Source organism: Hibiscus syriacus, unplaced genomic scaffold (assembly GCF_006381635.1).
Source record: "Hibiscus syriacus cultivar Baekdansim isolate YM2019G1 unplaced genomic scaffold, ASM638163v2 tig00110893_pilon, whole genome shotgun sequence".
In the NCBI taxonomy this organism is placed as follows: Eukaryota; Viridiplantae; Streptophyta; class Magnoliopsida; order Malvales; family Malvaceae; genus Hibiscus; species Hibiscus syriacus.
Genome location: NW_024062901.1, coordinates 9,323,403 through 9,451,603, shown reverse-complemented (window position 1 = coordinate 9,451,603; position 128,201 = coordinate 9,323,403). Strand labels below are relative to the sequence as shown.

Sequence of the window (128,201 nt, the reverse complement as noted above, 5' to 3'; positions counted from 1 at the left end):
TCATACAAGACCCGGCATAACATTTACTGTACATCATCTCAATCAGTTCATGCAGGATCTTAAGGAGAGTCATATGGAGGTTGCACCTAAAGTAGCAAGGTATATCAAAAAAGATCCTGGAAAGGGGTTGTTATTCAAAGCTGCAAGTGACAATAAGATTGTAGCTTATTGTGATGCAGATTGGGTTGCATGCCCTATGTCAAGGCGATCTATCACAAGCTTTTGTATCAAAATTGGATACTCTACTGTTTCATGAAAGTCACAGAAGCAGAGCACAATAGCGAGATCATCAGCTGAAGCAAAGTACACGAGCATGATCATGACTGTTTCTGAGTTGGTTTGGTTGAAAAGTTTGCTTGAAGAAATTGGCATTAAGAAGACTGAACTAGTTCTGCTGTTTTGTGACAACATGGCAGCATTACATATAGCAGCCAATCCTGTGTACCATGAGCTTACAAACCACATTGAAATATATTGTCATTTTATAATAATAATAATAATAATAATAAAACCAATGTATTTGTCCCTTTCCAAAGATAGGATGTCGTGCAAGGCACATGGACCGGAAATGGATTAACAAAATGAACATTGTCGGTTCGGTCGGTGGCCACTTGTCCAACGAAATAAGTGTCTCAGCCCTCGAACATTTAACAACGTGTGTGGCTTTAAATTATTAAAAGTAAATAAATTAATAAATTTCTCAGAACCGAAGTGCAGACGATTACTTTGTTGAATAATATTATATTTTTAATTCTAATAAAACCAATTTGATCATCTGTTTTGAAAATCGGATCGGATCGGCCGGTTCAACCGGAAACCGTTGCTTAGTCCGGTTCAATCAAAATCGGTTGAACCGCTATTAGTGAACCGGCCAGAATCGTTGAACCGTTCGAACCGGACCGGCTGAAAACCGAAAAAAACAGGGATTTTTTTGTTTTTTTAAAAAAAAAAATTAAAGCAAACAACGTCGTTTGTTAAACGAGTCAAGTCAAACTCGAGTATTGCTGAGCTCGACTCGAACTTGAAAACTTTAAAAGTAAGCTCAACTCAAACTCACAAGCTAAAAATTATCAAGTTCAACTCAAACTCGAAATATAATATTGAAACTTGAACTCAAAAAGGCTTGAATTCAAAAAAAATTAGAAGCTCGATTGAAGCCTAAAATTCGAGCTTGATTGAAGTAAAAGAATAGTTCACTCAATGCTCACCAAAAGGCTCCATTTTACCTCTATTATTTATAGAAGTTAGTTGTGATGCGCTTCTATGTTTCTTAGCAATGTGAGATTGTTTTGTTCTCATATTTTTACTCTTTAGACTTTTGGATGCTCTTCTATGTTTCTTAGCCATGTGAGATTGTTTTAAAAAAATTAAACCAAACATATCATTTTGTTATGATTTTTTTAACCCCAAATTTATTTTTTAATTATAGTTATATAATTATATTTATTATTTAATATGTTTTACCTTAAATATTATGTTGTAGTTAATTTGAATCATTTTGTTTCACTTGATTTTATGGTTTTTAACTTATATATGTTATGACTTGCTTTGAATATGACTTGTGATATAAAAATTTATTTTTATTAAATATTTTTGGTATTTTTTTAAATAATTATGACGTCGTCCGGTTCTTTCGACCGATCAGACCGATTCAACCGATTGAACCAGTAAACCGATAGCATGACCGGTTCGCTAACCGGTCCAGTTCTAAAAACCAATCATAAAAATAGTATTATCACTAATAAAAAAATACCAATATTATCGGTCAATTATAAAAGAAGGATTTGAGATCGTAAATTAATAATTTAATATTATAAATGTCTCAAAATACGTGTATATTATTAATAAATTAATTTTTAAATAAATATTATTTTATAATTATTATAAATCATTAAATAAATAAATAATAACCATAATAATAATAATTTAATATACTATACGTAATAGTTGGGTTGATTTGGGGCCACAGGCCACTGACTGGTGGGATCAGATTATTAATTGTGAGGGCCTAAAAGATCTTCCTAAGAAAGATGGGGACCCCTGAACTCATTATCCAATCAATTCCCACATTTTGGCTGCTTTTCTTCTCATTATTTAATTAAACCATACTTTTCAATCTTTAATCATAATTATATTTGGTTAAAATATTCTCTCAGTCCCTTACTTTTTCTACGTTTAAAATTCTGTCTGCCTATTTTTATACATAATTAGACCTAAATATCTGAACCCGAAAACATAAAGATTAAATTCACGGGAAATAAAAGTAGAGAGATTAAATTCTAATGGGACAGATAGTATGGAGAGTGGATCACATTTAACCATTATATTTTTAATAAGATAACTTTTAGGGGACATCAATGTGATCGCAATAAAGGATCTGGGCAGGTAGTCTGCTGGCTGCTTCGCCATCAAAGTCTTTTTCATCTACAGCCTATAATAAGATTTAATTGAAATAAATTATTTATTTTACAGTTTTATTATTATTATTATCAATTATCAGTTTTCATTCATTATATAAAACTTATTGATTAAGTTTTCTGTTTAATATATATTTTATAGTAAAATTAGTTGATTATGTTCTCGTATGTAATGGGTAAGGGGGAAGTAGGGTAGTAGGCTGCCCTCAACGCCAGGTTGAGAGCAGCTTCCGTGGAAGACCTCCGTTATGAATTGCTCTCAGTGAAACTCGATCCTACGACCACAAGGTTAAGAGCCTTGCACTCTATCAACTGAGCTTGACGGAAGAAAAGAAAAGAAAAGTTTTTTATTATAAATATTTATTATATTTAATTTATTGATTAATTAATTTAAATCATATTATTCCCAACAAACAATTATTTTTTAATTGACACTCTTTAGGTTTAAGTACAACAGATCCAACCTTCCCAAAAATGATTTTAGGGTAAACGACATTGGTAATCAATGAACGTTTAGGACATTTTTATTTTAGTCATCATTTTAAAATTTATATTATAATCATTATTTTTTAATTTATTTTCATTACAATCACTATTTGTAGCTGTTGTTAGACAATACAGTGTGGAGTCTTCTTGCCACAAAATCTTAATTTTCCATTTGACAACCATTGTAAAAGTTCAATTTTTTATCAACAAAGTAATCGTTAATTAATCTTAACAGTGGAAAAGTTATGTTTGACGAGAAAATTAACGTAATTTGATTTCAAGTTGATATAGGGATTAGTAGTGACTATAAAAAAGTTATAACTTTTATCTCTTTAGCAGTCTGTCACCTCTTTTCGTCGTCGTTTGGTGGTTTGTCCGATTGAAAGGACCATTAAAGTATTTGTCTCCTCATCATCATTTCCTAAAGCCCAAGTAAATTCTAATTAAAATTAAAATTTTAAACTTTTTTTATCTATCATTGTCAACAATTAGATCAATTTAAAATTAAACTATATTAATCTCTTGACCAAATAGATCATTTTCACCATTGAGATTGGCCAATAATCGCTCCATTCATCAAATTTGACATCGGTGACAATTGAAAATTTGGAACATTAAGATCCTTTTCACCGTTGAGACCGGTCAATGATCTCTTGACCAAATAGATCCTTCTCACCATTGCCATATTAATATCTATTAACGACAATTAGATGTGAGCAAAATTAGATTCAACTCAATAAATTATTTTTTTAATTTCAAGTTATTCAAGTCGACTCGAATTAGTAAGTCAATTTTAAACTCGACTTTTCAAAGTTTTTTAATCGAATACTCAGCTCCAACAACAATGACCATACTGAAAGAGAATTACAAGTTTAGTTATTGCAACAAAAGTTTTAAAATTTTAGTTACCAAAGTTAAAGCTTCTTAAAAGTTCAATGGTCACTATTAGAGTTTATTCTTTATCTTTTTTTCTATTTTTATTTATATTTTTGGAACTGGTTATTTTGGTAACCACAATAAATTTATCAAAAAGGTAGCTGAACAAGATCCCAAATTCCACCTAAAACCCTACAATCACACTTGTTTCACACAAATGTGTTGACGTGTCAAACAATCGAGGGAGTGCACTGGGCTCACAATACTCTCGGGAACACCCAATTGTCAGCAAGATCAAATCTGTTTCAATGCCTCGTCTTGCTCTATGCTGTCTTTAAGGTAATAGCTAATTCCCATTTCTCTCTTTCTCACTTTGCTCTTCCTAGAAGAAATATTCAACCTTTCTTCCTATATCTTTCTACATAATCAATCCTTTAAATAAGCAATTGTTAATACCGTAAATGTTTACTTTTGTTCTGTGTGTCAGTTTTGATGGGGTGTAAAGTCATAAACTTTGAAACGAAATGAAGAACGCAGAAAATCTTTGTTTTTTACAGGTAAGTATTTATGGGTTGCTTCGTTTTTTTTCATCTCTTTTTTCTGTTCTATATTTGGTTGTTCTTGCTTGGAACTGAATCATGGAAAAGGAGTTCTCGACTTTTGGTACTAGTTTCTTTGTTGTTGTTGTTTTTTTCAATTTTGGGGTTCCTTTTTTTTATCGTTATAACTTAGAAAGCAATCTGTAGGGTGTTTCTATGGTGGCTTCTTGTTGATATTTATGTTTAAGGGATCTAAAGTTGAGTTCTGGATTTGGATTTTATGTTAGTTTGCATCTGTTAGAAGATAAAGGTATTGGATTTTCATGATTTATATAAGTTATTATCAATCTTTATGGCTAGTTTCATGAAGGGTTGTTGTTGTTTAAATTCACTGGATCTAATGCCTGTTGATTTGGTTTTCTGGTATTTAGATTCTGTGCTTGAGGAATCTTTTTGAAAGGTTTTAGCTACTTGGGTAGATGAACTCTGATTTGACTTGCATTGTTCATTGGGTTTTGGATTCAGTTGGTGTATCTTTCAGAAGCATTGCTTGGGTAATCAGTAGACATGTCGAGTTTTGTGGGCGTTGTTGTCTCTGATCAATGGCTTCAGAGCCAATTCACACAAGTCGAGCTTCGTAGCCTTAAATCCAAGGTAAACATATTTTGTTTCTTCCTTAACTTATTGCTTCAGTTATTGAATTATTATTTAATTCTTTTAAAATAATCCAATTGGATATAGTTTTGATCGTCATTTTTTGTTTAATTTCTAGTTTGTTTTGGTAAAGAACCAAAATGGTAAATTTACAATAGAAGACGTGCCATCCTTGATGGTGACATTGAAGGCTTTTAGTGCTTTGCTTACTGAGGATGAGATTAGGCAGATATTGGGTGAATCATATAGTGACATGAGCACCGAGATTGATTTTGAGACATTCCTCAGGGTGAGTCATGTGCATTCGAGCTTCTGCGTGCTATCGGTTGTATACTTGTTTTCTATTTTACTGTTATTAAAATCACAGTATTGTATTGAAAAATGGAATCATTTTTTCAGTTTGACTTACATGGCAGTTTGCGTTCTTTCAAGTTGCATACAAGATACTGTAATTAGTAAAAGGAGCCTAACATTTCCATTGGTTGCATGGAATGTGCAGGTGTATTTAAATATGCAAGGTCAGGCTACAGGAAAACTGGGTGGTTCAAAGAATTCGTCATCCTTCCTAAAGGCCTCCACAACCACACTTCTCCACACAATCAGTGAATCGGAAAAAGCCACTTATGTAACACACATTAATATTTATCTTGCGGATGACCCATTTTTAAAACAGTTTCTTCCTCTTGATCCAGCTACAAATGATATTTTTAATCTCGCAAAAGATGGAGTACTCTTATGGTACATTTATGGGGTGTGCTCTATTATGCATGTGTCTTATTTATTTCTTCAATAAGATCGGGTACAAAGTGGTGTTACCGATTCTGTTGTGTCTTCTATTTGTGCAGTAAGCTTATAAATGTTGCTGTTCCTGGAACAATAGATGAAAGAGCCATCAACACAAAAAGGGTACTTAACCCATGGGAGAGGAATGAGAACCATACTCTCTGTCTTAACTCTGCTAAGGCTATCGGCTGCACTGTCGTAAATATTGGCACTCAAGACTTGGTTGAAGGAAGGGTTAGTGCCGCTAAACAGATTGCTAATACGAGTTAGGATGAAGCATTCTGATAATCCAACAGTTTTCATCTATTATATTTTTACTGCAGCCTCATCTTGTACTTGGGTTGATATCTCAAATTATAAAGGTAGGCATTTATTTCATCTATACTATTCATTTGCAATGTCTTGTGTAGGCTTTAAACTGTCTTCATGGACCGAGAAAAGTAGGAGGTTAACCTAAAACAAGTTGTTCTCAGGTACTCTTTTTCCCATCCTTACTGTCTTTGAAAACTGCAGATTCAACTTTTAGCAGATATCAACCTTAAGAAGACACCTCAGCTAGTGGAATTGGTGGAGGATAGCAATGCGGTAATATACTCATCATGTGATTGATGTTTAATTAAGAATAAAACGTGAAATAAGAATGTTTAAATAAATTGACAGATTGTTTCCCTTATAATTACTGTTACTTGCAGGATGTTGAGGAACTTATGGGGTTAGCTCCCGAGAAGGTTCTACTAAAATGGATGAATTTCCATTTAAATAAAGCTGGCTATGAGAAAACTGTTGCAAATTTTTCTTCAGATATGAAGGTATTTGAATATGTTAATTTACATTGAGTCACACTCACAATGGCTGGATAAACTGATACCGTGATGAAGTGCGTCGAGGTTGATGATTATACTCCAATAAGATGCATTGATCTATTTTTCTTGCATTGGTAATTTGACATATTTTACACGTTTCCTCATACATGCAGGATGGAAAAGCTTACACTTACCTGCTTAATGTTCTGGCACCAGAGTACTGCAATCCGTTGACCCTAGATACAAAGGATCCTGTTGAAAGGGCTAAACTTGTTCTTGATCACGCTGAGAGGATGGGTTGCAAAAGGTATCTGAGCCCAAAAGACATTGCTGAGGGCTCAACAAACTTGAATCTCGCATTCGTGGCCCAAATCTTCCATGGAAGGTTAGAAATCACAAACCTTGCTGTTGTAAGTTGTAACAGACATTGATTTTTTTGTGTGAAGAAAAAGCCTTTTCAGTTTACCAGGTTTCTCATATAAAGCTGTTTTCTGATCGAAATTTGGAGCTAGCCCCCCACTCTAAGAGGTTTTAGGAATAGGTTATGATCGTATGAACTATATAAACTGTTAATACTAAACTAGGAATCAGGGTGCATGGATTTTTTCATGTACTTTACGTCATGAATGGCTTAGTTCTAATTGCACAGTATAGCCATTAATATCTCTTGTTCGAAAGTTTTGGAGGAAGTGCTACAATTTGATGTTTAAACAATTTGGCTTTGGTGTTATCTAATTGTTTGCCATGTCTACAAGCCACTATCATGTCGGTGTTTTATATTGTTTAGTTAGTAACACTAAAGTTTGCTCTTTGATCTTTATGTAATCGAGTAAGAAAAGCATGTATGATATTGCAGGAATGGCCTGAGCACGGATAGCAAAAAGATATCTTTTGCAGAAAGGATGACAGATGATGTTCAAATTTCCAGAGAAGAGAGATGTTTTCGACTATGGATCAATAGTCTTGGAATTGAGAGTTATGTTAATAACGTCTTTGAGGATGTCAGAAATGGGTAAGTTTTCCTCTACTGATGTAGTTAAATCGCTCGAGTTCCATGAATTATCCCTGCTGTAGATGCTAAGCCAACATTACAAAAGGATAGGTTAATTTCCTGGTTTTTGAAATCCTTCCGAGAATAATGAAACAATGAAAGCACCGGTTTGACTGCTTGTCCTTTGTCTTATGGCGAAGGCATGCATGCATTTTTATGTCCAAGCATGCAAAAACACTTTCACATTCACCTTGTTTATGTCATATAGATTTACGATCATCTTTGAGGGATGCATCAAAGCTTGATTTTTGATGCAGCTGGATACTCCTAGAGGTGCTTGATAAAGTTGCTCCTGGATCAGTGAACTGGAAGCATGCAACAAAACCTCCAATTAAGTTTCCATTTAGGAAAGTGGAAAATTGCAATCAAGTAGTGAAGATCGGGAAACAGCTGAAATTTTCCGTCGTGAATCTTGGTGGAAATGATATAGTGCAAGGAAATAAAAAACTCATAGTCGGTAATCTCTGTGTTTTTTCTGATTTAATATGATTCCCTTCCCAGCTTGAAATTTTTTTGCCTGTATTAAAAAGGAAAACTTGGTTTATTATTATTATTATTATTATTATTATTATTATTAATAAAAGAACCTACATCCCGGTAAGTTGACTACCTCGACCTGCATGGAAAGACTGACAAATTGCTTTTGATCTTCCGGCGTATCTTTTTTTTTTCTTCTGGTTCAATGCTTCATGCGGTGGGGAATTATTTGCAGCTTTTATTTATTCTTAAAAAATATGCTTGGTTGCTCAACGTCCGATGGTTGTGCAAATGCTCATGGATTACATGTGTAACAGCTTTCCTGTGGCAATTAATGAGGTTTAACATGCTTCAACTTCTAAAGAGTTTGAGATCCCGCTCCCGAGGAAAGGAGATAACTGATGCAGATATCTTGAATTGGGCAAACGGGAAAGTTAAAATTTCAGGAAGAACTACTCAAATAGATAGCTTCAAGGTTTTACAATTATCAGCATTATGATTATATATTAACTTTCATAGTTTAAGTTTAGAATGCAAAAAGAATCCATCATAGTTTAAGAGTTAGGGCTGAGGATTATACTAAATTTGCAGGATAAAAGCCTTTCCACTGGACTGTTCTTCCTCGAACTTTTAAGTGCGGTGGAACCAAGAGTGGTCAACTGGAACCTCGTAACTAAGGGTGAAAGTGGTACATTTATTTTCTAATTGAAGTTATCTTGATGACTTTATTTATATTTGGAACAAAGCGAATTAGTTCTCAAACCTTCTCTGAGTAGTGTTGAGGTTGAGCCGAACTTAATTGTATTTTATCCTTGTTGGATTATAGATGAGGAGAGGAGGTTGAACGCAACATATATCATAAGCGTGACACGAAAGCTCGGGTGCTCCATTTTCTTGCTGCCTGAGGACATCATGGAGGTAAGGGTGCAACTCTGCTAGGTCACTTGCTACTGCATTGTATCGATGCATCAGTCTGGCGACATTGGCAGTTTATTTAAATATCGAACCGAATTGCATGAATTACATTGTCAGCACACTAACAGAGGCAGATGCTTCATTTTGAATCTCGAACTTACATCTGTTTACCGAATAGGAATTACGTAGCTGATTATACGATCGGTTCTAGTTATTGCAAATGGATGAATATATGGAGTTTACAACTTGATGCTCTTACGATATTGGCAGGTAAACCAGAAAATGATCCTCACATTAACAGCCAGCATAATGTACTGGTGCCTTCAACATGCAGCAGAAGAGGGTGACGCGGCTCTATCACCTTCCAATGGCAACGGTAGTACTACCTATGCATCGGATGCATCTCCGGCACCGTCCATTAGCGGTGAAGATGACAGGTCGTCTCTGTGTGGTGAAATCTCGAGCTTGAGCATAGATGATGAGGCATTGGACACTACGGGTTCATCTCAATGTGAGAATGAAAATACTGAAATTGCAACTGTGTGAACCCCATACGAGGGAATATGGTCGCAGTTAGGTAGGAGAGGCCACAAGTCAAAAACTCATACAATTATACCCTTAAAGAGGAAAGTTCCTCCTTTACTTTTTTTTTTGTTACCGGTCAATTGTATTTTAGATAATATTCTTTAGTAACAATAATAATAGGATAAATTTCATAAATGAAGCTTCGTATGGATAACACCTCAGTGCTACAATAAATGCACCCGATGAATATGTCTGCAACGCAAAGATTTGCTCCCGTCTAGATGAACGATCTAGGGTTGTTATAGGGTAATATTTGTTTATATTTTTTTAGTTATCGATAGTATCTACATACACAGATGTAATTGTTTGAACTTGAGATTTTTAGGAGGAATAACACTCCCTTTAATCACTGATATTAATTGATGGGTTCGAAATGTAAATAGATTTAGATATGAAGTTTAATACTAATGGTGTAATTAAATAAAGAATAAACTATCCATTATCCTATTAAAAAGACCAAGGCTGGATTTCCTTATCAAATGGGCAGTGTTTGATGATGTTAGGATCAATACAAGCCCACTAACACCATTGTGTTTTAATAAAATTTCCTTTGAAGTTGTCCAAAACCATAACACACCCATTTCCACACATTGAACAAACAATAAAAGGTAGATGAGCAAAAATTTCACAAAATTAAAGCCTAAATGGAAGGGGAAATGAACAAGTTTGTTAAGGTATGTCTCTCAATTTTAGCCTCTCTTTGTTATTGCCATTTTTTAGCCTCAAAGATCTCCACCGGCAAGCTTAGGCTCATCTCTCTCCTCCCAATCTTCTTCCTCTTCGCCATCCTACCCTTCTACCTCTCACAAGTCTTCCCCACAGGCCTAATAGCTTTGCTTTTCTCTTGGTTAGGCAACTTCAAGCTCCTCCTTTTTGCCTTTGATAAAGGTCCACTCTCAAATCACCCACAACGCTCCCTATTCCATTTCATCATTATAGCTTCTCTCCCCATCAAAATCAAGGAAAACAAAAAACACCCATTTCTCAAAACTCCCCAAATCCATCAAAATTCATCTAAAAAAGATCCAAAATTGCCTCTAAATTGGCCTACCAAAGTGTTGCTTTTTGCCATATTGGCGGGTGTGCATGGCTATAAGCAAAAGGTGCACCCCAAGATCGTGTTGCTTCTCTATAGTTGCTTCGTGTATTTATCGATAGACATCCTTTTTGGCATAGCCGTCGGTGTAGTACATGCTACGTCGGAGTTGGAACTCGAACCGCCGTCCGACGAGCCTTATTTCTCGACGTCGTTGCAAGATTTCTGGGGTAAGAGATGGAACCTCACGGTGTCGTATCTACTGCGTCACACCGTGTACAAACCCGTCCGGTCGTTTTTCGACGACGTGTTGGGGCCCAATTGGGCTCCGCTTCCTGCGGTGCTGGCGGCTTTCCTTGTCTCCGGTCTGATGCATGAGCTACTGTTCTACTATATCACACGCGTGAGTCCCACGTGGGAGGTAACGTGGTACTTCGTTTTGCAGGGGGCGTGTGTGTTCGTGGAGTTCGGTGTCAAGAGGGTGTTTTCCGGCAGGGTTCGGCTGCATTCGGCTATTTCTGCGGCGTTGACGGTGGGGTTCGTGGTGGGTACCGCCATGTGGTTGTTCTTTCCACCGTTGTTGAAGACTGGCGTGGTGGAGAAAGCCATTGAAGAGTGCGAGACGTTGCTGGATTTTTCTAAGGTTTTATCGGAAGTAAAAAAGAATTATATAATAAAGATATGTATTTTAAAATATTTCTATGGCGTGTAAAACTAAAAGTCTAGCTAAAGAAGACGATCATGAAGATTACAAATCAATAGAATTTTTGCTCATTCAATCAAATCTGTTGATAAAGATATCATCATTTTATCATTTATTAGTATTTTATTTCTGGACACGGTTAGACGTAAAATATCCATAACATTAAGAGTAGACGTAAAATATCCATAATATAAGAGTAGACGTAAAATATCCATAATATTAAGAGTAGAATATACGAATGATCATCAAATTGAAGTTATAAAATAATTAGAAATGAAAATAAAAGAATTTGATTAAGGGAGAAAGATGAAAACAACTGTGTTAATTAAATGCCAAAAGTATAAAAACAGATGATTAAACTAATATTATTGTTCTAATCTAATCAAACACAAATATAGGGTACATAAGTAAATCCGGTTTCAACTGGTTGAGGGTTCCTTGTGAGTCAAGAAAGCATAGATCTCCATTATAAAAAACCAGATTATTGTCTTTATTTAATTTCAATGCATTCTTCTCCAAACAACATTCGTTTGCCCATGTTCCCTCCTTAACATCAATGTAATTAAAATATATGTAGTCACATGAAGAGCATATCAGCTTTACGACGCACTCCGAAGATTCCGGTGAACATAATAACTCGCAGCCTCTTATGGCGAAGTGAAAATAATCCGGGAGTGGGATGATTTTCTTTGTAAAAGGGTTCCAAAGAAACATGCCGGGATTGACGTAGCTATGTACCATCAAACACCAGCCTTGCTTGGAGTAGCATATTCTGACAGAATTGAGTTTGTTAGGATTATTCATTAGATAACTTACTTGTTGCAGGGGATCAATAAACTTGCACTTATCATCACCCGTCTTACCGATCACGAGCAACGGAGGTAGTGAATTTCTCGCCAACTCTCTTATCCGATCGGGAGGGGCTTCTATCCGGCATGTCCTATTGAAACAACATCGAAAGTTGATATAATCATGTAATATAAAGCCGCTAGCTATGAAAGATGGAATATCAAGAGGCACCGGCATAAATAGCCAGTTTCTTTTGCTTCTGCATCATCTTGCGGATAAGGCACAATGTCTTTGGTATGTTCAAGATTGATCTCCACATTCCCATCATCTAAATCATGTTCGATTAACCTATGCATGCATGTTCGGAGAATCTAATATTACATAGCTGTATATATCGAAAACGAAACGAAAAAGGGTTTGTCATAACTATTTTTTTACGAAAATAATCGAATTAAAAATAATTATGACTTTATTTTTGAAAAATTTGGGATTTTGAATTAATTGTGATTTAATTTGAAATTTGGAGTCACCATCGACCTTTTTGAATTAGGTAGGTTGAATAATTAAAAAAGTTGTTTAAACAATTTTAAGAAAAATATTTTAAAGACAAAAATTGGTCTGTGTTTTATCATAAATTCATTTTTTAAGGGTTCAAGAGTCGATTACGTGCGAGGAAGGTAAACACCCCCATAACACCCGAAATCGATACCTAATCGCTTATATGTCGTCGTAACAATAGAAATCATAAATTCAAGTCAGGAATTAAAATATGATCCTTTTAATGAAATAGATTAATTAAACTCAAGTTTGCTTTTCATTTGAATGTCATCGATTATCACTTCTCCTATCGAATGGTGCTTTTCACACCCATTCTACGACTAGCGTTCTTGAACATAGGTGCAAATAAGCTTGTAACAAATAATGATATAAAACTTTGATGAATAAATATTTTATAAATTAAAACTAAAAAAATGAAAGTTTAATAATATGTGAATATATGAAGGTTTAAAAAATTGAATAAATAAACAATTATAAAAGATATATGCTATAATATATAGTAAACTATACATGCGTATATATATATATAGTAAGATAATAATAAATAATAATAAAATAAATAAATAAAAATTTCATGCAAAAAATTACAAGGATTAATATATAATAAACGGCAAAACAGGGACCAAAATATAACAATATGAAAATCAATGGATCAAAGCACAAATTTAACCAAAGCAAACTATTAATTAATCAGTGACTAAAATGAAAGTCAAATAAAATTTAGAGCTTGAAGCATGGAAATGTAAACTTATATTCAATGGTTACAAAACAAGATTACAAAACATAGATGACCAAAACAAAAATATTACAAACAGAGACGAACCTCAGGTGTAAATAACCCACAGAGAGGTGGGTCACACTCCATCTCTCCTAAACGACAGCGTTTCAAGAGAGAGATAAAGCCTAAAATCAAGGCTTAACTTCATGAAGGCTTCCCATTCTTCTTTTTGGTTTTGAAGAAAGAGAGAGTTTATAATCTCTCAACTTTCCCCTCTCACCGGAGACATGGCCACCACTCACCGGTGGCTTCCACCGCCGTTCATAGTGGTCGGAAGGGAAACAAATACCCCACCCCCAAATGCTCCTATCCACTCCCTTAACCAGAATCCATGCCCCCCACTCCTAAAAACTCATCTTAGAAGTCTAGATCTAAATTTATACATTTCAAGAACACCAAATACGATATCTTTTTCGACTTTCCGGTGATCCTCAAACCAAGGTACAAAATTATCTCTTTCTCTCTTATTTCCTTCTTTTTTTTATCTCTATATGCTTGCTCGAAAATGGTCTCCTGAATCTCTTTTTTTATATGATTCGAATCCCGTTCGAATCTTGCTCCTCTCGGTTTCTTTTTTTCCCCGGTTTGAATCTCTCTGTTCTCTATTTTTTTGCTCTACTCTTTCTTTGTTCGTCTCCGGATCTGGTTTTAAAATGGTTTCTCTCCTTTTTTTATCTTGTCTGTTGGATGCTAAGTAGAATAATGGCCTTCAATATAGGGAATGATTTCCCATAAAATCGAGCCCCTGACAATTCTAGATTTTTTAGGATTTTCTTCATTTTTTTATTTGTTTGTTGACTGATTTTGTTCATTGTTGATTGATTTGGTTGCATTTGATGAGAACAACGGCGGTGTTAAAGTGATGGGACGAACGACAGAGGTGACGACGACAGGAGCTGGTTCGGCTTGGGCAACAACGGCGACGTAGGCCCCTTCTCTTCTACTGGCGGCAGGTGGCTAACCCTAAGTTACGGTTAGCCAAAATGTTAACATTATGAGCCATTAGGGTTTTCAAAAGGTGGGCATGTTTGGGTTTGTAATTTGGGCCTGCTGTTTTGGGTTAAAGGGTAAATGGGTTGGTTGGGATCTGACGCAATTTGGGCTTCGGGTGATGTAATTTGGTCTGTAAAATAATAATAATAATAATAATAATAATTTATATAATAATAATATTAATAAAAACCTGAACGAAAACGGGTGTCAATAGTTTTCATTCTTTGTCCATTCTTGTGTTAACAAGAATAAGACAAGAATAAGACAAAGATAAAAAGATAATGAGTTTTCGTTCGATTTTATCTTTCATTTTTGCATCCCAATGTTCTCTCAAGCGAGACTCAAAATAATTTGTCTAAAGGAATAATTTTTAAAATTTTGTTTCACAAGAAATATTCTCAAATGATACAATCATTGTTTGTTGAAGATGACATTGTTCATTCTCTACGAAGAAATCGGGTTAATATGAAGATAATTTGGTGTTGAAGATGACACTGTTGATCCACATTGAAGAGATCTGGCCACTTTCGAGTAATGACACTATTCATTCTCTCTGAGAAAATCGGGTCAATCTGGAGATGACATTGCTCATCTGCTTTGAAGAGATCTGGCCATTTTCGGGTGATGACATTATTCCTTCTCTCTGAGGATATCGTATCGGGTCAACCTGAAGATAATTTGGTGTTGACAATGTTCCATCTATATGAGTAAATCTAGGGATGGCAAAAAAACCCGAACCCGACGGGAAAAATCGAAAACCGAATTAAACGGGTCGGGTTCGGGGATGATAAACGGGGACGGGGACGGGGAAAATTCATTTATTTTAAACGGGGACGCCCCGATTACCCGTACCGCCTCCCGACCCGATAAATATTAAAAATAATTATTTATATATATATATAATATTATAAATTTAATTTAAATAAAAAATATATATTTATATATTTAATTTAAATATATATATATACCCGGCCCGATTCTCGGCCCAATACCCGACCCAATACCCGGCCCAATACTCGTTTAAATAACCGTTTATGCTAAACAGGGATACTCGTTTCCCCGCGGTTTTCCCCGATTACCTGACGGGGATCCCCGTTTAAATCCTCGCAGGTTTTTAAACGGGGACGGGTACCGGTTTTTTAAACGGGGACAGGGACGGGGGGACCAATACCCGGCCCGTTGCTATCCCTAAGTAAATCGGGTCAATCTGAAGATAATTTGTTGTTGACACTATTTCTTCCCTTTGAGGAAATTAGGTCAATATGGAGATAATTTGGTATTGACATTGTTCCTTCGGGTCAATCCAGAGATAATTTGGTGTTGACACTGTTCTTTCTCTCTAAGGAAACTTCTCTCTGAGGATGTCGGGTCAATCTTGGAAACAACACTGCTCATTCATTTTGAAGAGATCTGGCCATTTTCGGGTGATTCACTCTTTTTGATGAAGGATGTTGAATATGGCGCCGATCTCACTCCTTCCTCTGAAAGATACTGAATCATGGGACGATTTTACTCTTTTCTCTGAAGGACGCTGAGTCATAATTGGGGTAATCCATTCCTTTTTCTGAAGGACGATGAATATGGTGATGATCTCACTCTTTCTTTGAAAGACACTGAGTCGTTATTTGGGGTGATCCACTCATTCTTTTAAAGGAACCTGAATCTGGTGACGATCTCTCTCTTTCCTATGAAAGATGCTAAGTCATGGGACGACCTTACTCCTTCCTCTGAAGGTCGCTAAGTCGTAATTAGATCCTAAGAATGACTAAAATGAATTTTTTTTAAAGAAACAGTTTTAAGAAAGACAAAATGGTTTCTCAAAATAGATTCTACAGGCATTCTCATGATATGGAAATAAAAATTTATCATGTTTGTATGAAATGATGAATATATGATGCAGAGATACAAATTCATGTAACATGTATGAATGCATGTTTTGTTGATCTGTGATAAGAATGGTTGCATGAGCAGTCTTCATTTTATCCATGATTTGGTTGTCTTCACTATTTGTTTGCATCAGCGTGCATCCTTGCAATTATTGACTCATGTCAATTTCTTCTTGCCCCAACAAATTTTTCCCCTGATAAATTTGGCTTCCCCTGTATGAACTTGTGTAGAAATCCAATAGAGCTTTCATCATTGCTTTGAAAAGAGAATCCATCATTTCAAGCTTTGGAGACTGTATACGTGCTGGTACCTTATGACGAAAAATCAATAGTCACTGTCTTAGAGCTAGCCACCCAGTAATCGATGGGACATCCACGTCCCTGACAAGCCCTACGATACATCAATGCCGAGAATGGTGTTGGAGCCATAGAGGCAATCGAAATCGACTTGAGTCCATTCCATCGTCAAGCACTCTAACCGGTGAACCTCGAATCCGATTACCTCCGCATACATTTTTCCTCTCCCACATTAAATATACTCCAAAGATGTCACTACAAGATTCCACCATATAGCTCCAGCAGTTGAAATATGAACGATCATTGTAACACGGAGTGTTTTTGTGAAAACCAAGGACAGGCGGTCGTCCGGCGGATTTAAGTCGATCATTAATAGCAGGCGCTCTTCCCCACCATTAATGGAAATGATGGCACATAGTTTTCCATTGCAGCAAACGGGATTCGAAACAAAGGTCATGTACTGATGTCAAAAATCTGTAAGTCTCTCCTCAGTCCATTGTTGATCTCCAACTCTACAATAAATGAATGAAGAACCACGAGGGAAACATTAGGACTCATTGATCTCGGTTCGAGTCGGGTGGACCAAAAACCCGACCAATGCCCATCCTTAAGCACAAGTACCTAAATAATAACATTTGGGGTAAATTACACAATTTCTCGTTGAACTGTACTCTATCTCCTATTTTACTCATCGTACTTTCAATTTTTTTCAATTAACTCACTCAACTTCGTACATTAATTTTTTTTGCTCACTCGATCGTTTTCTCATTAACAAAGTTATTACATGACTTAATTTAGTAATAAAGTCAGCCGCATAGGATTTACATTTTAAAAAAATTAAATAAATTCTTCAATTCTACTCTCAAACTCTAATTTTAAACCTTTAAAACCCTAAATTCAAGTTCCAAATCTCAAATAATCATCATTCCTTTCCTCTTTCAAAGATCCAAATTCTAATGTACCTAGTTTTGGATCCATTTGCTCCTTCTAATATCATAAAGCAGTGGCTTCTTTCGATTACTTCTTGGCACAAGCCTAATTCAATGATAGTTCCAACTCACCCATTTTTGGAGAGAAATAACAGGTGAGTAACGATCTAAATTTAATCCCAATTTTTGAAACTGAATTTTCTAAATCATTTGATTCCTTATCGAATTTAAAGAACATGAAATTTGTTTGTGATTTTACGATAATATGAGTGGTCGACAAATTTTTTAGGGTTGGGAACAACCCACATTATGAGGAAGAGCGGCAAATGTATAAGCATAACATGAAGGTGCTACCATTTAGGGTGAGGTTGGGTGGGTTTGTAATTTGCGATTTAGAGTTTGGGTCATTTGTGGTGTTCTTCGGTTAGAAGAACACTAAATTTGCATTCAAAATGGTGAAACGTGTTTGGTGGAAAATCTTGTGAGTAATTGACCTCTGGTAATGACACTGGTGGTGGTTAGAACGACGGTTTATATGACGACCGAAATCTAGGTTTGTTCAAGTTGAGGAGAGAAACAGAGAGAGAATAGGAAGAAGAGGAGGAAGAATAAACAATGAAAGTGGGGAAAATTTTAATTATTTTATTTTTTATCAGTTTTTAATGATTAAAAAATATTTATTTAATCCACATCATAACACCGTTAGAAAGTTAACGATGGTGAGACAAAAAAATTAATGTACAAAGTTGAGTGAGTTGATTGAAAAAATTGGAAGTACAATGAATAAAATAGGAGAGATATTACAATTTAGTGAGGAATGATGTAATTTACCCTAACATTTGTATTTGATTGAAACTAGGGATGGGCATGGGTCGGGTTTTTGGTCCACCCGACCCGCCCCGAGAACAAAGAATCCTCCACCTGATATCCGACCCGACCCGACCAAAACAAGATTTCCCTTGACCCGACCCCGACCCGATATATAACATAAAAGCCCAACATGAAATAATAATAAAAATATTAATTTTATTCAATAAAAACAATAAATTAATTGAAAAAAATAATATATAGAGAGGTATTATTGTAATTATTCCTAAATATATAAGGTAAAATTATTTTTATTTTCGGGTCGGGTCGGATCGGATATTCCCGAACAACACATTAAAAAAAACCCGACCCGACCTGAACCCGATTTTTTAAAAAACCCGGCCTGATCGGTTCAGGTCTCATGCCCATCCCTTATTGAAACACTTTTTTAATGGGTAAACTATATCAATGACCAATTAACTATAGCCCCTTTTCATTTTGACCACAAGTTTTGAATTTTTTCAATCAGGTCACCTAACTATTTAAATGCATTCAATCAGGCTACTTGTCGTTAACGGAAGTGTTGATGTGAAAGTTAATAAAATTAATATAATTACATATTTGGTCATTATTACTTATATATTCTATCAATTTATAAATGGTAAATAATGGTATTGTGTCCATTTTGTAATAAAATCTAAAATTTAATTCTTATTATGTAATTTGTGAAAGTTTGGTGTCTAAAAAATCAATTTTTAAACAATTTAATGTCTAAAATTTAATGCTTATTATGTAATTTTAGAATTGTTCTAGAAAGGATTTCCATTTTAAACTTGAAGTCGAATTCTTTCTTATTTTTTTAGGATGAGTTTACAATGAATGTCATAACTTAATAATATATACTGGTATGTATTACTAATATAAAATAAGGCGAAATTCATAAATATTCATTACATTTTACTAAAATATTTTTATTTTTAATTAGATTTTTAAAAGCTATAAAATAGATATTAAATATTTGGGTTTTTATTAATAAATGTGTATCGGATAGGGATCATTATATATTATTAAAGAGTGATTTAACATGTTAAGTTAATAAAAAAAATATCTTATTTGACCCCTCAACTATAATTATAATTTTATTTTGATATAATTTTTTAATAATTTAAGTAATAATTCCAAAAAAAAAATATAAATTCAGAATTTGTTTAAAAAGATATGAAAACAATTCCTTTTTAAAATTAAAAACAGATATTTACTTTGATAAGTTATAATTTTATGAGTCTTTTAGTTAATCAAATTATTTTATAAATAATTAATTATTTAATTATTGTTGTAAATGTAAAATTAAAAATTTATAATTTTTGAATTTTAAAAATTTTAATTGTTAAATAGTAATTATTTTTCATCCAGAGATGTGATTCAAATATTTAGTTTATGTTAAGAAGTTTAAATACAATTTAAAAATAGTACATCTAAAATTTACAATATCACATTAATAAGAAAAATACCTCTAAACTTAAATAAAAATAATTGAAACGATCCTAAACTTTTTATAACATATCAAATAATTTAAAGTATACAAATTCAATTTTTATAATATGCAATTAGAATAATATTTAATTTATTTGCATATATATTTCTTTTAATTAAAAAACCTAATACAAATATTTCAATTAAAAATTAGGAGTATGTCTTGAAGAAGTCCTTGACAAGCACCAAGAATGTAGAATATCTAAGATCACGGCAAAGCTTAATTACATTTATAATATGCATTCTTCTCTAAACAACAATCGTTTGACCAACACGAGTTGGTTTAAGCGGTAAACAGCTTGATATCACTTAAGTAAGCTCTCAAGATCGAGTCTTTGTGTATGTAGAAAATCCCTGTTCGGAAACAAACTAGGTATACGATGCGGATCGATCCAGATTAATAAAGGCGAGGCCTTGGATTCGAGTGGGAAACCAAAAAAAGAGGAAAAAAAAAACCCAGCCTTTTAAGCTTCTGCATCATCACCATCACATTGCAGATAAGACACAATCTCTTCGGTATGTTCAATATCCATCTCCACATTCCCATCATCTAAATCATGTTCGATCAGCCTATGCATATTCGAAAAATCTAATATCACAAAGCTGTATGTATCGAAAAAGAAACGAAAAAGGGTTAACAGAGTGAGTGATCATAGCTAGTACAGGTAGGAGGCGTGACCCAAATCGGATAGCGTCATGGCGATTTTAAGTCTGGAGTAGGCAAAGACACAGTTATGCTGTTTACTAATGCATGGCATTCATATATGCTTCTATCCAACCAAGTGAAATATATGCGATTGCCTTCGGTTTCAGGATTCTCAACCCCGTAAGAGTTTGCAGATTCTGCTATATCCAAAATAATCACTCTGTCCTTGAAGCTTTCCACTCGGTTCCATTCCATCGTCGAAAACTCTAACCGGAGAACCTCTACTCCGGTTACCTCCTAGAACATTTTACCTCCACATACTAAATATACTCCAAAGATTTCACCACAGGATTCCACCAAATAGCAGCAGCAGGAATGTGAATGATCTTAGTAACGCGGAATGTTTTCGTGAAAATTGACAACAAGGTGGGTCGTCGTATGGCTGAATTAGGTCGATCATTAGAAGGTGCGATTTCTCAGGATTAAAGGAAATGATGGCATATAGTTTTCCGTTGCAGCAAACTGGGTTGGAAAAAAGGCCAGGTAATCATAATAAGAATCTGTAACTCCATGATCAGTCCACTTTTGATCTCCAACTCTACAATATATGAATGAAGAAGCAGGAGATGATGATGATGATATGCAATAACATATACTTCGGTCCGGATCCAACGAGGGTAACTGGATCGATTCGAGAGTCAAAGCATTCCATAAATAACATTCACCTAGATTTTCCACAATCACCAACCAACCGTGGCAGCCACATTTGACAACTTTCCTTATGTGCTACGACATTCGACGGTAGTCGGTAGCTGAAAAAAAAATCTGGTTTCTAGAATCTTGGTATTCCCTTAATAACAGTCAAGGGTGTGGAAGTTCTCTTTTAGGGTTAGATAGGGGTGTGCAAAATAATCCGATCCGTTAATCCGCTTATCCAATCCGAAAAATTGAATATTCAATCCGTTTTTTGATTTTTCGGATAATTCGGATCGAATATCCGGAAAAGATTTCGGATAATCGGAGCAGATACGGATCGAGTATATTATAGGTAGCCTCTATAATCTCTAGTCCAATAAACATTTAATCCAGTAGATTTTAATCCAATAAACAATAACCCAACCGACCAGCCCTCCCCTCCAGTTTCACACACCCGCTCCACGCAGACTGGGATACTCACCGGTCACCTGCTTATTGCTAGTTTGTGACAGTAAACACTAAACAATTCCAAAAACATAGAAATTGTGGTTACATCCCACTCTTATCATAGATTTAAATCGCAATTAAGAGTGTAACAAATGTTAAAATTTGTGTCACCTTAGATTAAATTTTATATTTTGTATAAATGCATAAAACTATAAAATTTAAATTTGAAAATTTTTTATTAAATAAAATTTTATATTAGAATACGGATATTCGGATATCCGAAAATTCTGATATTCGAGTTTTTCGGATTGGATACGGATCACAATTTTAGTGATCCAAATTTTTTGGATATCCGAAATTTATAATAGGATAATATCCGATATTCGAAAATGCGGTTGAGATTACGCAACGGTCTTACCATTGTCATTTGTATGTTCAGTATTATTCATCAATATTTAATATAAGGGGTTTGCCACAACTAAGCCTGTAAAAATCAGTTTTTGCATTAGTTTTATCAATAAGATTCTGATCTTATACATACATGGATCATGGATGTTAAAATACTTGAACGAGAACCGTACCCTTGGTTTCTGTTCAAGAAAGGTGAAGATGGCAGAAACCAGCTTTTCTTCAAGAAGCAGATGATCAGGCGAGGTAAAGATGGTAGAAATCAGTTCTTCTTCAACAAGAATGTGCTTACAAAAGGACAGATCATAAAAACACTTGTCTCATGTCGTATTGAGGGTTGGTTTTCATATTAGAACATCAGGTCGATGCTGTTTGTGGAATCCTGTGACTCGTGAGTCGATACGGTTACCGTCACTCGATCTGAAGCCGGGGCGAAACATAAATTCCTGCATTTGTCATCGCCTCCAGGTGATTTTGATAGTACGATTCTATATTTTTTGAATCGGTTCCTTTAGTTATGTTTTGTGGTGTCTAGAACATCAGGTCGATGCTGTTTGTGGAATCCTGTGACTCGTGAGTCGATACGGTTACCGTCACTCGATCTGAAGCCGGGGCGAAACATAAATTCCTGCATTTGTCATCGCCTCCAGGTGATTTTGATAGTACGATTCTAATATTTTTTGAATCGGTTCCTTTAGTTATGTTTTGTGGTGTCGGAGATCAACAGTAGACTGAGCAGAGTACAACTGGTGGTGATATAAAAGGTGTTTGCCAGTCCCATTTGCTGCACTACGAAACTGTACGCCATAGCTTTTACTCATGGCAGACAGCAACTGGTAGCGATTTATCGAAATTTTCGAGAAAGCCACCTTACCTTCCATTTACATGGAACCCTTCCGTTTCCTAGGGTTTTCTAATCTATAGCCGTCATTATTTGGTGGAATCTTGTGGCGAAATCTTCCTGATATATTTAGTACACGGAGGAAAAGAGTATCTGGAGGTAACAGGCATTGAGGTTTTCAAATTCAATTTGTTGTTAATGGAATGCAGGGAAGTAGAAAGCGTATTTTGATGCAATTGGTTGGACATTGCTTTCTCAAATTAAGTACGGCACGTTTATGAACTTGTTTTTGAGTTCTACTCCACATTCATATTTTTGCAATATCGTTTTAATAACGTAGCATCTCCGGATGTCATCATTTCGTTTGTGTAGTAATTATTTCAATGTCTATTTCGTTTGTGCTTTCGAGATCGTCATTCAATCTAATCGCCCACTTATCCTCGAACCATACATTACTAATCTTGATGTTCGTATTGTCAAATTTGATATTATGGATTTCACTTACTCATTTTCTATAGATAGCCCAGATGAGCATTGCTTGGATTCGATGGGTTTGCTCGTCGGTACTACTATCGCACCATACTTCATTCCCCGAGAGTGATGACACCTGAAGGCGAACACGTCTTCGTTCGTCGTAATGCACCCCGACAGCCGACACAAGATCCGTGCTCAGACGTGCAAGCACAAATGCACGATGTCAATGATCATCTCCACTCCATCAAGGCAAACATTACCGAGGTCATATCCTATCTTCGCCCTAGTCATGGTCGTGGCCGTGGTCGTGGTCGCCAATGAACACAAGGAGTTTTTTTTCTATCCTTTCTCTTATATTTTTAATTCTTCATATCAGGACAATACGACTTAAGTGAGGGGTAGAGAATTCATTGAATTTTGCCTTGCTTGTCTTATGTTTTGATCTTAGTATGCATTGGTTGAATTGGTTTTAAATTTCGTTGAAATTCTTCTCCTTTGTTGAGTATTTTTAGTATGTCATGCTTGTTTGAGATCGTATGATTGTTTGAGTTCAGATATTCATGATAACGGAGTGCATGAGTTGAGATTTGAGTAAACTTTATTGTGATTATCCATGACTTGGTTGATTGAAATTTTGCCTAACTAAATGCGTGAACACACTTTGGTAAGATTTGAGCCTTGGTGAGCATGTTCTTTATATTTTTGCTCTTATTATTGTTTGAGTGTGTCGAACTAAAACATTGACAATCTAGAACTTGTAGTACAATGCATGCCGAGATTACATAAGAGCTTGATGCTTTGAAGTGATTTGGGAACTTAGGATTCACATACTTTTCACCCAAAATGCCTACCCTTCTCTTCCCTGTTAGTTAACCATTTTTTAGCCTATTCCCATTCTTTTCTTTCACCGCAATTTTAACTCGAGTCTTTTTCATTTTTCTTCTCTTCCACCCTTTTCAAGACAAAGAGTATGAGTTGAAGGTTGCACAATCATGTTCCACGAAAAAGAGAGAAAAAAACATTCGAAATAAACAGTAAAATTCGAAATAAAAAAGGAAAATATAGTATGTTTGATGCTTGTTTGATTTAATTTTTGTTTCTTATGTTTACTTTGCTTATGGACTTAATTTAGTTACTTAGAAGAAATCTCTTTCTTGAATTTTAACCACATTTTTAGCCTCATTCCCACCTTTACCTAAGCCCCGTTACAACCTATTTTAAGACCCAGTGATTATTGCATCTTGTTCTATTTAAGTAGTGGAGATTTGATTGTATCACAAGCTTATGGAAATGTCATGTTTGATTCTGACTTTGAGCGTTCTTGCACCCAAAAATACATTGAGTGAAACTTTGTGAGGTGTTGAGTTAGGTTGCATTGAGATTGATGAATGATTGGATGTTGTAGTTTTGTCTAACTTGATCCAACTTGTGCTTTCCAATTGATTGATATCTTAACTTGAATAATTGTTATGAACTTGACTTGCTTTGATATGAGACGAGGCGAAGGAAGTTAAATTGAGTTTATAACTTGTTCAATTGAAGCATGCTTGAGGACAAGCATGAGGTAAGTGGGGGGGGGATTTGATGAGTGTTCTATATTGACACTATTTACTTGTTAATTTTCTCGTGTTATCTATTTATCACTGCTGATTGATTCTATTTTGCTTGTTCTCGTGCAGAGGTCTACTTTCCAGAAAACGACATTAAAAGGGATGATTCTGTAAGTTTTCATTTTCTAGAACCATGACTGGACACACGAGCACGAAGCAATCTAACGTGACAGTTTCTAGATGGTCCAGTCAGTATTAGGAAGATTCTAGAAGCAACCTAGTCAGCACAATTCGAGGATCAGAATCAAGGCAACTTGATATCAGAATTTCTAAGTCTATGCGGATCAACCCTTTTCTTCTCTATACTACTCTTATTCTTATCTATTTTTATTTTGAGAAAATGAATTTATTTGACAGTTCACGACACTTGTCATTTCTCCGGTTGAACTTCCCATATATACAACATAATGCTCCAACACAAACATTGCATGCCATCATCTGTTGGATGTTACACAATGATACACTTGAGATCTGATTTAGAGACATACTTTTCGGGTTTGGTCTGATGAAGCTGATCAACAACAGACGATGATAAGAAGGGAAACAGACAAAGAGTTGCAGCAGAGAAACCATTGTTAATGGTGTTGGTGGTGGATCTTGCAATTTATTATATATATAGACAGAGAGGAGTTATTGAGAGCTTTTCGTGCACATGGAAACTTGAGCTATAAGGAAAGAATCTTTGATTATTCTTGGAGGTGGGACAGTTTCACATAAAGTGTTTATTCCTATTCCTGTTCCTGTTCCACTTCTAGTTTTCTTCTTCAACTGAAAATTAAAACATTACACAGATATGAACACAGGTAATAAAAAAAGTAGATGAAATAATGAAAATAAATCATTTTTTTAGATATTATTAATTCCATCCGAGATTATTATATATTTATGTTTGGACTTTGGAGAGTGCTTGCATAATTTATTCTACTTCCTCATCTCCTTTACATCTAATCAATTCTATAATTTTTCACACTTTTTATTTTATAATTTGATTTATTTGTATTTTCTATTTGAGTTCAAATATTTTAGTTAAGTGACAATAGATTCAATCAAATACTATAAAGATATACTCTAAAAATTAAAATATATATTTAGTAAAATTAAATTAACGAACGGTTATAGGTGAGATAGTAAAATTTTTGTAAATAATAGTAGTCTTGTTGTTTGATTCTCAAGAAATGAGCTTCGATAATATATATAATATTAAAATTAATTTCAGAGTAATTCTTAAGTGAATTATGGTCATGGTAGTTATACCAGCCAATCTATTCATCGACTAATCTGAATCAGGTACTACAGAGACAAAGACGACCCTCACAACCCAATTTACTCTATCGACTTACTATACTTTACTTGTTCGTATATGCACACAACTCTACACTTAATTACACCAATGGAAGTGTTTAAACCTTTATCCAAGCAGAGGCAAAACGCAAAATCAAAAGGTAATCAGATCAAACACCCAAGAAGAAACTATTTTCATACTGATTTTGATCTACAATTTGAAAGGTTTGCCCTATGTTATATATATGACACTATCTTTCCTTAATTCTGCATATCCAAATTATGGGGCTACTGTTTTACAACACAAACTGCATTTCAGCATATGACTTCTGCCCCCATATTTGATTTGTCCATGCAAAGAAAGAAAAAAAAATTCTACACACAACAGAAGCTGGCCTCACCTGCATCCTGAATGGATGGCCAACTCGTAAGTCAAGGAAGAAGAAGAAGAGCAGTGTCCTGCCCTGCATCAGTCATAGCATTTGCATTGCTCCAAGAAGATACTATTATAATTCATCGAACCATGGTCAATTTTCACATAAACTTTGTATGGAGGGAACTCTTGAATTCTTACTCCCGGGGCCGAGCCAGCCAAAGAGAACTTAGAGCTCGAAGCCTAGAAAAATAATCATTTATGGCAAGAAGAGCCCGAGCTGATTGCCTAGTTGTCAAGATTCGATGCATTTGTTGCAGTGTTTGCTGACGTAGATTATCAGCCTGGTATGACAAGAAAGGGAAAAAGAAAACAAATTATTAGCCTAGTGATTAACCTGGAAAATCAATTGACAATAATATAAAACCTTATATATGGATTTTACAAAACAAAATTGATTTCATACACAACACAGTGCATAACGACAAAGTCCCAAACTTTTGGAAGCTGTAAAATGCGGAAGCATCACAATCTTCAATGATTGAGAACCAAAGAAGATTAAATGCACGTTACTATTCACATTAACTTTCTTATTATTTTAACTACTATGGAGACTACAAGGTTATACCCAATGCACAAGGCACCTGCTATAAGCAGGGTCTGGAGAAGGTCCAGATATACACAGCCTTCCTCTGTTGAGACTATAGTAGTAAAATGACACACAATATAACCAAACACCTAAATTAATAATATTTTTACAAGCTATCGACATACGGAAACTGTTTCCTACTGTTTAAAATGGGAACCAAGGGAATATCAAGAAGGTCATCCCCAAATTGAGAATACTCTTCTCTTCCCCACCCCCATCCCACCTTTTTCTTCCGATACACAGACACATTCAAGTCATATTACACTTAAAATGAAATGAGAAACACATAGGAAACATAGCCAATACTGCACACAAAACGGAAGTACCTGAAGAAGGAACCCTTCAAGGGTTCCTAGCTTTCCCATTGCCATGGCCATTTGACCCATGTAGTTTGCCACATTTCCAGATGACCCCGAGGGACCAGGAGGAGAGCCGCTGGCCAAAGTTTCAGCCAAAGATTGTTGCAATGCTTCCATTCCTTGTGACAAAGAATCTTCAGCCTGTTGGGATGACTGCTGCAACTTCTGGATATTCATAAACTGCTGCTCAGTTAGAGGCTCCAGTTGATTTGAAAGAAGCTGCATCAACATCCATTATGTTTAAGAAATCATCAATAAACTAACAAGCATTGAAAAGATGAATGCATCAGAATGTACCTTACAATAAAGAACGGGGAAACAACATAATATTAATCATTTGCAATTATGAACTTTGAGACTGTTACATGCAATTGTGTATCTATTCTAACAAACATGCGATGTTTTATACGCATTTGTTTTACTTTTTTTTATATCCCTATAAACTCAAAGCCAAACACAAACACTACAGTAAAAGTGAATAATTGCAAGTAACATGGCTTCCAAATATATAGTAAATAAATAATTAACCAAGTGTAGATCATTAAGATAAAAAAAATGAAAGTAAACACACCATGATTATCACTTATCAGAACCACACCAGATAATTCCAGTTCAAGGCTTCAAATCATGGGCCAAAGATTCATCAATTGATCATTTGTGTCATTTGCCGGATGACAAACAGTTTTAAATATTATGAATACTTTAAGTTATTGGTGAGGTAAAGATGATGAAAAAATACTGAGAATATATTTTAACAACTTACGAAATAAGGGCTAGAGAGTTCCATAAAACCCAAAAATAAAAGTCAGCCTGATAACAAACTCCAGAATTTGATCTTAACTGAGGACATGATGTCCAAACACGCATAAACCAAGTTTCAAAGCTGGAAAAGGTCAAAGTGCAAAAAAAGGCTCCATTGAAAAGAACCTCTGCTGCAACTCATTTCGGATTTATTAATAATACTCGTACTTTCAAAAAGAAAAGCACCGCACTGAAAAAAAACATTCACGCTTTTAAGGGTATCATATATTAAGGTGCCAAGAACCCCCCCCCCCCCAATCCCAGCAAATATTTTGTCAGCTTAATCACCCATGAAACTGCCTTTCAAAAGAAAAATATTATCCACGTGACTTGATTATGCAAAGGACAGAGCTTAACCCAATTTTTTCTTTTCTTTCTGAATCGGAAGAAGGCCAATAAGGAAACTACTAGCATATTAAAAAAACTCTAAGGATCATTTAGCTGATACTCTTGCCACTGGTTTTCTACTTTCATGCAGAGTAAAGTGCATCACTTTTGTGCTACAACTGTGTTTGCATTGATCTTTCTTCCTAAACATTTTAACTTTTAAATCAAATATGAAAAAGATTATTTTTTTACAGTTTTATTTGTGTAGTAAGTAGTTATTTCTTCAGTGTAAATACGTGCATCCTTGATTTTATAATTTTTGTAATAGTTTGATTTGATTCTTTTGTTACAAACCCTTGACAAAGTCGGTATCCCTTGGTTTGTGATACCAAGCTTTGTCAAGATTTTTTAATTAATAAAGAGATTCTTCCTTTTTTTTTTTTTTGAAATTCCTATGAATTGTTTTGTTACTAGTATTATTAGTACAGAACTATAGATCTAACTTCAACACAGTTAAGACATTCATATTCTGTTGGGACCCGCTTGGCTCTTGAGACACTCAAATATTGAAACCTCATATATACCATGAAAACAGTCATCGGTATCAAGACTGAAGCTCACCTTGAGAAGCTCAGATGAACGGAAGCCTCCAATCCACAGAAAACACCGCTCTGCTGGTGTTTTCCACATTCCAGATAAGATATGGAAAACATCAGCTTTTGCTGCAGTGCCTTTCAACCTGAAAATGTCCTCGTAATGTGTTGTGACACATTCAACAATAATGCGTAATTCAGCATCACCAGCATGTGAATTGACTGCATTCCTCAACTCATTTATCTTCCTATTGTGCTCCTCTAGCCACCGTGTATATTCAACATCAAATGCCAGTGCACCTATAAACCAGTCCACGAAGATCAGACACCATACAAAATATCAAGACATTAGACAACAACAACAACAACAAAACCCAATTCCCATATGCAATGGGGTAAGGGGGAGGTAGGGTAGTAGGCTACCCCCAACGCCAGGTTGAGAGTAGCTTCCGTGGAAGACCTCCGACAGTCAGAAAATTAAAAATATAGATAAAATGCAAAGCATGTATAAATAAATACATAAATACATAGTTGAACAGTATTCATATGCAGTCATAAATATCATTAATATTATATGCGCGTTTGAAATGGGAAGTAATCCCTGCAAATAAATCCCTGCGAAAAAATCTTTGCATATAGACAGAAACGTAACTTAAATTCACACTACCATATTGCAAAAATAGAGAATGCAGGGCAATAAAGTACTAAAATATTGAAAGACAATTGTATTTTCTTGAAAAATATTTCGACAATCAATTCTTGTCTGGGTAAGGCGAAACAATGACACCAAATTTTATCAATGAACAAAATCCAATAACCCAAAAAATCCATTCAATAATTAGACCTTATATGCCATGATGACCAAAGGATAAGCAAAATAAATAAATAATTCTGAAACAAACATCCAAACCAGAAAAGCAATGAATTATGAATCACTTAAATTCATAGAACAAAGTTATATGTATGAACTCTCTGGCCCTTGAATTAAATACTTTGGTTGGATGGAATTTGGATACCTAATACATATTATCCACTCATGTAATGTAATAGCTACTGCAGCGAAACATATTTTAACCAGCGAATAACATAAAAAACTAGCATTCCAAGACCCTAGTACCAAATAATAAAAATAAATTTTCAAGTTCCAACCATGACCCAAAACAATAGGAAAGGCTAACAAAGCTTATACCATTTCCACTCATTGAATGAGACTGATCTCCTGAGCTTGAAATGAATATGCCCTATAGTGAAACAAGCAAAAATGAATCTACGTAAGGCATAATAGACACCATTAGCAACCTGAAAATTAAAATGCAAATGATACATCACAACACTGATGATATTAACAGGTAGCAGACCTGCTGACGAGCTCGCTGCAGCTCTTGCTCAAGTTGAGTCAGTTTCAGTCGGCTACTCTCTAACTGCTGCACATATGCCTAGGTTTTGAAAGCAGAAAAAGGGTTAAGAAATAAGGAATACAATATGAAACTGGTAAATTGAGCATAACTGGAACCAAAATGAAAAAGCATACATTGCACTTTTTCCTTATGTTACTGGTCAGATACTGCTGTTCCTACACTTTTTTCTGTAAATGTTTCCATTATTTGGAGGGTCAGACGTCCATATCCATGAAAATTGAATGTGTGCCACACGGGCACTTCAAAGAAAGTAAAAGATCAGAGCAAGAAAGTTGCCTCAAATTTCCAACCAATAACTTTCCGTGGGAAAATTATTTGCCCTCTTCTGGACACAAAGGTGTTTTTTAAATTCTTATAATGTCTTAAGAGGGACAATCAATTGGCATCAATGTTGTCAAGGGAACTAAGCGCAAAAAGAAGTGCTCACCCAAGTAAAGTAAGCCGCATACATATAAGGATACATGTATATATAAATAAAAAATGTATCTGAAAAATTATTCAGTCATATTTTAGAGACAGAGAGAGAGAAGAAAGTTAAAAGTTAAAAGAACTTTTACGGTTTTACCATGGGAATTAAAAAAGTTAAAAGCGCAAAAAAACTTAAAGTTGACTTCAGTTCAGTAAAGCCAACTTTTTTATCGCCTAGTGTTAAAGAGGAAGGCGGCATAAAGTGCACGAATGCATGCGTCCAATTAAAATGGCCTCGCCTGATGAAGTTCAAGGCATAATTGCTAGAACATTGATCGACATTAGAGGTATGATGTAAAGGTGTAATTGCTACATTACACTAGAATGGATTTTTATAAGTTATCCCTAAATTTATAATGAGGCACCAAGAAACTGCATCCTTATAGATGATGGCAACTTAGAATTTCACATAAGCTTGCATTGATAAAATTGAAAATCAAGTCATGAATGAAATACCTTTTTCCTTAAACGGCTTTTTCTTGCAGCCTCACGATTTTGAGCAAGCCTACGCAACGTCTGCAGAAGGGAAGATGATAAGTTCATAAACATGATGGCATATGGATAAACTGTTTTAACAATCTAATAATCATGTTACCCAATCTATAAAGAAAGAATAAGGAGAAACCTGACCTTCTGATCTGTTTTGTCTTTTGATCTATCGCTAGAATCAGAAGCTGCAATAGCAGTCAGTTGACCTCTTCCAAACTGCACAAAATATTGGTGAATTTACAAGCGCTATTAGCCAGTAGGTACATTCTCAAGCACATAGATGTGTCAACATATGAATTTTTTTTCTTTCTTATTTCTCAGTGAGAGATAAAAGTAAACATTTGGAATCAATTGGGTGAAATGAAACGAAAACAGAAAAGGAAAAGTTTAAGCACTAGCATGGTACAATAGGCATTACCCTTTGATTCTTCTCATCAGTGTCATCTGTTGAAGTATCTGTCCTGGGACTGGCATCTGCCATATCGAAACCGTCCAATTCTCCTGACCAGATGATTTAGATACAAGATTTGGCTGGAGCTTTTTGAAGTGCTTTGCTTGTGATCCCACAATGATGGCAGAGAGATTGCTATTTGTACATGCAATGTCCTACACACAGATATACAAATAAAGAAAAGGGAATTTTTAGTGGCTAAACTTAGTTTGAGAGTTTGAAGTACAGGCACAATTTTTTAAAGGATATAAATACCCACCTTGATTAAAACACCGAACTTTGATTGCTTGAGAACTTGACTATTTGATTAAATAGACAATCTAAATGCAAAGAGTTATAAAAAATAGAAATTATAATAAGATCCCCCGTGGATGAGGCAAAGAAAATAAATGCTAAATTAGCAAATCATTTCAATTACATAAGAAGAAAGATGAACAATGCAATACGATGGCAACTTCAGTGGTGATAAACAAAGGAGAATTCTTGAAATAAATACAGTTTAAGAATCACTTTCCAAAACACACCCCAAAGTTTATGCTTTTACATACTATATTTATTGTCAAAGAAAAATTACATAACTATATTTATAGACAAGTATATTATTAAGTTCAAATAAAAGAACAAAAAGATAAGTAAACTATCTATCCTAGATAAGTGCAGGAAAAAGGTGCAGAGGTCATGGTCCAGCACTAATTACAACCCAGAGCCTCAAATTGAAATTTCAAATCTCTTAACTTTAAACTTCATTTTTTTCTCAAATTCGACTGCCCAATCCCAAAATCACACAAAAAATCTTTCAATTTGAGGAGAAGTTCATATTTTCAAACGGAAATTTCTAAAATTACAAGGTACCGGATGACAAGGGGACGGCATATAAAAAATTTTAAAATTATAAATTGGTGTAAAAAATTATAAATAAAGTCAATACTTTATAGAAAATTAGAAAATAAAATCCATAAGTAAATCATAATAGTAAAGTATCAAATTCGAGAATCCATATTTATCCAAAACACAGTGATATAGCTTGGGAAAAAATAGTAGGCAATTCAATTCACAGTCTCCTATCAAATCCATTGTTTCCAAGGAAAAAGTAACAAGTTCTCAAAATTATCATACAAGTAATAAGTTTTGAGGTAAACCCAAATGAGTGATTTATATGAGCTAATTGAAACCTTTCATTTTATATATCTGGTCTCAAATTGTGCAACAAAAAACGGATTTTTTTCAAGTCAGAAATTTATATCTGAACAGAGCTTAATTCAAATCTTCAGCTAAAACTAATAAAAAAAATGAGCCGGAAGAGCTATTACCACTGCGGTTTGAAAGAACAAAAGAACAAAAGCTGATATCGTCCACACCGTTGAAGTTGATTATAAACGGAGACAAAGTACCTGGTTATTTTATCTTGCTTCTTGCTTTTCTTTTGTTGTTAATAACTTGCAACTTGCAGCAGCTTAGGCAATGGAAAATTTTCAAAAAAAATCTTTATAAATCATCTCTTTGTAAATTTTTTTTGGTATTTTTGGTAGGGATCAAGCTAGCAAACAAAGTTAACTTGAAAAACTAAAGAAAAAGAGGAAGAATTTAAACAAAAAAAATAAACCCTATTTCCCCCTAATTTTGCTCTGCGTCTTGCCTTCCCTCACTCACTCACACACGATAGAAGAGGAAGATAGGGTCTGGGATTTAATAAATTTTTATTTTATTTATGTTTTAAATATTTTTTTACTCCGTGCTTTGGGTTTCGACCAAAGGAAACTTAATAAATTAATTAGATTTGGGTTATAATGTTACGGGTTTTTTTAAAACAAATAAGAGTATGTTTTGTCGGTAGAATGTGAGATTTTTATGGGAATATAATCAACATTTTTGTTTGGTTGTCGGAAATATTATTTTGGTAATTTTACATTACTAATAGTGGATTTTTTGGGATATATGTTATTACCTCTATTTCTTTATATTATTAGATTACTGTCGTTTTGGACTAAAATGCCCTTAATTTTTTTTTTCCAAAAATATGTTTATTCTGTCATTGAATAATAAAAATTCTACGAATATTAAATTATAAATTTATCTTTAAACTATTTTAAATTTACAAAAAAATCTATAATTAAAATTTTATATGAAGTTCAAGGGGTTAAAATAAAATTTTACCTTTTCATTAAACTTTTTTATATTTTTAATTTTGTAAAAAAATTATATAAATTTATGAATATAAATTTTTTTAAAAAAATATATAAATATTTTCCAACTTGTTAAAAAATAAATATATAATAAGGATAATTTGGTCAAATATACATTCTAATAATCTTTTATTCATTTAACCAAACACGGTAATTTTACACTCTTGCTAAACCAACCAAACACAAAATATAATATTCCCAGTAATCCTATTCCCTAATCTTTTATTCCCACTGATAATCTTACATTCTGTGAACCAAACGCACCTAACCAAAATAAAGTAGGGGTTTTTTGGCCCATTAGACAGACGCCAAAAATATTTGGCCCAATAGGCCATTCAAATATTTATTTTGTAATATACGATAAATGCTACAGTAATTGGGTAAATTGTCATTTTGACGTGACGAGTTTATTTGAAAATAATTTTTTAATGTTCATAAACAGGTCCCTTGAATTTAAAAAAAACTAGTTGTTATGAAACGACCAACTTTTGAATTTTAAAAATGTAACCATTGAAACTCGTCATATCGACGTGCGGGTTTATTCAAATATAATTTAAAAATAATTAATTAAACAAAAATATTACATATAATTAACAAAATAATTTTATTACAAAATAACTAACAAAATACAATGTATAATAAATTTATTTATATTTTTGTATGTTTCTTGAGAATGAGGTACTAAACATCATTCCACTTTGAGATCCACCTTCCAAATACAGTTATGGAGTACTTAAGGTATTTGACACCATCATTACTGTCATTGGCTCGAGTTAACTACCTTGTTGATCATATATAATATGATCCCTTTCACCTTCACTCGCATATTCGGTCGAAGATGTTTGAGTATTTTGCGTTGCATTCCATGAACCTCTAACCTAATTTGGATGGCTCTCCGTTGAAGCATGATATGGAGGGTAAAAACCATAACTGGTCTCAGATACAAAATACTTGGCAAAGCAAAAGACATATGTCAATAATGATGTTTTCTTGCCCTTTACGAACTTGACCTTCATTTGTTCACACTGTTTTTCTCTTCCGATGTTGTTAAATATGGTTCCCCATTTGCTTTATAATTTGGAGATGGGAGAAATGTCGAAATCAAGTTCAGGAGCTTTAATGTTGAAACACATAGGGAGAGATAAACGTCGCTCATTCCATTGTTGAATGTATATAACATTCTTCCTCGATCAATTATTTTTATGCTTTCCACGCGTATCAATTCTATGGAGCACGTCTATATCAAATATTTGCGTAGGAATTGATTGATGAGACATAAATTGTCGCAACACTCTATATGCGGTATGCATCTCAACAATCGCAAAATGTAACAAATGCGTAATGACACACCATAACTCCTTCAAAAAATCCTAGTGTCGGTAACTGGTAGATCTCAACGTCATAATACGAAATACAAGAAAATGATAAACATTAATTATAAAAGTTAGTATAAATAAAACTAAAAATGTAAAAATTAATATTTACCGCATATTGATTGGTGATATCGATCCTCATCCGTATATCTTTTCTATTTGCACTGACAACTTGGTCTCGGTAATTTTATGTTGTCATCTAAATAATATAAAAAATAAAAATTACAAAAAGAATTAAAAATTTACTTAAAATGAAGTTAAAAAATTACCTTGTAGCAAGAGGAAACTTAACTTGGGCTATTGTAATTGGCGTAAAAAACGAGAATCGATATAAAGCCCACGAATGTAGCAAGATTAGACAATCCACAACATAGCTTTTTGACCCATTTCGATGATTATAGCCTTGCAAAGTTTCCCGTATAAAAGTGTTAAAATGGTTGAGCCTCAACTAGTGTTGTAACACTTAGTAAAATTATCCAATATCAGATTACCATATTTATCAAATAACAGTATCCCTCCAATCGATTAAAGCATACACTTGGCTGCAATCATATCGGCAGACTTCGTTGGCTCTGAGAAGAACTTGAAGCTCTCTGCCAAGTATTTCGATCCTTACAATATCATTGAAAAGATTGGATTAGTAGCATACAAGCTTCGTTTGTCACCCCTCCAAGATTCATCCAGTTTTTCACGCGAGTTTATTGAAGAGAAAGATTGGGACAAACACGATTACCTCTCTCGATCCTCCATAGGTTGAGATAATAGACAATTGAAAATTTACCCAGCTATTGTTATTGACAAGCGAATTGTTAAGAGTCAAAATCGACTTGTTACTCAACTTCTTATTCAATGGTCGAATTTGTCACCGTAGAACGCCACTTGGGAGGATTATTCAGCCTTGAAGTCTCATTTATGATTTCAATCCTTGGGGTCAAGGATCCACTGCAGGGGACAGAGAAATCAAAGATGAGAGGTGAATTGGGACTGAGTACGATGAAATTAGGGCTGAAAGAGACGAAAATTAGAGAATTAGGGATTGAGGGCTTAGTTGAAGAAAAGTGGAGCCAAAACGACAATGGTATTGGCGTTGAAGAAGTGGGCTCGAAGCAAGCTGATCCAATTGGAGCAAGTGAGGCTGATCTGTTGGGCAAGTAGAATCCAATCTAGTAGCTTTCAAGGAGCACAACCACTGTAATAGTCCAGCTGGAAAATTAACAGAATCCGTACATTGTACATAATAAAATAGAATGAACGAATGTATTGGAATTTTTATGAAAAGTTTAACGAAAGCTCTGAATTCCTTTTTCCTTTCTTCCAATTCTGAATCCTTTCTTCCACAGACGTAACATTACATTAAATGTATTATAACTTATTTTATCTACACTTTAATACTTATAACACATGTAACATAATTAATCATTTAATTTTATATCATATTTTATGATAACATTATACATTATACATGTGTGTCCATAATTATGGATTTTAATCTAACGTACCATAGTTGCATCTTGACATAGATAGATATTGTTAATAGAGTAGTAATAACGACGATCTAAAAATATTTTTAAGGGTGGATACAAATATATATATAACAACATAAAATTTATATATAAAGTAGATATAAATAAAACTTCGGAATTGACACGATGAATAAGACAAAAAATTATTCAAACAAAATTTAAATTTCAGGTGCACATTTACATCTATTGGATCCGCCACTCAGTAGTAAAATATGAAATATCGAACAAGTGGTGATTGTAACCCTTGTGCTTCGTTGTCTATGTTATTGTCTCAGAATTTTAGTTTAGGCAAACAGCATAAATGCATGATGCCAGAGCGTTTTATTGGCTCTTGCTTCAGCCCACAATGAATTTTTTTCTACATAGTTCTCTAATTTTATCCTTCTTTTTATAATTGCTAAAATTTTATTGCCCAAACTAATTCTAATTTTGTATATGGACATGCAACTTTAATATGGGTGTGCGGAGAAAACAACAACAACAAAAATAATAGTTTAAATAGTAATTTTTGTTAGATTGAATTTATTATATGTAATGAAAATGAGTAATTCTTAACTTAATAAGTGAAAAATATTTTAAGTCGTTAAAGTAAAAGTTAGCTTATATAATACATGTTTGCCAACGAGTGTTGGCATAAGTGGTTAGAATTCAGGAGTTTGAGTTTGTAATAAGGTTAAGTTTGAATACTACCATCATCACTCTAGGTGAGCAATCTTAAAGTCCTATGTGAATCCCAATTGAATCTTAGATATGCTATGACCCTGGATTGGAAGAACCACCTCTGACCTAAATTTTTATGTACAAAAAAAAATGCATGTTTAGCATTACTTACGAAATTATAAAAGCGCTTTCATTCCAAAAACACATTTTATAAATAACATTAAATATGATATGAATCGAATAATTTATCATAAACAAACATAACATGTCTTGGAATTTAATTTGTAAGAACTAAAAGGAAAGGGAAAAAAGGAATAGATGAACAGTTGTGCAACTTGCAGAGCTTCCTACAAGCAAGAGTAAAATAAAATAAAATTATATATATCTCACTAAGCATTTATTGGAAATGTGAATAATAGGGGAATATAATCTGGATATTGCTATTATGTAAAACGTGTGTTTGAGTACAAGATTGATGCTCCTTATATACTACTACTCTTAGCTGTATCAGCTGCTAATACAACCACCTTAACCGAGTAACTAACCAAAACTAACAAAACTAACTTGCTAACAACCTTAGCTGTTATAACAGCTTCATCTTCAAGAAGCTTCTAAGTATACTGCTAACATTCTCTCTACTTCTTCTTCTTCTGATCCTCTCCTGATCGTGAACAGACTTGCACTCCAATCTTGTCACGAAACATTTCAAAATCTGAACAATTGAAAAGATGAACAATTGATTCGAAAGTGCTGATGTTTCCTTCCGTTCACTTTGAATCGAAAGTGTCGATGCTTCCTTTCGTTCTTCTTGAATCGAAAGTGCCGATGCTTCCTTCCGTTCACTTTGAATCGAAAGTGCTGATGCTTCCTTTCGTACTTATTATTCACCTTCATTTCTTTCTTCTTCATCCTCTTTTACAAGGTTCCTTGAATTTTTTTATGGACTCTTAGTTGTGAAGCTTTCAAGTCCCATGACACTTTGAGATAGAAGCAACAAAAGTAACAAAATGAATACAAAATAAAACTTCTGTTTACATACACAAAAGAATTATACTACTATGCAGAAATAGCGGTGATAGCCTTGCCATTGGCACCAGTATAGAAACTGGATTCTGTTCAACATCTACCCTTCAAGCACCAACCTGACCAAAGAGCCACTTGCGTATCTCTGGAAGCTTTTTATTGAATGCAACATCTAACCGTGCATCCAAGGTGTTCTCACAAACAATCTTTCCATCTCTAAAACATTGTACCTATACAACATTCCTGAATCAACGCCCTCAATTAGTTTCTTTTTTACCCAGAGGTCCCAAATCCAGTCAACCAATACGGTTCCATTCTCATCCACGGGCCTCTTTCCCGTAGCCACCTCCAGGACAACCACTCCGAAGCTGTAAACGTTTGGTTTTCACAGTTGGAACACCGGTATAAACGTACTCGGGTGCCAGATATCCTATCGTCCCAGCTGGTATCGTTGCATCTCTTAAAGCGCAACAATGTTCGTACACTTCGACTAAACCGAAATCTCCGAGCTTGGCATTGAACTCGTCATCAAGCATGATGTTGTAAGTTTTCACATCTCTATGTATTATCTGTCTTTCACATTCTTCATGTAAAATTGAAAGAGCAGAAGCAACCCTGAGAACTACCTTTAATCTCAAGCTCCAAGAAAGGGTAGTTGTTGATGAAACTGAGGTTTTGTGAATGTGTTGGTAGAGGCTTCCATTGGACAAGTACTCATAGACCAAGACCAACTCAGATTCCTCATAACACCATCATTGAAGCTGAATCAAGTTACAGTGGTTTAGCCAACCGGCCATAATGGCAAACTCTGTGTTGAAAAGATTACGAGTGAATGCTTTTCCGTTGAACTGATCAAATCGCTTCACCACGACAGTTCCAGTCGACGGAACATAACCTTTATAAACAACTGCTGAACCACCTTTACCGATGATTCAACTCTTATAAAACCCCATTGTAGCTGATTTTATCTCTGCGAGTGACCATCTTGTTGGTACATTGTTCGTTTGAACTCTAGGAATTGCACTCTTGATTCCTTTTGCCAAACCTCTCTCTTCTTCCTCATCGCAAAGAAACAAAATGAAACTGCTGTTACATCAACTGAAACAGAGATCTCGTTAGCTCTCTCCTACGCTTCTTGGCGGATGAAGCTCACCATTTGCTGGATCGGCTTGGATGTGAACGACACCAGTTTAGCAGCCGTTGCCGCTGCCGATGACATTTTCTCCTCCTCTTCCATGCAGTGGTAGAAAACAAAATAAAGTCAGGATCATTTGGCGAATGATACCATATTGGAAATGTGAATAACAGGGGAATATAATCTGGATATTGCTATTATGTAAAACGTGTGTTTGAGTACAAGATTTATGCTCCTTATATACTACTACTCTTAGCTGTATCAGCTGCTAATACAACCACCTTAACCGAGCAACTAACCAAAACTAACAAAACTAACTTGCTAACAACCTTAGCTGTTATAACAACTTCATCTTCAAGAAGCTTCTAAGTATACTGTTAACATTCTCTCTACTTCTTCTTCTTCTGCTCCTCTCCTGATCGTGAACAAACTTGCACTCCAATCTTGTCACGAAACATTTCAAAATCTGAACAATTGAAAAGATGAACAATTGATTCAAAAGTGCTGATGCTTCCTTCCGTTCACTTTGAATCGAAAGTGCTGATGCTTCCTTTCGTTCTCTTGAATCGAAAGTGCCGATGCTTCCTTCCGTTCACTTTGAATCGAAAGTGCTGATGCTTCCTTTCGTACTTCTTATTCACCTTCATTTCTTTCTTCTTCATCCTCTTTTACAAGGTTCCTTGAATTTTTTTTATGGACTCTTAGTTGTGAAACTTTCAAGTCCCATGACACTTTGAGATAGAAGCAACAAAAGTAACAAAATGAATACAAAATTAAACTTCTGTTTACACACACAAAAGAATTATACTACAATGCAGAAATAGCGGTGATAGCCTTGCCATTGGCACCAGTATAGAAACTGGATTCTGTTCAACATCTACCCTTCAAGCACCAACCTGACCAAAGAGCCACTTGCGTATCTCTGGAAGCTTTTTATTGAATGCAACATGACCAAAATCTTTTCTACTCAAATTCAGGGATCCAATCCCTTAATTCTTAATTGAAAATGGAAGAGAAAGAAGTCCTAAATTTCATTCAAATCATAGCTACTACTCCAATACACAATAAATTCAATCCATGCAGGGGAGCAAACAAACATCTGCATTAAAGCCTTTTGGTGGCTTCTGATTTATCCAAAATTTTAAGCCACAATAGGCATAAATCCATAGGATTTAATGACACAAAATAAGTTTTTAAACATTCATAAACGCTTATATTAATCACTAACAAGCCTGGTGAATTGTAACTCAAATCAAATCCACTTGACAAATAATACTACATGAAAAGGAAGCATTAATTATGTGACATGTTTGATTATAGAGAAAATAAAGGGTAGAATCTATTAAGCTAGTAAATGTTTCATTGTAGGGTATTTTGACTCTTTACTTATCTTGTCCTTTAAGATCCCAATATAAGGTTGGGAATTTGTCTGATAAATCCAGAACCAACAACAATTCCCAATCCATGAACTGCAAGCCTCATGCTTTGGACAATACTTTGCAGCCTGTAAGAAGCTAAACACTATTTGGTGTACAAAATACTCAAAGGTGAGATGATTGTGGTATCACCATTTAATATAATGACATATAGGTATAGAGGTGAAGCCATTTTTTTAGTTGAGTCACATCACGTATAATGAATTGTTTTAGTTTAATTATCGATATCTAATCTTTTTATTAACTAATTCGTATTAAGTATTACGGAGATTCATCATGGAGGACAATCCTCCCAACACAACACAATTTGCTACATTCACAACATTAAAATTTGAACTTTTAATTTTATTTAAAAGATGTAGTGTCTTATTTCACTAAACTAACTATTAGTGATAATTATCACTAAACTGTTTAAACCCAAAACAACACTTTCTTTAATTACCGAACTCCTTTCATATGTTCAACTATAATATTTTTAATGTATAAACTTAAAGTAACATTAAATTAATGTTAATGCCTTGAAAAGTAAAATGAAAACCCTTCATGTAAAGAGTAATAAAAGTATCTAAATTCCATGCCCATTTGACCAACTATCGATCTATGCGGTGCAGGGACCATTTTTCTTGTTCCAAAACCTTTTATCTTTATTTTTATATTTTCTTATAATTTAAATCTATGGTAATAAAAAATAGAGTAAAAAAACCATGAGTCATGACACAGTTCCATAGCAAAAACTACCCTCTTTTTGACCATTCCAAATTCACTTTAAACCAAACTCAAAACCCTTTTTTCTCTTTAAAACCCAACGAGTTAAAAGTTGGTCAATCAATCAATCCACCCATCAACCTTTGGGTATACTTTTTAAAATAATAGGTCATCTTTTGGAAAGGCAGGCAAAAATTCAAAGCTAGGGTAGGGGGTAACTCAACACACTTAAACTAATTGGAAATTGCATGTTCTTAACGGTTTAAATCCAACTTTTTTGCATGGGAATTGCATTTGATTAATTATTACAGAATTTTGGGATATAAGCAAAGACCTAAGCCGATATAGGTAAAATTGGTCCGACCTTGCTTCACGTGAACTCCCCGACCATCACGCCTTTGGTTTAGACTTTAACAATGAAAATTTCAATGAAACAACCATTAGAGGAAGATTACTTGACCCTAGTTTATAATTCATTTTTTTTAAAATAGTATGAGATGATCACAAAATAATATATGTTTAAAATTTCACGTACACATCCTATAGACACAGTTCGAATATGTATCCTTTAAAAAATAACATTTTTTTTACTAATGACATACTCGATAAATTCCTTTTATAATTTATAAAGTCATGTAATATATACAATTATGAAAAGATTTACCTTTTGGTTCTACCTTGGGTCTTGGAGCATCTGAGGATACATATCGGAGTTTTCACCGACTATAATCTCTAATTAAATAAGGTGTAATTTTGGGTATGCATGAGTCCTCCAATGGGGATGGACATAGTTGGCAAACACTTGGAAAAAAGCAGAGTTTTTAGCCATGCAAAATGAATGTATTCAAGCACACACTCCTTTGCATGCTTGTATACACCATGATTAAATGGATTTAGCTCAATATCCATCTTATTATTAGTCATGTGTGCCTATCTATAGCCTTTATTGCATCACATGCCTTTAGTAAAAAGTAGATAAGTATTATATAACTTTATTTAATTTTATACAACATGTTTAAGTCTAATATTTTTTCCTTTATAGAAAAGTAGATAACTTTATATTTAGTGTAGTCTAATTAGTAGTTAAAAGGGGTCAGTCATAAATTTAATGAACCTGTTGTAATAAATCACTAAATAATTCACCATCATTTGACTTTTATGGGATCTCTCGGATTTCTTAAAAGAAAATTAATTAGTTAGTTAAAAAACACGAATAAAAAGTGAAGTTTGCACTAATTACTCTGTCTAATTGCAACAGAAACAACCTAATCATTCACCTAAACACATACGCACTTGAAAAAGACAAAAGAGTATCTTTCTGTGTGGTAAGAAGAGTACAAGCACAAAAGCTTCCCCTTGGGCTTTGGTTCTAAGAAGCAACAAACACTTTTGTCAGTGGGTTGTTGGATGCGTACATTGACGCATCACAATACGTATTGGACACATAAAAACATATGTTCAAAAAATAAATTCTACTACGGTTAAACATTGTTAAAATAAGATTGATTTTTTTTAATTTTTGTTTATAACAAATATTTGTTATTATCTTATGAAATTAAAGAATTCTAATGTTATTGTGCCCGTATTTGGAGGTACCGCAATATGGTTTGTCCCTTGGAAACCGATTTGGTTTTCCTCTATATAAACTCAGCTTTACTCAAAACTTTGCAGCAACATAAACAAAGAAAGGTAGAGGGGAAACAAAAATGGCAGACAATCTTGTTGTTTCTAACGTTAACCTCGAGAAGCTTCTCAGCATGAAAGGAGGCAAAGGCGAAGGCAGCTATGCCAACAATTCCCAAGCTCAGGTCTTTCTTTTTATTTACATTTTCAAAGTTTTTTTATATGATTATAGCAACAAATGAATATCTTATTTTTCAATGATCCATGCAGGCTTTACATGCTCGTTCAATGCTTCACCTCCTCGAAGAAGCCCTAGACAGGGTTCAACTACGTTCCCCCGACGTACCCTTTTCGGTGGTCGACTTGGGGTGTTCCTGCGGCAGCAACACCATCTACATCGTCGACGTTATCGTCAAGCACATGGTGAAGCGCTACGAGTCGTCCGGTTACGAGCCGCCGGAATTCTCTGCTTTTTTCTCCGACCTTCCTAGCAATGATTTCAACACCCTTTTCCAACTCCTACCTCCGTTGGCAAATAACGGAGGTAGTAGCATGGAGGAGTGCCTTGCTTCGAACGGACACCGATCGTATTTTGCTTCCGGAGTCCCTGGATCGTTTTACCGACGACTTTTTCCGGCTAGATCTGTCGATGTCTTCCACTCGGCATTTTCACTGCACTGGCTATCACAGGTTAGTTATTATTATTCTCTAAGCTATTAAATACATAGTTACATACACACATACATACACATGTAGAGTGAAAGTTTGTTCCCGAGGATGATCTCTAAGGCGAAAAAAACATACTATTCAAGTTGATGTCATTTCATGGTAAAAAAATACAAAAGTTTATGTGATTTTGAATGAGATTTAACCATCCCATTTTTGCCGGCATTTAGTAGGTCAAAAGTGAGTGCACAAATGATCATAGTTAATGTATACTTAAATATAATGTCATTTTCCCTCTTTTTGAAACTTGAAAAGAATTGGAACCCTAATTTCTTCAAAATGTTTAACTCTATTGTGTGTGTTTTCTAATAGGGCCACGTATATTGAATAGAATATTGTTAAAGGTTCAGGTGATATTTTAAAAAATGATTTAATTAATTTGTTATCTAGTCTCGAGTCTGATAAAATAATGTATTAAACAAGGGTAAAATATTATTACAAAAATAATATTATAATTTTTAATCAATACCAGTAGTCATCCTTAATTCTTTTAACCTGGTGCACCCAGATGCCTGAAGCTGTGTTGGACAGAAGATCGGCGGCTTACAACAAAGGGAGGGTGTTTATCCACGGTGCAAACGAGAGCACAGCCAATGCATACAAGCAGCAGTTCCAGACAGATCTGGCAGAGTTCCTGAGAGCAAGATCCATAGAGATGAAGAAGGGTGGGTCCATGTTCCTTGTCTGCTTAGGCCGAACTTCGGCGGACCCCACCGACCAAGGTGGAGCCGGCCTCCTCTTCGGGACCCACTTTCAGGATGCTTGGGATGATCTTGTCCAAGAGGTATATATACCCACTTTAATTAATCATGATTAATCACTAATAATCCCCCATGTTTACTAAAAGCTCTTCATGTTTACATGAGGCTTATGCGCCAACAGTGCTCCCCAATTGTACCTAAATCATAACTCACATCATTAGATTCTTTATATCTCAGTCATCTTATGATTTAGGTTTAAGAATATGTTTAGAATTTTAATTATTACTTAAAACTATATAATTAAAAATAAATTAGGGTTTGATTTAACATAAGAATAGTGGAGGTCTATGACAAAAAAAGACAATAATTTCACCCTATGCCCTGTTTCTGCAATTTGGCAGACCAAAAAGCAAAGGGAAACACCATGCAAAAGGGGGGAATGATTAGGTGTGTTGGGGTTTATGATGGATTGTCACTGGTCACGATTAACCTACTCCAACGTCAGCCGTTGGATGGACTTGGTTAAGAGAATCTGCTCTAGCCCTCCACTTGTCTTATTGCCATGTCGGCAGCGATATGATAGGGTCATGGGGAACCTACATGAGCAGTGACCACCACTGTTGGATCAAATTGAAAAAAAAGGAAAATGTTAAACATAATCATGGCATTTAACAAGACGACAACAACAGTCATTGAGGTCCATTTTGTTCATTGTTGATCAAAATAATCATGGAAGTTCCGTGGGACCAAACATTCTCTTGCACAGAATTCATTTAGTAGATAGCACATTTACTATCATCTCTCCTTAACTGTTCTATTCAAGCTGCCACATAGTTTATCATCATAATTTAATAATCATTTCATATATTTCCGATACATATATATTTTGTTTTATTATTTATCGACATACAACTTGATTAATGTAATTAAAATGATGTGCATGTGTTATGAAAGGGTCTTATAAGTTGCGAGAAACGGGACAATTTCAACATCCCGGTGTATGCACCAAGCCTACAAGACTTCAAGGAAGTGGTTGAAGCTGATGGTTCATTCACCATAAACAAGCTTGAGGTATTCAAAGGAGGCAGCCCTCTAGTCGTTAGCCGGCCCGACGATGCATTGGAGGTAGGTCGAGCTCTAGCCAACAGCTGCCGAAGCGTTTCCGGGGTACTAGTTGATGCTCACATCGGTGACAAGCTCAGCGAGGAGCTGTTTTTACGGGTGGCGAACCGAGGCACAAGTCATGCTAAAGAGCTGCTAGAGCAGTTGCAGTTCTTCCACATAGTTGCATCACTTTCTTTTGCCGAGTAAAAAGGAGTTTCCGGGGAGGCTAATCAAAAAGAGGTAAAAGGAGAACTAAAAAGCTTTATTTTATTATATATATATATATATATATATATATATATATATATCTCTTTTCCCTTTTTGTGTGTTAATTATCAGTATTAATTATTTAACACACAAAAGAGAGGGGGAAAGAGTTTGTTTTATTTTATTTTTTTAACTTTCATTTGTGTGATTTTTGTGTGATTATAGTTAATGAAATATTAATACTCTGTGTTCCCTTTAACCCTAATTATATAAATAAATTAAAACAAATATCTTCTAAGAGCATAATTGCAAAAACCAAAAACAAAATTTTATTCGGGTTTATATTTAAATTTAAATGTAATTACTTACAATGTTATGATATTGATTGATTTTAATTTGGACGACTTTTTCTAACCGTATACATATACAACATATGTATATTTTTGTCTTTTTTTCATATATAAGTAAGATTTGAAATGTTGTTCATCAAATATCATCTAAAATTCTATAATATATTGGTAATGCTATTTTCTAAAAGAATGACTTGTAGGGATAAAGTATTGATACAAATATTAAAGTAGTTAAAGAATAGATGAGAATAAAGAATTTATAAAAAGTTGCATAAAACTACACAACATTTAGTAAAAAGTTATATGAGTAAAGTACATAAATGGTTTCTTGACTATAGAGCGTTGTTTTGTTGAGTTTTTCGACTATTAAAAGCTACAAAATGATCTTCTGACTATAAGACGTTGTTTTGTTGAGTCATTCGATTATTAAAAGTTACAAAATGATCTTATGACTATAAGACGTTGTTTTTTTGAGTCAATCAACTAATAAAAGTTACAAACTCGACCCATTTCGTTAAAAAATTGACTATCGTATGAGTTGGGCGTTAACATGTTGATTAGGATATGCTAGTCGTTTGAGATTTTGGAATCAGATTTTATCATATATCAGTCACCAAGTTAACGTCAATCTCAAACTGCCGTCAATTTTTTAACGGAAAAGAATAAGATTAGAACATATGAAGGCGCGTGACCATTTTGTAACTTTTAATAGTTAGGGGACTCAACCAAGCAACGTCTTAAAATCCAGAGACTATTTTGTAACTTTTAATAATTTAAAGACTATTTTGTAACTTTTAATAATTTAAAAGACTATTTTGTAACTTTATCCAAAATATACTTAAAACAATTGAAGAAACGATAAAATTATTGACCAAATCACAAAGCGAACATTTCATTGTATAACATTCTAATATACATGCACACACAACAGACGGACAAAATCTGTAGTTGGAGACGTGGGTGAGTGGTAAAGCCCTATGATTATTTCATTTTTCTAGCAGAATTTCAAAGATATATTGGACGGAAAGAGTGAAGGAAATGATTTGGAGTAGATTCATCCTCCCATTCTACATTTTCCCACCATTCCTCCTCTCCTTGTATCACAATCTTCTGTCCCTTTCCACTCTCTGTGTTCAGCGGAAGCTTCCTCAACTGGGGGCATTCTTTTATTATCCCTTCCTTCAGCTTCGGGAATGGCAGCGCATGCCTGTATATCTTCTTCAGTTTCGGCAGTTTTTGCAGATCTAAAGCCTCCAGCTCCGAAAACACGTTCGAATTTTCCGTCAGCTCGTCGACTTCATCGAGTTTATCCTCACTGATTACTTCTTCCAAATCTTGGCATTCATGTATGGCCAGTTTAACCAAGTGTGGAACAAAGAATATCCATGTTGCATCCTTCAATTTCGGACAGCGTGCTAGTTTTACAAACGTGACGCTTCGAAAGCACCCTGCACTTACAATCTCCTCGTGTTCAATCTTCACTTCTTCAAGATCTTCACAATCATAGACTACTAGAACATCCAGAGGCTGTATATCGGCTAAAGCCGAAATACTCAACGACCTTGAACCTTTGAACAACTTAAGGATCACAGCTTCAACATTACAGGTCTGAAACTTGTAGGACTTCATAGCTCTTTCCAACAAAGAAAGGCTTTCAATACTAATGGTCAGCACATTCAAGTAAGCTAAACGCTCAACTTCCTCCACCAACCATTCATAACCAGACCCCACCATTTTCAATACTTTCAACTTTGAGAGATTGGATATCAGTTGTGGTGGGATTGTTTTTAAATCCAATGTGTGCTCGATATTCAAATATTTCAGATTTTCTAGGACCTTCAGCTCGACAGGAAGTGTTTTTAGTCCTGTGTAAGACAGATCGAGATGCTCTAGTGAAACCAACTGTGCAATTCCAACAGGCAGTTCTTCCAAATTGATGTTGAAGGACAAATTCAAAACCTTCAGCTTAGGCATGAAGTTGAAGAAATCGTTGATGATCACCTTCAACTCGTTCTTCCCTAGGAACAAAGTTCGGAGATTGGGGCATACAGATATCTGAGTTAGACTTTCGATTTGATTTCCCATTAGGGACACTCTTCTTACATCTTCCCAAGTTTCAGCTACAGGTTGTTCCTTTAAGTGCATACCTGCTTTTACGCAGAATTTATCCATCTCGGATTCACTAGCTATCCACAAAGCCATGTCGCGGATCACATCGTGCATCTTTACGATGTCGCTTCTTATGTCCTCTAATAAGCATGCGTCGATAAGAGAACCTAAGATGTACTCTCCCTGGTTTCGGACACTGCTCAAGTCGGTATGCTGGTCCAACAATCCTTCCCCGATCCAACAATGTATTAGCTCACTTTTTCTAATGGGAAAACCTGATGGGAATAAACAACAATATAAGAAACAAGATCTCACCTTTTCATCAGGTAAACAATCGTAACTGAATTTTAACTGAGGAAACATCTTTTTCCCTATCCCTGGGAAGACAGAGGCAGCTGATTGCCTTAAGGCCTTCATGGCATATTTCCATTCTCCAGGGGTCCTCTTGGATGACATGGGTCGTCCGATTGTAATGAGTGCAAGCGGTAGTCCGCCGCACTCATCCGCCATTGTTTCGGCTAACTTGCGAATATGTGGATGTCTATCAAGTGTCTCTGCTCCAACCTTGTCCAAAAATAGTTTCAACGCCTCTGCTTGCTGTAAACATTCCACTTTGATCTTTTTATGCGCTTCCATTTGAAAGCACACATCTATAAGGCGAGTGGTGAAGATGATTTTTGAGCCGTTCCTTTGTGTCGGGAGAGGTACCCCGATTCTCGTTAGATCGAACCACTTCCAAATATTATCCAACAACAGTGCAAACTTCTTTTTACATAATATGTTGAAGATGTCTGCAGCTTTCTCATCAATCCTCTTGTGCTTCCAAGCCTCGTCCAAAAACCCTATCGTTTTTCCAATCTCGTCTTGGACTTTCTCGATTTGCAGATCTTGTGACACAACTACCCAAATTACTTGATCGAAATCATTCGACATGAAAGTTGAACAATGAGGGTTTTTGGATGGGACAGTCGTTTTTCCAATCCCAGCAACGGGTAATGAGGGTATCGCATGAAAGTTGGATGGAGAAGAAGTTACCCATAGACGGTTTTGTCTACTCAAGAGAAGAGTTGAACAATGAATGATCAGAAAATGGTTTGGTTTGTTAGGAAAAAAAGGAGAAACAAAGAAGAATTCACATCTTGAAAATGATAGCTACCAGTAATTGGGTTATTTTAAAGCACCAGGAGCCACCTGGTATCCTTTTTTCTTTTATTCTACAAATCTTGAGATTGACTAGACAGCTCCATAATTGTTTATAAATCTTGAAAATGACTCCACACTTGTACAAATTTGAAGTCAATATGTTTACACAAATAGTGTTCGTATTCTTTATTTTCTAATTTCAAGTATTTATATGGCTAAACTACACCATGATCACTAATGTTTGAGTAAGTTTAGTTTTTCCCACTAAAATTTTAAAAGTAACAAATTTTACGTTATCGATTTGTAACAAAATGATTACTCCATCTTTATCTCCGTCAAATTGATGACGTAAAAACGTTAATATTTAGTTTTACCCTAAAACTATTGTTAAAACATCAAATAATTCATTGAACAATGATTTTATATCAAATTTACCCTAAAACTTTTTAATTTGTATATAGAAGAGACTATATTCTCCCTTATCGGACAAAAACAATAACATATAGCTAACACCGAGAATTATGAGCAAAAGTGAAACACGTTTATGATTGTTTCTTCACCAGAAATTGAGTTCACCATAGTTATGATTGCTATACCTTGAATCGAAGTGGATATTACATACAAATTTACTCCAAACACGGCTACACACAAACAATAATACAAAATAAAGAATGATTAAAGCAATGTCAAGAGTTTAAACATTAATAGTATTTGGTTTCCTTTGACTAACTATCTATAACAAAATCTTAGTTTTGCTAAAATTAAACAAACCCATAAAACAAATTCACTGTAAATCGGCATATTAGAATCAATTGTGATATTTAAGCATGGTAAAATTATGGTCCAAGAACTAAAGAAAGAAAAAATTCTCAATTGTAAATAAAGTGTATGTGTTTTATATCTGGGTATAAGCTTATGCAAACTAGAGATCTAAGAGTTAGTTAGATTCAAAGAATATTTTTCTATATTATCGTGGTAGTTGTATTATTTTTCGGATGAAGAAATATTGGAGGTGAAGATACTAATTTTTTTATCCATTTGTTTTTTATTTTTAATATTATTTTTAATATTATATTTATACTATTTTATTTATTTTTATTATTATATTATTATTATTATTATTATTATTATTATTACAAATAGGCCCAAAAACAGAGCCCAATATCCAGAAGCCTGTTTTACAACCAGAACCGGCCCAATTTACAAGCCCAACCCGGTCTAGTCTTAAAACTAACCCTAAACCCAATTAAGGTTTATGTCATCACAACTCCAGCCGCCATTGCTCACAGTCGTTGGATCTGGCCTTGATCCAACGGTCAAGATGCATCCACACAAAACCCTAGGGTATTATAACCCTAGGGCTCTGTTCAGCCACCGCCTCCACGTTGACGCTTCAGTTGCTGCCACGTCTCAGTCGCTGCCACGACGCCAACCGAAGGCTCCAGAAGGCCCAGCCCCAGCCGCACACGTCGCCCCCAACAGTGAGTCACCACTGGAAGTTCGGTGACTCACCGGAATTAACCCATGAGACCGGTCCGAGGAGTGTCTCTATGAGGCTATAAAAGCCTCATTGCACCTGCAAAGGAAGAACACAAAGAGAGCAGAACAAAAAAAACCACCCAACAATCGAGAGGCCAACAGAGCACGGACAGAGAACCCCGGCGGAGAAAACAAAGAGAACACATACAACAAACCAACAACCAACAGTAGCAAACGAGAGGAAAAACTTACTTGTTGGCACGACGGAAAGCAAACGACGCCGGAACTGTAACACCCCAACCCGTATCCGACCCGTATACGAGTCTGAGATGTCACATTGACTTTTAAAAATGATATTCTTACAAAATATCCAAATATTTGAACTCTTTTTAAGAAAATACGATAATATATTGTTGAATCATATTTGCTATAACCAATTTAAGAAAATATACGTTTTATGAACAATAAAATACAATATGAACAATAAACAGTACCGTATGAACAGTAATGAACATTACCATGAACAGTGAAAGTTTTCGAATATAAATTATGCATCGATGCACTACTACAGTGTATCGATGCACTGCTACAGTAACTTTGTAAAAATACGTATAAATTCATAAAAATATAACCTTTCATCGCTATGCAATTACATTTGCATAAATACGTTAAAAATATTATAAAACTCAATTAGAGCATAAATATTTAATTTATCGACTTTGTATACATGCCAACTATTATCATTCTTACAAAATACATAATATACATTTCTTTTCTGATCTGATCTTTGGAAAGGAGGAACTGACCTGTCTTGCATAAATTTTACCAATCTTCCTCTTCTCGAAACCTACGCGTGAAACAATCACACACTAAGTCGTTGACTTAGTGAGGCATATAAAACATAATTATATGTTAACTGTAACTTCTACAATGCATGAGCATTTGATATTACCTTATCATACCAAAGCATATATTATTTTCTGTAATATATACATACATGCACATATCATGTAACATAACATCATTAACATGCTTATCATTTCTCATTTTATCATCAATAATTTCTTTATATACCATATCAACATATAATGTAAACTCTAAATCACACTATTGCATAAACAATTACCAATCTCATATAACAAACACCTTTCACTTAGGAATATACACAGTATCACATATGAATCTTGTAAATACTTTTGATGTCTTTTATAAGCCCATGTACATTACTGAGAACTCAAGGTATGTAAGTATTGTGAGGTTGTGCACTATGCTGTCACCACAGCTCGTATAAATTTGCACCGTAGTGCCACGTAGAATTTGTCCTGAAGGACCGCGTAGAAATGCACCGAAGTGCCATGTAGAATTGCACCGTAGTGCCATATAAGATTGTCCATAAGGACCACATAGAAATTCCTTAAGAATCATATACATATACCAAGGATCAAGTAGGTGTCTCAAAAGATCTTATACATGCTCCAAAGAATACATATACGTCCCGAAGGACCACATAGAATTTGTCCCGAAGGACCACGTAGACACTCGACTTTTGGCATGCCAACTATACCTCTAGGTCTCATGACACATAACATGGGCATTATCTTTTATAATTATCACATATTCACATTAGCACTTAATTCACTTACACGTAGAACATTTTCATATAAATAATATTCATATGTCACATAGCTTATACCTCGTTCTTATGTCTTCTCATAGACATATATTCTTTCTCACATAATCACATAGGTTCATATCATATAACATGTATCATGTGCTGCATATTTATATGCCACATATTTCATATCACTTTGCATAGAATCATATAGCTTATTTCATATAGCTTATAGAATTTCTCCTTTGTTTACATACATATGTCATATGTTGTTCACATATATTCATATATACCTTACATAACACATAAGATAACATATCATGCATATCACATAGTTGATATCATATTTTTCATATATTCATGTACACATAAAGATCATATACATTTTAGAAATTAGTCCTTACCATAATAACTCTGTCATTGGCTCATCGCAAGCCAATGTTTAATCGATAACTTAAGTACAATTAAATTGCACTCACCTTAGCCTTGCTTTGATTCGATCCTAATTCTTTGATTGTTCCAGAATTAGTTTAGGCTCAATATCTACATAAACATAATTTCAAGATGATTTTCAGAAGCCTAAACCTTATAACTTGGTATTAATAACTTAGACTAATTTAATGAACCAAATTTTAGCTTTTCCTTTAGGAGTGCATCGATGCACTATGGGTGCATCGGTACACAAAATAGCTTCGAAATATCCATGCATTAATGCACCCCTTAATGCATCGATGCACCTACCCAGAAATCACTGTTCATTGCACGAAAATTCACTCTTTCAATTTCTATTCTTCAAGTTTCATTCCCTTTCATATTCTTAACTCAAATATACATGCTTAAACTCATTTATATCTATTTATTTCATCTTAAATCTCAAAATTCTATTCTCCATATAGAAATCAATAATCATACCAAATTTTCCATGTTATCCAAACTTAATTCTAACACTTCTAACTTCTTATCCTCATGGATAACAAGTCAAATTCATCCTCCAAATTCATTTAAACCTTCTTATTCAAAATTTCACTTAAAAACCCATTTTATTTATTCTATCATAACTCATTTATCTTTTGATTTTAAGATAACTTAAGCTTTCCTTAAGCTTAGTTATCATCTAATGATCAAAACCCACTCTTAAAATTAACAAATAATTAACAAAATATAAAACTCACATTTGCTCTAGCTTGGGCATGTTGGAGAAGAGAAGAAGATGAAGAAGATAAGTTTGGAAACTTATCTCTTCACACATGCATCACATGGGTATTATAATACCCAATAAATTTTATTTAATTTTTTTCTTGTTCAATGACTCATTTGCCCTTTGATTCTTTTAATAATTACTAATAACCCTTCAGGAAATACTTTCAAATAAATCATTAAACTTTTTAACTTTTCCACTTTAATCACCAAATTCTGAAATTTCAAAATTTAGTCACTAACCCGGTATTGAGGATGTTACAGGAACCGTTGTTTAATCAAAGGTAAAAACCCTCGGTTTATTTTAGATCTAGGGTTATTAGGAAAAACGGGGCCTGAATTTAGGACAAGGGAAATCGGGCTTCAATTTGGGGTGGATTTTGTAATTTCCGACCACTGTTCACGGTGGCCGGCGGCGGCGATCGGCCGGAACACGGCTGCCGGATGGAAACCGGAATCTCTCCGGTGTAGAGAGAAGACAGAGAGAAAATTCCTTCTCTCGTTTAGAGAGAGAAGGAAAAGAGGAAAAATGAGAAATAATGGCCTCTAGGGCTGGTTTTTAGGGTATAAATATCCTCATCAAAACGACGTCGTTTTGATGAGGGTGTATGTGTAATTTCAGAAAGAGTAAACCCTTTCTGCAATACCTGCAGTTTTGTAACTTTACGAATTGGTCACTTAAATCGAGTTATAATCATTTTAATTTGGTTTCTTAATTTTATTTTATTATAATTCAGTCTTTACCTTGTTTATATAATATTTAGGATAAATAATATATTTAGCCCTTATAATTTATATAATTTACATTTTAACCCGATTTAATTAAATAAGGCTAAATTACATTATTAGCACTTATTTTTTTATTTCAAGTTAGAGCCTTTAATTTTAATAATTATTATTTCAATCACTGATTAATAATTAAGGGATAATTACAATATTAGTAATTATATTTTTATAATGATTCAAATTATGTTCATTAATTTAGATATTTTAAATCTTAATCTTGTTGTTTAATTTTATTTAATTACTATTTATTTGCATTTTATTTTTATTATTGTCTTTTTTATTTCTAAATTATTACTTTAATTATTATTATTATTATTATTATTTAGTCATATAAATATATATATAATAAATAATATTTATTTTTAAACATTCTATTTATAAATTTAATTTTATATAAATTACTTTTAAGAAAAATAATCATATTTTAATATTTATTTATTTTTTAATATTAAGAAATGGGTTGTCTTAAAGTACATAAAAGTCTTTTTCTGATATTCTTAAATAAATAAATATTCTATTTTTATAAATTATATATTAATTATTTTGAAAGAAATGTTTTATTAATATTTATTTATTAATATTAAGGAATGAGCTGTCTTAAAGTACCTAGAAGTCATTTTATGATATTTTTAAGTAAATAAATATCTTATTTATAAAAATAAAAATATATATAGATATTAATATATTTTTAAATTATACTAATAAATTGAAAATAACAGGATTATGAATTAAATATATTTTTTAAAATTTTTAATTTCCAATAATAGAGACAATTTATAATTAATAAGTATCAATTTTGGGCGTTATAGGGGTGCTAATCATTCTCTAAATGCAATCGACCACGAATCCTTTTTATTTTTAGTTATACGTAGATCAATTTTATCTTTTAAATTATGTTTTCTTTAAAACTATTTTAAAAGATTGTTTTTAGGTATTTGACCTACCTAACTCAAAAAGGTCAATGGCGACTCCCAAAATATTTTGAAAAATCAAAAATCATTTATTTATTCATTTTATTTTTTCCGCCAAGAAAAAATTCGTGCCCAGGCAAAAACCGGTTACGACAGCTTGGCGACTCCACTGGGGATTGGTCAAATTTTAAAACCAATTATAAGTTGTCTCTATTAATTATAAATTAAAAATTCATATATTTAAGTTATAATTCTTTTTAAATTTTTTATATATACTTATTATTTTTATATATTTATATATATTATTTTTTATTAATGTTTTTTAATTTTATTTTCAGTTATTAAATTTTATATTTATTTGTTTGTCAGAGGTTTGAACATTTCTCCTCACACACAACACGCACATTGTATAACATAAGCTTTATAATCAAGCTTGTCCCTTTTAAGTGGGAGTGAAAGCGACGTCTTCGTGAGAATTTATTCTCCGTGTCAGACTTAACAAGTAACTTTCGGGGTTCATATACTCTATGTCTTCGTGAGAATTTATTATCCGTGTCAGGCATAGGGAAATGTGTCCCCTCGAATTGAATTCGGTCCGCTTACGTCTGTGATGGACTAGGATTAAGGGTTTGGTAGCCTAAGGGGGTACCAACAAGGACAGTTCGAGTACCTTTACTCCTAGAACTGAAACCCTAGAAATTCTACTGATCTAAGACAATACTGAAACCTTGTCCATAGATGTACACAAAGGAGAAATAAGCTCTAGCTTTTAATTTATTTCATTTTTTTCCTAAATAAATTACTGTGAACTAGAAATCATGCAGTTAGGTTAATTTTTCCAAACAAAGCATGGAACTAGAAAGCATGAGGTCAGGATTTATACCTTGATAGATAGGATCTTTTCTTTCCATTAATTGGTACTAACCAATTTATTTTTTCCTTTCTCATTTTTTATTTTGCTTTAACTTTTTTATATTGATTTCCTTTGCTTGTATTGCATGATCATAGCATAATCAAAAGGTGTTGACTTGAATGATTATTCATCAAATTGGAAAGAAATCGTAAATGGACAAATTTTTATGATTAAACAAAATATGATACGGCCAAGGAAAGACATCCTGAGGAAACTCAGAGGATAGAAGTGAGCTATGCATGCAAAGATCCTGTTATATTGATACCAAAAGTATTATACAAAGATCCTGCCAGGTTGATACCAAAAGTAGCCTACGGTAAGAGCATCAGTAGGGGCATTCAGAATAAAGAGGTTTTTATGAAGCTCAAGCATGTTATTTGAATGACCAAAACAAGAAATTGAGAACAGAAATGGAAACCATGCATGAAGATTTCCAGAAGATCAGTTAAGCCTTTCAAAATGTTGGCATAAGAAACACCCTAGAAGAGTAGATAACAGGGGTCACCAAGCTGAAAAAGAACTGCAACATATACGAAGATCTTGTCCAAGAACTTCTTGGACAGAAAGGTTCTCTTACAAGGGAAAATGAGCAACTCCGAGAATTGTTACAGAAGATGAAAGAGAATGTTATGGAAGAAGCTGCAGTCCAGACAAGCAATATGGACCATAAGCTGTTAGACTAACTTGGCTTTAGAGAAGAAAATGGGAAAGTATTCCCATATATGTAAAGTTTTATTGAAGTTAAGACTGAAAGTTGTCCCCTATATGTAAAGTTTTATTTGATGCACGGAAACTTTTGTGTTCAATGAAATCTATTCTAAGATGATCACTCTTGAGTAACACCTTTTCATACATGCATTTGTATTTTACATCTTTGCATTTTCATTTTGCATTTGTTGTTTTCTTTTGTATTGCATAATTTGCATTCTTATTTTTGCATCGTTGTATTTGCATTTTCATCGTTGCATAGTTACATCTATAGTTTCAAACTTACATCATTAAAACATTCATTCATTAAAATAAGGATTTCAACCGAAGTGATCTTTGTTCTTCCTCGTAGCAAGAACGCTTAGCACGACACAAGAAAAATGTCTAAAGAAACTAAGGATAGGCAAGCCAAATTTGAGATAGAGCAAAAAGAGAGGCATGAAGAATTAAGGAGCAAGTTAGCACAAATTGAAGCTAATATCGCAAATTCTCATACCGATCTACTGAACAATATGAAAAAAATGATTGGGAAACACCAGACCACTGAAAAAAGTCTTGTTCAAAACCCCACAAATCCTTTAAGTGTTACACATGTTCACATTCCTGAGCACACCTCTATACACCAAGAAATTCAATCACCAGTTCATTTTGCTGTTAAGAACTCACAATATCAAGCTGGAGCATCGTACCCCACTGATTGTCCTATTGCTTCTGGGTTGAAGCCAAATGAATTTTATACTGCTTCTAGAGAGACGGTTGAGTCATTTTATGGGTTTGACGCCAAAGAGCTGAGTTTGGTCCCCGAATTAGTTCTCCCACCAAATTTCAAAGTTCCAGATTTTGAGAAGTATAATGGGACCACATGCCCTTCATATCATATCACTATGTATTGTCGTCATATGACTGGCTATTTGGAGAATGAAAAGTTATTAATCCACTGTTTCCAAGATAGTTTATCTGGGTCTGCATCCAAATGGTATAATCCGCTAAAACGTACTCAAATACGTTCTTGAAGGGATTTAACTCAAGCTTTTTTGGGTCAATACAAGCACATGGCTGATATGGCCCCTAATCGAACAATGTTGCAAAACATGAATATGAAGTACAATGAAAGCTTTCGACAATATTCACAACGATGGAGGGACGTGGCTTCTCAAGTGCATTCACCATTGACTGAAAGGGAGTTCACTATTTTGTTCATCAATACATTAAAATTTCCTTATATTAATCACATGATAGGGGTTATCCCTAATAATTTCTCTGGCGTCATCATGAGTGGAGAAATGATCGAAATAGCTATAAAAAATGACAAGATAAGAGGATCTGACAATATTGAAGTCGAGAAAGAAGCTGAGGTTAATACAATGAGACCTTATTCAGTTAAACATGGTGCCAAACCTTATAGGGTGATCAAGAAGAAAAAAATATACAGGGTTTTCATTTCCTTCCTTCCACTGTTCAAGTGAAAAATTGCATCCAAAAATGCCCTCAGCCAGATTAACTACTCTACGACTTGTTCAATCACAGTGGTCTCCAAATAAGAATTGGACCTATGAGGAGGTTCCTTGTATAAATCGAACTGAAATTCCAAATTGTTCAGCTAAGGTTCCTGGTAACCTTGAAGGAAATTTCCAAGATCCTTTAGAGCAAGCAATTTAAAAAGCAAAGTAAAAGAAGATTCAATACTCAGAAATCATTGCCTCAACAGAGACTAATGTGACCAAATCCTGCGAAGAATATCGGGCGCAAGAAAATGGGAAAAGAAATCAAAAGGCTCCCATGGAGGTAACTCGAGATTGACCCATAGGTCTAAGAAAGAATGAGGCAAATATAACCCAGAAGACACCTCAGATACCTATATCAGATTTTCCGAAAACCAGTAAGGCAAGGGGAAACTTAAGGAGTCTAGTTAATACTACTCCAGTTGTAGCTGAAATGAGCATCCAAAATCCCCTCGATCACAGGAGAACATTTTGTCGTTCAAAACGATCAAAGAACGTGATAATCTCTCGAGCGAGAAAAACTATGAAGGTGTTTCAAGAATCTATCTCAGATTTGTATCCTCATTTGGTTAAAGGCCAATACATTACACCAAGATTGGTGAAAGTGGCACCAAATCCTTATGCCCGTTGCTATGATCAAAATAGTTTCTGTAATTTTCACCTGGGAGTATCTGGACATTCAACAGGGAATTGTTGGTCACTGTTAAAAGAAATAGAGACGCTCGTTGACAAGGGAGTCTTGACACAAGAAATGATCAAGAAATGGGGGGCAAATAAAGATGAAAATCCTGGGCCAAGTACACACCCAACATTAAAAGTGTAATGAGGCATGATAAATAAACAAGTGGAAGTTGTTATCTACCACTGTAGTACCTTTCTATTTTCAACATCTTGTTTGAATATTTTTTTGTTCCTTTCTCCGCCTTTTGTGCGATAAATAAATTTGTGTTGCTTTTATGGTTATGAGGAAGGAATTAATTTTTTCTTGAAATTTTTTAGTATCAAGTAAGTTAAATATTCTTTTTTAAGAATTATATATCTTTGGAAAGTGGTAAAATTATACCTTCCATATCTCATCCAATGCCAATTACTTGATCCTTAAAAACCCAAATCTTGACTATACATTTATCTGAGACTCAAAAATAATGCCTCTACCTATTTTTGAGACATAAAATTCAGATGTTTACCTTCTTGGGTAGAGTTGATTGTTGATTGGTTTATAACAATCCACCACATTTTACCTTCCAAATACAAAACCATCATAAACCAAAAGACCTCAAAAAAACTAAACTTTCAATTATCCGTGAATCTTCGTGCAAGAAGAGACGAGATGAGGCATTATGGATTAATTTGTTGAAGAAAATTCCGAGTGATTGGAAAATGCTCAAAGCAAGAAGAAGAAAAAAGATTGAATACTTATATCAAGCATTAATTACATTGTTTTCATATAAATAAAGTTAATCCTGAATATTCGTCCCCTGGGGATACCTCTTTTTACAAAAGCTACGACATTGTTTTATTTATTCTTTCAAATATATGTATGTATATATATATATATCCCTTGTTATCCCCTTTTGAGCCTAAATGATTTTTCTTCTAATTCAACCTTAACCAAGGATCACCCTCCATATTGGGGGGGGGGCAAGAAGAATGATATCTACTCACATGAATAAAGATTGCCAATTACAAAGGCAAATCTTCATGAAATGGAGAGAGTTTTGAACTACAAGGTAGATCAAATACAAAGTGCTTGAAGATCAATCCATTCAAGAATAACGAAAGAATTTCCAAAATGCAAGAGAAAAAAGAGGTGCTCAAAGCAATTGACGTCCTATACTCATCCATAAAAAAAGGAAATGAACCCATAAAATTGACTGTCTAGAAGGATCCAAAAAAGAATGACAAGCAGCAAAGTAGATCCAAGTCAAGCAAGGCAATATTGAAGGCATCAGAATGAATTAATCCTTGGTTCAATTACCCTTAAACACTTGTTTGAGCCTTTTTATCCCTTTCTTTCGTAACCATGAGCCTTGGCCTACATTACTTACCTGAAAAGTCCATTCTAATCATACATGGATTTCTATGTGAAAGAGATTATCCTCATATTTCATCCTCCTCTTAGGATTGATTTTTATTTGCAAATTTTTTATTTATTATTATTTTTTAAAAAAAGCTTTAATGCATGATATGAAAAATAATAAAAGGGGGTTCAAAATGTAAATTTTTAAATAACACCTTGGAACCAAAAGAGGATTCGAGTTGAAAACCTGAAAAGGTGGCTCGAATATTGAATGGTGCAACAACGACATAAGAGACGATCTTAAGCTCTTGATGAAGCACCGCACATCCCAAAGATGCTCCTGAGATTCTGGAGTCAAGAAGTATCTCTATGAGATGATCATAACAACCATTCCTTCAAGATAGTGGAAGTTCAAAGATACATATATCCTGGACCAACCTAAACAGACCTTACTTTACTAGAATTAACTTAAACCTTAAATCAGTCAATAATTTTGACACTTGCCATAGGACTATGATTTTTTTGATTTAAAAGCGCAATTGATTTATTTGATATTCATTAAATTCATGCTTATGATTTGATTCTATTGTGAACCTGTGATAGGCAACATTTTGCAAAATTCTTTTATTCTTTGATAAAGGAAGGAGAAAAAACATTTTCAAATAGGATAGTCTCAAATGAATAAGGTCCTTGAAGCAGGTTATTGTCTATTCTACCTCTATTGAATAAAAAGAATGAACGAGGCCATAATGATGAAGCAATTCACTTTCTTGAAAGTAAGTGGTCCAAGAAGCCAGAAAGTCTAGAGAATTGAACTTATGACGCTCTCCTGTGACATTATTAGCAACTCATCAAGAAAGATTATCACTTATCTCATGTTGAGGGCAATAAGCATCACCAGACAAATTATTTTCCCCAGCTATCAATCCATGTTCTCTAGAAGATTACATCACAGAGCTATAAATCCCATGAAGCTATATTATGGGAATGAATAAGTCCACTATATGCACTCTGGTTATACCGTGATACTGGTTCAGATCTTGATGCATCATTGTTGCCTCTTCCATGTCGATTATTTTCCTTGTCCGGATTTTATTAATTATGTCCTCCAGAAGATTACTGAACTTAAATTTGATATCGGAACAGATTCTACACTTGTATGCATTTCATATTGGGTAACATTGGTTACAGGATTCCAAAAGTAAAGATAACCAGTTTTACTATCAATTAAACCTTTCCATGGTTCGGGAAGAGTGAAATATGGCAGTGAGTATCTTGGAGCAGCAGAAGAGACAGTCACTGTAGCAGTCATTGCAAGAAAATGCACCAACAAAAATCCTCTAGTTCATCCAGATGATGTTTATTTCTTCCAGTAAGTTTGTTAAACGGGATGCCACCGACAACAAGATCGAATATGTCTAATCTACTCATCAATTACTCCAACCGGTTACCAGTCAGTTCTTTCGCATATGTTTTCAAAGATATGCCAAGACAGTAGAAGGTAACCTTTGCATCACTGATCCCAGAGAAAAGAGACAAGACATTGATATCACCGAGGAACATGTCTCTAACAGATCTCCTCCTCATAAATGGTTTTTAGGGAAACCTGGAATCATTTCCACCTCATCAGGTTCAAGAGGAACAACTTTATTCCGTCCCACCCATACCAGATTCCATTTTCGGCACTCATCAAGAACATACTTCTGGACACTCGAAGGTGGCTCATCGTCATAAGCTTCAAGAGCCTTACGGATCATTTCTGTCAATTTGGCACTTCCTGTATAGTTTGTAAACAGTTCAACTTTGTTTTTGGATCCCATGAAGGCCATCATTTTTGTCAATGAAAAAGCAACATGTATGGTGCATGGAGGAAACAGAATAAGAGGAAATCTATTCTCAATCGACAGATTATGAATATAGCCCATTTTCAGTGCAATAACACAAAGATACTTTGAATCTACAAATTGTGGCTCTACATCGTATAAGTACCGTGACATTTCGGTCCAAGCACCAACTGGAGCAAGTGGCACGTTCTCGTAGTAGAAATAAAGAGGCCCAATAGCATCTTCTGGAAGTGTTCTTTGAGTTATATGATCTGATTTAGTAGGAACCCCAAAACCAATCATTAGATTTAGAAGATGAACTACATGATCATCTTCATCAAGAAGCTTCTTTTCAAGCTTCTTCTACTTCTTCCTTTTCCAAATATTAGCCCGAGTTTCGCATTTTCTTATAATTGATATCATTGCATAATGGTTTCCTATCTTCTATTGGAAGAAGTGTATCAGTAGCCTTAGCCATTTGAGCAGTACATATAAAATCTATCAACTCTACAATTGATGAATCCATACCACATCTCTCCATGGCTATTGAAGCCTCAGCCTCTAAGTACCCATTTTCGTCAAGTATAACAGTTTATTCTCCTCATCAGAATCAGAATTCAGGATTTTCTCGGTATTAAAAGAACTATCAATATCTGTGAAATCATCCTTAAAGATCACTTCATAATTAGATGAGTAGTTATCAGAATCAACATGTTGCATGATTGCGGACTTTTCAAGAGTTTGTACCACTGTATATGTAGTCTTACTATTACATCAAAGTAAGATTACTGTTCATATAAATTGGTTTCTCTCCCACAAAAATGCATATTCCAGAAATAGCCTTCACTGAAAACAAGGTTCACTGTGTCAGTCTGGAATGAATTACCAAGCGATTTATACCACTCTGTCCGACTAGATCCTTCCAGATCCAAAAATGGTCACCTCATTCAGAAGAGGCACATATCTCAGACATTTCCGTCAGAATGATTGATTATTTCTTAAGTTTGTGACAACATGAAGAGAATTCCTCAAATTACTTGACAACGCTACTATTTTGTAACACCAGAATGAGAATATTCAAGATAAACAGATTTGAGGCACGGATAAAACTACAAGTACCCACAACAGTACATTGTCAAAATTGGACCTCGTGGGGATCATGATATTGAAATCAAACAAACATTGAAAGTAAGCCTTATAATTTAAAAGGTTGAGGGCATTTTGAAGGCCCAATCCAGACAGATCCATGCGAGACATCTTGAAAGCCCATTTCAACCAGAAATAGAATGGTGGGGCATTTTGAAGGCTCATAGTAATATGAATATTTGCGCATTCTTGGAGGCTCATCTTTGCAAGAAGTAATGTTGAGCACACTTTTAACATTTGTATCTGCAAATGTTGAGGCATTTTAAAGGTTACTTCAGACATATCCATATGGGGCATTTTGAAGGCTCAGATTAACAAGAAACAAATGTTGGGGAATGCTGAAAGCCCCTTTCAATCAGAATCAGGAATGTTGATATTTTGAACGTTTTTATTAGCCAATGTTGAGGCATGCTGAAGAACCATATCATCTGATGTCAAGATCATTGATTTGAGAAAATATTTCCAATGAGGCGGAAAGGTATAAAGAATGAAAATTGTGAAACAGTGGCAGTCGAGCTGACTATATATAATTGCTTAATTCATCAGGCAGTTGCATTAGGGTCTATTATTGAAAAAATATCTACTCAGCAAGTATGGTTTCAAATACCCAATCTTCTCAACCATATGTCACATGACAGCGTGTTCTTTGTTAAGCTACATCACGGTTGCATGGATAAATATGGTCCCCAGGCAGACTATTCGATCCAAGGTTCAATTCAACAAAATATCGACTTTGAATTTTGTATTCTGTGTGTCGGTGATGATTGGAAATATTTCTTTGAGATTCCTGGCAGTTAGTTTCAACCATACTATTGAGGCTACGAAGTCATTTTTCACATCAGTTTTCACTTACTTGATGTCATTGAAGAAAGAGGCTCATCTTACGTATGTTACTCTTATTCCTATTATTATTGGGGTTATCATTACTAGCCATGGTAAACTGAGTTTTCATCTATTTGGTTTATCATGTACGTTTCATCTACAGCAACAAGAATTCCATGGACATTCTTCTGTACATGGCTCCTATAGCTGATGTGTTTCTACTTCCTACAACACTCATTATAAAAGAAAACATGATCGATATCACACTTGCCTTGCTCAAGATGATATCAAGATCAGTTGGCATCTCTTATTCAATTCGTCACCAGACCAACTTGTTGGTCATGAAACACGCCAACATTTCACTTATATTCCCATTGAGTTTTGTTCTCAAACGGTCTTGTGACATCATACAAAAGTTTCAAACACTATGAAAGAGCTTCCATGACCAGAAATCTGTGCAGAAGTCACAGCTGGATGAATGTGTTGTCAAATGTATTACGAGCATCTTAGCAGAAGCCACAGAAAATGACGAATGTGTTGTCAAGTGTTTTACGAACCAATAATTATGGTGTTGAACCAATGTTGCTATCATATGGCATTTCCATTTATAGATTCAAGATGAAGTATGTATTCTTCAACACCAAGCTTTGAAGTGAGATAAGATGAAGATTTCTTTCCACAGAAGGGAAGTAGAAATTTTAACAACAAGAAACTAGTGGAGCCGACTAATGTTGAACGACAGGTTGTTTTTAAGCATCTTGACATGATATGGTCCAAGTTGCCTTGTTCGAGATCTGATTAGATGTGAAGACATGAAAAGAATTAGGATAAATCTTCCTTGTGATGTGTTTCAAGAGTCAAATCAGAACAGACGCTGATCTCCTAATTAATCCCTACTGAGTTTAGCATATCTACATATATTCCTCAAAGATGATAGAGTTTGTAACACCCCAACCCGTACCCAACCCAGATACGAGTATGAGGTGTCACATTGACTTTTCAAACTTTAACTCTTGACAAAATTCAAAGAAAATTTAAATCTTTCATTAAAGTAAAAGCGGTTCAGTTACATAAATTGACCATAATACCCGAGCATAACTAATTCAACCAATTAGTACATGCCAGCTATACTCAAAATAACCAAAAAACATTTAAATCCTCTATTTTCTGATCTGAAATTTTGTAAGGGAGGTGCTGACCTATCTTACTCTTCTTCTCTTATCTTCTCGCTTCTGTAACCTACGTGTGAAACAATCACACGCTAAGTCGATGACTTAGTGAGGCATAAAAAACACATATAATGAAATTCATACCCACTAATCATGCATGACTGTTTTATGCTATCAAATCATATAGCTCATTTACATATACATCAACATATATATGCACTTGTACCATGTCACGAGAAACACACATATCATTATATCAAAACATATATATTTATGTACAATCATTTCTATTATTATCAATTTGTACATTAGTCCTTATAATTTTATACTCTTATCCATAATATCCTTAATTATCACATCATAGCACATATATCAGTTCACAACGAACTAAACATATAATCATACCAAGTTTATTTATCTTATTATTTTTATTAGCCCATGAACACATGTGAGAACTATAGATATGTGAGTCTATAAAGGTTGTGCACTAATGCTGTCACCACAGCTCGTATAAATGCACCGAAGTGCCATGTAGAATTGCACCATAGTGCCGCGTAGAAATGCACCGAAGTGCTATATAATAATGTCCATAAGGACCACATATCATTCCTTAAGAATCATATACATATACTAGGGATCAAGTATGTGTCTCACAAGACTTCACACATATTCCAAAGAATATATATATGTCCCGAAGGACCGCGTAAACCCTCGACTCTTGGTATGCCAACTATACCCCTAGCTCTCATGACACATAACATGGGCATTATCATTTATGTCATTTCACATGTTCACATATTCATATTACCTGGGCACGTAGTCTCATAGTTTTTGAACATAGCTCATTATCACATTTTCATATAATCACATAGTCACATAGTTCACTTACACATAAATCATTTCCATATAATTCACATGTTACATATCTCAGGTTCTTGTATTCATATAACATATAATCACATAGATTACTTTCACATATACATGTTCTCATATAGTTTCTATCATTTCTCACACAATCACATTTATTCATGTATAGTATTTCATCTAAACCATATAATAATGGCATATACTCATATCACCGAATAACTTCACCTGAATATATCTTTTGTTCATTTCAATGCTTAAATCATATAACACATAAGTTTTCCTTATGTAATTTATGCTACTTATTCATATAATCTTATGTTATCTCCTAGGTAAATGCTACCTAACTTATCTCATTTTCCATTTATACTAGTTTAATCTATTTATTTAGTTAAATTTTACTTAAATCCTATATCATAATTCTCTTTAAATATACTTCTTCTCTATAACACTTATCTTATAGTTTGGCATCATCATTTATACTCAATTCCCTTCACTAATTTATTATTCTTATATTACTCTATAGTCTAATCTTATTTAACTCATCACCCTTCTCATGTAGTCATATAAATATATTATATTGATTCTTATAATTGATCATATTTACTATGTAACATGTATGGTCACCTATCATATACCCTATTTCATATTCTCATGTAATCATATAGATCATTCATATTAATTCCTATAACTTATCACACTGCATGCATTCACAAAAATCATTTAATACATACTATAATATATATATATCACATATACCCAAATCAAACATATGCATATGATCAAACATTCATGCCTTCTAATATAAGAAATAGACTTGTCGCAAGTCTTATTTCCGTTAAACATCATAAACTAACTTGTATGCACTCACCTGGCCTCACTAGTCAATTCCAATCTCTTATCTTTCCCCTTGATCGATCTTACTTGTCAATGATTCCGGAACTTGATTAGGCTCTGAATCTACATAATTATATATTTTAAGACAATTATTAGATACCTATACCTTGTGATTTGATACTAACAACTTAAACGAACTTATTAAACCAATATTCACAATTTTCCTTTAGGGGGAATCGGTTCTACCATGGGGGTATCGATTCCCTCATGACATTCTGGAAATTTTTGTTCGTTTGAAGGGGTATCGGTTCCCTTTGAATGGGTACCAATTCCCCTTGCCCAGAAATCATATTTTTAGCTCGAAAATCACTTCATTTTTAGCTCAACACTTCATACTTCACTCCCTTTAATATTCCTAATTTTCATACACATACTTAAACTCATTTCTACTCCATAATCACTTCTTTAAACTCAAAATTCTATCATTTACATGGCATTCAAGAATCACTCTAAATTTCCAACATGTTCTAAAACCCATTCTATCACTTCATATCTCTTAATTTAACCCTTGACAAGTCAAATTAAACTTCAAAATCTATTAACTCCTTCTATTTCAAAAATTCACTTAAAAACTCATTTTTCTTAATTTCTCATAACTTGCTAATCTTTGAGTTTTAAGCCACCTAAAGCTTTCCTTAATCTTTCTTAACATCCCAAGAATCAAAACAAGCTTTAAAACGAAAGAATTAACCAACTGAAGACCCACTTACCTGATACAAGGCTTCAAGGTGGAGAGGAGGAAGAAGAAGACTGAAGAATACCCTGGAGAAATTATCTCCTTTCCCACGTTTTTATATCCCTTAAAAGAGAATAAAAAAAATCTTCTCTTAGAAAAGACCATAATACCCTTGTTATTTCCAAACTTTACCATTAAATCCAACATCAACTTTCTTCAATTAAATCCATGAACTTTTAACTTATTTCGAAATCGAGCACATAATTTTTAAAATTTGTAATTTAGTCACTGACCCTGATTTAGGATGTTACAGAGTTTCTCTTCAAAAATGATAGATTCTCTTTACAAAGATGATAAATTCTGTTTTCAAAGATGAAAGCTTTACTGGATTTCTACACAAGTTCAAGCAAAGAAAGTTGGTTTTATCCAAGACAAAATAGGGCATCAAGGTCATAATTATGATTACAACAAGAGTTCTACAGATGAAACATTTCTTCTGCGACTTTAATGCAAATGAAGCAAAGAAGACACAAAGATTGCTCTTCCAAATCAGAAATGCCGGCTTGAAATGACATTTTGACCAAGTGAAGGAAGACCGAGTTCACCACTTTGAAATCAAATAAAGACACTCAACATTCATGCATCATATTTAGGCATTTGCAAAAATAGGGGCATTTTTATTCATTCCATGTTGAATATTTGACAGAAATTTCAAATATTTTAGCAAAGATTCGAATCCATTACTCAATGGATCAACATTTCCAAAGAAGTTAATAATGAGAAGAACTCATCTGAAGAAGGAAGAAGAAGTTCATAATGAGAAGAACTTGTTCAACCTTTTGCTCGAATTCATCACTAGATGAATCAAATTTTTCAAGAAAGTTCATAATGAGAAGAACTTATCTGAAGAGGAAGAAGAAGTTCATAATGAGAAGAACTTGTTCAACCTTTGCATGAATCTATCACAGAAGAAGATAGATCAGCATCAGCATCAACATTTCCAGAAGTGTTCATAATGAGAAGAACTCATCTGAAGAAGGAAGAAGAAGTTCATAATGAGAAGAACTTGTTTAACTTTTTGCTTGAATTCATCACTCAATGAATCAACTGTTCTAGAGAAAGTTCATAATGAAAAGAACTTATCTGAAGAGGAAGAATAAGTTCATAATAAGAAGAACTTGTTCAACCTTTTTCATGACTCTATCACATAAGGAGATAGATCAACATTTCCAGAAGTGTTCATAATGAGAAGAACTCATCTGAAGAAGGAGAAGAAGTTCATAATGAGAAGAACTTGTTCAACCTTGCCTTAATTCATCACATATGAAGCCAATTAACAAATCCTCTTTTGAAGATCAACATTTCCAGAAGGAGTTCATAATGAGAAGAACTCATCTGAAAAAGAAGAAGAAGTTCATAATAAGAAGAATTTGTTCAACTTTTTGCTAGATTACGTCATAGAAGGAGATAAATTGTCATCCCCAATGGAAAAGTTCATAATAAGAAGAACTAATCCCCAAAGAAGAATTTATTCAACATTTCCATCATAATCAAGCGAAGTCAAATGAATAAAAAAATTTATTATCTTTTCGTCTTTGCCCTATTCTTGTTAACACAACAATGAACAAAAAGGGGCAGCTGAAGATACTAATTTTTTTATCCATTTGTTTTTTATTTTTAATATTATTAGTAATATTATTATTAATTTTTATACTATTTTATTTATTTTATTATATATTATTATTATTATTATTACAAACAGGCCCAAAAACGAAGCTCAATACCCAAAAGCCCATTTTACAAACAGAACAGGCCCAATTTACAAGCCCAACTCGGTCCAGGCTCAAAACTAACCTTAAACCCAATTAGGGTTTATATCATCTCAACTCTAGCCGCCATTGCTCACAGTCGTTGGATCTGGCCTTGATTCAACGGTCAAGATGCATCTAGACAAAACCCTAGGGTATCATAACCCTAGGACTCTGTTCAGCCACCGCCTCCACGTTGACGCTTCAGCTGCTGCCACGACGCCAACCAAAGGTTCCAAAAGGCCCAGGCCCCAGCCGCACACGTCGCCCTCAACAGTGAGTCACCACTGGAAGTTCGGTGACTCACCAGACTTCACCCAAGAGACCGGTCAGAGGAGTGTCTCTATGAGGCTATAAAAGCCTCATTGCACCTGCAAAGGAAGAACACAGAGAGAGCAGAACAAAAAAAACCACCCAGCAATCGAGAGGCCAACAGAGCACGGACAGAGAACCACGACGGAGAAAACAAAGAGAACACATACAGCAAACCAGCAACCAACAGTAGCAAAGAGACGAAAAACTTACTATTGGCACGGCGAAAAGCAAACGACGCCGGAACCATTGTTTAATCGAAGGTAAAAACCCTCGGTTTATTTTAGATCTAGGATTATCTTAGGGTTATTAGGAAAAACTGGGCCTGGATTTAGGACAAGGGAAAATTGGGCTTCGATTTGGGGTGGATTTTGTAATTTCTGGAACACAGTTGTCGGCCGGAAACCGGAATCCCTCCGGTGTAGAGAGAGAAGGAAAAGAGGAAAAATGAGAATCAATGGCCTTTAGGGTATAAATACCCTCATCAAAACGCGCCGGGCGTATGTGTAATTTCAGAAAGAGTAAACCCTTTCCGCAATACCTGCAGTTTTGTAACTTAATGAGTTGGTCACTTAAATCGAGTTATAATCATTTTAATTTGGTTTCTTAATTTTATTTTATTATAATTCAGTACTTACTTGTTTATATAATATTTAGGATAAATAATATATTTAGCCCTTATAATTTTTATAATTTACATTTTAACCCGATTTAATTAAATAAGGCTAAATTACATTATTAGCACTTAGATTTTTTTTATTTCAAGTTAGAGCCTTTAATTTTAATAATTATTATTTCAATCACTGATTAATAATTAAGGGATAATTACAATATTAGTAATTATATTTTTATAATGATTCAAATTATGTTCATTAATTTAGATATTTAAATCTTAATCTTGTTGTTTAATTTTATTTAATTACTATTTATTTGCATTTTATTTTTATTATTGTCTTTTTTTATTTCTAAATTATCACTTTAATTATTATTAATATTATTATTTAGTCATATAAATATATATAATAAATAATATTTATTTTTAAACATTCTATTTATAAATTTAATTTTATATAAATTACTTTTAAGAAAAATAATCATATTTTAATATTTATTTATTTTTTAATATTAAAAATAGGATGTCTTAAAGCACCTAAAAGTCATTTTCTGATATTCTTAAATAAATAAATATCCTATTTTTATAAATTATATATTAATTATTTTTAAAGAAATGTTTTATTAATATTTATTTATTAATATTAAGGAACGGGATGTCTTAAAGCACCTAGAAGTCCTTTTCTGATATTTTTAAGTAAATAAATATCTTATTTATAAAAATAAAAAAATATATATAGATATTAATATATTTTTAAATTATACTAATAAATTTAAAATAACAGGATTATGAATTAAATATTTTTTTAAAATTTTAATTTCCAATAATAGAGACAATTTATAATTAATAAGTACCAATTTTGGGCGTTATAGGGGTGCTAATCCTTCCCTAAACGTAATCGACCACGAATCTTTTTTATTTTTGGTTATACGCAGATCAATTTTATCTTTTAAATTATGTTTTCTTTAAAACTATTTTAAAAGATTGTTTTTAGGTATTTGACCTACCTAACCCAAAAAGGTTAAAGGCGACTCCTAAAATATTTTGAAAAATCAAAATCATTTATTTATTCATTTTATTTTTCCCGCCAAGAAAAAATTTCGTGTCCGGGCAAAAATCGGTTACGACAGGAGGGATAAATATGTTATTTCTGGTCAGCTAAAGCTTTTGAGGAATATATATAAAATTAATGTTTGAGTTTGACTCGAATTCAAAGTGACATAAATTAAATAAAATTAGGGTAATAAATTTTTTTACAATACTTGATCTAAAATGATTAACCAAAAAATTAAATATAGCAGAAACTCTTTAAATTAATACTCGGTAAATTAATAAACTCTTTAAAATAATAAATTTGTCTAGTCCCGACCTAGGTCAATGTAAAAAATTGAAAAACTCGATAAAATAATAAGATAATAATTTTTCATGAGATCCCTTTATAATTTTCGGTCCCAAGAAAATCATAAATTAATAATTCATAGAAACTGAAAAAAATATATTACACTCTATTGAAATATGATTCAATAGTTGTTTGTTTTCCTTTAAAGTTCAAGTCTATTTAGAGCTCTTGCAACGTAATTCTAAGAGGCATAGACTAATTTGCCTTTTTGTTTGGTATGTACAGTATAATTACTTAAAAACTCTTTAAATTAATAATTATTAATTTATCGATAAATTAATAACTCTCTAAATTAATAAATTTCTCCGGTCCTGACATTATTAATTTATAGAGTTTTAACTGTATGAGTTGTAAAAAAAATTATAGCAAGCATATTATGTTAAATATATTAAACATTAGTTTCACTTGTTTCAATCCAAACATGTATGGTATATTAGAAGAAATACTTATATGTATGGGAAAATCTATGAGTTATGTATACTATATAGAGATGGTGTAGATATGTACAACCCTTCGCTATCTGTCTTTTGTTATTTCACGACACTTCATGTAAAATATGGTGCGAAGTGCCTGAAAAAGACTAACAACAAACCTGCTTGGCAAGCAGGAAAATGAGAGAGAAAGAACATGCATGATCTATATAGTGAAGATTTTTGTAGTGACCTAATTTATGATATGATGAAGATTTGAAGAGAAATACACTTCAAAATGCCTTCTGATAAAATCCATGAATCTTCTTCCACGACTATTCCCTCTGCATATTCAACTGCTGGTGAAAGTTTCCAATGAAAGTTTCGGATTTGGAAAACAACTCAGGCCCACTAAGCACTCCGAAATCTTCTTCCTCCTCCTTGAGGTCTTGTCCGTTAACAGCTTCGGGTTCGGTTTCTCCATTTCCTATAAAGAAAAGGCTCACTCTCTCCGCCTTGATCGACCCGACATTGATCTTCTTCTCTTAGACGGATTTGTCGACGATTTTTTTGCCTTTCTTTTCACTACCTGCTGTAGGAGAAACCTGTTTTGGATCATCTTTGCTTTCGACTGTGCGTTTAGCTTATTGTGTCGCCGTCTTCACCGGCTTTGCTGCAGCGTAAGAAGGCCTAGTGAACAACGATCCTAAACCGGCTTCGGCTCCGAGCGATAGGATGACAAGGTTGAGGACTAAGTAAAGATAAGTAGGTCTCGAGGATGAAGACAAAAGTGCTGCCACAACAGATAGTATCAGAATCTGAGATTTCTTGAACTTGTTCATGGCTACGTCTTAAACAATCTGGTGTTTGAGTTACTGCCAGTAGGGAAGAAGAAGAAGCTTTGAAGATATATATATATAGAACAAAGGAAATTGAGAAAATAGAGAGAGTTAGCATCCACCTATCACGTGTGGGTAAAATTTGCAAGTCATATATATTATTTATTTATATATTCCTTTAAAATTGAGATATTTTAATCTTTAAATTTCATTTTCAGGCCCCCACAATGTTGCAAAAGAACATTGCTTTGAATTAGATTGGAACATAATTGTACAATTTAAATCTTTAAATTTCATTGAAAGGTAGCAAAAGAGGATAAAAATGTAAAGACAAGAGAACATGAGGATGCAATAGGTTCTTTTTTCAATTGGCCGAAGGGTTGATAAGGTCGGTGCCAAAAGAGTTAGGATCTATTTACTTAATGTAATTTTTTTATTTTCACAAATTTAATATCGTTAAACGAATAAAAATAGATGATTGAGATTAACTTTTTTGTTCTTTTTTCAATGAATATCTTCTTATTTTATACGGTTAATATCAGCTTTTGATTTTTTTCTCATCCAACAATCTTAAAAATGTGTAAAATTTTTAGTTTTACAATATGTAATTGGATCCTAGTCACATGAGTTAGGATCTACTTACATTTAGGATCTACTTATATAAGATAAAACTATTTTAGTTTTACACATATTTAGGATAACTGAATGAGTAAAAATAGATGACTGGAATTAACTTTTTTTCACTGAATATGTTATTATTTCCTATTTAAACATATTATTAAATAAAATACAATTTTAAAATACAATTTAAATATAATTTAATTATGATTTAATTTTTTGGTCCCTTAAGAATATATTTACCCACTTGAATTGGTACCTTTGTGGTCCTTTATTGCATCTTTAAAAACTTAAGATACCCAAAATGTTTAGACTTCTTAGAAGGGAAAAAAAAAACAGCCCAATCAAACATAAGCCTAGTAGCGGCTGTGGAGGCCAATACTAATGAGGTCTTTGTTAATTTTAAAGTCGAGTTACTAAAAACTTTGGATTTTAGATTTAAATTTTACAATATGTAAATACATTTAGGTTTAGATTTTATTATAAATAATTTTATAATTGTGCATGTAACATTAAAAATTACGTTAAAATGTTTTTTAAAAAATTACATTAAAAGATAACTAAATATATACATTTTTATTGCTAATTTATTACTTTTAGAAGAAGAAGAAATCCTAACCGCTGTCACCTTTCCCTCTCTTTCCCTCTTTTTTTTTCTTTATAACTTATGTCAATTTCGATAGATCAAATCAATTTTTTTTATTTAATTTTGTTTAGTCGACGACGACACCAATTTTGATACTGACTGTCGACCGCTGGCTGTTTTTCTCTTTATTTTTTAGTTTTTTTAATCAGAATAATTATGTCTTTGTGACATGTTTATCTCTATCTTTATGAAACGTTTATCTCTGTCTTTGTAATACGTTTTTCTCTATTTTTTTTTGTAGTTTTCAATTTTTTGACTATTGTTTTCGTTTATCTTTTTTCTCATGATTGTATTTGACATCGCCACGACCGATTAATATGACACTTATTTGTTATCATGTTGATCTTCTCTGCTTTGGACTCTCGGATTGATTTGAATACACATTTAACGCTCGTGGATAGTTTTATCACGTCGCTTGACTCTTATTTGTGATTTTGTCTGTAGTCTTTCAGTAGTTTCATCTTCTTTTGTGGTTCGTTTTTCGATACAATCAGATTTGTTTGTATCTTTATTTTGTTCGAACATTAGTTAAGTTTTTTTAACATTTTTCTTTTAAAGTCCTTGTGTGATCTAGGTGGCTAGTTTTTGTGCTAATGGTTATATGAAAATATTCTAATTATAATTTAGTTTACGTTTACGATTATATTTGTGAATCTTCGTTATAATTATAAATATTTTCTATTATTAATAAAACTAGATGCTTTCTATAAAAGAAATATCACATTCACGACTATGAATGATATAAGTAGTACTTTATCATGTTTAATAAAGCTTATTTCGAGCAAAAAGGTCGTCAAATTCAAAGTTATTTGTGAGGTGAGTTTTTGAATAACTGGAAAGTGTAAAGGCATATAAAATGGCCAAATTGGCCCGAACCAGCAACACAAGAAGCTGCATTTTTGAAACACCACCAGCAACGGTTTATGAGCTATGGCTCAAGGAAGCAGAAAGCATGATAGTTTAGTTAAGTAGGGTAGTTTCTCTTTATTTTCCAAAAAAAAAAAGTGTAAAGGCATAGAATATCATGTTAAAAACGAAAGATAAACTATTTAAAATTAGTTAAAAATTTAAAGATAAATTATTTAAAATAAAATATCATTTACATTAATTTTAATAATTTTTAATTAATTTTAAAGGGAAATTATAAATTTTTTATTATTAAAAATCATGAAAAATAATGTAATTGATATTTTGTTTTATTTATACGTTGAGTCCTTTAGAATTTTAAATTTTTATAAATTAAATTTATGGTGCTGAACGACGCTCATCTCTAGTGATACTCAACGGTGCTCGTCGAACGTGGAAGACTAATCCATATTTTAGTCATTATTTATTTAAGTATTAATCCAAGATTTATTTGAGTTGTTTCAACCTTTTATTACGATTATTACAACAATTATCATATCAATTGTTAATACAACTATTATTGATGCAATAATTTCATCTGAATTTATAAGATGGTGATTCACCACGAAAAACAAAGCGTGCATACATGACATATAATGGGCACGCATGCATACAGCAACCATATAAAATGATACAAGCGTGTTTGTTAATTAGTTTTACGTGCATGTTCTCTTCCTTCTTTAATTTATCCTTCCATATTGCTTTAGAGTCTATAGAGGCCTTAACAACTACGCGTTAAGAGAACCGTGCGAAACCCTCCGAGTCCTCAAAAGATGAACTCTTAAGTCTCTAACGGCTCTAGAGTCTAAGAGTCTAGAGTATGCTGAAGCACCTGTGCTTCATTATATTCAATATTTGATCTTAATTTTATATTTGTATTCGTTGACATCAATAAAATTCAATATATATCATCTAAACTGGGACGATGTTCATGCTTAAACCAGATGAAACGCTGATGGGGTGAAATCAAACATTCTTTGGAGGCGTCTGCGGCTTGGCAATTGAATATGGACATGCTTGTTTTCTATGTTCGGCTCTGTCCTAACGACGAGAACTGAGTCTATGGAAAACCCATTAACCATATGAGCCTACCTTGGTAACTTTGTCCCAACTCCCAATGTTTCTTTTGTGCCTTTAGCAGGGCCTAGGCAGGAGGGGCACGCCCAGGGCCCCAAACCAAAATTTTTTTATCATAATATATTTAATTTTTAAACAGCCTGGGATAACCTCAACCAAAAGATTATTTTTTTCTGTTTTGAAATAATTAATGTTTTGTTAAAGGAATCATTACCAATAATCATTCTCTTAGTTTCTTTATACATTTTATGGTATAATCAATAAACGTTCAATAACCGAGACCCCATTTTTAAATTCTCTTCGAACCACTAAAATTTTAAAAACGGGCTTGATCTTTAGAAATCAAACATGTCCAATTAAGTTACGAGGTTAAGAGAATTGCTCGAATTGTGGGCTTTTTTGTCTCGATCCCGACCCAAAAATATAAATCTTATATTCGATCTCGTCCCGTTCTGATGAATTTTAGGTTTTTTTATCCAGAACATGTCATGGGTTTTAGACTAAAACTCCAACCTCGTCCTAATATGAATATATTAATTCTTAAAATAATTAAAATAATATATTGTATAATATTATATTCATAATTATTGATTATATTTTAAACTATTAAAATAATATGTTTTATAATTTTTTTTATATTTTAATAATTTAAATAATATATTTTATTAAAATAAAATAAATTTCTTAAAATATTAAATTATATATATAAAACCAAATCAGGCCAGATCGGTGATTTTTCACCTTAAATCTAATCTCACTTCGAGCCTTGAATTTTTTTTTAAAAAAAGCTATCTATATAAGAGGATAGTCAGATTCGGATATTTTCACCATCCCTCATCGATACATCTTTGACCCAGATCCTCCTCTCAAAAACATTCCAACCCTCCCATCCTATCCCTCAAAACCTCTCTCTTTAGAACCTTTCTTTTGTCTTCGAGGGCTACATATTGATGCTTTGAACCAGAATCGAGGGCTCCATAAACCCAACATTAACAATGCATGGTTGAAAGACCACACATCACTGAGGCAACTCCCAAATTCCCAATGATTCTTTTGGGCCTTAATACATCCAACACGGTCTAACCAAGGACCAGGCTATGAGTATGGGATAAATTTTAAAGTGGATAAAAAATTAGCACATAAATTCTTAATTTTATCTATTAAATTATAAAAGTTTAGAGACTTTATTAATTTCTCTATCATCTTTTATCTTATTCGTAAAAGGAAAAATAGCTCAAAATTGAATGTTAGTATTTTATCGTTGCATGGTGAACACAAAATAATTGATAGCAGTAAGGACAGGGGCGGACCCAGGACAAAAATTCAGGGATTGCACAAAAAAATTCTTATAAATTTTTTAGGGGTTGCACAATATTAAAGGTGACACTTGTATTAATTAAAAAAATTAGAAAAAATTAACATTAAGTAGACAATTTTGTTGTATAATTTTTTTTTCTATAAGAATTTAACTGAAATATAGGGATTCTACCTAAAAATCACAATATATATATATATATATATATATATAAATACTAAAATAATAACATTTGATTAATGTTCCTCACAATTTGAGGAGTTGCCCGTGCTACCCCTGACAACCCCTGAGTCCGCCCCTGAGTAAGGACCATTAACTTGTTTTATGTAGGCTGACATAGCCACATAGTTATGTGACAAAACCATTTACAAAATATCGAAGTTCAAATTTGGTATCACCCATTCATTTTCTCCAAGTTTTATAAAAATTTAAAGAAATATATTTCTCTGATCCTTAAAAATAGTCATTTTCCTAAAAAAAGTTATTGGTTAAATATTGTTTATCCTAATAATAATAATAATAATAATTTAAAAGAATTAATATATATATTAGTGGGACCATTCCTTAAATTCTGCATCTTTAATTAACAATTAAATAAATAATAAAATGATACATGAAAGTTATCTATGAAAAAACAAATAAACTCAAACCGTTAATCTGCTAAATATTAAACTATTTATTTTGTATCACGTGGTACAACAGTTAAATGGGAAGAAATTTCCAAATGTCATGGTCATGGTGTAAAGTCTATATGAATTTGGAAGTGGTCCAAAATATGTCATTCAAGATGATAATCTCTTATAGTTTTTTAATGGCTTATATAACAAATAAGTATATAATATATCATCTTTTCATTTAAGTATTTAAAGTATTTTTTTTATCAAAACAAATACTTAAAGTTAATTTTTTGGTCAAAATAGGTGTCGAAAATATTTAACTTTTTTTATCCAATTACCTAAAGTATACTTTAATTAATGACACATGTTAACTTTTTTAGAATTTAAATAAAAAAATTTAAATAGTTTAGGTGTCTATTTTAACAAAAAAAATAATTTAGATACTTAAAACGTAGAACAAAGTATACTTTAGGTATTTATTTGTGATATAAGTTTTCTTTTAAAATTTATTTCTTAAAGAAAAAGCTATATGTCATATTCCGAAATGTAGAAATAAGTGTTTTTTTATAGCTATTTCTCTTGTCCTCTACTATGAATAATTAAATAATAATTGTGACTTCACATTCACCCACCATCTTTGACACAAGATAAAGTGGTTAATCATTGATATTATGGTTACAAAATATGTTTTATTATTAAAATTAAATAAAGTATAAAGTGGTGTTATACTATATATTATTAATCATGTGTAAATGTGTGTGATATGACACGTAAATCTGTGCAATTATACACAATCAATGCAAGTAATACAGTAATTAGTGAGTATATTCCCACATGAATTTGGGGAATTATTTAAAGATTGCTACAACTAGAAATATGTGTCACTAATTAAATCTAAACGCCTAAATCTAATGATATAAACAAATGAACATATGGAAAAAGTTTGTTGAGGCAAACTTTTTTAATGACACATGTTAACTTTTTTAGAATTTAAATGAATTTTTATTGAATGGTTTAGGTGCTTATTTTAATAAAAAAATACTTTAGATACTTAAACGTAAAATAAAGTATACTTTAGGTATTTATTTGTGATATAAGTTTCTTTAATCTATTTCTTAAAGAAAAAGCTATATGTCATCTTCCGAAATGTATGAAATAAGTGTTTTTTATAGCCATCTCTATTGTCCTGTACTATGAATAATTAAAATAATAATTGTGACTTCACATTCACCCACCATCTTTGACATAAGATAAAGTGGTTAATCATTTATATTATGGTTACAAAATATGTTTTATTATTAAAATTAAATAAAGTATAAAGCCGTATTATACTACATATTACCGATCATGTGTAAATGTGTGTGATATTGCATGTATATCTGTGCAAGTATACACAATCGATGCAAGTAATATAGTAGTGAGTGAGTATCCTCTCCACAGTGATTGGGGGAATTCTTTAAAGATTGCTACAACTAGGAATATATGTCAATAACTAATCCTAAACGCCTAATTCTAATGATATAAACAAATGAGGAAAGAGCCATGACAGATGGAAAAATTTGCTGAGGCAAGAATTGTGTGAAGTAAAGCGGACAAATAATTTTTGTCGTGGTAAGAAAAATATGCAAGAGTAAACAAATAAAAATTGCTAAGGAAAAAATTAATTGCAAGAGTAAGTAAATAAAAGTTGCTAACGCGAAAAATGTTCGAGTTTTGAATATGGACTAACAACCCCACACAATCAGACTTCTAATGGAGCACTTGGGTTGAATTTGCTACGACGAGAAATTATTCTATGCCTAGGATGAACTAAATATGGTGTGTCTATGCTGCCCGACAGGATTTACTGAAGTGTTCCTAAGCTATCTCTAGTAAGGAATCTGATACAACTATTGCCACGACAATACCTCTTAGCGTAAATAGTGACCCTAGCCTATCGATTGAGTATTATCCCTTTTATTCGCTTGAAACCTTCTCCTTATCTCTAAGGCGGATTAGAACTCACCATCCCGGATTAGTTCCCTTGTTCACGTAGATCTAACCTAACTCTCTATATTAAGTATCAACTCCTAGAAAAATGGTTATCTCTCAACAACTCTTAAAAAGACTAGGAGTATTATGCCAAGGCACCAGACAATCTCTCAAAAGCTCTTACAATGCTAAGACATAAGATTAAAATAGTGAACAAAACAACAATAAACATAAATATACTTAATTATCCATTAAACATAAAATAAAGTATCATTCAAACATCTCCAACACCAAATAAAACTGTTCATGGTGTGGCTAAAATCATCCCAAAATATTCATTAAGTACAAGCCCTTGAAAGATAAGAAATGAAGGACAATGAGAAGAAAACTCCCAAAAACAGAGTTGTTGTCGTGACATCAGACTATCACCATGAATGCTCCAGCGCACTAACCTCTCTCAAGGGCGTAGTCGCTACTCCGGTGAAGCCTGGCTATGAAGAACACCGAGGAATGATAAGAAGGGAAAGATAGAGAAGAAGGTGATGCAGTCGCCTTTTCAGAAACTTTTAAGGTAGTTGAGTGATAACTCCGTAAAAAGTTCATATTTGGGACATTTTCACTTAAGTTATTGACTGTTTAAGAGCCTATTTAGGACCATATAGATGTATTTAGGAGCATATAGTTGCATGTGGTGGAATTTTGTTTGTCGTGGCATTTTATTTTGTAATCAGTGCTGCTTTATAAGGAAGATGTTTGTTTGGTGATGTGTAGGATTTGAGAGCAAGGAAAAGCAAAAGGGAAATATCGTGACATAAGGAGACTGCTGAGCAGAATGAAAATGCCAACTTTGTTGGCATTTCGAGAGTGAACAAAATGAAAGAAGATATTTTTGGAGCCAGCTGTCCCTATTTTCACGTGAACTCTAACTAGGAGCAAGAGATCCGCCTGGGAGGGATCAGCAATGCTACAGCCGATCTTGCTGAACCAAGCCGCCCTGATGCTGATCCTGTTTGTCCTTTGCCTTCTGCAGCAGGATCTTGTCTAGTACTCAACCAGCCACCCAGGTTGGGTCAATGCCAGCTGCCGAGGGGGACCACTGCGAGCTCTGCCCAATCTTCACGTGAATTAAGCATGATTTGGGGCATCTTTGGAATTTTGACATAAACCTTTAGGGTTTTTCTCCCCTTATAAATAGAGGATGAAGCCACAGTGGTAGAGACTTTTGATCCACATCATTTTGAGCTAAAATTCAGAGAGAAAAAGGTATATCTTTTTTATGTCAATCTTATTTGACGTGGCATTTCTCTATTGACAAGCTTGAGGGGGTGGCGCTCTGGTAGTTCGAGAGAAGCTAGTTTGTTGGGAAAGTTCGTGGTTGCTGAGGGAAGCTCCGACAGTGCACGTCGAAGGGTTTTTCTCATTCCCTTTGCTCTTTGCTTTCATATTTTATCATTTGAGTTGTAAGGAACAAATTAACTTGCTTTGTTCTTGTTTATTTCGAACCCCACCATGAACTAATCCTATTTTGTGGGAGTTCATTTTGGATATTTAAGTTTTACTTTAACAAATGGTTGTTTTTCTATGTTATAATCTGTTTTGTTCATGAAGCTTAGTGTCTTAAGGTTGTCGGAGCTATAAGAGTAGCCATTCCTTAGGAGATTACTTAGGGTTCAAGAGAATATCTAGGTAGTACATCCTTAGTGTTCGAGAGAAACTAGGGAGGAACCTTATAAGCAAAGGGTTCTATATAATAACTAGGCCTAATCGACCTTAGATATAAGGCTAGGATTTTATTCGACTAAAAAGAGTTGTGCAAGAACGATAGGTTAGATGTTAATGCTGCCGCAAAAAAGGTATTGCTGAGACATATCCTGTTATCTGGATCAATATGATCATTGCAGGGGCTGACACCAACCGGTTTTACCAAGGCATCTTCAATATGTCGAGTCCCTTACTAGAGATAGTATAGGGCACCCTAGTAGACTCTGTCGGGCAGGTAAGGCATAGAAGTAAGCCCATTCTGAGAAGTGAACTTAGACTTTCCTTAGTGACTCATATCACTCATTCTCATAGTAGCTTGTCGTGTGAGAAAGATAAAGTCCTAAGTAATTAAATCCTACATCTACATTTCATTTTGCCTTGACGTTTCCATTTGATTGCACCCAACATAATTTAATTTGCCAAGACATTTCCATACAACTAGCCACGACATATCCATTTGATATCGTATTACCATCGTTCCATTTCCACATCAGTCATTCCATCTTGCCACAACATTATCATTTGTATATACCATCACTAACTTTACTTAAGTGACAAAGTAAAGTGCCTTGACCGAACTTATCAATTTCCCCAAATCCCTATGGAGACGATACTACTTATCACTGTATTCTTTTTCGATTGTGTATACTTGCACATAATTCCGCATCCATATTTAGTACTCACAAAGAGCGGACATTGAGAGCGGGATCCCTCTAAAATGGAAGGCATAATGTGCTATTTATAGTGGGGAATTTCTAGGGTTTAGTGGCCTTGAAATTTCCCCAACTACCCTTGAATTCATGCCCATTTCGTGAATAATATGGCAGCTGGCAGTGTTCTCAAATCATTAGCAGATGTAAGGGTTCACATGAGGTGTATTGGACAGCTGCCCACGCTATGTCAGTAATTTTGTCTCATAATGCGTCAGATTTGCAAGATAAAACTTATCGTGGCGAAAAATTCCTCACAGTCATCTTCAGTTTCTTTGCCCCTCATACAAAATTTATCTCAGCAAATAATTTCCTCGGTCATTTCCTATCACCTGCATCATCACAACCAACACACAATCATTTTCATCAACATCAATTTTATAAAGAAAAACTAGCTGAGGAAAAACTTTTCCACCACATACATGAAATGTCCTAAATGCAACTAAATTGCAATGACAATGGCTTTTTAGAAAAACAATAACTTAAGTAAAAAAATCTAAAATATATTCTTTTTTACAGAATTATCAATTACATTTTCATAGCTATACTTTAAAATTGAGTAGTATGATCCCTACTCATTTACTCAAATACCTAATTCAATTCATGAGCAAATATCCTTTTTCTATTTTTTTGTGATTCTAATTTAATTATGCGTACTGAAAATATGAATGCGCGCGCGCGCACATATATATATATATATTATATATATATATATATATATATATATATATATATATATATATATATAAATATTTAAAATAAAATAAAATTTGAGATGCATGGTTTAGAATATCATGTGGGATATGTGGTAATGAGTAATGACAAGTTTTGGGAGGGACCAAACAATTGAAAAGATTCTTGAAAGAATGAATGTTGGATATTTGTGTCATTCAGCCATGTGAAAGAAAGTTCATAAATTGTAATTTTGTTGATGACATGTGGACTCTTATCACATGGACATGTGAGCAATAAATGATTTCGTACCAATATGGCGAACGTAGGAAAAATAAATTCAGGTTGAGATTTAATTTTATTAATAAAAATAAATTTTATTTCATTGATCGTTAACAATTTATTTTATTTTATTCGAATTGCAAATCACGATTGTTAAAAATAATCATTGATCGATATTTCTTTTAACAAGAAAGATTACGAATATGGATGAGAGCTCAACGAGGAGAGGAAAAGAAACTTCTCTCAATCACGATCCAAAAGTATTTATAATGACTCACTTGATTATGTCTTTTGTAGGATAATAATGATTATTTGTATGCTAACAAGTTAAATAAATTTAGTAACGAGGTTTATAAATTTTATACTAATAAATTATTTGGGTTTATCAAATGTCTTGTTCGTATATTGTGACTATTTTTGAAAAGTTACTAAGACTTTAATGAAATGAAATATATACGTGGAGGTCCTGAGAGTAGGGCTGTAAACGAGTTGATTGAGTTCAACTCGATTCAAAAAGTTTAAAATTGAATTTGACTCTACCAAAAAACTCATGAGTTTAAAATTGAAAAGTCCGATTTGATCTTGAAATAACAAATTGAAACTTTACTCATCTCGGAAGCATGGTGGCTTAAAATAAAATTCAAGCTCAACTCGAAATAAAAAATTGAAACCTGACTCGAACTCGAAAAATTTGAACTCGAAACATTTGCAGACTTAGCTCGACTGAAGCTCAAACATGAGCTCGAACCTTAACCTTAAATACATGAAAGTCTTATATTGTATTGAAAAAATAACATATAAATATTAATATTATTAATAATTTAATTTCAAAAACTCTAACTTTTTGTATATATTATTCTTTTTGAGTAAATCCATTCAATTTGTTTGTTGACCAACTTTTAAATGAGTAAATCTCGAGTACCTCGCAATATATCTTAACTCATTTACAACCCGAGAGAGAAAATCAATAGTTTTAGATATGGTCTCCAAAGATATAACAAAACTATAAAATGTTAAGAGATTAAAACTAAAATTATATTATTATATTAATTTAAACTTTTTTATTTTTAAAACGGTTAAGAAAAATTTATTACATTTATAATTTGAAGGATAACAAATAATTTCTATAAAAAATATTTAATTTAATAAAATTCAGTATAGAACGAAGAAACAATAAAATTTCAATCGAGATTCAAATATACTTGTTATTAAATTGAAATATTATTGATGTAATTTATGTTTTTATATTACTTTAATATTAAACCTATCACTCAACGAATTAAATTGAGAACTAGAAATTTAATTGGTTCGATCTTTCATCTTATTTACAATATTATTATAAAACAAAGAAGAAGAAGAAAATAGCACAATGTTAAATGATGGAAAACGTCATTCCCAATTACACCATGCATGTGATTTTAAGGGTAAATTATACCTTTAAGTCACAAAATTATTATTGTTTTCTTATTTTATTCATTAAATTATATGTTGGAACATGAACTATGTCTTTTGAAATGTTCAAAGAAAATGATCATTAATACCTTGTATCTTGATGGTCGTTATAAAATTGGAACGACGATCCTTTTTCTCATTTATGTTGCAATTTCTGTTTAGGTTTTATATGTTGGTGAAGGTTCATTTTCTAAACAATGAGTATTTGTTTTATTTTATTTAGTGTTTGAAAATTTAGATTCAATTATGTAATTGATTTTATTTTGTTATTTGAATTATTGAGTGTATTCCGGTGACTTGTTTATAGGTCAAGAAAATGATAATTGGTGTTAGTTGTGTGAGGATTAAGAATAAGTGAGAGGAAATGAAAGGGGAGAGAGGAATGTAGTAAAGGATGGAAGTTAGTCTAACAGTCGTTGATGCTCGAATCTGTGATTTCTAGGAATAACAATGATTCCTTTAACTATTGAGATAAATTAGTTAATGTATTTGAATAACTATTTTAAACTAGAATTAAATTGATAAAGTACATACATTTTGAGACTATAATTTTTATTAAATTATGTCATCTCATCATATTCGTTTAATATATAATGTGATTGGTTATTAAAATAGAAGAAAATGTAACAATGATATTTTCACCAATTTTTTTTTATTAATCTAGGGTACTTACAACTGGTAATATCTATTCCAATGACTCAATCATTTGACAATTGAAGTTCAAATATCTTGGAGCTACGGGTACTCAAAACCGAAACTTGTAAAAATAACAATCATTTTTTTAACAACTAGGACCGTTTGGTTTAGAAAGACATACTAATATAAGGCTAAAAGACGACACAACCGAAAATTTGAAAAAAAAATTCTTAACAAAACTGGTTTAGTGCGACTGGAAATGTTAACTTATATGTGATATATTGGGTTGTAACTATTTTAAAATAACTTAAAATGGTGTAACTGAGAAACCCATCTTACAGGTTAAAAGCAGAACACAAAATGTTATAAAGTGGAACCGAAAAAGTTATCAATGTAGTAACATAACAAGTTGCCCCAAAAATGTTATAAACGGTAAGAAAATAAGTTATAAAGTGTAACACTCTAAATTTATTCAATGACTAAATTAGGAAATAGCAAAGCATGGAATTCAATCTTGAAAGGAGAGTTACTAAAAATTTAGGACTAACCTAAATGCGGAGCAAAACTTAGTGCCCAAGGCGATAACTCTAGACAATTCAATGGCATTAATTGTAATTTTCTATTTTTGGTATATAGACAACACAAAATCGTGATATGTAGAAAGCTAAGCCTATGCCTTTGCCAACTAGGCGACACAAATGTTCAAGCAAAAACATTAAAAATATCTATTAAATATACCTATACCAGATTTTGGAACTCATTCCCTCCATCTAATTGTGCCATCGTCGACCCCCTTCACTGTCGTTGCCATCGACTTTGTCCTCACCCCATGATCAAAAGACGATCATCCACTCTCGGAGAAACCCAGTCGGCCATCGTGGAGATCATCTCGAAAGTTTATCGGAGTTCAAGGATCTTCATCTCGTTTTTTCATCGATTTATTATCGTTCAACCGTCGGTAAGTCTCACTGGCCGAACCAAGTGAACCAGCTCAAGGTTTCGCTTCATCTGGTATTGGAGGTGTCACCGCCGGTGAGCGACAGTTTATTTCGACCATTTAAGAAATAGCTTTTCTGACATTTTCTGTCACAACTGACCATGGGAACTAGATTCAAATCATGAAAGTCACAATTCTAGAAAATTTTGTGGCCTCCCGACCACCGTAAGATGTCGCACGTGCCCCATGTGCAACTCTTCTACGTGGGGGTTGTCTTCCAGCCAGTGAGTTCTAGAAAATCGGTCGAACCGATTTGAGCCATTCTAGATTAGTCCAAGTTGAGTCGAGTCATGAGTCAAACCAAGCTGTTAGTTGAGTTGTCCTGCCTAGCCGAGCCATCCATCCGTTGACTGTTAACCACCATTGACTAGCTATTGACCCTCGTTGATCAGGCGTTGACTTTTTTGGGACAACTTATCTTGATGTTTTTCGATGTCTTAAGTCCATTTTGGGGGTATGTTCCACCAAATTCAAATTCTATAAGCTTTTTTTTTGTGTTTTATCTTTCGATTTGATCTGTTTTTGACGTAATTTATTTTGCATTATATCCGAGATATTATGGGATGTTGAACAAAAGTTCAAGGGTAATTGAATAGAGTTTAATTGATCGATCGGTGTAGCTAAGAAATCAAGGTGATGCTGAAGCTAAATTATTGAAAGTACCTTGTACGTCATAATTGTTCGAAATGACTATATTATAGTTAAATTGAATGGAAATATTATATGTATCTGAATTGTTGAAATGACCAAATTACTCTGAAACTCTGAAATGACCAAGATAAACTCAAGTATTGAATGACCTAAATAACCTCACGACCTAGCATAAGGGGACGTCTTTGAATAATTCTAGAAACACCGATAAATCTAAATATGATATTGCCCCTAAAGATTATGGAGCACGACCCAAGCACATCGATCATTCTTGATATTACTGCAATACATAAATAAATACCCATGTAATACGTATTCGTCTCCTCAAGATCCGTTCAATGGTGATTCTAAAGGAACCCCTCCCCCCAAATCAATTTTTTCCCCTAAAATCAATTTTCATCCATATGCCATCATTAATCCCCTTTACCAACGATCTGCGTCGTGCACTGTCGTTGCCATCGACATCGTCCTTACCCTGCGACTAAAACCCGATCATCCACTCTTGAATAAACCTATTCGGTCTTTGATTTATCATCATTTAGCCACAGGTAAGGCTCACCGTCAGAACCAAGTGAACCATCTCGAGGTTTCGCTTCATCTGGTACTGGAGGTTCGCTGTTGCCAATACCATCGTGGGGGTGAACAACGGTTTAGTTTGACCTTTTATGAAATAGCTTTTTCAATGCTTTCCATCTCGAACCGAGCATGGGAACTAGATTGAAATCACGAAATTCATGATTTTGGAAAATTTGGTGGTTCTCCGACGACCGTAAGATGTTGCATGTACCCCACGCGTCGCCACTACACGTGGGGTTATCTTCCATCCAGTGAGTTCTAGAAAACTAATCGAATCGGTTTGAACTGGTCTACACTGATCTAAGCCGAGTTTAGTGATGATTCGAGCCAAGCCGCGGCTCGAGTCGAGCCGTGAGTCAAGCCGTCCAATCGTTAACCGTTGAGTATCCGTTGATCGTTTAGTTGACCGAGCATTGACATTTTTGGGAATAATTATCTAAATGTTTTTCGATGTCCTGAGTCTATTTTTGGGGCCCATTTTACCAAATTCAAACTTAGTAAGATATTTTTTAGTTTTTTATCTTTTGATTCGATCATTTTTTCTAATTAACTGTTGTTTTTTACGTAATTCGTTTTGCTTTGTATCCTAGATATTAGGGGACATTAAACTAAAGCTCAAGAGTGATCGAATAGAGTTAAATTGATCGATCAAGGTAGCTCAAAAATCAAGGTAATACTATACTACCTATTGTATACTTTACGAAACTCATTGATTATTGGTAAATGCATGAATGAAAAAAATTGGCCATGTGCTTATCGAAGTTTATTTGGAAACTAGTACTGTATATGGTGAAATGGCAGTAAACTGAATAAAACTCAGATTGACTTGTTTAAGGAACTAGAAAGTCGATAATAAATAATTTCATGTCCAGTGAATAATTGGTTATTCGATTAACTTAGGGATCCTTAAATTTTAATTATTTTCTTTAAAGGTTTTAATGCCGGAAATACTTGGATAATAAATTATGAAAATACCATTGGGATGTAAAAAGACAATGATTGTTCCTAAAACTGGAAATAATACTATAAGCTATACTTGACCCTATAAAACTACTGATTTACATATTAAATGCTTGTTTTGCTTGGAAAACCTTAATAATCGATTATAACCTCTGAGATGGTAAAAGACTTAGAATTATGATTCTTGAATAACTTCTAAAGACTAATTTGACAAAACTAATATATATGACAGAATTAAATGAAATGATTGAAATATCCTCAAAATGGGGAAATGACCTAGAATTTATGATTCCTGAGCGAACATTCGGAGACTAAATTACTGAAAGTACCTTGTATGTCAGAATTGTTCGAAATGACTATATTATATGAAAATGTTGAATTGAATGGAAGTATTGTATGTATCTGAATTGTTGAAACGACCAAATTACTCTAAAACTCTCTCATGACCTAGAATAAGTAGATACATTTGGATAATTATGGACACTGATTCTAAAGGGTGATCAGTTCAACTAATGCAATCAACTTTAAGAGGTGAATATTCATGAAGTATCTCGGTCTGAACGATTGATAAGTATCGTAGTGTTGGGATCTGTTTAGTTCGATTTAACTAAAAATTTGATTAATTTGAGATAAACCCTGAATATTAAAATTTATTGTATTACCTTTATTGGGCTAAATTACTAAGAATTCTTCAAGAATCAAAATGTCTAAAATGCCCCTAATTGCATGGTTAATGGAATAACTCATGTTATACATAAATCTTCAACAATTTAGATGTAAAGATTTCTGAATTCCTTCCTAATGCATTCAAATTTTAAAGGGGGCTGAAACATTAATTCTTAAATGTTTGATTAGATTCGTTAGTAATCGAACTCTTTTAATAGGGATCAGATATCTGAAATCCGATCAATCAACAAAGTTCTATGTTTTCCCTTTCTGATAACTATCAAGTCCCTCTGAATAATAATCTAAATCTTCTAGTGTGCTCCTTGTATGATACATAACTATTTTATATGCTCTGAAGCACGACTATTTTATCTATTTTGATTTATTAAAGAATTATCTTTATGGAAATTATGATACCTTATTTAATGATTTTCAAACTTTGTTTACCTAATACATGTCATTTGATTTCCATTTTTACTGAAAAATATAATGTGCATGAATTATAGATCCTAAAACTATTGTTTATTATTTGAACTGTTTTATTGGGGTACTGTTTAAGTATGATTCTGGAGTATGGAGGTTCAGCTCTGATCAAGCTAGTAAATCTTTATGGACATAAGGTGACCCTTGGGTAGGCTTACAAGCCTCAAGGTACTCCCTTAGGTTGGATCTTATACTCATCGAGTATAGGGTAAGTCCTTATGGATGCAGTTATGGGGATTACATATTGGTGTACATGTGGAGGACTGTTATGTGATTTAAATAAACTTTATTATCACTTTTACGATATTTTACTAGATCACGATAATGATATTATGGTTCATTGCTTAGTCTAATTTTTCTAAGGTATTGCTTGGGTAGGATACTAAGTACGAAGGTTTAGCTCTGATCAAGTTTGTAAATCCTTACAGACCTAAGGGGACCCTTGGATAGGTCTAGAGGCCCCAAGATACCCCCTTAGGTTGGTTCCTACGCCTAATTAGCCTAGGATAAGTTCGTATAGATGCAGTTCTAGAGAACTGCATGTGGAGTGTTTGAGTGGAGGGTATTACTGTGTTTTAAAAAAATGTTTTACCGAATTAAACTACTATTTTTGGTTTTATTGGAACACACTAGACTCCCCAAATCCATCTTCCGAATATGTACCTCTTAATGTTTTTTCTTAACTATAAGCTTCTTGACTATTACCAAAAGAATTAATTTGTGAAAGCTCAACTCTTCACTATGACCTATTTATGCATGGATAGCTAAGGTAATCTTCATGTTGCACCATATATCTGCTTGGCCTTTAGCATATTTTGGTAGTATTCTATTACCGAACTTTTCCAAAGCTCACTCTATTATTTACCATTTCAAGTTAAAGCATCAACCCTGTGTAGTTATCGACATCAATAATGAGAGTTCCGTCGGTGTTACTTACAGAGTACAATATATATGTAATTAGGGGGCATGTAGGTCACTATTTATCTATATATTAGAGTTTGGAAGTGGTTTTGATACTAAATATTATGGATTCTATTTTTAATATATGTATGATTTTTCAGACTTATGCTTTTATTTATAAATTGTTTTATGATTTTTAAATAGTTTTAAGAAAATTTTGCTTTTTTCTCAGATTATTTAATATAGGTCGCTTTGGTGGCCTTAATGAGACACCTTGGATTAGATCGAGTCACATGTATCGGTCTAGGGGTGTTATATAAACAATAAATGTTATGAATATTTTAACATTTTAGGTTGTGTCCAAAATGTTACCATAGTTTAAGCTGATTGAGCCTTGGATTTTCTAACGATAAGAAAATAAGTTAAAAGGTGAAAAATGTTATGAATATATATAAGAAATACAGTTGTACCTAAAATTGTCATGGTTTACTAAGAAATAGGTTGTGATGTCAAATGTTAATATTTTTATTAATAAAATAGGTTGTGCCAAAAAAAATGTGATGATTCACTAAGAAATAAGTTGTGATATAAAATGTTAATATTTTTATTAATAAAATGAGTTGCACTTAAGAATGTCATGGTTCACTAAGAAATAGGTTGCGATAAGGAATGTTAATATTTTTTTTATTAATAACATGAGAATATCATGGTTCACTAATAAATAAGTTGCGATTTGAAATATTAACATTTTTTTGATAAGATGGGTTACGCCAAAAAATGTTATGGTTCATTAAGAAAATAAGTTGTGATATGAAATGTTAATATTTTATTATAAAAATTAGAAAACATGGATACTTTTCCACAATTATTGATATTTTTAAATTAAAAAATATGAAAAATCATAAGGCTGTAAAGTATCGATACTTTTCCAAAAATATCTATACTTTTAAATTTGAAAGTTAAAATATCATTTTTCATTTTTTAAATTCAAAAGTATGAATACTATTTCACAAGTATCGATACATTCGAATTAAAAAAACATGGAAATGAGAATGCTGTAAAGTATCAATATTTTTCAAAGAGTATTGATACTTTCAAATTTAAAGAAAACATAGAAAATGAGAAGCTACAAAGTATCAATACTTTTCACAAATATCGATATTTTTGATTTTTTTATAAATATTCATATTTTTTTAAGCTTTTAACTTATTTTGTTATGCTTGTAATAACATAGTAGATAGTGCGTTTGTTTTAATGTTGTTTATGTTATAAGTATAAAACAATTTATATGATGTAAAAGTAAGAAAAAAACATATTTCTCATGACAACATACTAGGTAACACTTTTTTTTAATGTCAACCGTTTAAGTTATAAGTATGAAACCATTTATATTATGCAAAAGTAAGACAAAACATGTTTTTTCATGGTAACTTAGTAGTTAATGCCTTTTTTATACAACAATATCGATCAACATAGATACTTATTAAGCTAAGGTGGTTATAAAATAATATTTGTTCTAAATACTCACAATCATTTGACAATGAATGCTCAATCACGTTGCTGCAATCGCTGGTGCTCAAACCTGTAACCTCTAGGAACAACAACGATTCATTTAACCATTGAGATAAATTGGTTCATATATCTAAAGAACTATTTTAAATTAGAATTGAATTGATAAAGTACATAAATTACGAGAATATAATTTTTATTAAATAATGTCATGCTATCATATTCATTTAATATATAATGTGATTGGTTATTAAAATATAAGAAAATGCAACAATGATATTTTTACCAATTTTTTTATTAATCTAGGGTGCTTATAAGTGGTAATATATATTCGAAAGACTTAATCATTTATAGATGAAAGCTTAAATATTTTGGTGCTAGGGGTACTTAAACCTGAAACCTGAAAAAATAATAATCATATTATGCTATACGTATGTACATTATAATAAGCTAAAAAAAATTTGAACATATATTATGCTATAATATAATCAGTTTAAATTATTCAAAAAATATTAATTTAATTTAAATTAGATTATATAAGATAATACCCTAACATAACATGTATTTTTTTTATTTCTAAATAATATATTTCCAAAATACGAGGAAAAGGTAGTATTTCCGACGCCAGTGTTTTTGTTTTTCATTTCCGACGTCAGTGGTTTGAGATAATAGTCATTTTAATTAAATAGAACAAATCCAATTTCAATTTTGGCAGGAGCCAACCAGACCAGAGCCACCATAGCCTACATCCTTCTCTTCCGTACGGCCGGACTTGGGTTCCGAGTCCCTGAGCTCACTATCTCCGGCAAACTACTTATCCCCCACCTGAGCCTCGTATCGTACGGATGAATTAGAGAAAAGAAAAACAACAATAACGAGAAACATTTCCATTCTCTCTTCCTTTCATTTTCGAGTTCATGTGCAAGTAATTGTCTTTGAGCCCACAAAAAAAGAGTAACTCTGAAGAAGGCACGAGGGCCACAAGCTTTGTTTACTTTATTGTATAGTACCTTCTTCTCACAACTGTATACCTTCAATCCTTCCAAAAAAAAACTAGCCCCACCCGCCTTCTCCGTCACTCCCCTCTTATCTATATATCCCCTTTTCTTCTTATGCTTCCCTTCACCAAGAAAATCAGGAAAAAAAGTTTTTGAGCTTTGGGTTTTTCTTTTTGTGTCTCTTTAGCAAACCTGGTCTTTTTTTTTTTGAAGCTAAAGAGGTTGGGGTGTTTGATAAAATTAGGTTACAGGTGATTTTGAATTGTGGATTTTTCGTTTTTTGGGGGGTAATACCCTGGGTTGACAAATTGTGGACATCACGGCTATACACAGAGTTTACCGACCTCTTATTCATGCCCGAACTGTACGACGTAAGAGTTGTGTGATAGAGAGCAACCCTTCTCCGCACGGTGGGCGTGGAGCTTTGCCTTCTGAAGGCGGTAGTCCTTCCGATCTCCTTTTCCTTGCTGGTGGTGGTCTTTTCTTTTAGAGTTTCAGTAGTTAGTATAACTAGCTTCTAGTATATTTAGGGGAAAAAAAGGAAAAAATATTATCGAAGAAGCTTATTTAGATCGATCGTAAGAATAAATTGCCCGTAAAAAGAAGTATTAGCAAGATGATGCTCAGGATTAAGAGGGTTCCCACTGTTGTTTCGAATTACCAGAAGGATGAGACGGAAGAGACTGCTCGCCGTAGTGGCGGGTGCGGAAAGAATTGCCTTAGGAGCTGCTGCATTCCAGGTATTCGTTAAATTTACTATGTAAACCTTGTTTGTTTGAAGAATTCAGGTTTAAACTTGAACTGGGTTTTGATCTATAGAAGCAAAGATTCCTTTATATGCTTTCAAGAAGCTGACTAAGATTGATGCTGAAAACGATGTGCTTGCAATTGAGGAGAAAGAGCCCCCTGTTGCTTTTCTTGACTCGCTCATTCTTGGGGAGGTAATTTTTTGCTATTAGAAATAAGATTAAGATCATTGTGATAGTTGATAATCGTTGTATCGTACAAATTGTTAAGTTAAAATGTACTTTGTGGTTTTATGATAGTGGGAAGATCGCATGCAAAGAGGACTCTTTCGATATGATGTTACTGCCTGCGAAACCAAGGTTGAATTTGGGCTCCTTTCCTATTTCCTTGCTTCAATTGTTTACCTGCAAATAAGCTGAATTTTTTTTATGGTTAACTGAGTTGTTTAGGTGATTCCTGGTGAATATGGCTTCATTGCTCAGCTGAATGAGGGCCGCCACCTTAGGAAGAGGCCGACTGAATTCCGTGTTGATAAGGTTCTCCAGCCCTTTGATGGGAACAAGTTCAATTTCACCAAGGTCGGGCAAGAAGAGGTTCTCTTCCAGTTTGAAGCCAGTGAAGATGGTGAAGTTCAGTTCTACCCAAGTGCTCAAATTGATGTTGAGAGTGCTCCGAGTGTTGTTGCCATAAATGTATTTTAAGTCTACTTATTCAAACTATAGAATAACTAGCTTAGCAAGAGTCTTAGCCTTGTAGGATTAAACATTGTTCCCATTCTATTTGACAGGTCAGTCCTATTGAATACGGACATGTGCTGTTGATCCCTCGAATCCTGGAATGCTTGCCTCAGAGGATCGACCATGAGAGCTTCTTGCTTGCACTGTATATGGCAGTTGAAGCCGGGAATCCGTATTTCAGATTGGGTTACAACAGCTTGGGTGCATTTGCTACAATCAATCACCTTCACTTCCAGGTACTAACATCTTAGTTTGTTCCATCAGGATATATCTATCTGTTGGGTATAGTTGTGGTTTAGGTGACTTAACTATTCCGATCGTTGCAGGCTTACTACTTGGCTGTGCCTTTCCCCATCGAGAAAGCTCCCACTAAGAAGATAGCCACTTTGAATGATGAAGTGCTCATCTCAGAGCTTTTAAACTATCCGGTCAGGGGTCTTGTCTTTAAGGGCGGTGACACTCTTCAGGACTTGTCCGACGCTGTCTCCGATGCCTGCATTTGCCTTCAAGAGAACAACATACCATATAATGTCCTCATCTCTGATTGTGGAAAGCGGATCTTTCTCCTTCCACAGGTAATTAATAAATTAAGTTAATCGATACTTAATTATCTACATGATGCTGCTATTTCTTACAATTGAATTTCCAATTTGTCGATTGACCCAACAGTGCTATGCTGAGAAACAAGCTCTTGGGGAAGTGAGTCCGGAGCTTCTGGACACCCAGGTGAACCCGGCTGTATGGGAAATTAGCGGCCACATGGTGTTAAAAAGGAGGAAGGACTATGATGAGGCATCCGATGAAAATGCTTGGAGGCTACTCGCTGAGGTTTCTCTCTCTGATGAGAGGTTCTGTGAAGTGAAGGAACTTATCTTCGAAGCCATTTCCAATGGCGAAGATATCATCGAAAACACTGCCGATACTATGCTTAAGGATCCCATTGAAGAAAAGAACACCATCCCCAAACGGTCCCACCGCACCATGGTGGCTGGGACGCAAGAATGCGTTGTTCAGCAGTAAGAACCAGCATTCCACAAACAGAACCCTGTCCCTTCCACTTCCGGTTTCGACTATGTACGTTTGGCGTATACGACTGTGTATGTATTGTATGGCACTGGTAGCCTAAATAAGCAAACATAGTTTGCAATAGTAAGGTTATTGGACGTTGTGAAAACTGCAATCTGATTGTTGATTTGGTGTTGTATTTTGATTGGAGCATGTAAAATACCATTAATGTTGTGTATTAGGAGCTAATAAATAAGAGTGCATGTGATTGTTGTGTTCTGTTATATTTCTGTTTTCTGGGTTACTTAATACGTAGGGTAACTAACTGGCTTTGTTATTGACACAAAATATAGTTGAACCACCTCACCTACCTCACATTTTGGTACCTGAATTAGTTCACTTCTTTCATATTAGTACTTAAATTCTATTTTTGGTCTACATTAATAAAAAAATTTGTACTCTTATCACACTTTGCCCACCATTTTGGTAACGGTGTTAAGGTGTAATGACATGACACACTTTTCCGCATTATCACAAGAAAATTAAAAAATTATATAAAATCATTTATATCTCTTTAAAATTTTATAAATTTATCTTCGAAACGTAAAATCATGTGTCGGTCGTATTATGAATCCAATATATTTTCCTCTGTTATCGTTCTGCTCGGAAACTTGCTTGCTTTCCCTTATTTTGGTGTACATTACGAACCATATACAGAACCCGACTTATATAGCCATACGAATTGTTTAATTCACTGACAATGAAAGAACAAAATAGAAGTTTCTATTTCATTTATATGAGAATTCAGTGTGAGACTTCCAGCTTTTTATTATTTCTCTAATCATATTTACTGAGTTTATTTATGATTCGGGTCTATACTCAAATATTGACCTAAAAATTTTAGGTCATTATAAATGTGTTTTGAATGAAATAAAATTCTTTGATATAATGTGTTAAAGGTTATGAATTAAATTATTTGAAATGTGATTACAGGTATACGATTGATTTGAATTATCTATAATATTCTCTTAATTATGTTTAGATATAAAATTCTTAAATATTAATTAATTCAATAAAGATATAATAATAAAAGCATGTTTAATACCAATAGAGGTGTTTAAAAGTGGAAGGTATATTTTGACTTCATGCCTTATGTTTAGTATGCGTATATGTACGGAATAAAAGTATATGACAATCATAGTTGATGTGTTTATGAAATTAAAAGTATATTTGGTTAATTCGACTATATGGATATGCTTAATTTGTCTGTGTATATATGTTATATGTATATATTATGTATAATATAGGATAGATTGATAATATCATCATATAATATTTCAGCTAAATGGTGTTTGTATTATCATATGCTTAATTTGCCTTACATTGTAACACCCTAATCCGATCCGACCCAAGGTTTGGATGATTAGAATGTCACAAGGAACCACAAGTAGTTAACCATTTTTTTAAAATCGATTACCCCATACGACGTTCATGATAATATAAAAATCAAAATGTGATAAAAGTTTACAAAATATAAATGCTTAAAATACGGTGAGCTCCCAACAAAAATCTCCAAAATACATAAGTAAAAATAGAGTTACGACTCAATAAGCAATTGGGTCTATGATGGTACATGCCCTCTATAACATACGAGATGCACACTAATAAAGATCAAATCTGGAAGTCCTGAATCCGGCGACGAACTCCTCGATCTGGCACTGAAAGACCTGTGCACAGAAACACGTTCCATACGCTGAGCTTACAAGCTAGGTGTCACACAAATAAACTTACTATACTACATGCATTCAACACATGGGCATGCTACAAGTATAGTTGTGAACATTGGTATACACTAATACAACAGCAAGACTAAGCATCATAGTGTAGCTCAGGGTCACTTAGTATCACGAAACTGACACCCCTCTTTGCTTACTTAAGAACCTTAGACGGGACCCGAGTCACACAACATCGGTGTCTCCCTACCACTCAAGCTGAGTACGGGTCGCATAGCATTGGAACTCACTCGACTAATCTACTCATTTAGAGTACTTGGGATAGAACTAGGTCACTTAGCATCGACACCTCATCCGACTAGCATTTTAAGGTGCCAAGCACTGGGCTGGATATATCCAGATAATCCTTAATCTACCACACAAACGTCATTCAAGTGGCTCTGGTGTCCTTGTCGTTTCCCGAGCATCAAACAAGACATAAGTCTTATGGAATCTTACCTCATTAAGATCTAATGTTCTTATACGATTTGTTAGGGTGTTCCACTTGTAGGCTTATTAGGAGGTTTCACCCATCGAACCCCTTGGGTTTCCCTTATAATTCCAAAATAGAGTTATAGCACAACATTCACAAGTGTATTGATAATCCTATTTATGTATCGATACTACTCCGAGTATCGGTAGTAAATTTACGTTCAATGTTTTGAAAAATCCCCCGATTATCGATACTAGGCCCTGAGTATCGATACCATTCGAGCAGTATTTATACTCCTAGATAGTGTATCGATACTCTCTTCACAAACTCTTTGAGTTTTGTTCCTTCATCATGGGCAGCATGGTACTATTCTTACAATACTGATACCCTCGACCCATAATGCTTTGTTTCACTCAACTAAGACCCTCCCAAATTCATCCTAAAGCATTCCTAAGGTCCCTATTCGATGTTTAAAGCTTGTTTGGCATACAAGGACCATAAAAGGTCTTTAATTTATACAAGAATAACATTTAATCCCGTTTTCATGCTTTAGAACCTCCAAATACACACAAATAGTTTCATGGACTCACACAAGCATCATAACTCTATATGGTGATCTACAAGTAGTAAAGGAATGTTAGAAGTAGGTTACCTTGTGCCTAGGGACTGAAGAACAACTCAAAGTTCCCAAGGACCTTTTTCTCCTTGCCCTTCACTTTTGAGTTTTCTCCCACTTCTCTCAATATAATAATCAATGAAAATGAGTTACCAACCAGTTTAAAGGTTTAGGAAAGTTATAAACATGTTTCCTAATTTCTAAAAGCGGATTAGAACACCAAGGAATCCCAAAATCTCAAAACTCATCTTAAACCCCCACTTAGTTTTCCCATGGCCAAAGTTTACAAAAGAACACTTGTATGAATGATTGAGGGATGAGGGTTCCATTTCTTACCTTAGATTTTCGTATTGGAGAGGAAAGATTTACAAAGTTATCGCCTTTTCTAAATCCACCAAAAGAGGAAAAGAATAATGAATTTGAATGGAGAAGAGAATGAGAGAAGGTTGGATGAAAAAGAGGAATAAAGCTTCTGCCCATTGACATCATCTCCCTTAATGGTTTTCAGCCTTTAGGTAACTTTAGGGGCAATTTACAACTTTAGTCATTCTCCTAATAAACCCAATTCAAATATATCATTTTCAACCGGACGGAAACCATGTCACTTTCACGGGTTGGAGTCCTCCCAAGATAAGAGAAAAGATAAAATCTACCTTTCTCAAAAAGGAGGGTTACATCACCTTAATACGCATACTAAGACTTTCTCAAAAAGGAAAAATGGGAAAGAGCTACACAAGGAAAGAAAATAAGAGGCATCACCAACTTTGACTAAAATGAAAGTCTTGATGTGTTCTTCTAGAAGTCAATTAAGGATTACGAGGAAGAAACCAATTATATTTGACCATAATATACATTAGGTGGCCTTCCCAAGGAGTTTTGATAAGATTAGATATTGGGTTGAAATGGACTCTTATTTTTATTATGGGAGTTACATACATAACTTTATTTATGTATTTATATGATACGATTGAAAATGAATTATATACTAAAGTCACTATATATTTATATTCGACATGTTTATATGTTTAAATAAATGAGATATGATCAAATCATCACAAGAACGATTGAATATTTTTATCTTATGATATGAGTGTATATATAAAGTTATAAAAGAAAATATTAATCTCTCTAAAAGACTTAAATTCAAATAGTCATGTTAAAGTATATGTCTGTTATTAATAGAGTAAAAAATATTATAATATACTATCATATAAAACAAATCATTTCTCACATAGCCCGGTTAATTTCCTAAAATGGGGCATATGCCGATTCATATAATATTTAAAAAATTAATGAATAAAAAGAGTAAATTACATATTTAGTATCTAAATATCATTTTTGTTCCGTTTTGGTACTCAAGTTTTATTTTGTTTCAAAATTATACCTAATGTTTAATTTAGGTTTCATTTGGGTATCCTTCCATTAAAAATTAATAGAACTATTGACATGGCATGTTATATTTTTCAATAATAACATGACAACACCTTATAATGAAATTTCAGCATCACCGTTAAGTTTTTAACGATAAGGTACTAATGAAACATAAATTAAACGTTAAGTATGATTCTAAAACAACATAAAGTTTAGGTACCAAAATAAAACTAAAGTAATAGTTTAGGTACTAAACATATAGTTTACCCTAAAAAAGAAGGCCCAAATGCCGTGGCTTTGTTTGTTTGCTCTACTTTCTTCCGACCATTATTAAGTACAAAACATTACTGATAGGTCTCTGAATCTTTAAATGTACCAAACTAACATTGGAGATTGTATATCATATCAAAAGGAGATTTAGATTCAGACAAAACTCAAGGACTTCTCTGAATCTGCTAAAAAAAGGTTAAATTACATGTTTAGTACCCAAATTATCAGTTGAGATCCGTTTTTGTACCTAAACTTTTAATCTTTTTTAAATCATACATAAAGTTTAGTTTTTGTTTCAAAATTTAACGTTAAATTTTGAAAAAGTTTAACGTTTAGGTACTAAAAAAAACCGAAATTGATAGTTTAGGTACTAAATGCATTATTTTTTTAATGGTGGGTACTAAAATGAAACAAAAACTAGACATTACGTATGATTTTGAAAATAATTAAAAGCTTAGGTATTAAAACGATCTAAATTGATAGTTTAGGTATTAAATGCATAGTTTACCCAAAAAAATAAATCTTTTCCTGTGTATACAACATTTGAGAAATCAAGTTTTGGGGGACTTTATCTAGAAGCAGTCAAAGGACTATTAAAGACTCCATCATCTTCTAAACCATGCAATTTGGCCAAAACCCCAACAAGGCTTGCTGTATTATAAGTGTAAGCCTCGGTTTGCATGAAATTCTTCCTATCATCACTGAATTCATCTTTCTCGTTAGGCCCTCCGATAAGTGCCCCGACAATAACATTGGGGTTTGGTCCTTTTCTATGAAACCAATTATCATACCCTTGAGTGCACCTTATGAATCCCTTGTTCTCGCCATAGGATTCAATTGATCCTCCTCTATGGTGCATCCTTTGAGGGTACCTTGAACCGTATCCGACCAAGTAACTCGTGGCCTTCGGATTCTCTCCCAAGATGTAATCAACTTGGGATTTCGCAAACACGCGGACTTCTTCCGATCCTAACTCACCGCGGTCGCATATCAACCTTCGATTCAATGTTTGGAGATGATCGGAGTATATGGTTAGAAGAAATGCTGCGTTCGATACGTATTGCATGTTGTTCCATTGTCGGACGTACAATAGACCTCCCGGGGTGCGTTTCACATTACTCTCGTTGCTCTTGTTAAGGCAAGCACACAAATAGTACTCGGCCTTTGAACGATATTGTTTCAATACAAGCTCGAATGCCAGTTTCCTATGCTTTTCTTCCACCAACAACTGCATACACATAATGAAATGTTACCGAAATCGACCGGAAATGAAACTTTCGTATAATCAATACAACAGAACTTAAAAAGTGTGAAATTTTATGTTACCATTGAAGCAATGATCTGAAGACCAGCAAACTTGACATCCCAACTGAACTCGTTCATGGACCAAGTGATCCCACCAAATTCATTTGCCTTGTCTAAAGCATAACTCAAATAAGCCTCATTGTCGGTGGCTTTGTATAGCCACAAAGCTGCCCACAACAGCTCATCTTTGAACCCACTCACCGACGGATAGTACCCTTTCACCACCCTTACACTTTCATCATACTTCCCTCTATACTTGTCCCCTAACTCAAACAACTGCCCATAAAATTTAATTCCAAAAAATAGTTAATTTACTTGTGTTTTTTAACCAAAACCAAACGAAACAAAAACGTAACATTATGTATTACTTTTTTTAAAATAATTAAGTGACCAAAACAGAATTGGTGGGATGACCAAATATGTAATTTACTCAAAAAAAATAAAATATTAATTATAAGCATAAAATTAGTTAATTACTTGAGTTTTTGGTTACCAATAGCACATACTAAATGCAATATGTAAAGAAAGATGGCAAGGTTTACCTGTTGTGCATGATGGAGTAGTAGGTGAGAGTAATGTGGGTTTGTTTTCCTAAACACAATGGAGGCGGATGCCATTACTGCAGCCGTCTCGCCTGCAACATCCGATCCTGGGTTCTTCTCATCCACCTTGTAGGCTTGCCAGGATGTGGTCATGTCCTCGGGCCGCTGCCAACAGTAATGATCGGTGTCGCCATCACCCACCTGACCTAGTCAAAAACTCATTGTCATTGAATATACCAAAAACAAAGGTGGTTTAATTTATTCATTGCTCTTACCTCGGCCCATAAGACGTTTGGATGAGTATGTGTTGAAGAATCGGGAAAAGTAAATGAAAGAACACAAGAATTTTAACGAGGTTCGGCAATGTGCTTACGTCCTCGGTGCCTAGGCGGCGCTAGAAATTTTATTCAATGTCTCATAGGTTTAGGTTATATCTCTATTTATAATAGAAAATCCTGGTACATAATTACAAAATTAACCATGTACCATACCGCGGGGGCTGTGCCCCAGCACCCCCAACCCACATAATCGTAACCCCCACTACGAGACTTTATTTGTAAGGATAGTTGATGTTCGCTGCATTCGCTTCGCTCACTCCACTCCATCCCCTGTCCTCTTTACCGGTATATTTATGAGTCATACCTTACAAATCTCCACCTTGGCGAATATCCTACCCTTTAGGAAACATTCAATGTGGTTGGGTTACCTTACTTCTTTAACAACTCGAAACATTCAACAAGTCCAAGCAATGCTTGAACTTGTCTGTCGTAACTGGCTTGGTGAACATATCAGCAGCATTCTTATCAGTATGTACCTTCTGAAACAAAACCTCTCCAGATGCAACCAACTCTCTGATCATGTGAAAACGTACATCAATGTACTTAGTTCTAGCACGATATACCTGATTCTTAGCCAAGTGAATAACACTTTGATTGTCGCAAAGCAACTGAACTCCACCTTGCTGAACACCCAACTCCCTCACTAAACCAGTGAGTCATAAAGCTTCTTTTGCAGCTTCAGCCGCTGCCATGTATTCAGCTTCAGTTGTAGATAGTGCCACAACAGATTGAACAGTAGACTTCCAATAAATAGGTCCTCCACCAAGAGTAAAAACATACCCTGTCATAGATCTTCTATTATCCAAGTCACCTGCATAGTCTGAATCCACATATCCTACAACCAAAGGATTACCCCTTGACTACCAAAAACAATACCATGTCCTATAGTACCCTTTAAGTATCGAAATATCCACTTGACTGCTTCCCAATGTTGCTTACCAGGTTTAGACATATACTTACAAACTTGACTAACAACATGAGCTAAATCGGTACGAGTACATACCATAGCATACATCAAGCAGCCAACAACATTAAAATATGGAACCTTTTCCATATCTTCAGTTTCTTATCTGTCTTCGGGCACTGTTCTGATGAGAGCTTAAAGTGATCCGCTAATGGAGTGCTAACTGGTTTTGCGCTGCTCATCGCAAACCTTTCTAGCATTTTCTCAACATAACCCCGTTGAGATAGCCACAGTTTCCTTGAGTCTCTTTCCCTGTAAATTTCCATTCCAAGAATTTTCTTTGCAGCACCTAAATCTTTCATATCAAATTCCTGACTCAATAAGGTTTTCAAACCGATAACATCATCCATGTTCTTCGCAGTAATCGACATATCATCAACATACAGTAACAGAAAAATAAAAGAACCATCATCAAGGCTCTTAACATAGACACAACAATCATACTCACATCGGTTTTAGCCAATCGTGATCATATAGGAGTCAAATCGTTTATACCACTGTCTTGGAGACTGTTTCAACCCGTACAAAGATTTCTTCAATCTGTAAACTAAATGCTCGTTTCCAGGTTGAGTGCAACCTTCAGGCTGTCGCATGTAGATCTGTTCCTCTAAATCACCATGGGAAAAAGCAGTTTTAACATCCATCTACTCTAAATACAAATCCCAACTAGCCACCAATGAAAGTTCTGCTCGGATTGAAGTGTGCCTGACCACAGGAGAAAAAAATTTCATATCAAATTCCTGACTCAATAAGGTTTTCAAACCGATAACATCATCCATGTTATTCGTAGTAATCAACATATCATCAACATATAGTAACAGAAAAATAAAAGAACCATCATCAAGACTCTTAACATAGACACAACAATCATACTCACATCGGTTGTAGCCAATTGTGATCATATAGGAGTCAAATCGTTTATACCACTGTCTAGGAGACTGTTTCAACCCGTACAAAGATTTCTTCAATCTGCAAACTAAATGCTCATTTCCAGGTTGAGTGAAACCTTCAGGCTGCCGCATGTAGATCTGATCCTCTAAATCACCATGCAAAAAAGCAGTTTTAACATCCATCTTCTCTAAATGCAAATCTCAACTAGCCACCAATACAAGTACTGCTCAGATTGAAGTGTGCTTGACCACAAGAGAAAAAAAATTCATATCAAATTCCTGACTCAATAAGGTTTTCAAATCGATAACATCATCCATGTTCTTCACAGTAATCAACATATCATTAACATACAGTAACAGGAAAATAAAAGAACCATCATCAAGGCTCTTAACATAGACACAACAATCAATCTCACATCGATTGTAGCCAATCGCGATCATATAGGAGTCAAATCGTTTATACCACTGTCTCGGAGACTGTTTCAACCCGTACAAAGATTTCTTCAATCTGCAAACTAAATGCTCGTTTTCAGGTTGAGTGAAACCTTCAGACTGCTGCATGTAGATATGCTCCTCTAAATCACCATGCAAAAAAGCAGTTTTAACATCTATCTGCTCTAAATGCAAATCCCAACTAGCCACCAATGCAAGTACTGCTCGGATTGAAGTGTACCTGACCACAGAAGAAAAAATTTCATCATAATCAACTCATTTCTGCTATGAAAAACCCTTTGCTACCAAGCGAGCCTTGAACTTCTCTCTTTTTTTTCTGTTACTACTGGTTTCTTCTTATACACCCATTTGCAACCAATCGACTTCTTACCCTCAGGAAGGGGAACTAACTCCCATGTACGATTGTGATTCAAAGACTCCATCTCCTCAACCATGGCAGCCATCCACTTGTCGTTTTCCTGACTAGTAACTGCATCATGAAAAGTAATCGGATCGTCATTGCTAATAGTAAGTGCAAAATAGACCAAGTCTTCAAAACCCAATCTGTTCGGAGGCTTTATATTCGTCCGTCTCACCCTGTCTCTGGTGAGACTATAATCCTGCAAATCATCCGTAGCGGAACCACCAGAAGTCGGTTGAGAAGTTTTTATTTTCTCAACTGGAAACTGCTCGAAATTCACCACTGTTGTGCCTGTCTTCTACTACAACATGGACTGTTCACCAAAAACAACATCTCTACTGATCACAATTTTCTTCGCAAATAGATCCCAGAACTTGAATCCTTTGACACCTTTGTTCGCGTGTTGTGAGTACTATAAATTATACGCAAATAATGTGAAAGTATACATAATCGCTCAAGTAATATAATGATGAGTGAGTATCGTCTCCACAGGGATTGGGTGAAATTACTAAAGTCTAACCAAAGCAATGCACTAAATTATCAAAGTATAGTTAGTCTTGATATATACAAATGTCACGGTAATGTAAATATGTATGCTGATGGATATGTAGTGATGGTCTGATGGTGTAGCAAATGGAAATGCAATGGCAATGATGGTTATTTAATGTTGAGTATGGTGAAATGTCAATGCAATGAAAAATGGTAAAAACAGTAAATAAAGATAAAATGAAAAGAAAATAATCCTCACGTGACAAGCTTCCAAGAGAATGAATGGTAGGGATTGATCTAAGGATGCTAAACTTATTTCTCAAGTATATTTAAGCTAACTGGTCTTTACTTACTAGACAGGGCTTTCCTAAAGTGTTCTAAAGAACCTAACAGAATAGGATGCCAAGGCATCTACTCTCACTCAACGATGTTGGCCAGCCTACCCTATTGATAAAGACACATTTTTTAGTCGTTGAAATCCTAGCCTAGCTTCTTCCGAGATCTAAGGGATTAAGTTATAATATTCCTAGGCCGGTTCAAAGCCCCTTGAAAATACTATAACCCATTGCTTATGAGGATCTTATCTTGCGTTTCTTCCGAATACCTAACCTTCATCTAAGAAATGGACATTTCCATGCCTCTTACAAGCCTAGATGGTGAAGCATTCATAAGCAAAGCAAATAAAGAACCAAAATAAACTTAAATATACTATTAAAAATAAAGTTCAAACAACCATTAAATCAACCACCACCAAATAAGTTAGTTCATGGTGGGGTTCAAAATATCCAAACACAAAGTCATGAAAATATTTGTTCCAACAACCCATAAATAAATATAAAATAGCAGCAAAAAGGGAAGTTGAGAAGAAGCCTTCGACGAGCCACCGGAGGTCTCCTCTCGGCCACCGTGAACCACCTAGCTCGCTAGCTCCTTTCGGCTCCTAGCTCGCCACTCCTTGGAGCTTTATCAATGGAATATCCAATGAAGAAGAAGGGAAAAGGAAAAATAAAAATCTAATTTTTGCTACCGTATGTGTCCTCTCCTTTTTTTCCACTTTTTTTCTTCCCCATGAGGTGTCATATATAATAAAAAATATCTAGGGGTAATGATGAGGTTGTTGGGTGCAAAATACCCCTCATACCCCTAGAATCACATGTTGGGTGTGAACCTTATCCTCCAAGTGGTAGTGGTCATTTGGCAGCTTTGGCAGGTGGTTACAGCAGTCCTTCACGTGCAGAGACAGTTGTCCAGTGCCAGCTGTCCTTATGCAGAGATATATTTTTTTGTCTTTTTCTGTGCCAGAAATGCCAAGGCATTTCAATCTGCTTTAGCAACGTGTGATGCCGTGACATTGCTTCCCAAAGAATCCTTTTGCTTGCTATTCCCTGCACACCACAAACAAACTGCACCATTAAGAAATAAAATAGCACAACCACCACAAATGCACTATATGCAACTACATGATCCTAAAATGCCTAAAATGAGCTTTTAAACAAACAATAACTTAAGTGAAAAAGGCCTTAAAAGTAGCCTTTTTAGGAAGTTAACAACCTTCCTTGTAACCCAGAAAAATGCACTCCTTCAATTTTGCATCAAGTTTGGATCTCTCATCAGCAGGTACATGCACATAAGCAGGACAACCAAAAATTTGTAAGTGATCAAAACTAACTTCATGACCAGTCCATACCTCTTCTGCAACTTTCCCAGCCAATGATGCCCTTGGCGATCTATTGATAAGATAACACGCCATGTTAATAGCCTCAGCCAGAAGTGTTTGGGAAGCTCCGCATTCAACCGCAAACATCTGGCTCTTTCATTCAACGACCTGTTCATCCATAGCAATCTGACCAACTTGACCTTCCAAAGCTCTCAGAGACGAGCTATGGCTTTGAAGTAAGGCGCCTTGACTATGAAGTAAAGCTCCTTGATTCTTAATTAAAGTAGAATGGTCTTGCAACATTGTCTTCGTAGTGGATATGAACTCTTGAATTGTAGCTTCCAATGAACTCATGCTTGCTGAAGATGAAGCTCCTTTATTGGAATTATGCCATGGCATAGTATTTTGGTAACCTTGAGGCTCATTTTGATTCTGTTGTCGAGTAGGTTGATTAACATTGTGGGCTCCTTGATTTCCCCATGAAAAATTGGGATACTGAAGCCATCCAGCATTATAAGTGTTAGAATAAGGATTGTTGTTGCCTCGATTATAATTACCTACAAAGTTGATGGACTCATGGTTGGTTGGGCATTCGCTCTCGTGATGATTGCCTTGGCATAACAGACATGCCAGGCTAGTTGATTTCACTTCCTTCACATCAGTGGAACGTTATAAGGTCTTCAACATATTAGTGATGGCTGAGAGTTGAGCGGACACCGAATCCTTGGTATCTAACTCAAATGCTCCAGGTGTTCTCATTCCACTCCCAAGCCTTGAGGAAGAAAACTGATAATCATTATTAGCAATTCTGTCCAATATAGCAAACGCCTCAGTAGGTGATTTATCCAGCAATGTCCCATTTACCGAGGCATCCAGTAACATCCTCGTGGGTGCATTGACTCCATTATAGAACATGACTACTTGAGTCCAATCATGAAAACCATGATTTGCACACTTTCGAAGCAAACTCTTGTAACGATCCCAACACTCATACATGGATTTGTCGTCGCCCTGGCAAAAAGAAGATATTTCATTCTTTAGCTACGTATTCATGTTTGGTGGATTGTACCTCAATAAGAAACTCTTGCAAAGATCGGCCCATGATTCCATAGAACCGGCTGGTACACCACTCAACCAAGCCCTTGCTCGGTCATGTAACGAATACGGAAAAAACTTTAATTTCAGAAAATCCTCATGCACTCCTTCTTGGCGAAAAAAATCACAAACTTCCAGAAAATTGCGAATATGTTTCCTGGCATCTTCAGTTGGCATACCCCCAAACTGACCAATAGAATTCAACATGTTGAACATGACTGGTTTCAGCTCGAAATGTACAGCTTGAATTTCAGGTGCCACAATCCCAAGATTCAGATCATCCAGTATCGGATTTAAGTGATCACAAATAACGCGCGGCCTAACAGCAGGATCAGCATTGTCTAATGCCGCGGCATTATGATTTCCATCATCCTGACCAATGCCTTGGTTTCCAATTTGATACACATTTCTTTGAGCACGTCTTCTTCTTCTAAAGAGTCTTTCAATCTCAAGTTCTATTGGTTCCAAAGGCTCTTCAGAATTTCTTCTAGGCATACACTAATTAAACCTGAAAATAAAACAAAAGTATCAAGTAAACTATACACAAATAAAAATACAAAACAAAATAAAATGCTCTGGCAAAACTAAATAACTTCAGGCTGCCAATGCCCGGAAACGGCGCCAAAAACTTGTTCGCGTGTTGTGAGTACTATAAATTATACGCAAATAATGTGCAAGTATACACAATCGCTCAAGTAATATAATGATGAGTGAGTATCGTCTCCACAGGGATTGGGTGAAATTTCTAAAGTCTAACCAAAGTAATGCACTAAATTATCTAAGTATAGTTAGTCTTGATATATACAAATGTCACGGTAATGTAAATATATATACTGGTGGATATGTAGTGATGGTCTGATGGTGTAGCAAATGGAAATGTAATGGCAATGATGGTTGTTTAATGTTGAGTATGGTGAAATGTCAATGCAATGAAAAATGGTAAAAACAGTAAATAAAGATAAACTGAAAAGAAAATAATCCTCACGTGACAAGCTTCCAAGAGAATGAATGGTAGGGATTGATCTAAGGATGCTAAACTTATTTCTCAAGTATATTTAAGCTAACTGGTCTTTACTTACTCGACAGGGCTTTCCTAAAGTGTTCTAAAGAACCTAACAGAATAGGATGCCACGGCATCTGCTCTCACTCAACGATGTTGGTCAGCCTACCCCATTGATAAATACACCCTTTTTAGTTGTTGAAATCCTAGCCTAGCCTCTTCCGAGATCTAAGGGATTAAGTTATAATATTCCTAGGCCGGTTCAAAGCCCCTTGAAAATACTATAACCCATTGCTTATGAGGATCTTATCTTGCGTTTCTTCCGAATACTTACAAGTATTTTTAGCTTAGGATTCTTCCGAATACCTAACCTTCATCTAAGAAATGGACATTTCCATGCCTCTTACAAGCCTAGATGGTGAAGCATTCATAAGCAAAGAAAATAAAGAACCAAAATAAACTTAAATATACCATTAAAAATAAAGTTCAAACAACCATTAAATCAACCACCACCAAATAAGTTAGTTCATGGTGGGGTTCAAAATATCCAAACACAAAGTCATGAAAATATTTGTTCCAACAACCCACAAATAAATATAAAATAGCAGCAAAAAGGGAAGTTGAGAAGAAGCCTTCGACGCGCCACCAGAGGTCTCATCTCGGCCACCGTGAACCACCTAGCTCGCTAGCTCCTTTCGGCTCCTAGCTCGCCACTCCTTGGAGCTTTATCAATGGAGGAATATCCCAAGGAAGAATTTGGGAAAAGGAAAAATAAAAATCTGATTTTTGCTACCGTATGTGTCCTCTCCTTTTTTTCCACTTTTTTTCTCCCCATGATGTGTCATATATAATAAAAAATATCTAGGGGTAATGATGAGGTTGTTGGGTGCAAAATACCCCTCATACCCCTAGAATCACATATTAGGTGTGAACCTTATCCTCCAAGTGGCAGTGGTCCTTTGGCAGCTCTGGCAGGCGGTTACAGCAATCCTTCACGTGCAGAGACAGCTGTCCAGTGCCAGCTGTCCTTATACAGAGATATTTTTTTTTGTCTTTTTCTGCGCCGGAAATGCCAAGGCATTTCAATCTGCTTTAGAAACATGTGATGCCGCGATATTGCTTCCCAAAGAATCCTTTTGCTTGTTATTCCCTGCACACCACAAACAAACTGCACCTTTCCCTCAAACAGCACCATTAAGAAATAAAATAGCACAACCACCACAAATGCACTATATGCAACTACATGATCCTAAAATGCCTAAAATGAGCTTTTAAACAAACAATAACTTAAGTGAAAAAGACCTTAAAAGTAGCCTTTTTAGGAAGTTAACATACCCCCAAACTTAAGCTATTGCTTGTCCTCAAGCAATGGATAGTAGTTACATAAGTAAAATGTCATGGCAATGTTTGACAGTAAGACAGTAGGATAAAATTGAATTTCAACCCTCAGAAAAAATAGGCTTCAATATGCTAGACTTATCAAGAATTCAAGTACTTTTCCCTAGGTCAAGATCCTTTATGGTAGTGTGTGTGCGTGATTTTATCCAATCTATACTTAGCAAACTTAGACTATTTCTAATCAAGCCCCCTAGTTTTTGCCAAGGCATTTACTTATTCATTAAGCACATTTTTACTCCCTTTTCTTTGATTTTTTAATGTTGTTACGAAGGGAGTCAGCTCATCACACCTACTCTCCCACACTCTACATGAAAGGGATCATACCTTCCACCCCTGAGTTAGTTAAGTAGAGTCATCCCGTGACTACTTTCATTCACTCATATGAACAAGGCTGCCATTTATTCAAGAAAGTTCCAGGCAATGCCACGGCAAAGAGGAGTGTCCCTCTACAGCTATGCCTAAGCATTTATTCACAATTTCATTTTTAAGGGAGTTTGTTTTTTATTTTTCTTTTAAGCACAAAACTATATTTCAATGCCAAAACTAACTAGTGTTCTTTCATAAAAATTTTCTAAATTTTCTAAGTATAGATAACATACAAATCGTGTAAAAGTTTTTCACAAAGAATCAAGCCCTAGAGTGAGTTCTATCATTTTCAACAGTCATTTATATTCAGATTCTAGCCTAACATTATCATCATCGGGTATCCTCAAAACATTTCATCTAACTTTCCTACCATTTTCTGATGTCATGGCATAAACCTATGCTAATGCTATCATGCATATGACCTACCAAGAACCATACCTCCCCCAAACTTAAGGGAAGCATTGTCCTCAATGCTGAAAGAGAACTATACTAAATAAAATATATGCCATGCAATGAAATGCAACTAAATGAGAATGGATGTAAGAGATGTACCGCAATGAGTGCGTGGTGTTGCCTTGGAGGTGCTAGCAGCTCCTCGTCTGGTGCGCTTGCGTATAGGTGCTGGGCTGGACTCGGATGAAGTGGAGTAATAATGCGCAATATTGGAGCATCCAGCTGTGGTCTTGATGCGTTTGCCACTACGTTGTACATGTAAAGGATTGGGTGCAGGGACGGGACTAGGTGATTCCTCGATAGGGACAGTGGGCGAATATTCAGGAGTCTCAGACCGGTGTATATCAGGAGTAGGGTCATCAACTGGAGGATCGGCTACATCGTGCTCAGGCTCTGGAGATTCCTTGGCATTAAATGCCGACAGAATTTCGTCTGAGAAACCAGGGAAATTTTGTTGACCGTGGGGAATAATTTCTTGAAACAACGATTCCACCACAACATCTCGATGCTTCACATATCCAAAGAAGTTACGGATGTCACCGTGTAGAGCATGTAGATGAGTCTGAGTCTGCATCACAGCTTCCTCGAGAGCAAGTAACCTTGCCTCGTCATTTGATTGTGTAGTACCTGCAGATTGCTCATGAACAGATTCTTTAGATTTAGGATTTTCAAGTCCTAATAGTAGTGGGAGTCTGGCTCTAGTGATGCCCGATAAACCAGGTAAAATTTCATCAAAAGCATTTTCCTAAACTTTTTTCTTACGACATAAAGCAATAATTAAGTTAGGAAACACCAAAGCACTTGCCTTTTTACCCAAACAGTCGTTAACTTGCTGAACAATAATGCGACCCACATCGATCGGACGGGATTCCATTATAGAATGTAAAAACAATAAGCGTGAAAGTGATACCGTCGTGTTGTGAGAAGTCGACATGAGTTTATGCTTAAGGAAGTGATTCCATAACTTGGCGCGCGGCTGAAGATGTTCTCGGTTGACCGAGTATCGAATCGTTTGACGCCCATTCCACTCAGTGTTTTCAAAACAAAGGTCCTCCAAGACCCCATCGTATGTGTTGCTATCAGCCTCCTCTTTGAACTTGGCATGGTTATCCACAACATCCTGCAAATGAAAATAACGATTAATAGCATAAGGTGTAAAACGGATCTGCTTACCGCGAACGAAGATGGAGTGTTGGTTGGGCTTGGAAATATTCGCGTAAAAACTCCTTAACCACCGAGGTATTCACCGAACTAGGATGATGGGTAAATTTCTTCCACTTGAGCGGTGTCACGATGTCTATAACATCGGGTCCAAAACCACCATTAGTTTACTCGGTAAAAATAAATCCTAACTCAAAATGATAAAGGAAGAAACTTTTGAAAGCTTTAAAAACTTGGATGTATTTTGGCTATGGAGAGAATAACAAAAGAAGAAGATGAATGAAGGAAAGAGAAAAAGTAAAAGTTAAAATGAAAGAGAAAAATTAATAAAGAAAGAGAAAAGAAAAAGTTAAAAATTTAAGAGGGAAAATGTGTGATAGGATGGTTAAGAAATGAGTGAGTGGGTGGGGGTTTGTGCGTGGATGGGGAAGGAAAAAAAACTGCCAAAAGGTAATGATGGTGATAGGACAAGTCTATGGAAAGAGAAAAAGAAATGTCAGAAATTAAATTAAATAAAAAAAACAAATCAAAAGAATATCTCTCCAATTAATGCATTGTCCTTTCCTCCTTTTGGTAACCGCTCCTTGCACGGTTTGCAGCACTGTGGTCCCTACAAATCATATCAAAAATTAATTACAAAATGAAATAAAAATAAAAATAAAGAAAAACTTAAATTTTAAATTTTTATTTATGTACAGACACAAATTCAATGCCGTGGAATCGAATTTTGGAATTTTGGTTCTCCTCTGGGCACGCTTCAGTATCGTGCAGACGTAAACATCCTTGTTGTGTGGTGGTGGAACTCTATTGTAGGCTTTCAGACGCTGACCATTGACCTTGAAGATCGTCCTATTGTCTATTCTCTTGATGTCAACAGCTCCATGGGGATAGACATAATGCACCTCAAATGGTCCTGACCATCGAGATTTGAGTTTCCCAGGAAAGAGTTTGAGTCTGGAGTTGTAAAGCAAAACTTGTTGCCCCTCATAAAAATGTCATGGTATCAGTTTCTGGTATGCCACTTCTTGGTTTTCTCCTTGTATATCCGAGCATTCTCACATGCTTGTGCTCTAAACTCTTACATTTTGTTAAGTTCAAGTAATCTCTGCTCCCCAGCTAGTTGAGCATCGAAATTCAATCGCTTGATGGCCTAATAAGCTTTGTGTTCAAGCTCAACGGGAGATGACAAGCTTTACCATACACCAACTTAAAGGGTGACATCCCAAAGGAGTCTTGAATACAGTTCTGTACGCCAAAGTGCTTCATCCAACTTTGACGACCAATCCTTACGCCTTGGGTTCACCACTTTCTCTAAAATGCTTGATCTCTCGATTAGATATCTCTGCTTGGCCATTTGTCTACGGATGATATGCCGTGGCAATCTTATGTCGAACCATATATCTTCAATGCCTTGGCAATCAACTTTGTTGAAAACATTTTTGATATTTCGATATAACAAATTAAGTTAAATGAATTTAAGATTTTACAAATGATTTTACAATTTTATATTCGATTCAATTAACCGAATATCAAATTATTACTCCAAGTTTTTCAAGATCAATTTTAATCCCTACTAAATGTGTAAAATTGTGATTTGTACTTAAACTATTTTTGAAACAATTTTCACAAAGTATTTTGAACCAAAAACAAGCCTTAAATCAATTATTCAAAGGCATACACCGATGCATCAGTACATGCATCGATGCATCAATGAATTAATTGAACATCGAAGCATTCCATGCACCGATGCACTCTCCATGCATCGATGCACTCTGAATATTTTCAAAACATCGAATGCATTTGATGCATCGATGCACAAGCCATGCATCGATGCATCAGGCTATTTTTCAAACATTGAATGCATTTCATGCATCGATGCACACTTGGTGCACCGATGCATCAAGTATTCCAACGGTCAAAATATTTGAATTTTACACGAATGCACCGATGCATACTTGATCATGCATCGATGCATGAGATGCTCCACCTAGAAAAATTAATTGTTTTCACACTTAAACGGCTCTATTATCCCCACTAATTATCACCAACGTTCAGAATTGATTCAAGGGGTATTTAAACAAGTTCTGGAGCCATTGATCAAGAACAAGAAACATCAATCAACTAGAATCAAGAGAGAATCAAAGAGAAAGCATCAAACCTCAAGTTTGAGTATTTCAAGCCTATTTTTCATCCAATATTCATTTGCTTTCAAGAACACTTTGTACTCAATTGTATTTATCCTTGAGTGTTCTTTTTCTTGTTTGTAACCCCCTAGACCCGGTCTGTGAGTTAGACTCAAACCTAAGGTCACATATCCCATTCAGAGGTTTTTTTTTATCTTACAATACATTATATTAATATACAGATATGTCCAAAATTATAGCAAATACATGTCACCAAACATAACTGAAAAACATATAGAAATATATGTTCGTACAAAATAAGTAGTTGATTTCCACTGATGCCAAATCTGCTAGCTTACTGTCTGCTACTATCTGAAAAAGGGTAAAAACTACAGAATGAGCTAAAAAGCTCAGTGTGCTCCATACAGTATATAAGAAAAAATACAGATAAAATCTTTCAATGAAATCGGGTTTGCAATAGTTTTTATTTTATTTTTAAACATGAACACTACCCCCATCCGTTCACATAGTTGTGTAGGTTCCCCAACCATACACCCAACGCACATGCCATTTAGACCCTGAGCACAAAGCCGAGAAGTCTGCAGATAATCTTCCTTCAACAATACCCCCCAAATGACAATGAATGTATTAAATTGAAAACAATGATTAATCACTTAAAACATAACAAATATTTCATACTAGAAAACCATATGCAGAAATACGGAAATCAGAAGGAAACACACCTGTAACAGTCTGGGAAATCAGATAGGGAAGCCTATTACTGGTATGTCGATCACGTTCTGCTGCAGCGCTAGACCCTACGAATTGGAAAAATCCTTATTGGAATCCTAATTAATAATCTAAATATTATTTAAATAATATACTGAAACCTACGGGTAATTCTCGTATTACGCGGTTCAGACTGATCTGACGAACGGATAACAGGACCTAATTGATCCTTGCTCAGGTGAAACACGAGTACCTTCATAAAATATTTTGTCGAATCAATTCCTTAACCAAACTCTTAAAAAATCAAAACATTAAGATACTAAGCGTTTTTGAGTTCACATGCCGATTTGGGAATTTTGGGTCAGAATTTGGCAAAATAGACTTCGGAATCAAACCCAGGACGTCGAAAAACATAAAGTATGACCTTCTAAAATTTCGAATTCTTGGTCAAAATTAAAGTCAACGGTTTTGACTGACAATTTGGAGACTTTCGGGTTTGTATTTAGCAAAACGGACCCCAAAACGGATTCGGGACGTCGAAAACTATCAGGATAGTATTCTCGGTCGAAAACAAAGGTCGTTTAAAAGCCGGTCAAAGCCGGTCAAGTTGGTCAAAGTAGGTCAACAAACTTTCAAAACATTTTACACAAATAGCACCATTTTCGAATTAATCCCAAAATATTATTTTTTTTTCGAAAATTACTAAATAGCACCCATTGAATTAATTCCCAGAATAGCACCAAAACGAATTAATTCCCAGAATACACGGTCAACGGTCAACGGTCAACGGTCAACGGTCAACGGGCGGTCAACGGTCGGTAAACGGGTCGGGTCGGGTAAACTGGTCGGGTCGGGTAAACGGGTAAACGGTCGTGAGGTCAAACCGGTCAAACCGGTCAAAAACCGGTTAAACCGGTCAAAACCGGTTAAACCGGTCAAAACCATTTTTCCAGCGTTCACTCGCCTGCGGCGGCGCGTGTGGGCGCGTGCGACGTCCTCCGGGGCTCTAAAAATCACGGAAAAATTTCTAAAAATTATTTGAGCGATTTCGAGATACTTACAAAGATCGGTTCAAATTTTTGAACGGCGGAGAGCTCGATTTCGACTCGGCCGAATCTTTGACTGATCCACCTCCCCACGCGCCGCCGTCAACGGAGATCGAGGATGACACCGGCGTTTGGCAGCGTTTCGCTTCAATTAATCTAAGGGATTTGTTCCTCGCTCGATGATGACACGATGGTGTTTTCAAAACAATGATCGGAGGTCGGACGACGTCAGGATCGTGGTTGAAAGTTGAGATGCGTGGGGTAAAAACTTAGCAAATTGTTCTGGTATGAAACCAGAATCAATTTGCACGCATATAAGAAGAAGAACAATCTGCCGACACTCCTTGGCATTATTCAGTGATTGGTCACTGAATTCCTCCACTTTTTAAACATGCTACAAGTTTAAAAACTTCCAATTAAATCCTCAAATTTCACCAATTAACTTAATTAAAACCCCAAATTACAATTATATATATATTTTTTTCAATTTTTCGGGTTGTTACAATTCTCCACTCTACAAGAAATTTCGTCCTCGAAATTTACTTTATGAAATAGATGCGGAAATTGAATCTCCATTGACTCCAACGTCTCCCAAGTAGCTTCTGAGGGGCTACGATTACTCCATTGAACTTGACCATTGGGATACGCCTAGTCCGAAGAACTCGTTCATCTCTCTCTAAAACCTGAACAGGCTCCTCTTCATATGACAATCAGGTCTCAGCTCTACCTCATCAACCTGAATGATGTGATCTGGATCTGACGTATCGCCTCAACATAGAAACATGAAAAACATCATGAATACGACTGAGCTGGGAAGGCAACTCAAGCTGATAGCAACAGGTCCAACTTTCTTCAGAATACGATACGGCCCAATAAATCGCGGACTCAGTTTACCTTTACGTCCAAATCTCAATACTTCTTCCATGAGATACCTTGAGAAAACCTGATCTCCAACCTCAACTCGATATCCTTACGTCGCTTATCTGCGTATGACTTCTGCCTATCAAATGCCTCCCGTAAGCGATCACGATCAGTCTAACAGTATCTTCAGTCTCTCGTACCAAGTCTGGACCCAAAGTTTTTCTATCATGCAACTCTGTCCACTATAGGAGTACGACATCTACGTCCATACAGAGCCTCATACGGTGCCATGCGAATACTTGTTCTGAACTATTATTGTAAGCAAACTCAGCTAATGGCAGAAATCTTCCCAACTACCACGGAAATCAATCACACAGCCCCGTAACATATCCTCCAACCTGAATCACTCGCTCAGACTGTCCATCAGTTTGAGGATGAAAAGCTGTACTGAAATTCAAACGAGTACCCATAGCCTCATGCAAAGCTTTCCAGAACCTGGAAGTGAATCTCGGATCTCGATCAGATATGATACAACGTAACACCATGAAGTCTAACGATCTCAGAAATGTACAACTTAGCCAGTTTATCCAGAGATAATTAACCCGAACAGGGATAAAGTGCGCTGACTTGGTGAGTCGATCAACAATCACCCAGATAGAATCCTTTTTGGAAGAGTTAGAGGAAGACCAGTAACGAAGTCCATCGTAATACGCTCCCATTTCCACTCAGGAATCTTAATTGACTGTAACAATCCAGATGGATGCTGATGCTCTGCCTTAACCTGCTGACAAGTCAAACACCTCGCCACAAAATCTGAAATATTTTTCTTCATACCAGTCCAAAAGTAGCGCTCTTGAGATTATTGTACATTTTGTCCCCACCAGGATGCATAGCATAAGGACTACTATGAGCCTCCTGAAGAATAACTCGTTTCACTCATCATCTTTAGGGACGCAGTAACGACTGTGAAAACACAAAATACCATCCTGATCCACAGTATACTCCGAAATCGATCCTTGCTTAACTTGTTCATAATAGGAAGCAACGAGCTATCAAGGAGTTGTTTGGCCTTAATCTCCTTGGCCAAAGTAGGTTTAACTTGTAGCTCCGCTAACAGACTGTTATCATCAAATAAGCTCAAGTTGGCAAATAAGGCTCTGAGATCTGATATCGCCTTACGGCTCAAGGCGTCTGCCACTACATTAGCCTTTCCTGGATGATATTCTATCTCTAGATCATAGTCCTTTAGAAGTTCTAACCAGCGACGTTGTCTCAAATTTAATTCTTTCTGAGTAAGTAGATACTTCAGACTCTTATGATCAGTATACATATAACACTTCTCTCTGTAGAGGTAGTGTCTCCAGATCTTTAAAGCGAAAACCACAGCAGCTAATTCCAGATCGTGAGTAGGATAGTTACGCTCATGCGGACTTAATTGACGTGACGTAAGCGACAACCTTCCTATCTTGCATCAAAACACATCCTAATCCAGAATGAGAAGCATCACTGCAGACAGAAAAATCCTTCCCAGATTCAGGCTGAATCAACACTGGGGCTTGAGTTAAAACATCTTCAATTTCTCAAAGCTAGCTTGTTGGTCTTCAGACCAGACAAATGGAACATTTCCTCAATAGTTTCGTCAGAGGAGCTGCAATAAGGGAGAACCCCTCAGCGAAACGACGGGAGTAACCAGCTAAACCCAAGAAACTACGGATCTCGGAGACGTTCCTGGGTTGCTTCCAGTTCAGAATAGCCTCCACTTTGCTCGGATCCACCTGAAATACCATTAGCAGAGACGATATGTCCAAGAAAAGTCACTTCGTTGAGCCAGAATTCACACTGCTCAACTTAGCGTATAGCTTATTCTCCCTTAGAGTCTGAAGAACAATCCTTAAATGCTCCTTATGTTCTGCTTCACTTCTAGAATACACCAGTATGTCATCAATGAATACAACTACAAACTGGTCCAAATAAGGTCGAAATACCCTATGCATCAGATCCATAAAAGCAGCAGGGGCATTAGTTAACCGAATGACATCACTAAAACTCATAATGCCCATATCGAGTACGGAAAGCAGTCTTCGGAATATCCGAATCTTTCACTTTAAGTTGATAATAACCAGATCTTAAGTCTATCTTTGAAAAGATAGAAGCCCCTCGAAATTGGTCAAATAGATCGTCGATTCTGGGCAGAGGATATTTGTTTTTCACCGTGAGCTTGTTCAGTTTCCTATAATCGATACAGAGTCTCAACGTCCCATCTTTCTTCTTGACAAAGAGAACTGGGGCTCCCCACGGTGATACACTGGGTCGGATAAATCCCCTGTCCAACAACTCCTGGAGTTGGACTTTCAGTTCCTTAAGCTCATTTGGGGCCATACGATAAGGAGCCATTGAAACCGGGGTAGAACCAGAATAGACTTCAATCTTAAACTCGACTTCTCTATCTGGAGGTAATCCAGGCAACTCCTCGGGAAAAACATCGGGAAAGTCTTTGACAATTCGGATGCCTTCAATATCAGATTGCGATATCCTAGTGTCCAATATAAGCAAGAAACGCCTCGAAACCTTTCCTGATCATCTCTCCGCTACCAAGGCAGACACAACATTCGTCAGAAATCCACGTCGTTCCCCGATCATTACAATCTTTCGATTATCTGGGTCTTCAGAACAACTCTCTTAGTCTCAAAATCAATATTTACTCGATGTTTGTCCAACCAATCTACACCGAGAATCAAATCAAACTCTTCAAAGGGTAACTCTATCAGGTCAGCCAGAAAAATCTCCCCATTGATCTCTATAGGGCACTCTCTAAAAATACAATCCAACACGATGGATTTGCCTAAGGGGCTTTGAACTATCACTGAACGCTCAGTATTCTCAACAGGAATATTTAGACCCTCGGAAACGGAATGTGATACATAGGAATTTGTAGAGCCACTATCAAACAATGCAAAGTATGGAACTGAATGAATAGTAATAGTACCTGCAGTCACATTAGGCCCATCTCGATCTTGTCGAAGTCTAGCAGTGTAAACCAATACAGGTTGTCTAGCCTCAGATCTGACTGGACCCCTACTCTGAGATGCTCGGCCTCTATTAGCCGATCCAGGTGCTCTCTCCTAGTACGACCACCTACAGGAGTCTGAACAGTACTCTGAGTACGGCGGGAGTACGAGCTGGTGTTTGAACTGTAGAAACTGATCACTGTGCAATCACCATGTCTGCAAGGTTGCAACCCAGAAGATTCACCATGTCTAGTAGACTGAAAAGTGAAGCACCAGATGCACAGCTCTGACACTCGCACCGCCTCTCTGAAAGGAATCACCCCTGCCTCTCTTGCTAGGATGTGCAGAAGAATTAACAGAACCAGAAGGCCTCCTGAATTGGGTTTGAGCTCGATCACTATCTCTCTTGTGCTCCATACCCAGTCGCTCTATTTCCTCAGCAGTCTTGGCTATCTCAACCAAAGCATCAAAATTCCTCTCTCGGTGAGTAGTGACTCGACTCCTGATTTCATACCTGAGTCCATTCTCGAACCTCAAGCATCGATCTGTCTCAGTATCCACAAGTCCAGGATCATATCGGCTCAATCGGATAAATTCAACCTCATAATCCATAACAGACATATTACCCTGCTCCAGATTCTGAAACTCCTGGCGTCGCTCCTGCAGATATCTCTCTCCGATGTAGCGACTCCGGAAGCGCGTCTTGAAAAGATCCCATGTTAATTGGTTCCTCAAATACTACCAGAAATGGATTGCCACCATCTGAGCTTCTTCAACATAGTTAGGGCCCCCTTTAACTTTGCTCAGGTCTGAGGTCCATCTCATCCATAATCCTCTCTGTGTCCTCCAGCCAATACTCAGCGTCTGTCGGAGGTCCACCAGTAATACCCTCAAATGGTACTACACCAGCAGCAACCAGAGAATTTGAAATCTCCACTGCCGTCATGTTACTAGGGGCTCTAGCAGCTCTCTGAAACATGCGGAAGATAGCTCTATTAATGGCGTCTTCATTCATCTCAGAATCCTCATCTTCAGTGACGGGAGGGTCTCCCATAGGAGTAAACTGATCATCATGAGAAAGAGTCGGATCTACTTGCGGAACAGGAGGATCACGTGGTGACATCGGATCGTCTATCGTAACAGAAGGTCGAGTGACTCGCCCTCTACCACGTCCACGTCCTGTCCTACGACCTCTAGCAGCATTCATCGTTGGATCTATAGGCTCTACAGAAAGAATTTGAAACATGTGTCAGATTAGCATCAGGGATCTCGAGAAAACTTTAAATCATAACATAAGGTGACATTTTTTTTTCTTCTTAAAATCCAAATTTAGGACCCATGTACAGTCCGAGTGTTTAAAACCGAAAGCTCTGATACCACCAAATGTAACCCCCTAGACCCGGTCTGTGAGTTAGACTCAAACCTAAGTGGTCACATATCCCATTCAGAGGTTTTTTTTTATATCTTACAATACATTATATTAATAATACAGATATGTCCAAAATTATAGCAAATACATGTCACCAAACATAATTGAAAAACATATAGAAATATATGTTCGTACAAAATAAGTAGTTGATTTCCACTGATGCCAAATCTGCTAGCTTATTGTCTGCTACTATCTGAAAAAGGGTAAAAACTACAGAATGAGCTAAAAAGCTCAGTGTGCTCCATACAGTATATAAGAAAATACACAGATAAATCTTTCAATGAAATCGGTTTATGCAATATGTTTTTATTTTTATTTTTAAAACATGAACACTACCCCCATCCGTTCACATCATAGTTGTGTAGGTTCCCCAGAACCATACACCCAACCGCACATGCCATTTAGACCCTGAGCACAAGCCGAGAAGTCTGCAGATAATCTTCCTTCAACAATACCCCCCCCCCAAATGATAATGAATGTATTAAATTGAAAACAATGATTAATCACTTAAAACATAACAAATATTTCATACTTAGAAACCATATGCAGAAATACGGAAATCAGAATTCAAATCAATAATTCAGATATCAGATAAGCAGATTTCAGAAATCGGTATGAAATACCTTAATTCAGAAGTTATATCAGAATATACAGCAAATCAAATCTCAAATACTCGGTATTCAGATAAATTATTTAAATCAGTAATATAATACTGTTAGGAAACACACCTGTAACAGTCTGGGAAATCAGATAGGGAAGCCTATTACTGGGTATGTCGATTACGTTCTGCTGCAGCGCTAGACCCTACGAATTGGAAAAATCCTTATTGGAATCCTAATATAAATAATCTAAATATTATTTAAATAATATACTGAAACCTACGGGTAATTCTCGTATTACGATGTTCAGACTGATCTGACGAACGGATAACACCGGACCTAATTGATCCTTGCTCAGGTGAAACACGAGTACCTTCATAAAATATTTTGTCGAATCAATTCCTTAACCAAAACTCTTAAAAATAATCAAAACATTAAGATACTAAGCCTTTTTGAGTTCACATGCTCGATTTGGGAATTTTGGGTCAGAATTTGGCAAAATAGACTTCGGAATCAAACCCAGGACGTCGAAAAACATAAAGTATGACCTTCTAAAATTTCGAATTCTTGGTCAAAATTAAAGTCAACGGTTTTGACTGACAATTTGGAGACTTTCGGGTTTGAATTTAGCAAAACGGACCCCAAAAACGGATTCGGGACGTCGAAAACTATCAGGATAGGTATTCTCGGTCGAAAACAAAGGTCGTTTAATAGCCGGTCAAAGCCGGTCAAAGTTCTGGTCAAAGTAGGTCAACAAACTTTCAAACATTTTACACAAATAGCACCATTTTCGAATTAATTCCCAAAATATTTTTTTTTTCGAAAAATTACTAAAATAGCACCCATTTCGAATTAATTCCCAGAATAGCACCAAAACCGAATTAATTCCCAGAATAACACCGGTCAACGGTCAACGGTCAACGGTCAACGGGTCGGGTCAACGGTCGGGTAAACGGGTCGGGTCGGGTAAACTAGTCGGGTCGGGTAAACGGGTAAACGGGTCGTGACCGGTCAAACCGGTCAAAACCGGTTAAACCGGTCAAAACCAGTTTCCAGCGTTCACTCGCCTGCGGCGGCGCGTGTGGGCGCGTGCGACGTCCTCCGGGGCTCTAAAAATCACTGAAAAATTTCTAAAAATTATTTTGAGCGATTTCGAGATACTTACAAAGATCGGTTCAAATTTTTGAACGGCGGAGAGCTCGATTTCGACTCGGCCGAATCTTTGACTGATCCACCTCCCCAAGCGCCGCCGTCAACGGAGATCGAGGATGACACCGGCGGACTCGGAACGGCACAAGGAACGCGATGGTGCGGGAGGTGTCGTAAACGGAGCAACGATCAGCGATGAATTTAAGATTTTCTCGGCGATTTAGCTAAAAAATACATCGAGACTTTGACTGGAAATTCCCGGCGTTTGGCAGCGTTTCGCTTCAATTAATCTAAGGGATTTGTTCCTCGCTCGATGATGAACATGATGGTGTTTTCAAAACAATGATCGGAGGTCGGACGACGTCAGGATCGTGGTTGAAAGTTGAGATGCGTGGGGGTAAAAACTTAGCAAATTGTTCTGGTATGAAACCAGAATCAATTTGCACGCATATAAGAAGAAGAACAATCTGCCGACACTCCTTGGCATTATTCAGTGATTGGTCACTGAATTTCCTCCACTTTTTAAAACATGCTACAAGTTTTAAAAACTTCCAATTAAATCCTCAAATTTCACCAATTAACTTAATTAAAACCCCAAATTACAATTATATATATATATTTTTTTCAATTTTTCGGGTTGTTACATATTATGTTCTTATTTTTTATCCCCTATTTTAAATGTTTGTCATGTACTTGTAAAAATCCCATTTCACGTATATAAATAAAAACAAGTTTTTCTCAAAAGCCATTTTGCTTCGCATATTGTATTAAAATTAGGTTTGTAAAGTTTATTTACCTTGAAGAGAGATCGTTGTGTATTATTGTACAAATATTTCTTGAAAGTGTAGGTATTTCAGAAGCTGATAGGGGCTCTGATATAGATCCAATAGAAATGGCTTGGTTATCATATCGATAAGCAACTTATGTCCCAACTCTTGAAAAACGTGAACAGTTGACAAACCACTCTCCGACAAGATTCACAAGGAGATCATGACTTCGTAAACAATGATTGAAATCGTTTACAATACACCATAAGTCCTAAATATAGGAGAAGATCAAGATTAACGGAAGAACATTGAGACTTCTCTTTGAAGATGAAAATGTCAAAATGACACAGTTACATTTTAGTTATATTTTAGGACATTACATTCATGAAATTACATATGTGTATACAATTTTTTAGAGTTTGATACAGTTTCAACTTCACAACAAAGGATATTGAACTTGAAGTACACTCGAGATAAACTTAACTCACAATGGAGAAGTCTTCCATTACTTAGCTTAACTCAATGATGAGGAGTTACAACTCAATTTGACCTACAAAAGATTAACGGATCTTTTAGCCAATTTCAACTTCACAAAGAATAATATTAAGCTCAAAAGATGCCCAAGATTGACTTAACTCGTGATGAAGGAGTCATCCACAACGTAGCTTAACTCAACAATGAGGAGTTATTTTTTAACCAAGGTCTTCAAGTCAAATTTCAGCTTTACAAAGAAGGATATTCGACTAGAAAAAACCAATGATCGACTATGATTTAGCTTAACTCAGTGATGAGAAGCTATTTCTCAGTCCAGATTTCAAGCAAGATTTTATCTTCACGATGAAATATATCAAATTCAAGTCATTCAAGACTGACTTAACTCGTAATGGAGGAGTCATCAACAACATAGCTTAACTCAACAGCGATGAGCTATTTTACCAACTATTTCTAATTTAGATTTCAAATCCACGAAAGAGGATATCCAGCTTGAAGAACATTTTAATTCTACTTAACTTACCATAGAGGAGCCATCTGTAATATAGCTCAACTCAACAACGAGGCACAATTTACACCCAAGACGAACTCTGAAAATAAGCTTGCTCCTCAGATGTTGAGACATTTACCTTTAAAATGTAATTTGATTTGGTCCCATGTTATAATTTGGTCACTTGATTTTATATTTGATGCAATTTGATCCTTAATTTTTTTCATTTTATTTATTTATTATTTTAAATTAGTACATTAACATTTTTGTTGTTTTGCAACATTTAATTACTTATTTTTTTTATTTTTTATGTCAATTTTATTTCCTTAAAGGAACCCGTTTAAATCACAAATGTTCATCAAGGGTAAGTAATTCGAGTTGAAACCTTCTTAAATTTTTATTTAAAATTTCAATTTTCACAGGTAAGATAATCATGTAATTAAATATTACCGAAAGGGTAATTTGAGGGTGCATGTCCTTCCTTGATTGTAAAGAACTCCTGAATCCAAAAAAAACACTGGTAAAAAGTAGATTCGGTAAATGGTAAGTTCAAGGAACCTGGTCCACCTAGTTCGAAAACGATCAGTGGTGACTACATCACATGATTCAAGTCAAAACACGAACCTGGGACCACCCATATTATCGTTTCAACACTTCAGTTGTCCTCGTGTGTACCACATTTAATGCAATTTCCATGTTACCCTTTCTTACTCAACTTGGGATTAATAACTTCATCGGCTTTCTTCTCTTTTTAGTCGGCCTTCTTGATGCCCTCCTTAAAGCAAGTGACAATATCAGTTCCATGTCAGTTATTTTTTCCCACTGGTGAGGACCTATTAGAAATGAAAATACAAATTATAAAACAAATTGAAAACACAAACACAATTTGAAAATGAATAATGTCATCAAATATGGGGGCAATACCTTTCACAAGGTAAATTATGTTAGAGTATATAACTAGTTGGGTGCTCTTGTTGTAGCATTCATTAACATAACTTCCTGATCTTTCATTATTTGGTAGAAATAAAAATGTTTCATGGGTACAAGGGATGCCAGTTAGGTTCCATTTTATGTATGAACATGAATGTTGACCAAGATCCAAGATATTCTGATTATCGGGATCAACTTGAACTTTATGCCTAAGTCCACCTACATGGATGGGGGTTAGTATCTGAATGCAATACAAAACATTTAAATCAAATATTAATTAAATCAAACAACTCTCAATTGCTTTAAATCAAACATTAATAGATTTATCATTATATTTTAGAGATTGAGACAAATACTTGTGTGATTGTTTGATGATGATGTCCAACTTTTTTTAATCTTAGCACACAGAGGCCTTGGAAAATTTTCAGCTTCCTCTCTTTTGGTGACAATTCTTTTCATAAGTTTTTTTTCGAATGATCTCCATCACAGTTAAAATAGGATTATCTCTAGCCTTTAATATTGGCTGCAAAATAAATGATAAAAATCAAATTACTTACTAATTAAATAAGCAAAAATTACA

The 128,201-nt window shown here is 34.7% G+C and overlaps 7 protein-coding genes and 3 long non-coding RNA genes across 11 annotated transcripts; 5 read left to right on the top strand and 5 right to left on the bottom strand.

Annotated features, from left to right (window-relative positions):
- The first annotated feature begins 4,231 nt into the window (after positions 1-4,231).
- On the top strand, positions 4,232-9,741 carry LOC120145545 (fimbrin-1-like). 2 transcript variants are annotated; one of them, XM_039159371.1, is made up of 15 exons: positions 4,232-4,336; positions 4,844-4,972; positions 5,091-5,261; positions 5,496-5,710; positions 5,818-5,989; positions 6,079-6,117; positions 6,269-6,340; positions 6,448-6,564; positions 6,732-6,943; positions 7,415-7,570; positions 7,867-8,066; positions 8,404-8,561; positions 8,678-8,774; positions 8,913-9,004; positions 9,272-9,741. In XM_039159371.1, the coding sequence occupies exons 2-15, from the start codon at positions 4,886-4,888 to the stop codon at positions 9,545-9,547; spliced, it is 2,064 nt and encodes a 687-aa protein (XP_039015302.1). In that variant the 5' UTR covers positions 4,232-4,336; positions 4,844-4,885; the 3' UTR covers positions 9,548-9,741. The 2 variants fall into 2 exon arrangements, with proteins under 2 accessions (XP_039015302.1, XP_039015301.1); XM_039159370.1 differs by having other exon boundaries at positions 4,235-4,336; positions 5,472-5,710; positions 9,272-9,739.
- Positions 9,742-10,176: 435 nt separating this feature from the next.
- LOC120145684 (acyl-CoA--sterol O-acyltransferase 1-like) lies at positions 10,177-11,334 on the top strand. The gene has a single exon (XM_039159453.1). The coding sequence runs from the start codon at positions 10,231-10,233 to the stop codon at positions 11,332-11,334; it is 1,104 nt and encodes a 367-aa protein (XP_039015384.1). The 5' UTR covers positions 10,177-10,230.
- Positions 11,335-26,529: 15,195 nt separating this feature from the next.
- LOC120144998 (transcription factor TGAL1-like) lies at positions 26,530-33,743 on the bottom strand. Its single transcript, XM_039158913.1, has 10 exons — positions 33,618-33,743; positions 32,486-32,546; positions 32,194-32,381; positions 31,917-31,991; positions 31,743-31,802; positions 30,759-30,836; positions 30,590-30,641; positions 29,429-29,700; positions 27,647-27,898; positions 26,530-27,015 (listed from the first exon to the last, which is right to left on the bottom strand). The coding sequence occupies exons 3-10, from the start codon at positions 32,254-32,256 to the stop codon at positions 26,869-26,871; spliced, it is 999 nt and encodes a 332-aa protein (XP_039014844.1). The 5' UTR covers positions 32,257-32,381; positions 32,486-32,546; positions 33,618-33,743; the 3' UTR covers positions 26,530-26,868.
- Positions 33,744-39,087: 5,344 nt separating this feature from the next.
- Positions 39,088-56,614, bottom strand: LOC120145116. The gene is made up of 3 exons (XR_005518103.1): positions 56,604-56,614; positions 44,004-44,015; positions 39,088-39,202 (listed from the first exon to the last, which is right to left on the bottom strand). It is a non-coding gene; the product is annotated as an uncharacterized LOC120145116 (long non-coding RNA).
- On the top strand, positions 43,987-46,652 carry LOC120145115 (indole-3-acetate O-methyltransferase 1-like). Its single transcript, XM_039159012.1, has 4 exons — positions 43,987-44,072; positions 44,158-44,577; positions 45,122-45,397; positions 46,269-46,652. Exons 1-4 carry the CDS (start codon positions 44,022-44,024, stop codon positions 46,623-46,625), a joined length of 1,104 nt encoding a protein of 367 aa, XP_039014943.1. The 5' UTR covers positions 43,987-44,021; the 3' UTR covers positions 46,626-46,652.
- Positions 47,940-50,145, bottom strand: LOC120145114 (probable disease resistance protein At5g63020). The gene has a single exon (XM_039159011.1). The coding sequence runs from the start codon at positions 50,015-50,017 to the stop codon at positions 47,981-47,983; it is 2,037 nt and encodes a 678-aa protein (XP_039014942.1). The 5' UTR covers positions 50,018-50,145; the 3' UTR covers positions 47,940-47,980.
- Positions 56,615-61,135: 4,521 nt separating the features above from the next.
- Positions 61,136-74,221, bottom strand: LOC120145355. The gene is made up of 3 exons (XR_005518125.1): positions 74,081-74,221; positions 72,389-72,395; positions 61,136-61,148 (listed from the first exon to the last, which is right to left on the bottom strand). It is a non-coding gene; the product is annotated as an uncharacterized LOC120145355 (long non-coding RNA).
- LOC120145356 lies at positions 73,954-104,400 on the top strand. The gene is made up of 3 exons (XR_005518126.1): positions 73,954-74,102; positions 93,267-93,273; positions 104,389-104,400. It is a non-coding gene; the product is annotated as an uncharacterized LOC120145356 (long non-coding RNA).
- On the top strand, positions 94,459-97,092 carry LOC120145353 (GDP-L-galactose phosphorylase 1-like). Its single transcript, XM_039159212.1, has 7 exons — positions 94,459-95,276; positions 95,356-95,477; positions 95,583-95,642; positions 95,733-95,975; positions 96,071-96,256; positions 96,347-96,595; positions 96,690-97,092. The coding sequence occupies exons 1-7, from the start codon at positions 95,153-95,155 to the stop codon at positions 97,038-97,040; spliced, it is 1,335 nt and encodes a 444-aa protein (XP_039015143.1). The 5' UTR covers positions 94,459-95,152; the 3' UTR covers positions 97,041-97,092.
- On the bottom strand, positions 102,049-103,666 carry LOC120145354 (endoglucanase 11-like). The gene is made up of 3 exons (XM_039159213.1): positions 103,335-103,666; positions 102,814-103,068; positions 102,049-102,715 (listed from the first exon to the last, which is right to left on the bottom strand). Exons 1-3 carry the CDS (start codon positions 103,485-103,487, stop codon positions 102,056-102,058), a joined length of 1,068 nt encoding a protein of 355 aa, XP_039015144.1. The 5' UTR covers positions 103,488-103,666; the 3' UTR covers positions 102,049-102,055.
- Positions 104,401-128,201: the final 23,801 nt, after the last annotated feature.

Bases quoted from the DNA above. Each gene is read 5' to 3' on its own strand.
- LOC120145545 (XM_039159370.1), top strand. From the start codon at position 4,886: ATGTCGAGTTTTGTGGGCGTTGTTGTCTCTGATCAATGGCTTCAGAGC. The intron at 5,711-5,817 runs GTACATTTATGG...CTATTTGTGCAG, and splicing joins AAAGATGGAGTACTCTTATG to TAAGCTTATAAATGTTGCTG. The intron at 7,571-7,866 runs GTAAGTTTTCCT...TTTTTGATGCAG, and splicing joins TTTGAGGATGTCAGAAATGG to CTGGATACTCCTAGAGGTGC.
- LOC120145684 (XM_039159453.1), top strand. From the start codon at position 10,231: ATGGAAGGGGAAATGAACAAGTTTGTTAAGGTATGTCTCTCAATTTTA.
- LOC120144998 (XM_039158913.1), bottom strand. From the start codon at position 32,256: ATGGCAGATGCCAGTCCCAGGACAGATACTTCAACAGATGACACTGAT. The intron at 31,992-32,193 runs GTAATGCCTATT...TATTTTGTGCAG, and splicing joins CTGATGAGAAGAATCAAAGG to TTTGGAAGAGGTCAACTGAC. The intron at 31,803-31,916 runs GTCAGGTTTCTC...TCCCTTCTGCAG, and splicing joins AAGACAAAACAGATCAGAAG to ACGTTGCGTAGGCTTGCTCA.
- LOC120145115 (XM_039159012.1), top strand. From the start codon at position 44,022: ATGAAAGGAGGCAAAGGCGAAGGCAGCTATGCCAACAATTCCCAAGCT. The intron at 44,578-45,121 runs GTTAGTTATTAT...TGGTGCACCCAG, and splicing joins CACTGCACTGGCTATCACAG to ATGCCTGAAGCTGTGTTGGA. The intron at 45,398-46,268 runs GTATATATACCC...GTGTTATGAAAG, and splicing joins GGGATGATCTTGTCCAAGAG to GGTCTTATAAGTTGCGAGAA.
- LOC120145114 (XM_039159011.1), bottom strand. From the start codon at position 50,017: ATGTCGAATGATTTCGATCAAGTAATTTGGGTAGTTGTGTCACAAGAT.
- LOC120145353 (XM_039159212.1), top strand. From the start codon at position 95,153: ATGATGCTCAGGATTAAGAGGGTTCCCACTGTTGTTTCGAATTACCAG. The intron at 96,257-96,346 runs GTACTAACATCT...CGATCGTTGCAG, and splicing joins TCAATCACCTTCACTTCCAG to GCTTACTACTTGGCTGTGCC. The intron at 96,596-96,689 runs GTAATTAATAAA...TTGACCCAACAG, and splicing joins GGATCTTTCTCCTTCCACAG to TGCTATGCTGAGAAACAAGC.
- LOC120145354 (XM_039159213.1), bottom strand. From the start codon at position 103,487: ATGACCACATCCTGGCAAGCCTACAAGGTGGATGAGAAGAACCCAGGA. The intron at 103,069-103,334 runs GTAAACCTTGCC...TTTTATGGGCAG, and splicing joins TACTCCATCATGCACAACAG to TTGTTTGAGTTAGGGGACAA. The intron at 102,716-102,813 runs GTAACATAAAAT...ATGTGTATGCAG, and splicing joins TTCAGATCATTGCTTCAATG to TTGTTGGTGGAAGAAAAGCA.